General features: G+C 37.0%; 1 protein-coding gene across 1 annotated transcript; it reads left to right on the top strand.

Annotated features, from left to right (window-relative positions):
* Nucleotides 1-26197: 26197 nt before the first annotated feature.
* Nucleotides 26198-79993, top strand: HNMT (histamine N-methyltransferase). The gene is made up of 6 exons (XM_036744399.1): nucleotides 26198-26430; nucleotides 29365-29417; nucleotides 50405-50512; nucleotides 51798-51928; nucleotides 54443-54536; nucleotides 76618-79993. Exons 1-6 carry the CDS (start codon nucleotides 26294-26296, stop codon nucleotides 76971-76973), a joined length of 879 nt encoding a protein of 292 aa, XP_036600294.1. The 5' UTR covers nucleotides 26198-26293; the 3' UTR covers nucleotides 76974-79993.
* The last annotated feature ends 64186 nt before the right edge of the window (nucleotides 79994-144179 follow it).

The following is a 144179-nucleotide window of genomic DNA, read 5'->3' as shown; positions in this document are numbered from 1 at the left end:
TCTAGACCCTCATCCTCTTCTTGTTCCTTAAACATGGAAACACTCTAAGGTTCTGCCTCAGGTCCTCTTTTCTTTATGGTCTTATTTACCCACATGGCTTCAATAATCACCACTATTCACATGAATTACAAATCACTAATGGCTTGATGCCAACTTGGAATATTTCTTTTCTTTCAAAGACTTGGAATATTTCTAAAGAAGTACCCTAGGGATTGGTCCTTTCTCATGTACTGCTTAAAACTTTTACCAGCACTTTAGATAAAGACAGATAGAATGTGTATCAAATCTGCAAAGCATACAAAAAAGGACCAGACTGGTAAACTGGATGATTGAATCTAAAAACATTTTAATGAGCTAGGATCATCTAATTAGATGAAATTTCATATGTTAATATAATGTAAAGTATTTAATAGGTTTAAAAAATCATATACCATTTTAAGTGCCAGACAGAGGATACATTGATCGGTTTATAGCATTTCTTCAGGACTCTTTCAACATTCAGTACAATTCATCTGGGCAACATCTAGATGTTTTCATGTATTACAAGCTGAATATGAGTCAATGGCAGGATATAGCAGTCAAAAAAGCTAATGCCATCTTATTCTTCATTTAGATGCATAGATTCCAAAATGAGAGAAATACTAGTAACAATCATAATCATGATAAATGATTATGATTTTAATACATGAAAATGATTTTCCTAAAGCTCAGGTTGGATCATATCCCTTTGCTCAATAAACTCCAGTGGTTCACTATTGCCTCTAGGCAAATGCTCTATATGGTATTGAGAGCCCTTCATAATCTATCCCCCTCCTATGGTTCCAGTCTTCTTACAACTTACTCCCTGTCATGTACCCTTTGATCTAGTGAAACTCAACTTTTTGGTGTTCCACAAACAAGATACCCTAACTCTTAGTTCTGGGCATTTTCTCTAGCTCTCTCCATGCCTCAAACACTCTCCTTCCTCTTCTCTAACTATTGACCACACTGGATTCCCTCAAGTTCCAACTAAAATTCCTTCTTCTACAGGAAACATTCCCCAACACTTCTTAATTCTAGTGCCTTCTGTTAATTTTTCCTATTTACCTCAATATAACTAGTTTGGCATTTATTTGTTTGCATGCTGGCTTCTCCATTGGACTGTAAGCTCCTTGAGGGCAGAGACAACCTTTTGCCTGATTTTGTATCCCTATCATTTAACACAGGGCCTGATGCATAGTAGGTGCTAATTTAAAAAAAAATTGTTGATTGATTATTGACAAACAATAACAATAAAATCTAACATGTGCATAGCTCTTTTCTTCCCTGGCCAAACCAGATCAAAACATTATGTTCAGTTTGGGACATCATATTTTAGGAAGGCTGTTGTGAAAACAGAGAATGTCCAGGAGATTGCCAGGGTGGTCAAGGGGCTCAAAATGTGGCCAAAGAGTGGGGATAGGGAGGTAGGGATAGAATTTGGAACTCAAAACTTTAAAAAATGTTTAAAAATAAAATATTATATACTAAAGAAATGGGAATGCCTTGTCTAGAAAGATCTAATGGAGACATGATAACTGCCTTCAAGTATTTGAAGAATTGTCAAATACAAGGGAAATTAAATTTGTTCTGTTTAACTCCAAGGGTCAGAATTTGTAATAATGGGTGGAATATGCAGGAAGGCAAACTCAATCTTTATATAACAGAAAGACATCCTAACAATTAGAGATCTCCTAAAAGAGGGGATCGGCTCAATAGATAGTGGGCTCTCCCCTACTAGAGGTCATTAAGTGAATGCAAAGAGGTGTAAAGGATGGTCTCATGGGAGTATGGGTTAGACTAGATGTCTGCTTAAATCACAATTAAAAAATAGTAACTGTAATAATAGCTGCAATATAGCACTTTAAAGTTTGCAAAAACTTTACATAAATTATCTCATTTGAACTTCACAACAATCCTGTGAGGTGGACAGAAGAAAGATTATTTCCATTTTACAGATGGGAAACCTAAGCATCGGAGAAGTTAAGTGACTCATCCATGATCATATTGCTAGTAAGAATTTGAATCCAAGTCTTCCTGATTCTATGTCTGTCTCTGCATAGGAAAGGTGCCAAGACACTGACGGTGGAAAAATGTCCCAATTCTTTTTAAATGGGAAAAATGGTAGATTAAAAAAAAAAATGGATGTCACTGCACTTGTTATTGATCCCAGGCAAATTTCTAGAAAGGACTATTAGAAGCTGATTTGTTAGTGCTTTGAAATGGAAGTGGTATTAATAAAAAGATAGCATTAATTCATTTAGAAGAACCCATTCCAAACTGCCTCATTTCCTTTTCTGATATAATTACTAGACTGGCAGATTAGGGGAAGAGCATAGACTTTGAAGATCTATTTCCATTCAACAAATATTTACTAAGTGATTCAAATGCCCTATATAAGCAGTGATATATGCAAAGATGAAACTATGTTTGTGTGTGGGTGGGGGGGTGGAGAGAGAGAGAAAGGAAGAGAGAGGAGAGAGAATGAGAGAGAGAGAGAGAGAGAGAGAGAGAGAGAGAGAGAGAGATTGCCCTAGCAAGTTAACAATAGGGGATAAGACCAATAAATAGAGATAATATGATTCACAATATGATAGCTGATAAAAGAGATTGGAGGAGGAGATATTACTTTGGGCTGAGGAGTTCAGAGAAGGTTTCATCAAAAAAGGTAGCGCCTGAAAAGAACAATGACAAAGGACTTTAACATCAAGATGGAAGGAAGTACACTGCAGTTAGACAGGGTAGTATAAACCAATGCAGGAAGAAAGGAAAAGATAAAATGTACAGGGAGAACATAGAGTATATGAAAGGAAATAATATATAGTAAGACTGGAGGTAGCTTAGAGTCCGATTGTAGAGACCCTTGAATCCTAGGTTAAACAGTCTTTATTTCATGCTCTAGAAAATGAAGAGACATCAAAGGATTTGGGGCAGGGAAGAGATGTGATTAGACTTGTGCACTATGAAAACTGCACTGGCATCAAAGTAAAAGATCATAGAGTTGGAAGGGATATTAGAAAGAAAAGAGTTTTATCGCCTCTAAACTACAGAATAGGAAACTGAATCTCAGGGAGGTTAAAAATGACTTGCCTGAGTTCACACAATTAGTAAGCATCAGAGGTTGAATTTGAACCCAGATTCCCTGTCTTCAGAGCTAGTGTTCTTTCTACCATACTAGACTGAAGCAGGGAGAAGCTAGAGGCTGAATAGGATGACTAAAATGTTAGATAGTACAATCAGAATACAAAAAAAAATATTTCAACAAGATTAGGCAATAGGCCAAAGCAAACAAAATAAAATGTAAATAGGCAAAAACTGAAATTCTGATCATATAACCTATGAAAAAAGCAAATTGTACAATTACTGGATGGGAGGAACAAATCTGGAAAACAATTCATGTAAATAGAGCTTGTGGATTTTAGTTAGCTAAAAACTCAAATTTAGGGCAGCTAGGTGGTGCAGTGGATGGAGAGCCAGACCTAGAAGGACCTGAGTTCAAATGTGGCCTCAGACATTTACTAGCTGTGTGACCCTGGGCAAGTCACTTAATCTTGTTTGCCTTGGTTTCTTCATCTGTAAAATGAGCTGGATAAGGAAATGGAAACCACTCCAGTATTTCTACCCAGAAAACTCCAAATGGAGCCATAAAGAGCTAGCTAATGGATAAAGCAATAGCAACAAAAACTCAATGTAAGTCCACTGTATGGTGTGACTGTCAAAATGTTCATTCAATCTTGGACTGAATTAATGAAGTCTAATAAATGGGAGTAATATTTGTTGAATTCATTGTTGGTCAATCAACATTTATGATCCTATATTCAGCTCTGTTTACCACATTTTAGAAGGGGGGTCGCCAAATCAGAAAGTGACTGGGGAAGGACAATCACTATGGTAAGAGGCACTCTAAACTATAAGTTCATGGATTTAGATTTGAGAGAAACCTTGGAGATTGTCTAGTCTAAACCTTTCTTTTTAGAGATCAATACAGGAAATGTTAAGTAGCTGACAAAAGGTCATACAGGAAGAATGAAGCTCAGCTGGAACCAGAACCTTTTGGTGGTTGTTCAGTCATGTCCAACTCTTCACGACCCTCTTTGATTTTGTTGTCGTTGTTTTTGGCAAAAGTACTGGAGTGGTTTGCCATTTCCCTCTCCAGCTCATTGCCCTGAGCAAAACAGGGTTAATTGACACACCCAGGGTCACATAGCTAGGAAATGACTGAAGCCAGATTTGAACTTAAAAAGATGAGTTTTCTTGTCACTCTATCCACTGTGCCACATAGCTATCTTTTGATGATTGAAATTTTTCCACTATACAACCCCACACAGTTAATGCTAACTTAGTAGTCATCCTTTTTATGAGCCACGTGAAAATGACAAGAATGCACATTTGGCAACAGCACATATTAAAAACCATGATAGCCTAGAGAGAAATACTCTGCTGCTGGCTCTGTCATCCTCTTTCATTCAATGTGGAAAATTCCCAGTCCTAAAGCCCTCTTGAAGAAAGATAAACACACACAAACACAACAACAGTTTAATGGAGTAATGAAGATGTTTTTTATTGAAGAATATATTATTATGAGGGAAACATGACAACTGTTTTTTTATATATATTAGAAGGACTATATTGATAAAGAGGATTTTGACTTATTCTTTGGGATTCCAGAAAGCAGTCAGAATCTAATGGTGGAAGTCATTGTGGGGCAAATTTTACTTCAGTGTAACAGAACTTCCTGCTAATAAGAACACTCTGAAAATGAAATGGGCTAGCTCATGGAGTAGTCATCTTCATTTCTCTAGATGGGTTCAAGCAAAGTCTGCAGTACTATCTCTTTGGGATGTTTGTGATTGTTATATCAATTAAAGATTGGATTGAATTATCTCTAGAGTCAATATCAGCAAGGGGGTCTATGATTTTAAGTGACTCATCCAAGGTTACATGGCTGTGAAATGGCTGGACTCTTTCCACTGAACCACATTGCTTTCCAGTGTGAGGGAATGTACACAAAAGAAAAGAGAAAATCACACCTTACTCCTGATCATCCAAAACAATTTTGTGAATTGCAACTCTCCCACCAGACAGACCAGACAGACAGATAGAAGAAAAATGAGACAGAAAGAGAGAGAGAGAGAGAGAGAGAGAGAGAGAGAGAGAGAGAGAGAGAGAGAGAGATCTCACTCAAAGGAGAAATTCCCTGAAATCTGTAGTGTAGAAAGCTGGGGATAGGGAGTTGTTGGAGATGTTCATACTCCTCTCATGTTAGCTTCTTGCTGGTCTTACTCTCCCTTCAGTAACCTGAAGTAGAATTGGCATCTTCTGTCTTCTCTCTTGAAGCTGGAAGTCAGAAGCATTAAAAGCAACTGCAGAACCCAGAGAGATGGTAAAGATTCAAGAGAGTGGAACTCAGCTCTCACCAATTCTGCCTTGCCTCCATTTGTGTGGCACTGATCTCCACCAATGTGGAAAAAAATCCCATACCAGTGGGCTTTGGGATTTGAATTGCTCTACAATATTTCAGCCCAAAATAGCACAAATGGTTTACTTTTTAAAAAATCTTTATGAAATCTTTATGGAAATGATTTACTCCATAGTAAGGGTATCTTTGTTGAAAATATGAAAAGGCAGGAGATAAGATTTTTACAGATAATTTTTTCTATAGCAGATTGCATTTACATAGTCAATTGAAAGTAGAATAAAATCTCACAGATCTCATCTGTTTTATTATTAAAAATAAAACAATGGATTCAGTAGAGCAAAATGGAATCTTAAGCGTTCTCCAACAAGATGCTTTTTTATTCATTTGTTAAGATCATAAGGTATTTATTGTTAAATGTGGACGGAAAGATAATTTTGCTATCCTACTTAGTAGCATATAAGTTCCTTGATGACAGGGCCTTTTTTCATTTTTCTCTTTGTATACCCAGAGACTAGAACAATACCTGACACATTGTAAGCAATTAATAAGTATTTGTAAAATACTGAATTAATGTTAAAAGGTAGTTGAAATACATAAAAAGGAAAACTAAACTTTTAAGACACGTTTGAAGAACTTAAACCCATAAACTACTATTTTGTTTGCCTAGCAATGACAAACTAGAACTTACTTTTAGAATAACCAGGTGCGCAAAACTGGAAGTAATACCCTCAATCATTTTCTTAAACCAGGCTTCTAGCTGATTGAATGGGAGGCCCTATATTTCTCAGGTGATACATAGATTTCATAGAATGCTCATCCATGCTGATTTTGACAAGTTACTTATACTTTATAATACTTTGGAAAGTTTTGTGACAACTATCATAATCAGTTTCCATATACTGCCGTTTTCCAGACTGGACACTACTCTTTGGTGTTTAACATAGGGGAACCATAGAACAACTAGGTGACACAGGGGATATAACACTTGGGTCTAGAGTCGGGAAGAATTGAGTTCAAATCCAGCCTCTGGCACTTACTGTCTGTCTGCCTTTGGGCAAGTCACTCTATTTACCTCAGACTTCTCATATGTAAAATGAAAATAATAGCACCTACCTCCCAGGATTGTTGTGATGATCAAATGAGATACTATTGTAAAGCAATTAGCATGGTGTCTGGCACATTTTGTTGTTGTTGTTGTGTCTGACTCTTTGTGACCTCATTTGGGGTTTTCTTGGCAAGGATACTAGAGTAGTTTGCCATTTCCTTCTCCAGCTCATTTTTACAGGAAACTGAGGCAAACAGGGTTAAGTGACTTGTCCAGAGTCACACAGCTAGTAAATGTCAGAGGAAAGATTTGAACTCAGGTCTTCCTGACTCCAGTCACAACACTCTGTCTATTGTGCCACCTAGCTGCCCATCTTGTACATAGTAAGTGATATATATGTATGTGTGTATATATATATAGAGATGTGTGTATATATGTATTTGTGTATGTGTATGTACATATGTTATAGCATGTGTGTGTATATCTGTCAGCTATTATAGAAGTCAATCTTTGTATTCGGTACTGTCTCTTAGACTCTACATCACCATATTTGAACTCATTTTTGAATTCATATAGGAACTAGCTCTGATTTGCATTGGAAACTATTCTTGATTATCCTAAGGACCTTAACAGTGGCAAAAATGTGTTTTTATACCTTGCCCTAGGTCCATCGAAAGGTGACACCCTGTGTCCATGACACTCTATATGTCTCAGGGCACAGAGCCGATTAGAGTTTTTCTTTCTTTATGACTTGTATCTTTTTGCCCAATTTTCAGGGAATAGGAAAATAGATTACTCTCATTGCTTCCATAGGGATGTAATGTTAATGGAATAGGAAGATCTTCCCCATCCATTAATAGGCTTATATGATCACATATGGTCACAGATGTCTTGCTGCTTTGAACTCTGGCCCAGCTGTGATATATCCTGAGTCACATAAAGCCCACTGAAAGAGGGACTTGCCTAAGGAGGAGCTTGCTTAGGGGAGCCTTGCTTATAAGAAGGCTTTCACACCTTTTAGTACTAAGCTAATTAGGCACTGGGTCACAAGGGTTGTGATGCCTTCTGGCTCTGAGAAGTGAATATATATATATATATATATATATATATATATATATATATATATATTCTGAGGTTGGTATTTTGCTTTGGGTATTTGCTTATGAGAAGGACCTTTAGATTCCCTGGACAGGACTCTGAGTAGCTGTTTGTTCAGAGCCCCCTGACTACTCAGATGTTTGTGCTCTCTAGATCCAGTGGTATATGTAGGTGGTTATATTACTTTGTTCAGAAAGTTAGAGCCCTGTCTGTTGATATTTGTGCTAATTTTTCTGCTTTTGTTTTCTCTGCTTATATTTTCTCTGCTTGTATTTTCTCCACGATCAGGGTACTGACCTTTCCCCTGAACTAGTGAATATAATTAAAGTAAGATTGTTGACCCTTCAAAAAGTTGTCTTTCCTTTAAAAGGAGATCAAAGAACCTGTGCTAGCAGGCTGTCCTGGGTGTGCCAGTGCTTGCTGTTACAAGGGATAATAGAAATTTCATTAATGAAAGAAATGAAGAACAAAAACTCCACTCTTCCCAACCACCCTCAGTCTTAGTAAGTAAAGCTTCCAATGTGATTTGTGTAGATCTAAGTGGCAACAAATGACATAAGTCTAGTACATTTTGCTTGGTAATTTAGAGAGCAGATTGTAAACTGTACATCCAAAATGTAGAAGTAGTCGACAAAGAATATTTTTATCATGACCAAAGGAGCAGAGTGAGATCAAAGAGCAGTATTCAAGTCAGAAACAGAGGAGTTCAAAATTCTGCTGGCTTTTCCTTGTTGGTTGTATAGAACTGTGAGTTTGACTCAAAAAAATAAAAAAGGCAAAAATAGCCATGTAAGCAATGGCTAAAAGAGTCAAAATCTCTCCTTGTAGAGAAAATGGTACATAGAAAGAACAGTTAAATAGCAGACCAGGAGTGGTAGAAATCAACAAAGGCCCCACCTCAAAAGAGCAATTCATAGTATAGCAAAGCCCAGAGGCAGATGTGACCAACTTGTACCACAGTAACTCACAATTTAAATAAATCACTAGATCAGTAGAGAAAATCAGAGAATGTTCAAGAGAGGAGGAAAGAGCAGCAGCAGAGGATAGGAGGGTTCTAGATATTTTACCTTGGTCATGGAGATTCTTTCCACATGTGCTTTCTTTTATGTATGGTCTTTCTCCCATTAGTTCTATGGGATTCTTTGAGGAAATGTATCCCTTCTGTTTATGGAGGCAATATAGTTTGTCACTTGTGTTATGCTGTTTAATTAAATTGGGCCTCAAACTAATATGCTTTCTAATTGGTTTGATAAAAGAAAAGTTGGCTGAGGGTCATGAGCTGTGGCTTTCAATACTGAACCAAAGAACTTTGAAGGGGCTCACAGATGAAGGAAGCCAAGGCTATGTAGCCTATGCTAGAGCTATTTCAGGGCATATTATACAAAAGCCAGATGGCATCAGAAATAGTCTTTGACTTAAGCCAAATATATTTGTAATCCTAATCTCAAAGAAACAGATTAAAGTAACTCCTTTTATAGGACTTATTACTCTGGTGGAGCTTCTGAAGCACTTCATTAGACACATGGAATTAAAATAGTTTTTAAAAAGTATTTGGCATATTTTAAAGTGCTTTTAAAAATCTGAGTTATGCTATCACTCATTCCACATTCACAATTGCCACAATTCACATTGCCACATTCAGTAACTAAGTAGGCATGATGCCAGCACTGTAGGAGGCAGGAATGTCCTTCTGGAAGGAGAGGGAAAAGGTAGCAGACTGGAGAGTGTTAGATCAGAGTTAGCATGGCCTCGTGGAAATAGCACTGTGACCTTTATCAGGAAGATAAAGGAAATGATCTGTGGAGCAGGAAGCAACAGCTGTTAACAATAACCTTAATGACACCTCCAGCTTTCGTCCCCCTCCAAGACAGCTTTCAGCCAGCCAATGAAAGCAAAAGCTAGCCCAAGCTTATGAGCCAGTATTTCTAAAATATTCCTCATCTTGCAAAACTGACTAACCTGTCAGGAATTCAGAGGATCAGTTGAAATGTGAGTATAGCAAGGAATGTAGCTAAGGTTATTCTGGTTGCCTGAATGTCAGGAGGCTGAGGAGGGAAAAAAAAGGAGGCATAGGTATGCTTACCTGTGCAAGATTATTCCCACTTCCCACCATCAATAACCCTTGTTGGGTTGTCTACAAAGTGAAGCCAATTTATGTAATTTCTGGTTAGGGTTGGTGAGGAGAGCCAAGCATATAAGACAGCAACCTTGGATTGAGGAATGTCTGAACAACTTGTCATATGTGATTGTGATGGAATACTATTATGTACTATAAGAAATGATGAGCAGGATGCTCTCAGGAAAACATGGAAAGACTTGCATGGACTGATGCAAAGTGAAATGTACTATATAAAAAGTAACAGCAATATTATAAGATTGTCAGCTGTGAATGACTTAGCCATCCTCAGCAATACAATGATCCAAGACAACTCTGAAGAACATATGATGAAAAGTGCTATCCATCCAGAGAAAGAACTGATGGTGTCTGAATACAGATTGAAGTATACTTTTTTAACATTATTTTTCTTGAGTTTGAAGACTATCTCAGACTTTCACAGCATGACTGTTATGGATATGTTTTACATGACTATACATGTACAACCTGTATCAAAATGCTTGCCTTCTCAATGAGGAGGGGCACGGAGGGAAGAAGGGAGAGAATTTGCAACTCAAAGTTTTAAAAGTGAATGTTAAAAAATGTTTATACTTGTAAATTGGGGAAAATAAAAATACTAAGGAAAAAAAAGAAAAAACATACCTTGGGTCTGGTACACCTTGTGTAAGACAAAATAGCCTTAGGTCCTGGTCCACATTGCCTGGGGAGAGAAGAGCTGAGCCTCCAAATATATAAAAGTAAGAAACAATTGTGTTCTGGGTGCATGCTATAGTGAGATCAGAGTAGAAGGGACCAATGTCTTCTGGAAGTTAATTCATATGAGATTAAAGAGTGAGACAGTGCTGATTAAGATTAGAGAGTGAGCAAGTAAATGAGAACTTAGGTTCTTGATAACGTGTGCAGAACTTGGGAAATCCTGCAGTGTTTTGTGGCATGGATCAATAATAGTTGAGTGAGTGAAAATAGAGACCACTTTGAATGGAGGCTAGGTAGTATGGCCCTGACAGATTTGCTATTACCCCTACTCCAAGCAGTGTGTACAAATAAGGAATGAATTTCCATAAAAATCTACAACACTTGATACTATCCAGTTTGTAGCACAGATGAACGAACCATTTCAAAAAGGTAACACTCCAGTAGAGGATGATGAGTAGGGGAAGTTAAGTGACCTAAGCTATCTATCTATTACAGAAGGTTGTGGCATTAATGGGGACACTAATGAGGTGTGGGTACAAAAGACTGTATGATTGCTCTTAAGATATGATGTAGACAAGGAAGCAAAGAATTCATACATGAGAAGATGGTTAACTGTAACCTTGCCTAAGGGCACCTAAATGGCAAAGTGGATAGAGCCTGGGCCTGCAGTCAGAAAGACTCATGTTCCTGAGTTCAAATCCAGTCTCAGACACCTGTGTGACCCTGGGCAAGTCACTTAATCCTGTTTGCTTCAGTTTCCTTATCTGTAAAATGATCTGGAGAAAGAAATGGCAAACCATTTTCGTATTTTTGCCAAGAAAACACCATGAGGAGTCACAAAGAGTTGGACGTGACTAAAACGAATGAACGACCAAAACAATGTAGCGCTAACTGATTTCTTCTTTAGGAGCCCAGGTACAGCACCCCTGTGTCCTGGGCTCATATGGAGTGGTTTTGGTCTTGAAGGCAGCTCAAAAGATCACTAACCTTTTGGCTCATAAAGTGTCCATCTAGAATATACTCTGGGGAAATTTCTAAATAAATCTTATCAAGATCTCCACAAGTTATTAGTAAAGAGGATCCCTACTCAAGGTAATAAGGTAAGTGATGCATTTATTGACTTCAAGATAGATGTTATTCCATATCAAAAAAAATAATGCAGAAGAGGCAAAAGGACCAAATGAACTCATAAACAATGCAGAAAACATATAAAGCATGTATGACAGCTGATAAAATAACCATTAGAATTCCTTTATTTCTCTGATAGATCCAGTTTTCCCCAGAATCTTAAGGTCCTCCAGACTCAGTCCCATTCCATGGAACAGAAGAGAAATCAACTGCAGGCTGCAGGAAGGCAACATCATGATACTCTGTTGAGCTACTCTTAAAACTCACAGAGAATCTCTGAGGATTTATGCTTTTCCAGAACGGAAGGACACTTGGGGCTTCTAGGCAGACAACTTCTTTCCCGTGGAACCTACTTTGTCCAAATAATTCATTACAACATTTGAGTGAAAAGTTTTTTTGAAATGAGCTGAACATTTGGATTCTTGATGCCTCCATATCATGGCTTTGATCCTAAGATGCAGCTCCTCACAGAACCTGGGGTCATGAATATAATCCTCTTCTCTTGCCTGTCTGGGAAATTCCCTTTCTCTCAATGGAAGGTCACGCCCACAAACTCTCAAACTCCAAGCTACTTACAAGGCAACCCCTAAATCTGGCACTGCCTAAGAAACTGCTTTATGAAACTAGATTGTAGGATCCCTCAAGTAGCAGGAGTCTAGGATTCAAAAATGACGTTGATGTGTTGTCACGAAGTCAAGAAAAGCTGAATTATTGACGATAATTTCTAAGCTCTTCCTTATTCTCTTCTCCTCTATGCCAGAAATCATGGATACTTTAGAGCAAGAGATAGACGGCATTTCTGACACTGGTCTCACAGTTTGGATTCTGGTTCTAGTCCCAGCTCTGCTTTGTGTTCACTGCATAATCTTCAGAAGCCGCTTAATCTCTTCACCTTTACTTCATCTATAACAGCAGTGGTTTGGTGGTAGATGAAATAAACTCTAAGGCCATCCAAGCTCTAACGTTCTATAACTTGATAAACCTGGAAGCCTTTATTGGGGGATATATCGAAACTACTGAAGATAAACCTGACAAACCCTAATAGCATCTTAAAGGACCAGTTTACCTTCTATATCTTAGACAACTGAAACCCATTTCTTTCCTGTATTTCTGACTGGTCTTCCTAATATGCTTCCTTAAAGCCACTGGTGGCTGGCAGTTTTGTAATTTGTGACCTTGGGACTCTTTGAAATTAGTCATTTAATGAATCCTCTACATCTTGTGCTCTGACAGCTGTGTAGTTTCCCTTGGCTTTCCAGGGTCTGGCTCCTTGCCAATTGTCCCCTGGTGGCTGTGTCTTTTGGTCTAGGTTATTCTAGGTTACTTCTTAATTGATCCCATTCTGCACATATACTAAACTTGTTCTACTGCCCTCTTTCTCCCTATGTTGTTTCTTCACTCCCTCTTTCGAATACATTTTTCTTTTGCTTTCCTCATGTTTCTAAAACTGTTACTAGTTATTCTTCTCTAGCTTTTAGGATTATTTTGTATCCTTATCTTCCCCATTTGGTTTGACTCTATGTTTTGGTATACCATTGCCTTTGTTCTACTCCATAAAAAATCTAATTAAGAACACATTGAGTTGAAAAACAGTGAATTAAAAAAAAAAACAGTTCAAATGGCTTCTCAGGTTTTATTCATTTCCTTGTTATTTAACTTGCTAGCTGGATGAGCTCAAGAAAGGCATTTAACCTCTTTGGGCCTTAGTTGACTCATCTATAAACTGAGGATAATAATACTTTTCCAGGCAGAAACTGGATGAGAATTGGACCAGATGATCCCTTGAGGTTATTTCTCATTTAGTTCTAAGAAACCTTCTGTGTTAGCTCAATGAAAAACAAAACAAAAATGGATTTTTGAATCTGCTGATTTTAAACTCAGAAATTATTTTTAAACTTATCCTCATAGATCTTTATTTAGTGAATCAAGCTATTCTCTGCTCTTGAGTGGATCCTGCTTGCCAGTTTTAAAATGGGCAGATCACATGTAAGTGGAATAATAGTAATAAACATTCAGATAGTGCTTTAAGATTTGACAAGAACCTTTATACACATTATTTCAAGTGATCCTCACAACAACCCTTTGAGGCAAATGATGATATTATATCCTTTTTATGGACAAAGAAATTGAGGCTTGCAGAGTTCATTGGATCATAGATTTTCAAGTTGTAAATTTGCTTTGGAAGCCCATCAAGTCTAATTCCTTTATTCAACATATGAGGAAACTGGGGCTCAGATAGATTAAATGACTTGCCCAGAGTCACATTTAATATTTTCCTGAAGTAGGATTTGAATTCACAGGTCTCCCTGACTTCAAGTTTAGTACTCTATGCACTATGATACTAGCCACTAAACTGGCTGATTGCTAGGGTTATACTCTGATATGTGCATATGTATTCTTACTCCTTTCTTTTCCAAGAAAAGAGATAATGGAGTTCTCTGAAATGTCAGGTTAAAAAAAACTGGATATATACATATATATATATATGTATACATATACATATATTAATATTGAAACTTAAATACAAAATAAGAAAAGAAAGAATGTCAAGTGCATAGCAGAACATGAGAGGATTCAAAACATACAGCAATAAATTTCCATTTCAAGAAGGCATATATAATAAATACTACAAGTTGTGTTGAGAGTTGTCTATCTTTTCTTTGTTTTCTTGTAGGTTTTCTTTTGCTCTCTGCTGTATACTTTTTACTTTGTTCTCCCCCCTGCAGAAGGCTACACCTAAACACGGATATATTCATATGTAGATATATATAGATGCACATATACATATATATACATACATACATACATACATACATACATACATATAAACATATTCTTTCCCTAGCAAATTTGACTTCCGATCTTTGTTCTTATGCTTATACATATCTCTTGTTTCCTATCCCTCTTAAATCCTCTGCTTTATTTCTACCCACTACCTTGCCCACCTATTACTTAACCTACTCCTCCGCAAGGATCCCTTCCTTATGCTCCCAAGGTTCCCTCCTGTGTCCTCCCATTCCCATTAATCTAAACATCCTTTTTTCTATACACCACCCCTGTAACCTATTTCCTCCCTCTCCCCCTAGAGATCCCTCCCTTATTCTCATTATGTATTTTATTTCTTTCTGAATTTAGAAGACTTTTGTACCCTCTAGTTATATATGTATTGTTCCCTCTTGAACCCATTCCCGATGAAAGCAGGTTTCTAGAACTACCAGCCCTCCTCCCTCCATCTTCCTCTTGCACCTCATTTATATAAAATAATTACTCTTTTTAACTGTTCCTAAACAGTTTTACTTTTTAAAGTTATATCATACACAGGTCTATCCTATTACAAACTACCTAATTACTAATAACAAGCTTAGACATATATCTTACATTTTACATACACAAAAGGTAAGCAATCTGTCCTTATTGAGTCTTGCAACTAGTCTTTGATATGTACCTTATATTTCTCTTGTATATCAAATCTTCTATTAAGTTCAGGTTTTTTTTTTTGTTTGCTTGTTTGTTTGTTTTGTTTTTTTTAGCAAAGTCCTGAAAGTCAGACAATTCATCAAATATCCATTTTTTTAAAACTTCAGGATTTTGCATAGCTTTGCTGGATATATTTTCAGCCAGAATACCACTTCTTTTGCTCTTCAATATATAGTGTTCCAAGACCTGTGGTCTTTTAATGTCACCACTGCTAGGTCTTGTGTGATTCTAATTGTGGCACAACCATATTTAAATTGTTAAGTTTTTTTTTTTCTTGTTGATTGTAATATTTTATCCTTGAGCTGGGGGTTTTGGAATTTGACTATAATATTTCCATGGGTTTTCCTCATAGGATCTCAGGTGGTGATTGGTGGATTTTATCTATTTCTACTTTCCCCTCTTGCTCAAATGCTTCAAGACAATTTTCTTTCTTGTATTATTATATGAAGATTCTTCTTCTGATCATAGCCTTCAGGTAGTCTGATTATTCTTATATTTTCTCTTCTTGATCTGTTCTCCAGATCTGTTGTTTTTCTTAGGAGATGTTTGTCATTCTCTTTTTTTCATTCTTTATATTTTGTTTTATTAATTCTTGATCTCATAATTTTGCTGGCTTCCCCATGCCCAATTCCAATTTTCAAGGAGTTATTTTCTTCCTTAAGATTCCAGATATCCTTTTCTAATTGGCTGACTTTCTTTTCATAATCTTGTTTTTCTTGGATTGTTCTTATTTCTCATTTGATCTTAAGGTCTTTTTTAACTTCTATGAATTCCTTTGGAGAAGGTAACCATTTGACATTACTCTTTGGGGTTTCTTTGCTTCAGTATCTATATTGCCCATGCAATATTCACAGTGCGGACAGTGACTATGAATATACTAGCAGAATTCTGAATCTCAAAATATGACTTCCTATGTAGAAGACAAAACCAAAACATTTATTCAGACACAGAAAACCAAATCCGAACACCAGAAAACCAAATTTATCATAGCAGCAAAGAAATCTACACACAATAACAATGAAGGGAGCACCTCCATTCCCAAGCCTCCCTTCCCCCTTCCCACAAACAAACACTCAGCACAGCTCCCTTGCCTCTTCTCTCTCTGTGTTCTAACTGCTCTGACAAATTTCTTGCTCCACCCTTCCTGTTTCACCCTCTCCTCCTACCACATGTGACTTAGGCTTCTATGTGATTTAAGCAGGTCACATGGGCCTATTAATGGAAGAGAAAGATCTTCCCATTAAGCAAAAATACATTAACAATACAGTATCCTCCTCTGAAGATGAACCCTGGTCTTCTCTATTCCCATAGTAGCTCTCTTTGCTTGTGAAACTTTTTTTTATTTATAGTAGATTAGTTTTTATAATCATCTCTAGTCTCTATCCTCAAATTCTCCTTCAGTTCTCCCCCCTGGCGTGGAAATGGAACAAAGACCCCCCACATCCTGCAAGTGGGCATCCCACTCCACTGTTTCTGCACTCACCAGATTTGTGCTGGTTCCTTCATCACCCTCTGCCACTTCTCCGCAACACAACTGGGTCTGATTTTCCTTGTCAGCAGAAGTTTCCTTGATCTTCCCTGGTTCAAATGTCCAACAACCCTCACTGTCCTGGAGGGAAAAGTCCCTGTAGCTGTGGGGGGTGTGGGGGAAGGCAGCCTCCCAACCCAGCTAATCCCAGGGTTTACAGGGTTGTTTGAGCAGACCCAGAACCTAGCCTGGAGGTGTTTATTCTTCACAGGGACCAAACCTCATCCTGGGACTTTTTTTTTCACATCTTCTCCAATTGTCCCAGGAGGACCTCTGTTCTGCCCCTACTCTTACCCATTTTTGTCCCTCAATATTCCACCCTGAGGTGCTATTTCTTCTCTTTTGTGGAGGGAAATCTTGAGCACTTGGAATTTTCTGACCCATTCCTCCATCTTCCTAGAATCCTCTCCACATAATTTAATTTAACCCTTTTTTGGTCATTATCTTTTAAAAATATGCTTATAGAAAATGACAGTAAGAACCCACAATTAAAGACCAAAATAAAAGTGCACAAATCTTTTAAAATGGTATTTTAAAAATTCCAAAGAGCAGAATAAACAAAACATTTTTTAATGCAAAAGGCAAGATAAAAAAAAACTTTGTTATATTGGGAACAAAAAAATAATGAAGAGTAGCTATGAATTGAACTCCAAATTTTGTTTCTATCTTCTCCATCAATAATCATCATTTTTTAAATAGGAAAGAGTAGAAAGTATGGTTAAGAAAGAATTGAATCCAAGATGGTTGCTACTTACTGGCGTGGAGATAATGGCAACCTTGAGGGAAAGTGACTACTCCGGCTTATATTTTGTGATAAAGAAAAATAGGAAGGACAAGGAGGCATAGTTTGACATGTATCCAAGACCTAAAATTGACAGACAAAATATGGGGTTCAAAAAAAGGATAGATAGAATCTAATGGACTAAAATTCCATAGAAGTCAGCCCAGGAGGAATAGGAAACTCTCAAGCATGACATTCTGAAAATGCATACAGAAAAAAAATCCAATGAATTCATTTATATATGTATATGTATATATATATACATATATATATATACGTATATATGTGTGTGTATGTATATGTATATACATTTTATATAGATATATAAGACACATATACATACATATGTATATACATATACATACATATGTATATACATATACATATACATATACATATACATAATCTTTGAAGGCAGGGGCTCTTTCTGCCTTTCTTTGTATCCCCAACATTTAAAACAGTATCTAACATATAGTAAGATATTAGTCATGTGTATTGACTCTCTGATTTTTGAAGAAAAGGAGGAACTGTGCAAAGAGAACAATGTAGATGAAAAGGGAACTAAGTTGCCAACTTAAAATTTTAATATTTTTAAAATGGAAGTGAAGATTCCCAAAGAGGACAAGTGCAACCGCATGAGATAACCCTGTAACAATTTTTATCAGGAATGCTAAAATTCAGAATGAGCTACAGTGAGTAAGGAATTCTAATGCCAATTAAGACTTGTCCTTGAGTAATGGAGAGTTGCGGCTGTGGTGAATAGAACAATGATAACGTATGAAGAAAACAAGAACTGCTCACTTCTCATAGATCCTCTGTTTTCTCTACCAAGAAAAATGATCTTTGGACTGAAAAGGACAAAACAAAAATGAGTAATAAGAAGCTGATCCCCAAGATAAGTAGGGGGATAGAAAGAACACATCGATCTACATTTGATGAATTAAAATTTCCAGGCTCAAAAGAATTTCATCTAAGGATACTAAAAGATTTAGTTGATGAGATTGACTAACAATTGTCCATGATCTCTGAAAAATCAAGGAAAATTGATGTGTTACAGGACTAGAGAAGGATAAATGGTAGTCTAGTTTTTTAAGAGTAGAGTCAGCAATCTATATGTCAGTCGGTTTAACTTCAATTCTTGCCAAAATCTAGAATGTACTATTAAAAATGAATCTAAAAACAAAGCAGTAACCAAACAAAGTTCAGCATGGCTTCACATGATGTTAAATGATATTAGACTACTTATTCAAGTCTACCATTTCTTTCAATACAATATCCTTAATCCTGTTGGGTAAATAGAATGTGATAAAAATATTTTAACTAGATTTTAGTAAATCTAAGTAGTAGAATCATTCATGTTATTCCTTGTAGAGAAGATGGAGAAATATCAGCTAGACAATTCCACAGTTATGTAAATTTGTAATTGTATAAATGTCCACCTTAATGACCCATAGAATACTCATTAATGATTCAATGTTAACTTGGAAGACTGTCTAGAGTGAAATACCCTAAGGATCTGTGTTTGGCTCTGTGCTGTTTAACATTTTCAATGACTTATATAGAAGTTAAAAATGGCATATTTACCAAGGCTGCTGTGGGACAAAGCTAGGAGGGGGAGAGCACTTCTATTGAGGAATGATAATCTCCCCCAAAATATTGACAGGTTAGAATACTAAGACTAATTAGACAAGTAAAGAAGCACTTAATTGCTGTGAGCCAGATACTGTTCACAGCGCTAGAGATAGGAGTTCATACTCTAATGTGAGAGACAATATTCAAACAAGTATGTACAAACAAGATATATAAATAAATTAAAACCAATATCAAAGGGAAGACAATAGCATTCAGGGGGAATGAAAAAGTCTTCTTGGAATTTTAGCTGAGACTTGAAGGGAGCCAGTGAAACTAAAAGGCAGAGATTAGGAGGGAGATCATTCTGGACATTGGAGGAAGAGGGGAGAAGAAAGCATGAAAACTAGTGAAAATACACTGAGCTGGAGTTGGAGTGTCTTGTGTAAAGACCAGCAGGGCCAATACCATTCAAAGATACATGGAATGGAGTGAAGTAGAAGACTGGAAAGGGAGGAAGAAGTCTGGTTATGAAAAGTCTGAAAAGCCAAATGCAGCATTTTATTTTTGATCCTGGAGATAACAATGTACAACTGGAGTTTAATTAATAGGCAGGTAATATGATCAGACCTGCTGTTTAGGAAGATCAATTTGATATTAACTGAATATAGGATGGATTAGTGTGTAGTGACTTGATTCGGGAAAGGAGACTAACCAGAAAGCTATTTCTATAGTCCATGCATTAAGTGATGAGAGCCTGAACCCACAGTGGGGCTAGTTTCACAGAAGAGAAGGAGCTGTATATAAGAGAAACTGTGAAGGTAGAATTGACAGGACTTGGCAACATATTGAATACGGGGGAGGAGAGCAAGAAGTAGAGAATAAGGTCAAATTCAATATGGATAAAGGTAAAACCTTATATTCACCTCCCAAGAACAAGATATGGAAGATGTAGATAGATAACAATTCATCTGAAAGGTCAATATGGGAATTTTATTGGAATGCAAGGATAATATGAGTCAGCAAAAAAAAAAGTCAATGTGATTTCAGACTATATTTAAAAAGGTTTATTTTTTGAGAATGAGAGAAATGACAGTGTTAAAATTATATCTTGTTCTGGAACCCCCAACCACCACTCCACTTCTAGACAATATAGTAAATAAGTTTATACATAGCCAGTATAAATTAACAATAGCAGGAACTAAGATTGCAAAGTGGAACCTAGAAGTCAAGAACAGAACATCCCGAAAATCACGGGAGCAGAATTGTATTATATGTTAACCAAAAATCACATCCTGGAACTGTGGACTAAATCAAGGGCAGTTATCTACATCTTGCTACCATGTCCTTTTGGTCTTATGACATGTAAACCTCAAATGAGTTCCAGACATCTGCAGTAAGACCAGAAGAACGCCAAATGTTGCTGATAACTTTGACATGACATCAATAAGTTTTACAGACAATTTTGAGATGATTTCAATATGTTAATGAAGTGACACATACAAGAGTCTGTCCCTCACCAAAACCCTACAAAATGAGACTTCAAACTCCTTCCCGCTGCACACTCTTCCTATATCCATCTGGGTCCATGCTGTTCCAGTGCTCTCAACTCAGATCCACGGTTACATAAGTGACTTTCCCACCACTTCTTTTATTCCCGATACTGCTTGCCTGGACCACCTTATCTGGGTCCCCACACTGTGAGTCTCTGTATCCCACCCCTCTTTCACCATTTTTCTCTGTACTTTCTGTGCTGTTTGCCCCATACCCTTTGTGCCTTACTTCCTGCTTCCATCATGTTCTTTCCCAGCTAGTACCCAAAAAACCAGGTGTGTCTGTCCCATTTCATTATTCCATAAATTAATTAGAATTTCAGATATTATCCCAGAATTCTTTCCTGGTCAGAGCACACCTTGAGTATTGTGTTTACTTCTGGGTACCAGTTTTTAGAAAGAATACTGATGAGCAGGAAGCTATCCAAAGGAGAAAGGCCAGGATGATGAGAGCCTTAAGACCATGCCATGACGATTGATTGAGTGAGCCAGGAATATTTAGCCTGTAAAAGGGAAGACCTGGGAGTGGGGATGGGAGGAATAAGAGTTATCTTCTCTTATTTGAAGGGTTATCATGTGAAAGAGAGATCAGATTTGTTCTGATTGTCCCCAAGGAACAGATTAGGAGGGAATTTTGCAGCAAATCTGCAAAGAGGGACACTTAAGTTTAATATCAGGAAAATTTTCCTAACAATTAGAGCTAACCAGAATCAGAATGGATTACCTCAGGAAGTTATGAGTTCAACCTCACTAGATGCATTTGTTAAATATGTTGTAGAGGATATTTTTGTTAAGGTAGAGATAGTCACTGAAACCTTCTCCAAATAGAAGATCCTTTGAATTCTTTAACAAGCTAGGAAGTAGTAAAGAAAGAATCTAACTTGCTTGAAAAAAGTAAAGGTTTCACTATGAGTAATTACAGCAAAGATTTAGACTTGAAAAGGACCTCAGAGGTAATTTAGTCCCAACACATTTTTTTACATATGAAGAAATTGAGACCCAGAGAGATGAAGTGACTTGTTCAAAGACCCATGCATAGTAAATTATGGAGCAGGGATTTAAACCACGGTAGTTCTTTTCATTGTACCATGATGCCTCCTCATAACTGAGGCTCCTGAAGATACTTACAGATTTGATTGTAGACCCACTGTCAATGATCTTTGAGGATGCATAGAATGAAGGAAAGGAAAATGCCAGAAGATTGAATAGGAATGTGGTGGGCATCTAGCATGTGCATAGATCCTATCAGCTTGCTCGGATGACATCTCTCCGTATGGAGGACACTAAGGATCACCCTCTAAGAGGAGGATGTTGGGCAACTGCTTCTGGAGAATTGTGATGACATGTAAAAAGGTAACCTTGGAGAGATCATTCTGTGACTGGTTTCACTTGGCTGACTATGTGCTTGGAAGGAGCCATTTTTGATGGGTTGTGTATCTAGAACTACTTATTAACATCTAAAGGATCTGAGTCTTCTCTGGGCTTCTATCTCTGCTCCATAGTTACTCACAGTAACTGTGGTGATATACCATTCTGTAAATGGAAGGATGCTGGGACTTTCCCTTTCTGAAGCCATATGGACCCTAAGAAACAGAACTCCCTTAGACTTTTTGTTTATTCTCTTCCATTCTAGGTATAGGAAATGGAATCATCAACTTGGTTGGGAGAGAAAGCCACAAGAATCCAAGAATTATAACCCAGGCCAGTGTTGCAGCCAGCCTAGCACTGCTGCTTCAAGAAGGAAAGAGTATTTTTCAGGAGTGACCTTTGGAACCTCAGTCGACTGGAAGAACTCATCCAGTAGTAATGCTGCTTTAGGACATGAACTTGGTTGAACCAATGCTATGTAGGAACTAAGCTAAATTTGAGATCTACTCCTTCAGAGAACAAGGTAGTGTAGGAAAGAGTATGGCCTGGAGGTATTGGAGGAATTTTTGTCCTTTGTTTTGGTTATACTTCTGAAACAAATATTTCTTTGTAAAAGTTATACCACAATTAAATGGTTAAATGGAACTAAAGTGCTACTCCTCCCTAACAAAAGGGGAAAACAGCCAGTGGGAAAGCACATTCAGAGGATGGCAGTGAAGAGCCCACCTCAACCCCAACCCCTCAGGTTATCCTTGAACTTATGAGCCAGAAGATGTAGCAGGCCTGGCTCTGAGGGAGGGGGGTGCAGGGTATATTTGTATCAGAGGCAAATGTCCAATGTTTTAAAATAGTTTTGAAGCTTAATTCCAGAAAATAAAGCCCAGTAAGCTTGAAATTGAGCCTTTCAAAAATTCTAAAAATAAGTATTAAATGGATGGTTTGTGAGAACTTAAAGAAGGAAATGTTTTACTAAAACCAAGTCATGCCAAACTAACCTCATTTCTTTTTTTAATGGACTGGCAGATAAGGAATACGACAGATGTGCTTGATTTCAGCACACTATTTGACAGAGACTCTCATGAGATTCTTTTTAATAGCATTAAGAAATGTCGGCCTTACGATAGTACAGCAAGGTCAGTTTTAGCTCTTTGTACAACCTTACTCAATGTGTATTGATTAACGAATTTATGTGAACCTAAAGAAAGGTCTCTAGTGGCACTTTTATTTTTACTTATTTTTATTTTATTTTGGTCAATGACTTGGGTGAAGCACTGAATTTGGAGACAAATGATCTGGGCACACATCTTAATTCTACTGATCACCATTGTGTGACATTAGCCAGTCACTTTACCTCAGTCAAACAAGCAGGGTGGATTAGATGGCCTCTGTTGTTCCTTCCTCAGTTCTGAAACTCTATGATCCTATAAAGACTTTTTTTTCCTTGTTTTGCTTTGTTTTGTTTTGGAGTGGGGTGAGTGGACCTATGATTTCATTCATATGGGGAACTCCTGATGAGGGTACTCCCTCCATTAACGTAGAATAATAAACCATCTGTAACTTGTAATCTTAGAATGCCCTCTGGATCAGAAAGAAGAGAAAAGACTTCCCCAAGGTCATACAATTAACATGTGTGAGGGGTATTATGCGTCTTCCTTCTTCCAAGACTATCCATTATGTCACTCTATCTACGTAAAGGTTTTATACAGCACATATATCTAATTTCTGGATATGTTGGATGACAGGAGCGATATTCTAGAAGATCTGGATTAGTAAGAAGAAACTAATGATGTAAAATTTAGTAGTGATAAATGGAAAATTCTGTATTTTGGTGCAAAGAATCAACTGTACAATAAGATGAAAGATACAGGCTTAACAGCCAATCATGGGGGGAAAACCCCCTAGGATTTCAGCTGTCTGTAAATTCTACATATACTAGTCAACTCAGGCTCTAAGTCTGATTGTCCCACTTAGAGTACTTGCATGGTCTTAAGCAAGTCACTTCACCTTTATGTGCCTCTGTGAATGTAGCTACCTTAAAAAGATAATGAAAATATTATATTACACTAACAGAAACAGTGTTAGACCAAAAGCCATAACATTCCCATCATCATACTGTGTCCTGGTGACACTGCTTCTAGATACTAACAAACTTGAAGATATATAAGATACTATCACCAACCAAGATGGCAAGAGAATTGTAAACAATATTGTATGAGGAATAATTGAGAAAAAAAACTATAGCATATTTAGCTTGGAGAAGATGGAACTGATACAGTTTCAAATATTTGAAGGAAAAAAGCAGTGATATTTAACCAATATGACTCCCACTGTTTGTTTCCCCTTTTATTAGGGAGGAGTAGCACCTTAGTTCTATTTAACCACATAATTATGGTATAATTTTTACAAAGATATATTTATTTCAAAGTATAACCAAAACAAAGGACAAATATTCCTCCAATACCTCCAGGCCTTACTCTCCCCTGTGCTACCTTCTTCTCTGAAAAAATAGATCTCAAATTTAGCTTAGTTCCTACATAGTGCTGGTTCCACCAAGTTGATATCTAAAAGCAGCAATACTATGCGTTCTTCCAATGGACTGAGCTTCCAAAGGTCACTCTTGAAGCAGAACAAGTGCATGGAAGTTATAGGGAAGTAGATTTTGATGCCATATAAGGAAGAACTTGCTATCAAGTAGAGTTGTTTAAATATGGAATATACTTCCTTACAAGTTCGCTAGAAATGCTCATGACTGGGAAGAGAAAAAAAAAATTAAGACCAGGGCAAGGTGGGGGTTACTGTTTTTGGTAAGAGGAACTTGTCAGTTTCTAGGGTCTCTTCCAGGGTTAAGAATTCTAAAATACCATTAAAATACAAAATCCTAAAATACTAAAAACTCTCTGCTCTCCTTCCTGTACCTCCTAAAATCCATTTCTTAACTTCAAGGTTTGACTTAAGGCCATTTTTAGGCTAGGCCTTTTCTTATCACCCAAGTTGGTTAAGTGTCTTCTCCAGGGAAATTATATTTACTTTTTTTTTTTGGAGGGGAGAATGCAGGGCAATTGGGGTTAAGTGACTTGCCCAAGGTCACACAACTAGTGTATCAAGTGTCTGAAGCCCCATTTGAACTCAGATCCTCCTGACTCCAGGGCCAGTGCTCTACTCACTGCACCCACCTAGCTGCCCCGTATTTACTTTTCATGAACATTGTACTTATTTATCTGTGTACATGTAGTTTTCTCCCAGTAGACTGTAAGCTCCTTAAAGTGAGGGATTCCCACCCCCTCCCCATATCACCAGACAATACAGCACATGGCACATCATAGGTAATAAATGCTAGTTGATTGAGTGAATTAACAAGGATTATGGATGCACTGTGTTTACAAAGTGTGCTATAGGCAGACCAGTACTTTGCTTGGCTGAATCCAGAACATCTCTTTAGGGCTGGGAGTTACTATCAACACTTATTTCCCCCAACCTCCCTTGCCAGTCTTCTTTCTTTCACCGGTTCAAAATATCATCTTACCTAAGTATATCTAGAGTGAAATAACTGGGATTATTTCCCAGGCTGCCAAATTTATAAGGCCCTGATAGTGCTTGAAATCTAGGGTGCTCCAGTAGTGGCCTAAAGCCAGTATTACTGCCAACCCCAACACACACAGCCCATCTCATCATGGTAGTCTCTTCAGCAGCTAGCATACCCAACTGTCTCCTCTTCATATCCTGGTGTCCTTCTTCCCTAGCAATCCCCGACTAAGTGTGTCTTCTTCCCTTTGCAAAAAAATCCTAGTTATGATTTCCCTTCTTCCTGCTTGTCAGCTTTCCAAGACTAGTTTTCTATTTAAAAAAGATACTAGCAGAAATATGATTCATGTTCCACATTTTTCATATCATATCAAATTTTCTAAAGGTCAAAGTAACATTAAAATGTCACTTGTTGAACCTTTTCCCATCTAGAGAACTGGAAAAGACAGTATTCTACCCCAAAGGTTTGGAGAGAGACAACAAATCCATCCATTCTGTTCTGTTTTTACTATATGATTTTGTATCCATAATGGCCAATGTTCCCGTAAGTTTGAGGTTTCTTTGGCTTTTTCAGACGTTTAGCTTTCCTACTTGGAGCTGACTTTGCTGGGACAATCACAGGAGAAACAAGAAATGAAGCCAAAGTGATCTTGGTTTTTATAGGTCTGGCAAAAAAGCCCCCTGAGGTTTGAAACAAAAGTTGCAGCACTAGGATTTACTGCCTGGTTTTACTACCTTTCTCCCTTTCACTAAAATAACAATTCAGCAGGGGTTAAAGTCTCCAGAACCAAGTCCAGTGGGGCTTTTTATATGCTAATGAGTCCCGTTCCAGTGGCGGCCACTGATGACCTGCTCCCCACAAGTCTAAGTTCTGGACTGGGGGATGGGAAGAGGGTGGTGGCCAGGAGGAGGAGCGGGGTGGCGGGGAGAGAGAGAAACTTCCCTTCCCCTTGTGCCTTTCTCAGAAAACCAAACATGGCATCTTCCATGAGGAGCTTGTTTTCTGATCATGGCAGATACGTTGAAGCTTTTCGCCGGTTTCTGGCTAATTCCACGGAGCACCAGTGCATGCAGAATTTCATTGAGGAGAAGCTGCCAGGCATTATAGCAAGGTAACAAAAGACAGACGCTGTCTCCAGAAGGACAGACCCCTGGGAAACCACAGTCCGTGCAAGTGATCAATGCATGCTGCGGGAGGAACCGAGGCTGGGCATGCGGTGGCAAGGGAGAGATACGGATAGCTTCTGCTTCTCATTCTCTCCCTACTCCTCCCTGTCCCCCACCTCCCTCCCCGCCCCTCCCCCAACCCAAAGGCTTCAGTCCAACCTTTCATTTAGACATTCCACCCAATGGCCCCGTTTGCAATAGGAGCCTTTCCAGCCACAAGTAGATAAGAGTTAACCATTTCCAGGCACCGAATACATTTTCGGGGTGAAAAGATAAAAAGCTTTTAAACTCAGATATTTACATTCCTTTCTCTCTCCCTCCTTCCTCCTTCCCTCACTCCTTCCCCCTTCCCTCCCTCCCTTCTTCTTTTTTTCTTTCCTTCCTTCCTTCCTTCCTTCCTTCCTTCCTTCCTTCCTTCCTTCCTTCTGTCACCCCCCTCCTTTCCCACTTATTTAAAGTTTGACCCACCACTGGACATCATTCTAAATTCTGGTGTTTGTACTTGTTCAGTTCTGTTTCTACTGAGCAAAAATCATTCCTATTATCCTTAGGTCCCAGATTGGGTTTCCTTCATTTATGTTTTCTAGATTAGCCTGAATTTTAAACAGTCATTAAATACCATTTACCATTGAAAGGACTGGGTGCCCCTTAGCCTTAGTAATATCCATTTAAATGCATTTCCTTATGTATTATTATGATTATCGCTTCACTTATCATTTACCAAAAGAAAAATCGTTAATGTCTATCTTTTCAAGCTGGTATTAGCTGTATGACCCTTTTAAAAGAGAGTTTCCCCATTATCAGTGAAACAGACTTGCTCCCCTACAATCCATGAGGTTCGTGTGTGTGCGTGTGTGTGATGAATGTGTTCAATTTGTCGTAGAGCTGATAAGCATTGTGAGAGGACTAGATCCCACTCTCTAAAGATAATCAAATCTCCTGCCTTGGGGATGTGGATTTCAATAAATTAACAGAAATGTTGGAACAGAAGTGTTGGGTTGGGGCAAGGAAAAAGATACTGAAATGGGTGAGCTTTAGATCCTATCTATAGCTGCACCAAATCCCTAAATTCTGTCCTCCCCTGGTTTTCACTCCGGTTTCTCTTAAATTTTGTCATTGGGCCTATCTGACAATAGCAGACAAGGGAGTCCTTGGCTTGAATTTTAATAGGATCCCCTACGCCTTTCCCAAGCCTTTCCAGTTTTCTTTTTCTAGGGACAAAACAATTATGTCCCAGGAGTTCAGTGTAAAAATGGCATTTTATTTTCTTGTGATAGAATACTAAGGCCCCACTATGATTCTTTACCAGGTATGTAAGTGAGCCTGGGTTCTGGAAGGTTATGCCAGCAGAGCACAAATTTTTTCAAGGCTTTCTATGGTACAAAGGCTTCAGCTAGACCCTAGGTAATGGGCTATAGGTCCGTTGTCATAGCACCAGCCTAGTGAAAATTAACTAAACTCATCTACAGATTAGGCCTAAGATGATGAATTTTTTAGCTCCTGTGATTCTTTAAGACCATCAATTAAATTGTGGAGGGGCTGTGATCTATGTTGGTGGAGTCAGTATTCCATATCAAAGAAATTACAGAGCCTTGACATTTTATGGAATCACAGAATTTGACAGTTGGAAGAAACCTAGGTCCTATCGAGTCTAACTCATACAAGAAAGGAATGCCCCACTACAAAAAAACCCCCAAAAAGATTTATGGAAATATAATAGAATATATTATATATAGGCTATATAATAAGAGCATGGACCTACAGCTGAAAGGTACCTTCCAGACCATCTAGCCCAACCCATTCATTTAACTTTCAAGGAAACTGAGGCCCAGAGAGGTTAAGTGATTTGCCCAAGGTCATACAGGTAGAAAGTACAGAATACAGTATGATATGGAGCACGCCTGATATTGTTATTCACAACCTGATGATCTACTGCTACATGGAAATACCAGATGCTTATTTATTTATTAATTTTTTGATCACCTAGAATTTGCAGTGGGGCTATTTGTATTTATGCAAAGGAAATAAAAGATAACAGTGCCCATATTCACTGGATGTCCATTCTAATTAGGTATACACAACAGGAGTCCAGGTTAAAAAAAAACAACCAACCAACAAAATAAGTAAAGAATTTTTTCAAAGCAATGTGCATGTTTGCAGGTAATATAAAGCAAAGGGATATTTGGGCTGGAAGTCTCCTTGGGAGAGAAGTTTGAAGTAGATTTTGAATAAAGGAAGGCAACCTGTGAAGGATCTTGTTGAATGCTCTTACTTCATTTAAAAAATATAAACTTAATAGAAATTCATGAGACGTAATTCCCAGTTTCTTGATCTTAATTCCTATGAACCAGAGATAGGTGCCTTCTTCTCACTGGTTAGTTCAGCTTTCCCATGTCCACACATATTCTTCTGTACCTCTTCTCTCAATTTATAGTTGAATAAACTGACCCCGAGAGGCAAAGGGACTTGTCCAAAGCCAGATAAAATCACAGAATAGCATTTCTCGAAGAAGCTCTAGGGGTCATTCGGTTCAGTCCTCCTGTTATTCACTGGTGCCTGCCCAAATTCTTCTCTGTATCCAAAGATGTACAATCTTCCTTGAAGAAAAGGACTGGTTAGTTTTGAGGTCCTCCTTACTTAGTATAGTGCTTTACCCAGAAGCACTTGATTAATGTTTGTATGACTGACTTATCGAAGGAGACAAATAACAAGGTTTTTTATTGTTTTTTAACTCCCAGTTGTAGAGATTTTGTTTCATTTCTTCCCCCTGGGGTGGGTCAGGAAGGTGGGGAGAATCATGTCATCTACAACTTTTTTTATCAGATTTTCCACAGCACCTAGCACCCATTTTAAAATATGTAAATGTCTTTTATTTTCAGGATTGGAGACAAAAAATCTGAAATTAACATTCTAAGCATAGGTGGTGGAGCAGGTATGAATAAAGATTTGTATTTCATGATTTGCATATTGTTCTACAAAGAACCATGGTTATATTCAATAGAAATGTTGTTAATGCCACAGTAATTCCTTTTCTTTTCCCTCATTAGGCAGATTAAATTATTATTATCTTATTCTCTTCCTCTCGATGATGATGATGATGATGATGATGATGATGATGATGATGATGATAATGAGTTAGCTTAGCGTGGTGGATAGAAGGCTGGTCTTAGGGCCAGAAAGAACTGGGTTCCTGTGCTGACTCCTTTGACAAGTTACTTAACCTCTCAATGGCCAAGACAACTTTCTAAGAATAGTTGTTTATTTGTGTTGGTAAAGAGAGTTTCCTTACCAGATAGAGAGAGAGAGAGAGAGAGAGAGAGAGAGAGAAGGAAGGAAGGAAGGAAGGAAGGAAGGAAGGAAGGAAAAAGAGATTAAGACCATTGTTATCTTCATTAATGAATCAATATGAAATAATAGACTGCTAGACTGAGAATTAAGACTTAGTTTCAAACTCCACCTAGGACACTTGATTATAGGCAGGTCATTTAATCTCCTGGAAACAATTCAGTCTCTGAGACTATAAAATAGAGATGGGTCATGATCTAACCTTCTGTCAGCTAAGATAGTTGTGACATTGGCAAAGTCGCGTACTTAACACAACAATGTATTATCATTAATAGTATTAGTGATACTAGTACTTCAATTAATGATAATATTTGAGGCAATTTGTAGGCCTCTGTACTAGTATTCGTACCACCTATGTGATATAGTAATAGACATAATTTTATTCTTCTAATCTATGCATGACAAATGTACTAAGACTATTTTATGCAATTTTTCCAAATGATCATAGGTCTGGATGGTACTTTAAGAAGCCATCTCAGGTATACCCTTGTCTTGTTAGTAAAATTTCATGTCAACCAATCCCAAAGACAACTATCTGTATCCTTTCTTTAAATATATCCCCTCGGGGCAAGCTAGGTGACACAGTGAGTAGAGCACTGGCCCTGAAGTCAACAGGACCTGAGTTCAAATCCAGCCTCAGACACTTGACACTTAACTAGCTATGTGACCTTGGTCAAGTCACTTAACCTCGATTGCTTTGCTTCCCCCTTCCAAACATACACACACACACAGACACACACAGACACACATGCACACGCGCGCGCACACACACACACACACACACACATATATACATATATATATATATATATATGTATATACTCCTCTGAAGGAAATTCTAGAATTGCACCTAGTCACTGACTCACAGCTCTTCTAGTCAATCCCATGTGGTATTTGTTTAATATCTTAAATTTAATATTTCCTGATATAAATTAAAGCTTTCTTCCTGTCTGTCCAGTCCAGAGAAGAAAGAATCTCTCTCTCTCCTCTCTCTCATATATATATATATATGTATGTATGTATGTATGTATGTGTGCATGTGTGTGTGTGTATTCTAATAGTCATCCTCACCCTGAATGTTAGAAGGCTTAAAAAATGGTCAGGTGTCTGGCTATTTCCAAATATACAGATACCTTGAACATAGTAGTTCTCAACAAATATATGGTGATTGATTGATGTTGGCACCATACCTAAATCATTGATTCATTTTCATATTTTTATCCACAGTTTGTCTCATATTCTTAGTTTGAATCTAGGAAATATATACTACAGAGTGATATGTGTTAGACCATGTTATCACTAAAATCACCACCAGTCCTTTATGGAATGGAATGGAATGACTTTTCTTTGACAGAAAATGGCTTAACATGTAGCCACAAGAAAGCCAGAGAAATCTTACTCATGCCCCAGAAAACAAAGTACAACTGAAGTGCCGTTTGGACTCAAGAAGATTCAAGGAGCAAAGAACAAAGAATATTGCTAGATGGGAAAATTTCCAAAAGCTTATGGCCAAAAATAATCCATTGCTGATGATTGACTTTTTGGGTTGAGAGAATTCACAGCTACTAATTGTCTAATTAGTTTAATATAACCAGGTCCAGCATTTCCTATGTGTTCTGCATATGTTACATAGGCCAGACAGGCACTATGAATATCATATCAGAGTTTCACTAGTGCTTAGACAAGGGGGGAAAAAGGATTACAAGGAAAAGTAATTAAAAACAATCCATACAAAGGCCAATATAATTGACCTCTTAATACAAAGTTAATTGAATTCCTGATGTACATTTAGCCAGATGCTCTTAAGCTAGCTGGAGTAAGGAATATTTGCCTACTGCAGTGGTCCCTTAGAGTTGTATCTGGGAGCTAACATATACCACTTACAAAGAACATGAGAAACAATTGCAAGAGATTTGAACCTGACTGAAATTAAACACTGTATTAATAGCATGAATTCCTCCAGGTGTGATATGAATGACCTTTGAGTCACTGTGAGTTGTAACTTAATTTCCCCTAAGGTATGAATCAGATGCATTAGAAATGCCCCATAAGAAGTCAAGTTATTACAAAGTAGATTTCATTTTCCTTGGTGACTCTCTGAAATCGAATGTGATGCATGGTCATTGTTTGTTTGTTTTTTGTTTGTTTGTTTTTTGAGTTCTTTTGGAAAGTATAAGAAAGAAACCATTCTGAAATCTCTGTTGATCTGTGATCTCATCACAGCAGCATTTTTGGACATCCAACGAATATGTGATTCCTCCAGCAGCAGGTTACAACCCTCCAGATCTATATGACTGTATTCAATGTATACTCACAAGTTTCCATAGAATCCATCCAACATCCTGGGAACCTTTTTTGAGCTTTCTGTATATTATATGATTAGCTACAAAGCAAATGGATGTTCCATCCATCATCTGACACTGTTGCTACCTGACCATGTGTGCAAGGACTGACTTTATATCCACTGCCTGGCACATAGTAAATGCTTACTTATCCTTAAGTAAAGCCACTTAATAAATGTTTATTGATTGACTGATTGACTGATCCATCTTTTATTTTTTCCCCAGTCATACATTTCTTTGATGGCATCCTTTATAGCCTGTGTAATCCCTGGTTTGTAAGGTATTTAGCCTTTTTAGAAAGTCTTAACCCGAAGTCTGTTAACTTAGATATAGAAATATGTACACACATATGTAAATATGCATATGTTATCTCCTTTAATTTTTGCTATACTGGGAGGGAGGTGCTATCAGTATTTCAATTTTATGAATGAGGAGACTGAGAGTAAGTTAAGATTTAGTGACTTGCCCAAGGTCACACAGCTAGTAAGCATCTGAAATTAGATTTGAATTCAGGGTCTTCTCAACTTCAAGGGCAACACTCCATCCACCGTACCACGTAGCTACCTGTTCAGACAGATACACAGAGACAGAGAGACAGGGACAGACAGTTGCATTTCGATATAATTGATTTCCTTTGTAGCCCTTTGTATTTTATTATTTGCTTTTAGTAACATTAGTCTGTAAAGGGTTCCATAGGTTTCACCAGATTTCCAAAGAGGTTCACAACACACAAAGGTGAGAGTAAGAACTCCTGCTTTAAAGAACTGTCGACTTTACTACTTGGGCTAAAATCCATCATCTATAACAGCATATGTTTACTGAGCATCTCCCATTTGTAGGTTTAAGAACCATATGGGAAAAAAAAGTATTCTATGAGAAAAAATTTGGAAAAGCATTTGACACCCAGCTACATTCAAATGTATGAGCTCTGAGCTGTAGGCTAAAGTTGGAGCAGATTAAGAAAAGCTAGGTATTTGGGGCAACATGGGTGTCCTCTCATGATTAGTCATGATTTTCCATACAATTTATACTGTAGAAAGAAATGTGGACATGTCGTAAATCAAGGAGATCTTAGAAAAATGTCCTTTTTGCCAGTATGTTAACCTGCTCGTTGGCTTAAGGAGAAGTATCCCAATAATTGGGAAAACTTCTTATTTCAAGAACTTAAAAAAATATTAGCTGGCCAACCATACCTAGGTAGAATCAAAATAGATGGGCCAGTCGAGAGAAACAGCAAGGCTTTCTACAAAGATATTCAGCAACTCTTTGTGGAAGCTAAGCAAGAACTAGAGCCTTGAGCAATCCAAAAGAAAGGAAATCAATGATAACCTTTTTATGTGGCCTTCAAGTAATCTCTCACATCAATAAAACACTACAGATAAGCAAGTACTGTGGTACATAGATTATACTTTCTAATGTAGCAAGGTGTGCAAAGTCCATTCCTTTTTGTGTATGTAGGAAGAAAAACAAAGGTAATAGATCAGGAGGGAAATAAATCTTCAGCAGAAGCTTAAAAAGTGCTGGATTTACAGGGCCTAAACTAGGAAGTATGAAGTCCTGCTTTTTAAAGAGTTGAAACAAAATGTCTCTCATTATTATTGTTCTTGTTATTCAGAAGTATTTCTTTAATTTTCCCAAATCTTCATTTTATTTTGATTTCAACAGCGTCTTTTGAGATATTGAGAATTATTTTATTCCATGGGCCTAAATCTCGTTCAATGTTTTTTTCTGAAATGGCTTCAATCCTATTTCCTAACATAAAACTTCCCTGTGCAACCTTGTTATTATTCACCATTTAATGAATATTATCCATGTGCCTGATGGTTTAGAGAGAGGGGGGGGAAAGCCCATGGCCTTCCTGGGATGAATAGGATGCTAGAATTTTACTATATATAAACTTATGCCTAGAAGGAAAATCCCAGAAGGGAATAGTGGCTTATGGTTTCTCATTGCTCTGGGCTCTGCTTTAAGGAGAACCACATTATCTGCCCTGCTGTTCCCTGTTAATGTCCAACTGCTAGAAGGCTTTATAAGGAATGGGCTGAGGTACAACTCAGATGAATTCACTGTACTCAGATTTCTGCTGGCTTTTATTAACCTATTGTGGGACTGAGCCCAAAGCCTAGTATAACCCATATGTGTATGTACATACACAAGATCATAGAAGATCACAGATCTAAAGCTAGAAGTCACGCAGTCTGACTCCCTCATTTTACAAATGAAAAAATTGAGACCTAGAGAAATTAAGTGATTTGCCCAAAGTCACAGTGATGGTAAGAGCAGGTCTGGGATTCAAACTCACATTCTTTGACTCCAAACCCAGTTTCACCATCACCATCACTATCACCACCACCATCACACACAATAACTATTTTTGGTTTGTGTAGAAGAATATGAATGTTGCATTCTTGATGAATTATTTGAAGTACACATAGTAGTTATGTACATTATATAGTTCATATATTTTTAGAACTTCAAAGGAAGAGATAACCTACCACCTTTATTTTAAAAGATAGTAATAAAAGCAATTGTAATAGCTATCATTTATATAGCACATTAAGGTTTGCAAAGTGCTTTATATGTATTAAATCATTTGATATTTACAACAGTCCTGCAAGGTAGATGTTGTTGTTATCTTCATTTTACAGATGAGGAAACTGAGGGACAAAGAGGTTAAGTGATTTGCCCAGGATCACATAGCTAGTAAGCATATATGAGGCCAGGTCTGAACTCATGTCTTCTTCTTCCTCGCTCTTGTCCCCTGTGTTTTTTTTTTTAGTTTACTATTCATTTTTAAACATTCTTTTTTTAAATTGAGTTCCAAATTTTCTTCCTTCCTTCAGCTCCTCCCATAAAGGCAAGTAATATGATACCCATTATACCTGTGAAATCATGCAGAACATATTTCCACGCTTTCTGTGTCACAAAAAAGCAAGAAAAATAAAGTGAGAAAAGTATACTTCATTTTGCACTCAGGGTTTATCAGTTCTCTCTCTGGAAGTGCATAGCATTTTTCATCATGAGTCTTTTAGAATTGTCTGGGATCATTGGATTGATCAGAGTAACTAAGTCTTTCAGAGTTGATAATTATTACAATATTGCTATAGAGTATTGCTGTTAATGTGTACTGTGTAATGATCTCCTGGTTCTGCTCACTTCACTTTACATCAGTTCATATAAGTCTTTCTAGGTTTTTTTGAAACCATTCCCCTCTTTTCTTATAGTACAACAGTGTTCCAGCATGATCATATACCATAAGTTTTTCAGCCATTTCCCAGTTGATGGCCATCACTTCAGTTTCCAGTTTTTTGCCACCCCCTACACAGCTACTATAAATGTTATTGTATATATGAGTCATTTTCCTTTTTCTTGGATTTCTTTGGGGTACAGACCTAGTAGTGCTATTGCTGGGTCAGAGGGTATACACAGTTGGTTTTTGTTTTTATTTTTGTTTTGTTTTAGCCCTCTGGGCATAGTTCCAAATTGTTTTCCAGAATGATTGGATCAGTTCACAACTGTACTAACAGTTCATTAGTGTACCTGTTTTTCCGCATCCCCTCTAACATTCATCATTTCTGATAAGTGTGAGTTGGTATGTCCGAATTTCTTTTAAATTTGCATATCTTTAATTGACAGTGATTTAGAGTATTTTTTCATATAACTATTGATAGTTTTGATTTCTTTTTCTGAAAGTTCATATCATTTTACTATATCAGTTGGGGAATGGCTCTTATTTTTATATATTCAACTTGGTTCTCTACACATTTGAGAAATGAGTCCATTATCTGAGAAACTTGCTATAAAAAGTTTTGATATTATTTCATTGACTGTGCTACCTTTTAGTAAAATGTAGTTTCCCCGCTTATCCCTTTTAATTAGGTCTATTTTTGCTTTTTCTTTCTTTGAGATCATGCATGATTGGTACCTCTGCTTTATTTTTAACATCAGTTGAAACATAATAGATTCTGCTCCACCCTCTTATTTTAACTCTGTATATGTGCCTTACTTCTTCAAATGTGTCTCTTGTGAACAACATATTGTCAAATTATGGTTTCTAATCCATTTTCTATCCCATTCCATTTTATTGGTGGGAACTAAGATTTTCTTGACTCCTTGTCCTATACCATTTTACTACTGCATCACCTAGTTTCTCAGAAGAGGTGAAAATAACTCCTCTGGGTCTCAGTTTCCTTGGTAATTTGCTCAAGGTCACACACGGATTCAATGGAAGAATCTGTCTGGACCAGAATCCCATAATCTTGTCTCCCCACATAGGGCATTAGGCTAAGCAGTTGGAAAATGTAAGCTTTGACTTCACTTCATCAAGAATAGCATTCTTCATGATGACCGCAGTAGGTTGATAAGGAATAAATCTTTTATATTAATTTTGACCCCTTGTGTAAAAACAATGATGAAACTCTAGTACTGCCAGAAATTCTTATATTGTTAAAGTGAGACAGAGTTAATAGAGAGGAAGGCCAGGGATTTGGAGCTATGTACGGGTCAAATATATTAAAAAAAAAAAGGTCTGGGAATCTGGGAGTAAGGAGAAGATGACTCAATAGGGGTCATATGTGACAGGAATCGATATGTCACTTTTGGGCAAAAGCAAGCCAAAAGTCTCAGTCTGCAAGGACCTTCCCAAGTCCCCATGTACTTTACTCATTTGACTTGGTTACCACCTAAATAGCTGTGGTGCAGAGTTAAAGAGTGACTAAGCACCTGGACAGCTTTAAAACTTCACAGAATAGCTCCTCATCTCTTATAACTTAAAGGTAATAAAAATAGCTTTAATGACATGAAGCTATAACAGGAGAAGAGGAATTAAACAGTAGTGTTTGTCTTTGTTTGAGAGTACTGATACTTGCTCATTATATAAAGGGTTCTGATGCAGTGTTACTATGCAGCCCATTAGAAATTACTTCATTGGGGCAGCCAGATAGTGCAGTGAGTAGAACACCAGCCCTGGAGTGAGGAGGACCTGACTTCAAATCTGTCCTCAGACACTTAACACTCAGACACTTACTAGTTGTGTGACCTTGGGCAAGTCACTTTACCCCAATTGCCTTCCCTTCTCCCCTCCAAAAAAAACCCCAAACAGAAAATTACTTCACTAAGTAATTATAGTTTAGAGCCTAAAGTACTTCTAATTGTGAGATTTTTTAAAAGATATCAAATGTACCCTAAATAGGTTATATGTACACAATGAGTTTTTCTTAATTATGTTCTACTGTTTGACCCCGCTATTTACCCCCTGTCCATTGATTACATTTAATATCCAGCAAAATCTTAATCTGATAGCCCCATTATAGTGAGGACCCAGCGTTTTTGAAAGCTTTGCCAATTGCTGGCTCCTCTGAAATACAGTTCAAACATTACCTTCTGCAAGAGGCCTTCCCCATTTCCCTGGCTGCTAGTCCCTTGCCATCTAAGGTTACATTTATCGTATATACACTTATTTATATTCAAATTGTCTCCCTCTTTAGAATGTCAGCTCCTTGAAGGCAGACTGATTTTTACTGCTTCTTTTTTATCCCCAGCTCTTAGCGTGGTGCTTTTCAGTTTATCGATGCTTTCAGGTCCAATGAAACTGCTTGTAATGAGCCTTCTGAGAACCAGCCTAGATAAATTAGGAAAAATTAGTCACCAGAAAAATGAACAATAGACAATTTTTTTTATGCCCACAGCAACTTAGGAATTCCGATACCATCCACTAAGATGTGAAAGGACTGAAATTGAAAGTGATGGCAGGTTTTAGGATTTGAAGATGGGACAAAATAGAGACCTAACTAGAGATAATGGAATCCAATTACCTTACCTCACAGTGAGGAAACTGAGAAGCAGAGAAGGTGTGACTTGCTCAAGATGACACAAGTAGTAAAGGGGAGAGCTGGGATTGGAACCTATTTGTATCCATACCACTGAAACCATTGATCCTTGAAGGATAGGTAAATACTATGCTTAAAGGTAGAACAGGATATGTGGTTTAAAGAAGCACTATTAATAATAATAATGAAGTGTTAAAGGTAAGAAAAGTTATTGACTTGATCAGGTGTTTTGTCACACTCTGTATAGCTACTAAGGCTTTTTACCTTCAGTATATCATTCAGTTATGTTATATTGATGGCTGGAAAAAACATGAAAACACCATTTAGGCTATAGCTCAATGTTGTACATGTGGCTCTATCACAGCACCCTCTTAATTTAGTTTCAATATTGTTTTGAAATGGGTCACTCCAAGTCATTGAACAGTCAACAAAAGGAGATTCATTTTGCCATAACACAGCAAGGATATGCTGTGAGTAGATAATGGCGTTTAGCTACTCTGTACTCAACCTCCTTCATCTCCATTTGGAAACACTGGTCTTGACAGTAGGTCCTCAGAGGATGGTCTCTTATGGTCTTAGGCCCCCACTAAGTCTAAGAGGCCAAGACTATATGTAGCTTGGAAGCTTTTTTTGTCGCTGGATGACGAGGAAGCTGTGTCAGGGAATCAGGGAATTGTGGGACAACTTTGTCTTCTTTGAAGTAAAGCCTCCCAATGTTGTGGATGGGAGGAAAGAAACTGCATGGGCATATCATACTCAACCAACAAAAGCCCAGAAACAAAGGGAAATTTTTAATGTGAAAAATCAACAGATATATTGGGAAGCCAAGGTGGTGGCCAAAGGGAAATACAAAGTATTAAAACAAATATCTTCATGAAAACATTATACTAGGGGACCTGAATTTTTCTTTGAAAATATATCATCCATGCCCATAAAGGACCTTACATATCCATAGGCATAATTGAGAAGGAGGCAAAGCTTATCTTTGGAGTTTCCAGTTTAAAACATCTTTGTACGCCTTCAACCTTCAATGGTGTCCTTGTTTTCAATCAGGTACTCAATGTTCTCCTCAACCTTCCCCTCCCACACCTACCTCTTTCCTATCAAAGCCTCAGATCTTTTATTCATATTACTTTGTAAATGACTGATTTTCAGTTGTTTTTCAGTCATGTTTGACTCTCTGTGACCTCATTTAGGGTTTTCTTTGCAGAGATACTGAAATGGTTTTCTATTTCCTTCTCCAGCTCCTTTTTATGGATGAGGGAACTGAGGCAAACAGGGTTAAGGGGCTTGCCCAGGGTCACATTGGTAATAAGTGTCTGAGGCCAGATTTGACTCCAGGCCTGGCACTCTATCCACTTCACCACCTAGCTGACCCAAATGCCTGATAGTGTTATGCAATTAACCTCATGAATGCTTCTTTTTTGACTGGTGCCAAAACCATGAGCTAAAGGGATAAAACTCTGGTGAAGCATTTCAGTCATTTCTTGGTGGATAGACCATTACTGGGGGAAGGAGACTTCCCAATGGTTCTGAAATCATGGAGCCATCTATTTGTAAAGACAACCATGCTCACATCCACCAGTTTCTTCTTGATACAACCCACATATGTGTGTATAGTGTACGTGTATACATTAAACATAATATATATACACATATATACATATATTTTAGATTGATAAATAAGTAGGTAGACAGATAGACAGACAGATAGATAGACAGACAGACAGATAAATAGATAAGACAGACATACAGATAGATGAATAGATAGATAGATTTATTATAGGCCTAGAGCTGGAAGGTACCTCAGAGGCCTTACAGTTTACAATCTTGAAGGAGTTGGCATAGGGAAGAGAGAGCCAACATGTCATTATAGTCCTTAAGGGTAACTGAACACTGAGATTTTTGAAAATATGGTAATTATGCTTCAGAATCTTCCCCTGGGTCTTTGTATATATTTCCATGGCAATTAAACTAATGTGCAGATTGTACCATTTATAAATTGAAAATGAAGATAAAATCCAGCTTTTAGAAATATATGTGTATATGTATATATACATATATGTATACATGTATGTATGTGTATATATAGTATGTATTTTAAATTTTTAAAATTTCTCTTTGATATGCCTAATCTGTTAATTTAGCTGGCCTTGTGTTCAAAGCCATTTTCGCCATCTTTCTTAATGTTTCCATTCCTTAAGGTGTTTTTGTGGCTAGTATCTTCCAACAGCTTCATTCACTTTCACAACTTTAGGGCAGAAGTTTTCAGGAGCCAAATGCCAAGAGGCATCTGAAAGCAAATGTCAGTGCTCTTTTGACTCTGAATGTTTATTTACAGTTCTTCCCTTTGGACTCTACAGCCATTTTAATATTCTGCTCCCAACCTTCCACATTGACAAACTACATCAATACTGAAATACCAAGAAAAGAATACACTACCTACATATGAGACAGATTCATTTTTCACTTCAGGCCAAATCATATTATGCATCTTCTGCTTCCACACTTATAATGTAAATTATTTCTCTGGTCAGCCACAGTCTTCTAAATACTAGGAATATTCTAGGTTGAGACTTGTAATAGACACCAGATAAAGAATAATTTGAATACAGCATGTAATGGAGTAATTATCTTCTCTTCCCCTCCACCCAGATGGAAAATCTAAGGAATTCACACACATTTGGAAATGGTGTAGTGAAATGAAGTAAGCATGGATTCATAAATCTTTCTGATTTACAGTCTGCTATACAGGCTACAAACTAATGCTGATAATAATAATATGCTGGAGAAGCAATATTACTTTGTGATAGGGGGCTGGCCTCAGAGCCAAGAAGATATTGGTTCAAGGCCTTCGGACACATTACCCACTGCATGACCTTGGCAAGTTAGTTCACTTTTTAGTGCCCTCAGGCAATTCTGTCACTATAAATGCTTATAGATGCTCATCTTTGGTAGAGGGAGTTTTCTTACAAGGAATAGGTTAAGAGCTCCCCTCCCCACAGGATGATAATAATATATAATAATGACTTCAATAAATAATTTTAAGGTCTTTTATCTGCTTTTTTCTTAATTTGTCTTCACAATAACCTATGAGGTAGGCCAGGTGTTATTTGAACAAATGACAAAACTGACAGTCAGAGAAACCAAGCAACTTACTCAGTCACCGAGTTCTATAAGAATCCTAAAGTTGTGTCAACAAGCTGAAATCCACTGTTTGGGAAATCCTCTGGCACACACAATAGTCTCCTTGATTGCTAACGGCCAGAAGGAATCTACTGATTCCACCTAGTCAAAACCTTTCATTTTATAGATTAGGACTTGTTAATTAATTTGCCCAAATCACAAAGATAGTTAGAAAACCCCTTAAGGAAAGGTTAAGGAAATGAGATTACTCAAGAGGCTATTTTAAGGATAAGTCTCTCTCCCTGGCTTTCCCTCTTCTTCCTTTAAGCCTTACGTTAATGACCTAGCAACAGGAGTGTGTTAGAAGCAGCTCTGATCAAAGGTCCCATTGTTAAACTTTCATTGTGAGAATTTACACTAAAGAAATTGGTGAACTAAAAATCTGGGCCTGATTTACTGTTTTGTTGACTGTCTAGACTTAAGAAAGTGTAAACAATTCAGATTACATTTAAAAGTATACGTGCATAATTTCCCCCCAGAGTTACCAACCCTGTTGTTTCAGTTCTGGTCAATTCTTCATGACCCTATTTGGGGTTTTCTTGGAAAAGATACTGAAGTGGTTTGCCATTTCCTTCTCCAGTTCATTTTAAAGATGAGAAAATTGAGGCAAACAGGGTTAAGTGACTTGTCAAGGATCACACAGCTAATAAGTGTCTGAGGCCAGATTTGAACTCAGGAATATGAAATCTCCCATTCTCCAGGCCTGTCACTATCCACTGTACCACCACACTGCTGGTAGACTGTCAATGCTTTGTTGAAATCTTGACAAATTATAACTGATGGACTTCCCTGATCTAATCTAGTAGCTATCTCAGTAAGAGAAATTCTGTAATACTAACGTAACCTTGATGAGGTCATGCTGACTGTTTTTGATGATTGCTTCCTTTTCTATGTGTTCATTAACCATCCCTTTAAGATTTCATTCTAGAATTTTGCCAGGAATCAAAGTTAATTCATCTGACCTTGCAGACTTCTGCTCCCTCTTTTTTTTTTTTTTCAAATCAGAAAAATTTTTGTCATCCTGTAATCTACAGTATCTCTGCCATTTGGTATAATGACTGATGTAATGGAAAGAGCACAAGATTTAGTGCTGGAAGACTCAGGTTCAAATTCCTGCTCTGCTACTTATTTACTACCTGTCTAAACTTCAAATTATTTTACCTTGCTGGGCCTCTGTGTCCTCATAGGTAGTACAAAGGGATTGTACTAGAACATAGGTATCAAACATGAGCCTGAGTAAGGCCCAAACTAGATTAAAATGTATTTGGGAAATAGAAAAATAAATAAAAATACAATAAAAGATAGAAAACATTACATTTTAAGCCTGTCAATATGTGCCCAGAAGATCCTTATGCCTGAATTAGTGGTCCCTAGGAGCTACACTCTTTCTTTTTTGAGGTTGACTCCATTGGATTAGATGATCCCTAAAGGTTCTTTCCATCTCTAAAACTAGGGTCCCATAACCTTTAAAATTAGAAGCCATCTACTGCTCTACGAAGCAACTACTGTTCTAAGCTGTCCTTTTATTTAACATGTTTAATTAGAAACTAAATGGTGAACATTGTGGTAGCCTTTAAAAGGTAATTATCCCAGAGAGTTTAAATAATTCCAGTGGCCTAAATGCCAAATTGTTGATAATGCAAGCTGCCACATATTTGACTATAAATGCCTCAGGACATTCATTTACATATAAAAAAACTAGCTGAGTCAATTAAGACCACAGGTTAAATTATGACATAAAGTGATTTGGATGGGGGAGAGGAATGTTAAAAATCAGCAATGGCTACTTAGATGACATACTGTAAGACTATCAGGTTATATTGATATATATTTGTATTTGCTGTATTTCTACATATTTAGCAAATGCTAATAAATGAAAAAAAAACACATTTAATCATGACATTCCCCTAATTTTTAGACAGTAGGCTCTGTACCACTTAATTTGCTTTGTTATTCACCAAAGGTTGGAGGAGAGGGGAGAGGAAATGGTGAATTGTAAAAATGGTAAAACCATTGTTATTTCCAGGACCCCTTCCATCTGTCATATAAACCTTTGCAGCTTTTGTTCCTTTAGGGGAAACACTCAAATGTGTCACTGCTTAATAAGGCTTTTGTTTACCCAAACAACTGCTGGCTTTTGTGTTTGCTGAAAGTGTAAAAGGTACATATTTTGACAGTCTAGAGCTATCAAAATCATAATCAATTAATGTTTATTGAGTGGCCATGTGGTAGAAGGATATGGTTCCATTAAAAAACAACAGACACACATGCTTACATGCATACATTGATTCAGTACATTTGCACACAGTGTTTTGGATCTCAGAACCGTGTGCCCCAGATGGCTTAGGAATGAACAATAAAAGCCTGCTTGCATGCTTCCAGATTTCCTTTTTTTCACTTACTCTAAAATTGCCCCAAATTGTTACATTAGTGGCTTCTGTTTCCCTTTTACACTGTGCTTTAACTTGGTGTTTTGGTTATGTGCTTTATAGGTCATTTATAGAGAACTAACATGTCGGGCACCGGACTAAACATAAAATATCATGGCTCCTGCCATGAAGAATTATGCTGAGAAAAACCAAAAGGTTTCTTTCCCATTGTGCTTTCTTGTACTGCATCTCTTTCACTGCTGCGTCCATAATTATGTAGGATTTGAATAACTGGATGCAATGAAGTTCAAAGGAGAGTTGGTTGGATGATGGTAGCAAATTAATGGTCTGGAAATTTGTGCTCATTAAGGCCTCTAGCTCCAGGTCACATGGGAGGTTGGAGAGGGAAATGGCCAGTGTTAAAGAAGGCTGCACTATGGTAAATTCCTCAGGAGAAAGCCAAATTTCAGTTAATATGAGGAAGTGGAAGTAGTGTAGCATGTTACTAACTTCTCTATTTCAGTTAAGGGTCTCGCTACACCGTACCTAACAGTCATCTGAATTCACCACCATGTGGTTATCTTTGAATTTTATTCTTCCTCATCACCTTTCCCATATATAAGCATTTGCCAAGTCTTGATAATTTTGCTTCCTTCTATCCTTTGCATGTGCCCCTTTCTCTCCATTCAGTCAATCATTCAATAATCATTTATTAAATACCCACTATGTGCCAGGCACTGTGCTATACACATTCAACTACTACCCTAGCACAGGCCTTCACTACTTCTTGCCTGCGGTAATGCTTTAGCTTCCTATTTGGTCTTTCTGTTTCCTGTTTTTCCTCTTTTTGAGTTATTGCTCTGTAGAACTGCCACATTGATATACCTGTGGTGTGGCTCTGATCATTCACTCTTCTGTATAAGAAGCTTCAGTTAATTGCCTTCTCTTGCCTGGCATAGGTTCCTAAAGTAGGCGATACCACCCCCTGGGGAATGCTGGAGTGATAGGGAGGGAGGTAGTAGTAGCTTTGGGTGCAATTGGGGGCATTGAATAAAAATAAGATGTCAGTGGAAGCATCAGGAAGGAAGAGAAGAAAATTTTGAAAAATCGTTCATGCATGTTTCATCTGTTATAAAGCACAAAGTCATAGTAATTGTGTTATTTTTTGAGATAAACACACAAAATGCAAGTTATAACCTATCAGTGGTCAAGTTCAATGACAAGTCTGAACAGGCAACTCTTGGCAGGTGAGGGTGCTGTGCATTGTTGGGAAGTCCAGCATGCATTGGCAGGAATATGTGCCTGTAATGGCTTGTTTACGATACAATACTATATGGTTGCATAATGCAATATTGTTCTTCAAAGTTTCAATGCAGGAAAAAAATCCACACTTTACAACAAATTATTAAATTTAAGATACAATATTTTAAAAAATTGCGGGGCAGCTAGGTGGCTCAGTGAGTAGAGCACTGGCCCTGGAGTGAGGAGGACCTTGAGTTCAAATCCCCAGCCTCAGACACTTGACACACTTACTAGCTGTGTGACCTTGGGCAAGTCACTTAACCCCAATTGCCCTGCCTTCCCCCCTCCAAATATATATATATATATATGTATGTATATATATATATATTTTTTTTTGAAATGATGCAAATTAAAAAAAAATATTAAAATAGATTTCCATGGAGGCACTGAATAATTTTTTTTAAAGGGAGTGGTTTGCTAAATAAGTTTGAGAACCTCTAACCTAGAGATAAAATACAAACTCCTGTTTTTGGCTTTTAAAATCCTTTACAATCTGGTACCAGTCTATCTATGCAGACTAATTTCTTGTTATCCCCACCCTCTCCCTATCATTTGTGTTCCAAATGCAATGGCCTGCTTGCTATAAGATACCTTATACAAGGCATTCTAACTTCTGCTTCCATGCCTTTCTGCCAGCTGTCCTCCCATGCCTGGAATGCTTTCTCTTCTCTCTTATCTCATACTATCTCTAGCTTCCTCCAAGGTTAGTCCGAAGCCCCCGTCTTACAGGTCTCTGCTAATCTCCCCCCCACACACGCACTTGTTAGCCTTACACATTCCCCCAAATTACTTTGTATATATTTAGTATATATTTTATATTGACATATTTGAGTACCTGGTGTTTTCCTCTAGTAGAATGTAAGCTTCTTGAAGTTGGGTACTGTATCATTTTTGCCTTTTTACTCGTGTCTAGTATAGTTCCTTGGCTATTAAAGAGGAACTTACTAAATGCTTGCTGAATTAATGAAGAAAAGTTTAATGATGGCAAAGTGTTGCCACAAAACAAAAAAAAACAAAACAAAACAAACAAAAAGCCATGTGCAGTGGAAGCTGTCCTTGAGGGTGAGGAAGGAGTGAACAGAAATTAGAGTAGGAAAAGAACTTTCAGGGGAGGATTAGAAAGTTTAGTTATAGGGAGAGGTCAGCTGAGGAGTCAGATATGGTTAATGGGGAAACTTGTAGTTCCTGACCTTTCATACTCTAAATCTATGTTCCTTTGAGTCCTGACCCTTTAAAAAATTGGTAAAGGGGACTTTTCACACTTCATGTTTCCTTTGATGGGCCTGCTATATGCCTAGTGCTGGGCTAGATGTCAGAGATGCTCAGAAGTATAAGGTATCTCAAAGACACCTGAACACATTAATAATTTCATTGGGAAGATAGAAGATAAATGATTGAAACAGTTAAATACAATACAAAGTAGTATATACAGTAAGTGGTAGAACAGTTGGTACAGACAATAAATGCTAAAGGACTTCATAGAGATATATATATATACATACATACATACATACATACATATACATACATACATATATACATATATATATATATATATATAAGCTTCTTTGTTTCTTTGGCTTGGTATGTTTAGGAACACACTCCATCTTTCAGTCCTATCTCCAGCATCATGTGCCATATATCTTCTATTAATGAATTTCTAGTAGGAACCACTGAGCTCAGAATATAGTGAAATCAATGGCACTGACTCTGAATGATGCATGAAGGCTCCTGCATCTTGTAACATGCAGACCCACAATATCTAGTTCAGTTACATGAAAGCACTCACCAAGTTCCAGAAAAAGAAGACAAAATATGATTCACCTTTTGGTGTGTCAGGATTAAGGATTTGGGTTTTGCTATTGACTACCACTGATTTGACCCATCTGGCTAAGCTGCTGTTTTAAGATAAAGGAAACAGTATCTCCAGCCCTAGACACAGTGGTTTCTATTTTTCTCATCATTCCATAGTTGTTATTTTTTTAATCATGAATGGCACGTGGATTTTTAAAAATATAATTTTATTGATATTTATTGTGTTTACATCACCTTTATATAGTCAGGGTGCTGGAGCCAGAGCCTACAGGCTACTGAGATCTGATTGTTAAATTTTCAGTAGTAGCAATTAAACCTCAGAAATAAGCAAATGCTACAAATCAAGACTCGGTTTATTATTTTGTTGATTTTCTAGATTTAAGAAAGTGCTGAAGAAAATGTTAATCATGTAGACTAGACTTAAAAGTATGTTATGTGTATTTTTTCTTGGTGATTCATTTGTTAAATATTTGTCAGCATAGCAGTGCCTCTGTTTCCCAGAGTATCCTTTCACTCCTTCTAGAGAGCCAGCCTTTAAAATGAAGAATAAAAGGGAGCAGGAAGGGCAGAGAATCCTAGCAGTAGATTCAGTGCATTATCTTACTTAGATATGAGATTTATAGTAGGCCTGGGATTTATAGTAGGCCTTCTTTGTCTATGTGGTATGACATAAAAGGCAAATGGTATAATATAAAAGATTGCCCTTTCTCATGCCCTGAATGGATTAAGGTAATAATCCACCTAGGATAATGAAGAAGCCTCTTTGATTATTTCAGTTAATAGAAGTATCTCTTTTGTTCACCTTTGGCCAGCTGGAGAAGAAAATATATTGAAGGGGGACATCAAAGAAGAATCAAAATGTTTAGGGGAAGTGATTAACTTAAGGGTGTGGCAAAAGGTTTAAGTGGCTATTGCTTGGTCTGAGGAAGCAAGCTATTTGGTCAGCTGCTATCCAAAATGGTGAACTCTTACTCTGTCTTAACTGTGAAATATTCTTTATTCAAGAATCTGAGAAATTGTCTTCAAAATGACTGTGCTTGAGATATGCAAAGTCATGAGGTGGCTCTGTCCATCTCTGGTTCTGCGTAAGCAGAAATGCTTAGATTAAAATAATTTGAAAGTGACGAAAATTGTTTCTGGCATACTTATGCCTACAAAGTTTCTTCCAAACACCCCTCCTCTCCCTCCCCCCCCATCCCATTCTTTCCACTAAAACAATGCTCAGTTATCTTGTCTCTGAAATGAGGAGATTGGAACAGATAATCTCTAAGATTCCTTCCAGTTCTAAATCTGTAAGTCTCAGGTCTCCAATCTATAAGTCTCAAGGACTGGAGGAGGAGAGAGGAAGAGGAAGAAAGGTCAGTGAGCAATTTCCAAAGACACATTATACGGACCTTGTGAGTCATTGTCCATACCTATCAATCTACCCAAAATGCTTTAGCCAATTTAACCCTTTGGCTACCATAACAGACTTTTTTGTACATAAATCTTCAAAGTTTTTAGTCCTATGGGCTACTCTGTTTCTCTGTTTGCTCTCAGCATATTGTCATTTTGGGAAGAATCTGGTAAACTAACTCACATCAAGACATTAATGGCTAGGAATCTTTATGGCTTTTAGCAGCTAGGTGGCTCAGTGGATAGAGCTCTGGGCCTATAGTCAGGAAGACCTCGGGTCCAAATCTGGCTTTAGACACCCTAGGCAAGTCACAACCTCTGTTTGTCTTGGTTTCCTCAACAGTAAAATAGGATTAATAATAGCACCTGTTTCATAGGGTTGTTGTGGTGATCAAATGAGATAGTATTTGTAAAGCACTTAGAGTGCCTGGCATACAATTGCTTAATAAATGTCCCCTTTTTCTCCTCTTTCAGATTAAGAAGGATCAGTGTGAGTATCATAAAGGCATGAAGCCCATAGGGTCTGAAATTTAAGGGTCAGTGAGACATAGGAGAAGAGATTTATTTTGAACTGAAAATCTTTTTTTGGTACTTCTTAAATCATAATATATGGAAAGTGAAAAGAGAGCTGGCCTCAAAGCCAGAAAGACCTGGGTTCAAGTTTCCATTCTGACATGAACTGGTTATGTGACTGTGGGAAAATCACTTAACTTGTCAGCGCTCTAAGCAGCTTTCCAGAACTATGAGTTTCAGGGAACACACAAACCTGTTTTCATAGAGGGAGTTTCCCCATCAAAAATTCCCCATATCAATGAAAACAGGTTTTGTCTCTATCTCTTTGAAACTCAAATGGTAGAAACTTAACAGTAATCAGTAACAGCTTTGAGGGGAGATAATTGTGGGCTGAAGGGGCTTCTTGGCACCCCTTAAATCATACCAGTTGAGCATTTCACTGATTTCATCCCTGCACAGGCCTGGCCCTCCTACATGTTGCTTCTTTTAAGCCAAACTTTCACAGAAATACTGGGATCTTGTTCTTTATTAGCTCCTATTAGCTTCAAAGAGGAAGGTGGAGAGACTTGCAGAGTAAGTGACAATGATAAAATCAGATCCTCACAGAATCTCTGGATGAAATGGGCTTAGAAACACTTGAACTTGTATTTTCCCACTGGCCAGACAAGTTAGGTAACAAAATGACTAGTTCGTATTGTCAGATAACTTGGTAGCATGGGTTAGCTGTTACCATGTTGACAGCCCACTATCTATTAGAGCAGCTACGGCAGCTCCATCTACAACTTGGTCTTGACAATACTTCATAGGCCCAGGGAACTTTAACCTGAGGTAGATTTCAGTGGGGTTCCATGAATGGGGAAAACATCTTTATGTATGTATGTATGTATGTATGTATGCGTGCATGCATGTATTCATTCATTCATTCATTTATTTGTTTGATGTAATCAAAGTTACATACATAACAGGTATAAAGTACATTTTTCTTTTTTATTTAACTCCTGAAGGCCATTGATCTCATCTGAATTAAAAAAAAATAATATTAAACTAAATTAAGGGCACAGAGAAAGAGATGACAAGAAACAATGATGGGAGTCATGGCTAGGTGAAGATTGCTATTTCCTTGGATGCATCTTTTATTTATTTCTTTTCTTTATGTGTTTTTTTTTGTATGTGTTTTTTTTGTAAGGAAGTAAAACAACTAAACAAAGCCACCAATGCAGTGCCTTCATCTGAAATGCATTCAATATTGCACAACTGTGCCACCTCCACACCTCTTTATTTCAGTATTGTTGCTTTTATTGTAGTCCTCTTTATTTTACTTTATGCATTTAAAAACATTATTCCAAGAGGGGATCCAGCATCTTCACCAGACTACCAAGGGTCTGGGACACAGAGCTAGTATCACTGTGGCAGCATTGCTGCCACTGCTTTGCAGGTATTGGGTTCAGACACCAGCTAGGAATCCTTCTCTTGTGGTGGGGCCTTTACTTGCCTCTGCATTGCTCTACTGCAGTAGTTGTCAAACTTTTATTGTTGTTCATAGCTCAGCGTTATTCCTGGCCACAAGGCAGAGACTCCAGCCTTATGAATGGAATTACAAGTGTAAATTTTATTCAAACTGAGACTCTTGTGTGTTCATGTAAGTGCAAATGCCATGTCATTGGAAACTCACAGAGCAAAAGCTCAGGGCATACATAGTCCCTGGCATACCCTTTGAGAACCAGCATCCTAGGGAGTGGAAGGAAGCAGGGAAATCAACTCAGATTATCCTTAGTATTTATTTTCTTGCCTTAAATTTGACTAATCCTCTTGTTTGTCTCCCAGGGGAAATTGACCTTCAGATTCTCTCTCAAGTTCAAGCTCACTATCCGGGAAGTCACATCAACAATGAAGTAGTTGAGCCAAATGCTGAACAAATCGCCAAATACAAAGGTACAATATTTTATCCAGTTAAGAATAAATAGAACTGGGTGAAGAACTAGAAACTAGAAAATTTGAAAGAGAAAATTTCTAGAACTAGAAAAATTGAAAGAGGGCAGGTTGTCAAGGAAAAACCACTTTCACTAGAATGACCATCTACAAACTTTTATTTTTAAACTTTCTCTTCTCTGGTTTCTCCTCCTGCTGTTGCACCTCCTTCCACTCCCCTCTCCCTCACCTTTTCCCCCCAGGAATTTTATTCTCTCTAGATAGCAGATCTATACCTTATTGATAACTTATGGTGTTGCCTGGGGCACTGAGATGTTAAGTGACTTGGCCATGGTCATACAGCAGAAGCAGGATTTAAAGCCAGTTTTCCTTGTTTTAAGTCCTTTTCTCTGTATCTACTACGTGATGCTTCCTCTCACCCCCTTAATCATTTGCAGTATGGCTTCTTTGATTGTTCTGCTCTAAAGCTATTAAGAGAGAAGCCTAATTAAGCCAGCTTCCTGGGGAGCACAAGTCCCTGGAAAACTAAGCAATAGATAGTAAAACCTCTAAGTGTTGTTTATTTACAAAAATCTTCAGCCCTCTCCAGTTCTTCCCTTTCCTCTACCATGAGCCATTTCGTCTTATGTAATTGTTTAATCTAAGGCGTGTTCAACTGTGTCCTCTGAATCAAGTAGATTGACTTTTTATTGATAAGATTCACCAATTTGTTTTGCTTGACTATGCATATTTGTTACAAAGATTTTTTTTCTGTTTCTCTTTTTTCCCCCAATGGGGCGGAGGGTTGGAGAGACAAAAAAAAATTGATTCCTGTTCATTAAAAAGACAATTAAAAATAAAGAGGTAGGGAGGTGGTACAGATGTGCAATATTGAATGCACTTTCAGGTGAAGTCACTACATTGGTGGCTTTGCTTAATTGTTTTACCTCCTTACAGGAAACCTCTCTGGGGATACTCTGTAAATGTTTGTAATGTAAAAACAAAACACATACACAAAACTTTAAACAAAAGAAATAAATAAAAGATTCACCCAAGGAAATAGCAATCTTCACCTGGCCATGAATCCCATCATTGTTTCTTGTCATCTCTTTCTTTGTGCCCTTAATTGAGTTTAATATTTTTTTTTAATTCAGATGAGATCAGTGGCCTTTAGCAGTTATATAAAAAAGAAAAATGTACTTTATACCTGTTATGTATGTAACTTTGATTACATTAAAATTCTAAATGAAAATGGATTCCAAATTTGCAATTGAAATCAACCTTGTGCTCCCTTCTCTCTGTATTTTAGAACGTGTAGCCGCAGCATCAGACCTCAAGAACATAAAGTTTGCTTGGCATCAGGAGACATCATCTGAATATCAAAATAGAATAACGGAGAAAAAGGAGCTTCAGAAATGGAACTTTATTCACATGATTCAGGTACAGATCTATTTATGATAATATGCTGTCAAATGGAAGATTTTTTTTATCAGGATCTATATGGAGGACAAGGAATACACCAACTTTTAGAACAGTGAAATTCTTCTGAGACTTAATTTTACCAGTGACCTTAATCTGTTCTAATTGAAGACAGAAACTTTGTTGATTCCAAGCATTTTCCCTCAAGTTCAGTAGCTGTGTTATTATTATATTTTTTTCTTGTGGAAGTTAAGTTTGGAGGTCTCTGTTCTCTTGGGTGATTGCTTCCCTTATGTCTCTAGTCTGCTGAAAGCCCTTGTTAGGTTGAAGGAATGCTGTGCATCCTTCTCCAGGTACAATTGTTTCAGCTGTTCTCATTACCTAGGTAATGTGCCCATTTAGACTCTGCTCTTTTGACTCTGGTTTAGTGTTGGAAGGTTAAGAAAAATCAGTGGAAAGGGCTGCCCCATGGGCCATCAGTCTAGGGTCCACGTGACCTCAGAGGTCAGTAGTGTAGCCTTCGTGTTGGGTTATTGGAGTGAACTGTTTCAGTTTTGCTTTGTATACTAATTGCAACTCAGTCTTTCTGTCATTATCTAGTAACACTGAATAGGTCAGAGGGCAGCAATTAAGGAGTTCTGAGAAGAAGCTGTCCCATGGTTCTTCTGCAATAGTCTTCAAATATGCCTTGGCAAGGTCCCTTCGGAGCAAATGAATTCTTGGGCAATCATATCCTGAAGAGTATAATGTTTTGGCACTGTCAAAGTCGGGGCAGTTAGTGCTGTCCCGTTGATCACCACAAAGTTATTCATGTTGAGTGAGCTGGCATATCTTTCCCAATAACCAAGCATATCACCTTGTGCTGGGCCTAAGCCAACTTACTGGAGAATCTGTCAATAACATCCAAAGCTGTCACTTTTTCTATGATTTAAAGAGGCATCTGTACACAAACAGTCGAGCCAGTGCAAAGGGCTTAATTTTGAAGCAGTGTTCCATGAAATGGAACCTGATTTTATTGTGTTGGCGCCATTTTCTTGTAGAAATACTACGACTTTTAAAAGACAGAAAAAAAAAAAACATGGAATAGGCTCCCTATGCTTGGCTGCTCTACCGATATCTGAGAAGTTGTGTGGTACAGAGATGAGAGTGTGACATTTGGAGTCAGGAAAACTTGGGTTCAGAGGATGAGCTGGATCATGGAAAGTCACTTAAATTCTCTTTGTCTAGGATCCTAGTCCTCTGTATTCATTTGAAGTTATCTAGTTTAATCCTCTAGCTTCACAAATGAGGAAGGCCAGCAGAGTTCACTTGCTTTGATCATTACTGGACAGTAAGTGGAAAGCTCTTCATTTGAACCCAGATTCTCTGACTCTAAGTCCAGCGCCACTACTACTACAACTACTACTAGTCCTCATCCTATTCCTCCTATTGTTCCTGCTTGTACCACTACTATTCCTCTCCTCTAACTCTTCCTCCTCCTCATCCTCCTCTCCCTATTATTATTTTTCCTCTTCTTCCTACCACCACTACTAGTATTTCTATAGCACTTTAAGATTTGCAAAGCAGTTTACTGCTTTACAAATATCTCATTTTATCCTTACAACAACCTTAGGATACAGGTGCTATCGAGGCAGATGGAATCCCTTAACTGGAGGCTGAGTGACTACCTAGGTCACGTAGTTCACAGGTGTCTGAAGTTGAATTTGAACTTAAGATGTCCTGACTCTAGGTCCACTACTCCAATCTACTATGTCACCTAGCTGCCTCTGTATCATAGTAGCATCCTGCCTCAGTTTCCTTGTCTATAAAATACAGATAGTGGATGCAGTGGCACATACCTACAATTCCAGCTGCTGCAAGGCTAAAGTGGGTGGATCGCTGGAGTACAGGAATGCTAAAACTATAGTAAGACTAAAGCCAAGAGGATGTCTGCACTATGGCTGGCATCAGGATGGAGAGACTCTAGGAGCAGAGGATCAACAGGTTATCTAAGGAGATAAGATCTAGCCCAGGTCAGAAAAAATGGATCAGGTTAGGTTCTGCACTAATTATCAGTATTCAGATCAGCCTGTGGGTAGTCACTGCACTTCCAGTCTGAAGACCTAGTAGGAAGGTAGGAAGATCTAGTCTAAAAAAAAAAGGTGGGGGGCAGGAAGGGGGAGCAGATATAATATTGTGAGATTCAAATGACGTAGTATGCAAAAACACTATGTATGTGCTATATACACAATATAAATGTTAATCAGTATCTACCTTGCTGAAGGCATATAAGGGCTTTGGTGGCCTGGAAAAATTTTGCCTCAAGTTGAATAGCAAGTGCCTCCCTATCTTGAAAATTTCCTTTTGTCTAATACTCCCAGTTCCTGGGCAACATTCAGAACCTCCCCCATTGCCCTTTTCTTGAACAAAATCTATGTGCACCTTAGAAACCAAGCTCTATAGAGAACATTTTGTTCCAAGAAATGAAAAGAGAGACTGTCGGTTGTTACAGTCTGATCACTTTGTTTTCACAGTTTTCCTTTTTCTTATTTCTAGATGCTGTATTATGTAAAAGATATCCCAGCTACTCTGAAATTTTTCCACAGTCTCCTGGATACCAAGGGCAAGATGCTTATTATTCTTGTGTCAGGTAGGTTATTCTCATTCCAACTTGAATTTAAAAGTACAAATAGGTGAGTAGGCATGTATGTGTGTGGGAATGGTTTATATCATTTAGCTTCATCCTAAATTGCATGAAAATGGCTTTTGCTAGACAGTCAGTTGATCTTAAGGGAATTGGGAGGGCCATTCATGGCAGGTCTTAATTTGAGAGCTCTCCAGTGGGCTAAGAATCTGCATTTCCCATGTGGGACCAATTCAAATGCTCAGCTTTAGTTTGAGAACTCTTCTCAAGAGCTGCTGAACAAACAAGGCAGAATGGAGTTTTTTTTTTTTTTTTACACTGTGTACAAGAAGATGAAACCAACATTTTTACCTACTCCTTTGACTAAACCCAGGCACTGAATAGGTACTTAGAAGAGAAGAGGAGAACGTGGGGAAGTGAAAAGAATACTGGACTTGGAGTCAGGAGAGACTTGCTTTTGAACTCTGCCTCCAACATCCACTAATTATGTGACTTTGGGAAAATTACTTAACCACACTGAGCCTACATTTCTTCATCTAATGAATGTCAAATTGAGATGTGGAATAATTACTAGTATTTAATTCATAGGTTGTTATGAGAATTAAATGAGCTAGTTTATGTAAAGCACTTTACAAACCATAAGATACAATATGAATGCCGGTTATTGTTATACCTTTAAGAATTTCAAATGACTTCAGAATCCATCCAAGTATGCACATCTGTACTATTAACATATATGTGAGAGAAAACATGATATTGTGGATAGAGAGCTCTCTTCAGGAACCAGGAAGACTGAGCTCAGTTCCCACATCTGATTCATACAGGCAGTGTGACCCTGGACAAGTCCCTTAAGCTCTAGGTGCTTTAGGCAACTCTCTAAGCCTCTAAGTCACAGTAAAGGTGCTGACTTTCATTAGTAAGAGGAATTTTCTCGTTGGAGAATTCCTTGTATTGATGAAATCACAAGTCTGGACCCTATACTTAGCCATTGTAGATGCAGTTTTATATGGAAATGCTAGCATAGAAATGTAGTAAGAGAGAACTTAAATGGGCATAGTATTCTACTAGAGTATTAGCACATTGTCTTTTGGTCACTTGTTTCCTGGCTATTAGACACCTATATCTGTTTAAGTAAGCAGACAAGGTGCAAAGAGAAAGTGAAAATGGAAATGGAAAAATGGAAAAAAAAAAGTGATTAGAAGGGGAGATATTGATTCTGCAAATCTCTTATTAGATATGTGTGTGTCTGTGTCTGTGTGTGTGTCTGTGTGTAAAACTATAAAACTTCCAGGTAGAAAATCTCTTAAAATCTTCAAGTGCCACATGCAGGATTACCAGGAATCTCAATTTTCAGTGATGTTTAGTACTCAGCCTCCACTCACATCCTCTCTGAAGCCCTAGCATGATGAGGTGAGAGAGGACTCTGGATTCTCAGAGGCTATGCCAACAGAATAGAGGCAGTGATTGTACTGCTAAGCTGGGAGGACTTCAAATATGGGTCTGATGGTATGCCTACTGTATGAGTGTCAGCCTGTCTAAATTCTGATAGGCTTAGCGCTAGGTTGATTATAATATGAGGAATTTTTTGGCAATAGAAACTCTTAAAGACCTTTTACTAAATTGTTGAAATCTGGGTCATTGGAGGGTGTACTCACAATGATAAAATTGATGATACTTAGAGTGAACCCTTCAGAAGAGGGGAAGGGGGAGGGGAGAGAGACAGAGACAGAGAGAGAGAGAGAGAGAGAGAGAGAGAGAGATTGAGAGAGAGAGAGAGAGAGAACAAGAATGCTAAGATTAGCAAGGGGCTGGGGAAGACGTAGGACACAGCATGAATTATAGTGTGAGTAGGTAATGCATGGCTGGGACTTTCCTGAAATAATGGTCCCAGGGAAGGAGTCACCAATCAGAAGAGTGGAATCTCAGGGTTTCCCCAGGGTAGAAAGGCAGCTGACAAAGAGGAAGAAGGGGGGAGGGGAGGGAGAGAATGAGTATGGGTAGGAATAAGGAGAGGGAAAGAGGAGGAGGAGAATTCTAGACAGTGAGGAACTGAGCAAACAATGCACACTTTAATTGTTTTACTGCATATATATCAATTTAGTTGTAAGTTTTACATACTATTCTTCAGCCTCTCTGAATGTCAAGGGTTGGGGTAAGAGGGACTTGGAAGACATTTAGGAGAAAAATGATAACTCTCATACATTCTGCCAGTGGTCCTCGAGAGCTTGGTTTTGTTGTCATGTGGGGAAATACCTGAACACTCAGCATTTTGTGCTGCCCTTCTTTCACCAGTGGGTGAAATTGGGTATATTGAGAGTAAAGAGATTCTTGTATTTTTGGTCTGGGTCTGTGATTTGATTTTTGTAGGGAACTCTTGTAACTTCCTCTACCATTCCTCTTAGAGCATTGCTGCCTGGGGGCATTGAGACAATAAGTGACCTAAGGTCACATAGCCAGTATTCATCATAGGTTAGACTTGAACCCAGGCTTTCCTGACTCTGAAGCCAACTCTCTATCCATCATAGCATACTCTTTCTCAAATAGTCTCTTAACATATTTGAAATACTCAACTATAAAATATCAGCTCTACTTAAAATTGAGTTATCCGGTAGTTTTTGTTGTAGTATTCCCATTTTTTTAAAAAGACCCCTTTTATTGGACATTTTCCTTCACATTAAATTATTGCTCAGGCAACTCTATGTATCATCTCTACCTTCCTAATTACATTTCATCCATTAATAATAACTAATATTAAAATTAACTTACATTTTCATAGGCTATGCAACAGCAGGAGGCTGTCTAGGAATATAACTGTCAGGAAGAGGAAGCCAAGCTTAGATAGAAAATTTGGAAGAGAAACCTCCCAAGCAGGTAGCAGAAAGGTGTCTTCACTAAATAGCACTCTTTTAGATATTTTATAAACAAATTAATAAGAAAATATGGATTCTACCAGAAGTACAATTTACAGTAACAACATTGTAAAAGTTTGAAAGACTTAAGAACTATGATCAAAGCAATGACCAAGGACAATTCCAGAGGACCTATGATGAAGCAAGCATGCTATCTGCCTCTTTGCTCTAAGTAAATGTATTTCTTAACAATGAAAGCTTCCATTTAACTTAGAATTATGTCAAAACCCAATTAACATGGAATTATATTTTAATCCTACTAATTTTATGTTTAATAAAAAGAAAATTCAAGTTAAAATATAAAAATAAATTAAGCACATTAATCAAACAAGTAGTATTTATAAAAATATATACCTATGGATGTATATGTATGGATGTATATGTACTATATGCTTGCTTCTGAGAAATAGCTTATAGTCAGGAAGATCTGGGTTCAAGTCTTACCTCAGATACCTGCCAGCTGTGTGACTCTGAACAAATCGTGTCTTCTTCCAGTATTCCTAAATAAATTCTAAGACTATAAGTTGTAGTTAACATTCTTCATTGATAGAGTGAGCTCCCTCACCATGAGTCTATACCCATGGAAACATTAGTCTGTACTAATTATAGGGGAATATTCAGGAGAAACAGATCAATTACCCCTCAATAAACCAATAATTTTTTATTTGAGAGTTATTTATTGAATATAGTTGAATGACTAGACCATTTTGATCAATAACCCTACTACATTCCAGGTACTGTGCTAGACAGTAGGCATATAAAGACAAAAATGAAATAAGCCTTGCCTTCAAAGAGCTAACAGTCTAATTGGGAAATACAATATAGAAATACATAGGCATATACACAATAAATACTAGATAATTTGTGCGAAGGAGGCACTAGTAGCTGGAGAGATCAGGAAATTCTTCATGTGTAAGATGGCATTTATGCTGAGCACCAAAGGAAGCTACAGGTTCTAAGAGGCAGGAGTGAGGATGGAGTGCATTCCAGGCATGGAGGAAAGTCACTACAAGTAATAGTTTGGCTAGACTATGGTGCCATGTGAAGGTGAATAATATGTGATAAAGCTGGAAAGGTAGAATGGTGGTAAAGGAATTTAAATGTCTGAGGAGTTTATATTTTATCCTATGGGGAGCTATGTAAAGTATATCGAGTGAGGGAGTGATATCATAAGTCCTGTGCACTTTGGCAGTTATGTGGAAAAAGAATTGAATTGTGAAGAAATTCGAGACAGGGAGATCTGATAGGATGCTATTACAATTGTCCCAGAAGTATAAGTGGAGAGAAGGGATGTATATGAGGGATATTATAAAGGTAAAAATTAAAGGCAGCTAGGTGGTACAGTGGATAGAAAGCTGAATATGTTATAAAGACCTAAGTTCAAATTTGACCACAGGCATTTACTATGTGACCCTGGGCAAATCACTTAACTTCTATCTTCCTTAGTTTCATTATCTGGCAAAAAGGGATAATAATGGCAACTATCTTCCAAGGTTGTTGTGAGGATAAAATAAAATAATATCCATAAAGTGCTTGGCTAACTACAAAGCCCTAAATTAATACAAGTTGTTGTTAGGGTGACAAGACTCAAGATAGGATATATGGGGTGAGTGAGAGTGAGTTGAGGATGGACCAAGTTTCTTCATACTCTATGGATCCAGATCTTTATAGAAAGCTTAAAGAGTGTTTATGATCCAATACAAGGCACTTTTTTTTTCCATTTCCATGTGTTGTCACTAACCAGCTGTGCTTGCAATTCATTTATTTCTGTGCACTATGTGGTACATAACTCTTATGGTTGATTATCAAGGAGGTAATTGCATACCAAAAGGAAATGGTTCCTTGTTTGTATGTGTCCTTTTCCTCAAAAGCTATCCTGAGAGTCTCCTCTTTTTCAAAATAGAGATTTAGGGGAAACATTTAAGACATTGTTGCTTCAGAAAATGCACTTACTACAAAATAAATGTTTTATCTACTTATTTAAAGACCATTATTGGTATTTTTTTCTTACTCTGTAGTAATTTCCAGCTATATCCCTACCTCCCTCGATCACCCCCAGTATTGATTCTTCCTTTAAAATAATGAAAAATAGTTAGGTAAAACCAGTAGATCCAGTGGCCTAGTGTAAAGTCTTTACAGCTTTCTGTTTCCATAGTCTCCCACCTCTCTGCTAAGAGGAAGGAGGCATGCCTCATTAGTTGTTCTCTGGAAAGAAGATTAGTCATTCCAGTGACTTAAAGTTTATCTTTCCTTTTAGTGTGCTTCTCGCTAAATATTTATTATCAATCAGTCAGCAGGATTTTTGAAGATCTAGTATGTCAGGCACTGTGCTAATCTCTGAGGATAGCAGTTCAAATGTGAGACAATCCCTGCCATCAAGAAGTGTCATTTTACTGAAATGACTACATTATTACAGTCATTATGTATATTGCTCTCCTTGGTCTACTTACATCCTCTATATCAGTTCATACAAATCTGAATTCTTCATATTCATCCCTTTTTATAGAATAATAATACTCTATTACATTTATATGCCAGCATTTGTTCAGACATTTTGAGATTAGATTTTAAGATATGTAAGACTAAGTTAGGTTACAGTACTGATTAGAAATAGAAAAACAAGAATTTTCAATCAGACGTTTCAAAATAATGATTCTATTTCTTTGAGCTTATAGATTGGATAGTTGTGGTCCACCTTTGTCAAATGCATTTCAGAGTCCAATAATGTGACTCCAAGACAATGAATGACTTAAATACCAGGCTGCTTCCTCCACCCAAAATATACATACATGCTGTTTTGAAACACGCCCTAAAGTAGGGGCCTGCATTAAAACTTGTTATAACAACTATGTCGAGGATATGGCTTTCAAAAACATATTTAGTGCCTGTTTTTACCAAGTATTTTTAAATCTCAGTCAAGACTGAATTTTCTTCACGCTTACCTTGTAGTAAAGCAGCAAAATTTTGTGAATTTCCTTTGTTTAATGGCTGTATTAGATCTTCCACAACTCTGCAGAAATCAAGAAATGTGGGCCACAAACATATAACATGGTGGAAAAAAAAAGTAGGTTATAATCGAGCCTCTGCCACTAACTGTGACCCAAGATCATCTGGGAAAGTCACTTTACCTCTCTAGGACTCTTTTCCTTACATTTCACTTGAAAAAAATTTGCATTGAATAATTTCTGAGGTCCCATCCGATGCTAACATTCAGTAATTAACTAAACAAGGATTCGAAGTAGCCCCAGTATATAAATTACATATATAATATGTATATATTATATATAATTGTATATCATTTATATACATATATAGATATGTATATCTAAATAGATATATATGTATATCTATCTATCTATCTATCTATACAGGTGAGTAGATTAAGGAATCGGAAGGTAAAAGGTGAGGATAAGGGAGGATTAAATCGGGAGGGAGTGGTTAGAAGTCAATTAGCCTTTTGAGGAGAGTTGGTGTGAAAAGAGAGGGAGGGAAGAGTAAACAGTGCTTAAAAATAGGATGGAAGGAAATGTACAACTAATAACTATAACTTTGAATGTGAATGGGTAAATTTACCCATAGAATGGAAATGGATAGCAGAGTGGAATAAAAACCAAAATCTGACAATATGTTGTTGACAAGAAAAACATTTGAAAATGAGATATACACATAGAATAAAAATAAAGGGAAGGAATAGAATTTATTTCTGCTTCAGCTGATGTAGTAAAAGCAGGGATAACAATCATGATCTCAGACAAAGTTAAAACTAAAAATAGATTTAATTAAAAGAGATAAAGATGGAAAACACATTATGATAAAAGGTACCACAGATAATGAAGTGATATCAATATTAAACTTATGTACATCAAATGCTGTAGCATCTAAATTTTTAAAGGAAAAGTAAAATGAAATACAGATGGAAATAGATTTTAAAAATTATAATAGTAGGGACTTCAATCTTCCCCTGTCAGAGCTAGATAAACCTAACCCAAAAAAATAAATGAGAAAGAAGTCAAGCAGATTAATAGAATCTTAGATAAGCTTGATATGATAGACATATGGAGAGAATTGAATGAGTATAGAAAAGAATATACCCTTTTGCTCAGCAGTACATGCTACCTTTACAAAAACTGACCTTACATTATGGCATTAAAACTATAATTAAATACAGAAAAGGAGAACTATTAAATTCATCCTTTTCAGATCATAATGCAATAAATATGTTTAATGAAGGACCATAGAATCATATATTAAAATTAATTCCATACTAAATAACCTAATCTTAATTTATGAGTGGGTTAAAGGACAAGTCATATAAGCAATAAATAATTTTATTAAAGATAATGATAATAATGAAACAACATATCAAAACTTATGGTATATGCAGCAAAAACAGCAATCAGAGGAAAATTTATATCTATAAATGTTTATATCAATAAAATAAAGAAAGAGCATACCAATGGTTTGGGTATGCAATTTTAAAAAAGTAGAAAAAGACCAAATTAAGAATCCCCAATTAAACACCAAATCAGAAATCTTAAAAATTAAAAATGAGATTAATAAAATTGAATATAAGAAAATTATTGAATTAACAACTAAAACCAGAAGTTGGTTTTATAAACAAATATTAAAATATATAAACCATTAGTTAACATAATTAAAAAAGGAAAGGAAACCAAATTACTGGCATCAAAAATGAGATCAAGTATATATCTAATGAAGATAAAATCAAAGCAATTATTAGGAGTTATGTTGTCCAATTGAATGCCAATAAATTAATAATTTCAGTGAAATGGAAGAATATTTAGAAAAACATAAGCTTCCTAGATAATTAGAAGAGGAAATAGAATATCTAAATGAGCCTATTTTAGAAAAAGAAATTGAACAGGCTGTAAATGAGGAAAAAGTCATAAGAACCAGATGGATTTAGGAATAGATTCTACAACACATTTAAAGATCAATTAATTCCAATATTAAATAAGTTATTTGGAATAACAAGCAAAGGAGTTCTAACAAACTCTTTTTATGAAACAAATATGGTGCTAATATCTAAACCAGGAAGAGCAAAAATATAGAAAGAAAAGTATAGACCAATTCCAATAATGAATATGAATGCAAAATTCTAAAGAAACTACTACCCAGGAGATTACAACAATGCATTACAAAGATTATACATGATGACCAAGTGGAACTTATACCATGAATGCAGGGATAGTTTAACATAAGGAAAACTATTAACCTAATTGATCACATCAATCAAAAAAGTAACGAAAATCATGTGATTACATCAATAGATACGGAAAAAGCTTTCGACCAAAAAAAACTAACATGACAAAAGCAATTCCACCTAATTTGACTTACTTATTGAGTGCCATACCCATCAAACTACCAAAAAATACTTTATACTTCTAGAAAAAAAAAATAACAAAAATCGTCTGGAAGAACAAAAAGTCAGGAATATCAAGGGAATTAATGAGAAAAAATGCAAAGGAAAGTGCCCTAGCCATACTAGATCTAAAACTACATTATAAAGCAGCAATCATAAAACCTATTTGGTGCTGCCTAAGAAATACAGTGGTGGATCAGTGGAATAGGTTAGGTACACAAACCACAGTAGTCAACGATGATAGTAATCTACTGTTTGATAAACCTAAATATTCTAGCTTCTGGGATAATATCCCACTATTTGACAAAAAATGCTGGAAAAACTGGAAAATACTATGGTAGAAACTAGGCATAGACCAACATTTTACACTGTATACCAAGATAAGGTCAAAATGGGTACATGATTTTTGACATAAAGCATACCATAAGCAAATTAGGAGAACAAGGAACAGTTTATCTGTCAGATCTATGGAGAAGGGAAGAATTTATGACGAAACAAGACATAGAGAACATTATGAAGTGTAAAATGGATGATTTTGATTACAATAAATTGAAAAGTTTATTTTTCCAGAAACAAAGCCAATGCAACCAAGATTAGAAGAAAAGCAGAAAGCTGGGAAACAAATTTTACTGCCAGTGTTTCTGATAAAGGCATCACTTCTCAAATATGTAGAGAATTGAGTCAAATTTATAATAATACAGGTCATCCTCCAATTGATAAATGGTCATAGAATATAAACAGGTAGGACTTCCAGGGGTGGAGCCAAGATGGCAGCTGGAAAGCAGGGACTTGCGTAAGCTCCCCACCATGTCCCTCCAAAAACCTATAAAAAAATGGCTCTGAACAAATTCTAGAACTGCAGAACCCACAAAATACCAGAGGCAAGCAGGGATCCAACCCAGGACAGCCTGGATGGTTGCTGGATGAGGTCTATCGCACACGGAGTGGAGGGGAGTAGAGCTCAGCGTGGGAGGCGGCAGGACCAGCCAGACCAGGAGCCAGGCAGAACAGGCCCTAGCACCCTGAATCAGTGAGCTGTGGCAGTTACCAGACATCTCAACCCACAAACACCAAAGACAACAGAGAAGATTAGTGGGAAAAGTTGCGGGGGGACAGAGTTCGAGGTTCGGCCACTGCCCCAGGGGCAGTGGGTGAGGTGCAGCTACAGAACTACAGCTGCAGTTACTTCCAGCCCCAGGCCCACGTGGTGGGAGGAATTAAGTGGCAGATCAAAGCAGGAGTGAAGAGCCTGCTGAAGATTTGCGTCAGGTCCGGGTTGGTGGTTCTTGAGGAAGGAAGAGTGCTGGGGTGGCAGAGCTAGCTATATAGAAATACCTCTGAAATCAATGGCACATCCCCTCAAGCTTAGAACAAAGTACTCTTTGCTCTACAAGCAGTCATACCCCACTGAAAAACTCAAGGGTCAAGTAAGTTGGCTGGGAATATGGCCAGGCAGTGAAAATGCACCCAGATTCAATCTCGGACTTTGGAATCTTTCTTTGGTGACAAAGAAGACCAAAACATATGGCCTGAAGAAGTCAACAAAGTGCAAGAGCCTACACCAAAGGCCTCCAGGAAAAACATGAACTGGTCTCAGGCCATGGAAGAGCTCAAAAAGGAGTTGGAAAAGCAAGTTAGAGAAGTAGAGGAAAAATTGGGAAGAGAAATGAGAATGATGCAAGAAAACCATGAAAAACAAGTCAATGACTTGCTAAAGGAGACCCAAAAAATACTGAAAAAAATATTGAAGAAAACAACACTTTAAAAAATAGACTAACTCAAATGGCAAAAGAGCTCCAAAAAGTCAATGAGGAGAAGAATGCCTTGAAAGGCAGAATTAGCCAAATGGAAAAGGAGCTCCAAAAGACCACTGAAGAAAATACTACCTTCAAAATTAGATTGGAGCAAGTGGAAGCTAGTGACTTTATGAGAAATCAAGATATTATAAAACAGAACCAAAGGAATGAAAAAATGGAAGACAATGTGAAATGTCTCATTGGAAAAACCACTGACCTGGAAAATAGATCCAGGAGAGATAATTTAAAAATTATTGGACTACCTGAAAGCCATGATCCAAAAAAGAGCCTAGATATCATCTTTCAAGAAATTATCAAGAGGAATTGCCCTGATATTCTAGAGCGAGAGAGTAAATTAGAAATTGAAAGAATCCACAGATCACCTCCTCAAATAGATCCCAAAAAGAAAACTCCTAGGAACATTGTTGCCAAATTCCAGAGCTCCCAGGTCAAGGAGAAAATACTGCAAGCAGCTAGAAAGAAACAATTTGCATATTGTAGAAAAACAATCAGGATAACACAGGATCTGGCAGCTTCCACATTAAGGGACCAAAGGGCTTGGAATATGATATTCCGGAGGTCAATGGAGCTAGGATTAAAACCAAGAATCACCTACCCAGCAAAACTGAGTATCATGCTCCAAGGCAAAATGTGGATTTTCAATAAAATAGAGGACTTTCAAGCTTCCTCAGTGAAAAGACCAGAGCTGAATAGAAAATTTGACTTTCAAACACAAGAATCAAGAGAAACATGAAAAGGTAAACAAGAAAGAGAAATCATAAGGGACTGACTAAAGTTGAACTGTTTTGTTTACATTCCTACATAGAAAGATGATGTGTATGATTCATGAGACCTGAATATCATAGTAGCTGAAAGGAATATGCATATATATATATATATATATGTCTATATATATATGTATACATATATATATGTGTATATATATATATGTATATATATATACACATATATATGTGTGTGTGTGTGTATATATGTGTGTGTGTGTATACATGTATATACAAATGTGTGTGTCTATGTATGTATATGTGTAGGTATATATGTATATATATATGTGTGTATATGTATATATACACACAAAGGGCACAGGGTGAGTTGAATATGAAGAGATGATATCTAAAAAAATAAAATCAATTTAAGGGATAAGAGAGGAATATATTGAGAGAGGGAGAAAGGGAGAGATAGAATGGGGTAAATTATCTCACATAAAAGTGGCAAGAAACAGTGGTTCTGTAGGAAGGGAAGAGGTAGCAGGTGAGGGGGAATGAGTAAATCTTGCTGTCATTGGATTTGACCTGAGGAGGGAATACCATACACACTCAATTGGGTATCTTACCCCACAGGAAAGAAGGAGGAAGAAGATAAAAAAGGGGGGATGATAGAAGGGAAGGCAGACATGGGGAGGATGTAATAAAAAACAAACACTTTTGAAAAGGGACAGAGTCAAGGGAGAAAATTCAATAAAGGGGGATAGGTTAGGAAGGATCAAAACATAGTTAATCTTTCACAACATGAGTATTGTGGAAGGGTTTTACGTAATGATATGCATATGGCCTATGTTGAATTGCTTGCCTTCTTAGGGAGGGTGGGTGGGGAGGGGAGAGGGGAGAGAATTTGGAACTCAAAATTTTAAAAACAGACATTCAAAAACAACAACAACAAAAAAGAAAAGTTTTCTCATGCAACTAGGAAATAACATACACAGGCAATGGAGCATAGAAATTTATCTTGCCCTACAAGAGAAGAAGGGAAAGAGGGATGGGAGGGGAGTGGGGTGACAGATGGGAGGGCTGACTGGGGAACAGGGCAACCAAAATGTATGCCATCTTGGAGTGGGGGGAGGGTAGAAATGGGGAAAACTTTGTAATTCAAACTTTTGTGAAAATAAATGCTGAAAAGTAAATATATTAAATAAATTAAAAATAATAATAATAAAAGGATATAAACAGGTAATTTTCAGATGCAGAAATTAAAGCTATCTATAGTCATATGAAAAATGCTCTAAATCACTATTGATTAGAGAAATGCAAATCAAAACAATTCTGAGGTACACATCACACCTATCAGATTGTTTAATATGCCAAAACAGGAAAATGACAAATGTTGGAGGAAACATGGGAAAATTGGAACACTAATGCATTGTTGATGGAGTTGTGAACTGATCCAGCGTTTCTGGAGAGCAATTTGTAACTATGCTCAAAGGGATATAAAACTGTGCATACCCTTTGATCCAGCAAAACCGCTACTATATCGGTATCCCAAAGAGATCATAAAAAGTGGGAGGGGAAAGACTCGCATGTACAAAAATATTTATAGCAGCTCTTTTTGTGGTGGCCAAGAATTAGAAATTGAGGGGATGTGCATCAATTGGAAATGGCTGAACAAGTTGTAGTATATGAATGTAATGGAATATTATTGTTCCATAAGAAGTGATGAGCAGGTGGATTTCAGAAAAACCTGGAAAGACTTAGATGAACTGGTCCTGAGTGAAGTGAGCAGAACCAAGAGAACTTTGTCCACAGTAACAGCAACATTATGCAATGATCAACTTTGATAGACTTACCTCTTCTCAGCAACGATCTAAGATAATTCTAAAAGACTCATGATAGAAAATGCTATCCATATCCAGAGAAAGAACTGTTGGGTCTGAACGTAGATCAAAGCATACTATTTCTCTTATGTTGTTTTCTTTCTCAGGTTTTCCCCTTTTGTTCTGATTATTCTTTCACAACATGACTAATGTGGAAATATGTTTAATATTATTGTACAGGCATAGCCTATATAAGATTGTTTGCCATTGCTTGCTCCCTCCCCCCTCCTGCCCCATTGCTGGGGAAGGGGAAGGAGGGAGAAAAAAAATTGGAACTCAAAATATTAAAAACTATCTTTACATGTAATTGGAAAAAAATAAAATACTATTAAGTGGGGGAAAACACTCAAAAGCATAGGCATAAATGAATTTTCCCTAAAAATGATAAGAAGCATCTACCTAAAACCATCAGCAAACATCATTTGTAATGGGGATACGCTAGAAGCCTTTCCAGTAAGATTGACAGGGAAACAAGGATGCCCATTATCATGAATGTTATTCAATTTTATATTAGAAATGCTAGCAATAGCAATAAAAAAGAAATTGAAGATGCAGAATGGCTAATAAAGTAATAAAATATCTCTCTTTGCAGATGATATAATGATATATTTAGAAAACCCTAGAGACTCAACTAAAAAGTTAGTTGGAACAACTAATAATTTCAGTAAAGTAGCAGGATACAAAATAAACCCACACAAATCATCAGCATTTCTGTATATCACTAAAAAAAAAGAAGAGATAGTAAGAAGTACCCCATTTAAAATAACTATAAACCATATAAAAAGTCTGGGACTACATCTGCCAAGACAAACCCAGGAACTATATAAACATAATTTTTAAAACACGTTTTATGTGAAAAAATCAGATTTAAATATTGAAGAAAATTAATTATTCATGGATGGGCAGAACCAACAAAAATGACAATTCTACCTAATCTACTTATTCAATTTGATCCCAATTAAATTGCCAAAAAAGTTATTGAGCTAGAAAAAATAATAACAGAGTTCATTTGGAAAAACAAAAGGTCAAGAATATGAAAGGAATTAATGAAAAAAAATGTAAAGGAAGGGGGTTTAGCAGTCCCAGATCTTCAGCTATATTATAAGGCAGTAATTATCAAAAGTATCTATTACTGATACTGAAAGGTAGATCAACGGAACAGAAGAAACCTACAATATATAGTAGTAAATGATTTAGTGACCCTGTGTTTGACAAAAGTAAAGATTTAAGTTTTTGCAATAAGAATATACTATTTGGCAAAAAGATGTTGGGAAAATTGGAGTGCCTTCTGGCAGAAATTGGATGTAGATAAATATCTTACCTCATTTATGAAGATAAGGTCAAAATGCATACATGGCCTAGATATGAAGGAAGATATAAGTAAAAACAACAACATGGAACTCATCTATTAGACTTATCAATAGAAGAATTTGTGAATAAAAAAGAGAAAGCATTGTGAGATAAAAATGGATAATTTTGATTAAATTGAATTAAAAAAATTTTGTACAAATAAAACCAGTATAGCCAAGATCAGAAGGAGAGCAGAAAGTTGGGGAAAAATTTTAGAGACAGTTTCTTGGATAAAAGTCTTATATCTCAAACATATAGAGAACTTCGTCAAATTTATAAGATTATGAGTCATTCCCCAGTTGATACGTGGTCAAATGATATGAATGGCCAGTTTTTCTATGAAGAAATCAAAACTATATATAGTCATATAAAAATGCTCTAATTCGTTATTGATTAGAGAAATGCAAATTTAAAGAGTTGAAATATCTCACACCTATCAAATTGACTAAAATAATAGAAGGGGAAAATGACAAATGTTGGAAGGGTTGTGGAAAAATTGGGATATTAATACACTGATGGTGCAACTGTAAAATGATTCATCCATTTTGGAGAGCTATCTGGAATTTTGCCCAAAGAGGTATAAAATTGTGTATACCCTTTGAACCAGCAATACCGCTATTAAATCTGTCTCCCAACGTGATTAGGGGAAAAGAGAAAGAACATACATGTTCTAAAATATTTATAGCAGCTCTCTTTGTGGTGCAGAGAACTGAAAATTGAAAGTATGCCCCTCAATTGGGGAATTGCTAAACAAGTTGTGGTATATGATTGTGATAGAATACTACTACACTGTAAAAAATGATGAGCTGGTTCATTTTAGGAAAACATGGAAAGGCTTGCATGAAATAATGAAACATGAAGTGAGCAGAACCAAGATAATGTTTAAAGATAATTGTGAACAAACAGGTTATTCTTAATAATCTGTTGAAATCAAGTATAAAGGACCTCTGAAGGAACTTGCTATACACCTCCAGAGAAAGAACCGATGAATAAAACTACACATAGTATGGTTTTATATATATTAGTAAATCTCTGTCAAATGGTGGCCTTCTCTAGTGAGGGTGTGGAGGGAGAAAAGGAGGCAGTTTGGGACTTAAAAGTAACAAAAAAAGACAATTAAAAGGAAAAAAAAGACCAAAGACTTTTCACCCAGTCTGTCATCTAGTCATCCTGTATACTTGTCTAATTTATTTTTCAACTTACAAATAAGATTTCACATTGATCTTTGTTCCATATCATATGATTCGATTTGGCCTATTGTTACCATCAAGCTCTCTCATTCAAAGTGTTAGTTATCCCCGCCCGCTTTGTATCAGCCACAAATTAGACATATTTGCAGTCTTTTTTTTTACTTGACCATACCCCAGTGGCTATCACAGAGTAAGTACTTAAAGCTTTTTGCTGTATTGATGCACTGATTAATAAAAAAAATATTGAGTAGCACAGGGCCAAGGACAAGTCCTTGGGGCAACATACCAGAGAATTGCTTCCAGATTGACATCAATCCATTTATTACAGCTCTGGTTTGTGTTGTCCAACCAATTCTGAAGTCACCTATCTACCATTATCTAGCCCACACTTCTTTGTCTTTTCCATCCATGAGGATATCATTAGAGATGTTCAGTACTTCTCTGAAATCTAGGTATACTGTCATTGTAATACTAATAACCTAGCATTTACTGGTAAATATTTAACAATAAGCTCTGAAAAAACTGGACACATGACACACTTTTACTTTTAATCTGCATTAATAACATTTTCTATATCACCTTCTTAAGTCTAAACAAGCAATAAAACAATGAATAAGGCTCTAATTGGTAGTGTCTACTGATTCCCAAGGTGCAAATGTTCATGCTGGAAATTTAACAATTGGCTCTCAAGAGTCAATATGAGCCAACTCCAATTCATTCCTGCTAATAGCTATCAGAAATGTAAATGAGCTTAGTCTGGTATGACCTGTTTTGATGAAACCATGCTAGTTCTTAATGATCATTGATTCCCTTTCTAATTGATTACAAGTCACTTTATTACTAACACATTCTAGAATTTTGGCAGGAACTAAACTGCAATTAAACATACTATAAATTGAAGAATTAACCTGCCTCTTTTTTTGAAAACACCTGGATAAGATTTGCATTTCTCTGGTTCTGAGGCATCTCTACCATTCTCCCCAGGTTTTCTAAAGTCACTGATAGGAATTTAGTAACAATATCTACAAATTCTTTCAGGACCCTGTAATGTGGATTGTCTGGGCAGTTGACTTGGACTCATTGAGAGGAGCTAAGTGATCTCAGACCATTTCCTTATTTATTTGTATTTCAATACCTTGTGAAATATTTTTTGGGTTTTCTATCATTACCAATTCAAAGATTATTATTTTTGGCAAAAATGAGAAACACAGAAGCAAAAGTTTAGTGGTCGTGCCTCCTTTTTGACACTCTCTCTCCTAACCCAAATAGTAGTCCTAATCTTTCATTGACCTTTATCCTGTGTCTGATATACTTTTTCCCTCCTTCCACATTCATTGATGGCTCATTATGCATTTAATACTCTTTATACTATCCTTTTTTCTGAATAATGTTTTATTTTTTCCAGATTACGTGTAAAAACTATTTTAACATTCATTTTTCTTAAATTTTGAGCTCCAAATTCTCTATCTCCTTCTCTTGCCCCACCTCCCTGAGACAGTAAGCAATTTGATATAGGTTATACATGAATAGTCATGTTAAACATATTTCCACATTACTCATGTTGTAAAAGAAAATACATACTAAAAAAACTTTAAAAAATAAAGTGAAAAAGTTTGCTTTGATCTACATTCAACCAACATCAGTTCTTTCTCTGGAGGTGGATAGTATTTCATCATGAGTCCTTTGTAATTGTCTTGATGCTATTCTTATCAGACCAGTCCACTCTTAATTTATTTTTAACCTCAGTTACTTTGTGTTTCTTCTTTCTTTTAAAAAAAAAGTCTTTTAAAACTGTAACTTGGTCAGTGAATTTCTTGTGATATCCACACATGTCTCTCTTTGCAAATCCCCTATTTCTATCAAAAGCATTCTTTCTTGAGCCAACTCCATTCACCTTAAGCTGACTTCTCCTGTGGAATTTTAGGCCATGCAACGCTATGTATCCTTTACCTGAACTCTTTGAAACCTATTATCTCCAAATGTGGAGTATACTTGAGACTATACCAGCTTTCGTTCCCCACATATGTAACATAAACTCTTAAGATGGCATGATGTTTCCTCCCTGGTTTCCCAACATTCTTCAGCAAATAGTTCTTATTTATTACAATCAGTTCTAGAACCTCCATTTGTTGCTTATTCTAACTTGAATAATGTAATAGTTTTCACAACAAATAAGACTTTTTGCTGCTTTATTTTTACTAAAGACAGATTTCAACATTTACTTATATTATTCAAGTTTCCCATCACTACTACAACTCTTTTCCCTGATAGGCTTATTTCCTGAATTCATTCATTTTCTCCCTTGAGCAGAGTGGTCTGCATTACATTTCCACTGCTATATTGTTAATATTTTCCCCACATCGATTCTCAGACAAAAGTTCTCCACAATGTTCTGTCCTTCCAGTTTGTGGCTTGTATGAGTATATACTATTAGTTACTGCCTCTTTTATCTAATCCATTCTTCCTAAATACAGTACATCTTTTTGTTGCTAAATTACAACCATGAGGCACAGCCCACCAAGTCTCGGTAGTCCTTACAAGGTCAAGTTTTCCTCTTTGCATTAAGACATGTGTTTCACTTTCTTTATTGTCCATACCTGTGTATTTATGTAGAGACATTTGAGGCCATGAGTTTTGTTACAGCTCTTGTTGGTAGTTTCTCCTATAAATTACTTTGCCTCTCTACTTACATTCTTTTTCCTGTGCTTTATCTGCCACTTTCTGTGAGAACTAATGGTGCATGTATGTGGTCAGGTTTCTCCTCCCCACCTCCATTTTCTTTTTAAAGCCCTTTTGATAAATTCTTTAAGTCACCAGGCTCTTCAGCTAGACTGTTTGTCACAGATGTTGTAGAGAAAGGATTTCTGCTCAGGCATGAATTGAGCTAGACAATTTCTTAAATCCCTTCCAACTCTGAAATTCTAGGATACTGTAAACTGAAAGTAGACCAGAAGGAGAAGACTAAATTTTTCTTTTCCTCTCTTTTAGCTGTCTAAGGAAATATGCTAATTACATTGTGTTATTTTTAATGCAATTAAAAAATCCAGCATATAGCATGTTGAAAACAAAAGTAACACCATAGTTGTACCCACTGAGAGCTATTATAATAATGCATCAGTCAGGGAGTGTATAATGTGTTTACAACTCATCTCAGAAGTGGTACTGAGTCACAGAACACTGACACTAGCAACATTTCTATAGCTAGTACTAAGTACTCATTTTCTTCCAGGTGAAAAAAAATATCACTAAGATTATTTTCAACCACTTCAGTGTTTATTTTCCTGTAAGATCTTGTTTGTAGACAGATTTCTATTTAGAAAAATAAACAGCTAGCTTTTGAATGAAAACTTTTTGAAGACAATTGTATTTCCATGTTGTCCTTCATTGAAGTCAGGGTTTCTCCCTTCCCAACCTTCCTCACGTGCAGTTCTAGCCAGCATGAAACAGTCTCTCATTTCTTGGAACTCGGTGCCATGCCATCCATTTTGGAAATTAAACGATTAAACACAGTGTGTCTTGTAGTATCTTTCCTTTTGTCATCCTGGAGACTGAGGTCCTAGATAATTTGCCTCCAAATTATTTACAGCCTGAACTCATGTACCTCCTCTTCGAGAACTCAGGATTTCAAGCAACCTGGTTTACTTTCTGTCTACAATTCTCCACTTGTCTTCACCTCTTTGCTCATCCTGTATTGCCTGAAATGGGCATCTTTCTCCCTGACCTCTTCTCCAGTTTTCAAAATCTCTCCCATTCTTCAAAGTCCAAATTAGGTTTTTAGCTGCTCCATGATGCAAAAGGACCTCCCTGCTCTTTTTTCCCGGGTCCCTCCTTTATACTTATTGTTAAGAGCTAGAAGGGGCTTTAGAGGTCAGCCAGTCCAACCTTCTAATTTCACAGATGAGAAAAATCAAGACACTTAACTAAGGGCATGCAAGTGGCAAGTGGTATTTGAACCTCAGTTTTATAATTGCAAATCCTATTCCCACTACTAAACTCTTCCATGACTACGTGCATCTCTTTTCCCATTAATATGAGCTCCGCAAGAACACAGGTTGTATCGTATCTATCTTTCTATCCCTAGTGCTTTCCTAAAGCAGTGCCTGCCTTGCATATAGTAGGTGCTTAATAAGTATTTGTTAAATTGAACTGATTTGTTATCTTCATCCATCCTGAATTATCTCAAGTTAGTACGTGTAAATTGCTCTATAAACCTTAATGCGCTAAAATAAATGCTAGCTACTGTTGCTTTCACCTTTTTGGCTTATCCCAGGCTAGCTCCTTAAGGACTAGAACATGCTTTAAATTTCTGTTTCCCTTGCAGCCCATTGCTCAGAGCAGGAGCTCATTTAAGGTTTTGATTGGTTATAAAGATTTGAATGTCATATTGCTTGATTGAGATGACGAGTACAACAGATATAACAGGGAGACAAGGAGAACGTAAGTCAGGAAGATGTGGGCAGTCAGTACTCCTCGTTTTACTAACTTGCTTTGTGACCCTCTGTGTTGGTAATCAAAATAGGCTCCTTAGCACTTAGTTCAACAAGTGCCCTTGAAGAGTTTGGCCTTTGTTTCCTTTGATTAATTCAGTGTCTTACTAGGTGCTAAGCCCCAGGCCCAAACCCCTATTAGGTGTAAAACTCTAGTGGGTGTGGATTGGCCCAAGGTGGGGCTAATTCCAGGGAGGGCCTAGTTTACATGTCTGGGAGAGCAGAGGCTTTTAGACCACAGTGGGTTTAAGTCCACCTCTCTGTGACTCACCCCTGATGCTGAAAAAGATATAAAAACCAGGGGTTGGCTGTTTGTTCTTTGGAGCTCTCTTATTCACAGCAGTGGTGGCGCGCGTGACTCTGGGCCAGCCCTTGTTCTGAGCTCCTGGGCTGAACCTAGATGTTGGTAACTATGAATCTGTATTGGGTCTGTCTGTTGATGTTTGTACTTTGTTTGTATTTTGTTCTGAAGTTCAGGGTAGTGGCTTTTTCCTCTGAACTAAGTGAATGATATTTGTATGCTGAATTAAAGTAAGCTTGTCAACTCCTTCACCTTGCTTTCCTTAGTTAAGCAGATCAAAAGAACCTGTGCTGTTGGCAGCTTTCTGGGTGCTGGCTGTGGGTGGATCTTACACCCCCACAGAAGCTGCTAGCTGGATTGTTGAAACACCCTCAACAAGTGACTTCACCTCTCTGGGACTCGGTTTTCTCAGTTGTAATGTGAGGGTATTAGATCAGATAATAGCTAATATTGACCTAATGCTTCCTATGAGCCATGCACTGTACTAAGCACTTTACCATGATTAGGTCACTTGATCCTCACAACAACCCTGGAAAGTAAGTGCTGTTATCATCCCCATTTTACACACGAGAGAATTGAAGCAAATGGAGGTGAAGTGATATACTCAGGGTCACACTGCTAGGCAATGTCTTCCTGATTCTAGGCCCTATGCTCTCTCCACTGTACCACCAGATGACTAGATAACCTTTAAGGACCCTCCTTCTAAGAAAAAAAAATGGGTTCTGTCTCATTCTATTTCATTTCCTTTTTCTTTCTTTTTTGGAGGGGGGAAGGCAGGGCAATTGAGGTAGGTGACTTGCCCAAGGTCACACAACTAGTAAGTGTGTCGTGTCCGAGGCCAGATTTGAACTCAGGTCCTCCTGACTCCACGGTCGGTGCTGTACTCACTGTGCCACTTAGCTGCCCCTCACTTCCTTTTTCAGCAGAACTTTGACACTTGGTATAAAAGCAGAGGAAACAAAGTTCTAAAAGGCTTTCTCAAGAAATTTTCAAATCAAAAAATCCTTTTCCAGATTTTGCCCCATGTTGTCACTTTTGTCTAAACCAAAAGAAGATGAAGTGTTAGGCTGCAACATTTTGGATACACACACACACACACAGACACACACACACACACATAAATATAGGTATACACACACTCAGGTCATACACATACAGGCATATATATACACACCCACAAACACACAGCTAGGTGGATGGAGCATCAGGCCTGTCAGGAAGACCTGAGTGCATATCTGGCCTGAGACACTTACTAGCTGGGCAAACCTGGCCAAGTCACCTTTTTGCCTCAGTTTCCCTACCTGTAAAATGAGCTGGGGAAGGAAATGGCAAACTACTCCAGTATCTTTGCCAAGAAAACCCCCAATGGGGTCATGAAGAGTGAGACACAACTGAAACAACTGAACAACAACATGGTGTGCATATGTGTGTGTACACACACATATTAACAATACATAACAATCTCATATTAACAATATGTATATGTATATACACATACACAAACATTCCCATTGGGCTCACAATCCAATTCATTCATTATGTACTGAATTTTTCCTATGTGTACAGATAGTATTGGAATAAGTACTATGGGGAATTTAGAGATGTTTAAGGCTCCTCATGAAGAGGATTATAATTCAGTTATAAATGGAAGTTTGGAAAACCAAACTAATTTACATTTTTTCATCAAGACACGTGATTTCATCCAGTAAGAAAAATCGCCCTACTATTTTGCACCTTTGTGAGTTGTCTAGAGCCCTAAGGGGTTTAAATGATTTCTCTAGGGTGACACAGTCAGTATTTGTGGCAAGAGTTAAACCCAGATCTTCCCAATGCCAAGGGTGGTTTTCTAGTCACTATATCACCCTGTCTCTCACACCTACATCATGAAACAGTTAAATGACAAGTCAGGCTAGTCTTTCTGTGCCACAGTAAGTAGTACCCTCAGGAAGTTTTGTATAAGGTAAAAGAGGTCACCTTCCTTCATGGTTCATTTGCATTGTCAAAGTATTTTTTGTGTTTTTGCCTGCAGTCATCCCATGCTTAATTTTTTTTCTCTGTGATAGGAACCAGCGGTTGGGACAAACTTTGGAAAAAGTATGTATCCCGCTTACCCCAAAATGATCTCTGCCTCTATGTGTCATCCTCCGACATCACTCAAACCCTGGAAACTTTGGGAATTAAATATGAATGCTTTGACCTTCTGTCTACAATGGATATATCAGATTGCTTTGTTGAAGGCAATGAAAATGGAGAGTTACTTCTGGACTTTTTAACAGAAACCTGTCACTTTAGCAAGACTGCTCCACCTGATCTCAAAGCTGAGATTATTGAAGACCTTCAAAGACCAGGATTCAGTATAAAAGAAAGGGGAAAGATTCTTTTTCACAATCACTTGAGTTTCATAGTGGTTGAGGCATAACTCTGTTGTTCATCTATCGATCAACAAGCATTTATTAAGTACCCACTGTGTGTAGAGTACTGTTCCTGTTAGGGAGGTGAAAGGCATTTCAAAAGCTGGAAAAGAATGTCCTTGCTCTGAAGGATTGTATGTTCTGTAGGAGAAGATAACATGTGCATATAAGCATATGCAAAATAAGTCAATTCATCTGGAATTTACAAGGTACAAAATTAGCAGTAATTTACTCTTGCATTATTATACAACATATAACATTCTTAATATATCACAGTCTCATATAAGTTGAAGCTGAGCATAATCCAGACCTGTGACAATGTAGAAGATCCATTACCTTCTGTCATCCATTTATATACATACACACACACACATATTATATATATGAGACATTTTTAATGTTATCTGATACAGCAGGACCTCATCGACCCCTCTCCCACATAAAGCTCATTTCTTAAGTTTACATAAGAGATCCCACTAAATCCAGCAGCCCAAATTACAGTACTGTCTATATAGCAATGTGCTATGGCTAGCATGTATAGGTTCAGGAGAGCCAGTTAATTTTTTCTTTAAATTTTAAATTGTTAAAATTTCAGTATAACCATTTATACCTTGGATATCAGCAAATGTTGTAAATCAGGACTTGATTTATTTTTTGGTTATTACTTAGACTTAAGAAATTGCTGAAGAAAATTTTAATAATGCAGATAAAATTTAAAAGTGCTTTATAATTTATCATTCTCTCTCTCTCTCTCTCTCTCTCTCTCTCTCTCTCTCTCTCTCTCTCTCTCTCTCTCTCTTTCTCTCTCTCTCTCTCTCTTTTCCTCCCTCCTTCCCTCCCCCCCTACCCCTTTATTGTTAGGGATTTACTAGCATGTTCCTGGCCACACTCACCTGAAAGAGCTAATAAACTTTTCTAGTCTCTTGTTTATTCTAATGATGAACAAGTTTTGCTTTCTCTTCTCTAAATATCTTCTTAAATGCTTCTCTAAATAGATTATTTTACACAACTGGTACTTTATCCAATCAGATTACTGAATGTGAACCTTAAACCATTAATCTTGGAGATTAAAAAAAACACAAACACATTTAACTGATGGAGATGACCAATGATGACAATTAAATGACTTTACCTTGAATGACATTATGATATGATATAAATAAAGATATTATGGAGGCCAGGTGATACTTTTGTTAAAAGCAAACCTGAAGCTAAAGTATATTTTTGAAATTTGTCTTTACCATTTTCTAGCATATATCAGACAATAAAGCAGAGGGGCATAGTGAAGAGGGCCAGCCTTAAATTCAGGGAGACCTGCCTTAGACACATAGTGACTTGGTTACCCAGTGCAAAAAATGTCTTAATCTCTCACTTCCTCAGCCCAAATGACTCCTCTCCTCTCCTCTCTTTCCCTCCTCTCCCTTTTCTCTCTGTCTGTCTCTGTGTCTGTCTCTGTCTCTCTCTCTCAACATTATTGGAAGGAATTTTGGTACTTAAAAAGAAAGATATAATTGGAAAAGTAGGAGTTAGGAGACTTGATTCATCTTCACAACCATAGCAATTAGTATTTCCCTACAATTAGGAAAGATTAAAGTTGTAAGGAATTTATAGGCCATTAGAGTCAATTGGGTCTAGTCTTACCTCCTCTCTGCCCCCATCCAATGTAGGAACACCTTAGGGAGGTGAAAGGCATTTCAACAGCTGGAAAAGAATGTCCTTGCTCTGTAGGAGTATATATTCTATAGGAGAAGATAACATGATGAGTGATCCTCTGGGCTGTACTTCAAGGATTTGTAATCTGGGGTCCAGAAACTTATTTTAAAAAATCTTTTAATAATTAAATTTCAATATAGTTTTTCCTTTATGACCCAACATGTTTTATTTTATGCAGTTAAAATGATCGTTCTGAGATGGGGTCCTTTGACTTCATCAGACTGCCAGAGAATACCATGACACAGGTAAGGTTAAGAACCCCTATTGTACTTGGACACTTCCACTGATAGAGAGGTCACTACTTTTAGATGCAGCCTATTTCATTTTCAAATTGGGAATTTCTTTCTAATATTGATCTGAAATTTGCATTTCTATACTATCTGGGTATAGTTTAACCAGCTATGAAGTCATGGTATTATCTCTAGCCCACATTTCTCAATCTTACCTTCAAGGATAGCATGGCAGTCTTTACCAAATGTCTTGTTAAAAGCCAGATACACCATGGCTTTAGTATTCCCCTGAACTGTTACAAGTCAAGCAACTCCATCAAAAAAGGAAATGGATCTACTTTAGCATGACTTGTTCTTAATGAATCTATATTGGCATCCATTGATTCCTCTAAGTGCCCAAGACCATCTATGTAACAGCTCATTCTGCCATTTACCCTCCTAGAAATCCACACCAACCTTCCATGCTCTGTGGTTTCCAAAATTCACCTTCACCCTCTTTTTGAAAATTGTTACATTTGCTAAATCACCAGTTTTCTGCCATGCTTTCTAACTTGGATGATTTCTTAAAGATTACTGGCAATAGTTCTTCAATCACATCAAGCTCTGTCAGTATCCTAGGGTGTAATTTGTCTGCATCTACAGACTTGTTCTGATTCAGAATGGCAACATGTTCTCTCATTTTTTCTCCCAACTTTGGCCACATTTTTCACTTAAACCCTTAAACCCTTCCCTGTTTGAAGATCATTCTCCTTGGTGATTAAAAGGAAAACAAAATGAGGATTGAGTAATCATGCCTTTTCTCTGTCATATGTTACTTGCTGTGAAAAAAAGAATTCTCGGGTTGGAAAATACATTGTAATCTGGATAGCAGGCGCATTTCTTTAACCAAAACAAACAAAAGCAGAAAAACAGTTGAAACTACCGTGCACATAATTTATATATAATGATAATGTACAACTAATCTGTTTGCATCAGTGTGAGGAACTCCAAGGATAAAGACCCTCCGATTTGGCAGAAAAGTCCCATGTTTTTGCCCAAGTCACATAAAGCTTAAGTCATTCAAAATAAAAAAAAATTCAATGAAATTAAGTCTAAGAGTTTTTTTTTTTTAATCACCAACAAAACCCAGTAGGAAGAGATAGAAAAAGAAAATACATTATAAAATAATGGAAACCATATCTAGGGTTGGGGGGGAGGAAAGTAAAAAAAAAAGGAAATATACATACTTTATTATATATAATATGTATTATATATTTAAAAGGAACAGCAAGTTGTACAGATTAAGTTTGAAGTTCTTGTGCAATATTTTATGGTATTATGTTATGGAAATCCTTGTATTATTCCATAAATTAAAAATTAAAAAATTCAAATGAAAGATTGTATAAATCTGAGAGTTAACCTTACAAGACATAAACAGGAACTATATTTTCAAATGTATTTAACTATAAAACGCTTTAAAAAATGAAGACAGATAATCGGAAAGATAAATTGCTCATGATTGGTCTAGGCTAGTATATTTAAAATGGCAATATTCCTTACATTAATCAATTTATTTAGTGTCATACCAATCAGACTACCAAGGAATTACTTTATAGAACAAAATAAAATAATTTTAAAAAAATCATCCAGAAGAAAAAATAAAGGTCAAGAATCTCAAGTGGAGGAAAAAGGTCTTAGCAGCACTAAATCTCAAACTGTATCAGAAAACAATAATCTTCAAAACTATTTGGCACTTGTTGAAAATTAGAAAAATTAATCAGTGAAGCAGAGTAGGTACTCAAGATCCAGAAATAATTAAATATAATATTGTGATGTTTTATAAAGCCAAGGACTTATAGGATAAGTGCTCACTATTCAAAACAAACCAACCTTGTGGGAAAACTAAAAAATTATATGGCAAAAGTTAAGTTTCAAACTATATTTTCCACAGCCTCCAAGTGGACATGTGACCTATATATAACAGTTTATATCATAAACAAACTGGTGTTGGGGCAGGGAGAAGAAATCATTTACAATTCTAAGTGGGAAGAGAGTTTTGGGGAAAAAAATAAAGCATAAGGATGCTGAAACAAGATTAAACGGATAATTTTGATTGTATACAATTAAAAAGGTTCTGTTCACAAAAAATCCATGCAATTAGAATAAAAGTATATGATTTAAATAATTACTAGATAAATGATTCAAAATTGAAGAACAAGAGCCTTTTCCCAATAAATCATAATATCTGACCAGGTAGTTCTCAAGAAAGACTTCCAAATTATCAAGAACCATGTGAAAAATAATTCTCCAAATGACGAAAAATTTGAGAAATATAAATAACTGATGGTTCACCTGCCATGCCCTTTAAATTAGAAAAAAGGAAAATTTTGGAAGGGCTGTGGGAGAGTAGGCACACTACTGTCCTGTTGATGAAGTTATGAATTGATCAAAACAATCTAGAAATAAGTTTGAAACTACCCACAAAGTCACTAAACTGTTCATAATGGGCATTTATACCAAAATTGAAGATAAAGGAAAAGAACCTATATGTATCAAATATTTATAGCAGCACTTTTTGGTGTATAACAAAGAAATTGAAGCAAAGTGGTAGGTAGATACCCATCATTTGGGGAGTGGTGTATTAATATAGCAGAATATTATTGTGGGGTTTTTTTTAAAGGTCTGGGTGCATTCAGAGAAACCTGAGAAGACTTGAACAGATTAATGCAGAGTGAAGTGAGCAAAAAGAAAAACAATTTAAAGAATATCCACAGCATTGTAAAGGGAGAACAACTTTGAAAGATGTAAGAAATCTGGTCAATACAATGACTGATCAGGAGTCCAGAGAATTAATGATGGTAAAGTATGTTTTCTAATCCTTAGCAGAGAGAGGGTAAATGCAGAATTAGACATATATCATCAGTCATGATGACTATGTGAGTACTTTTTATTTTGCTTGCCCATGCTTATTTCTCATAAATAAGAACTTGGGTTTTTTTTTAGAAAAAGTTGTAGGGCATAGGGCAAAATGATAGGAAAGAGTGTTAATGATAAAAGGAAGACATAAAGAAGAAAGAGAAAAAGAAGGAAGGAAGGAAAGAAGAAGGAAGGAAGGGAAGGAAAGGAAGGAAGGAAGAAAAAAGAAACAAACAAACAAGAAAGGAATAAAGGAAAAAAGAAAGGAAGAAGGAAAGAAGGAAGCTTGGAGGGAAGGAAAGTAAAAAAAAAAGAAGGTAGTGAAACATAAAAATGCACAAAAGAAAATGAAAGGAAGCTCAGAAGAGGACACAAAGTTGGGTAGTGGTGTTAAATTGAATATGCAGTGCACTAAAAAAATAAACCTCATATGTGTAATAGAGATTTAGGATTTCATACTTAATCTTCTTTTTCTGTCCTTTTTATGTGAAAATGTACATCTTCATTCATTTGTTTCAAGTCCATAATAAGAAAAAAAGCAAATAAGCACCAAGAATTTATTAAGCATCTACTATCTAACAGACTGAATACAAACACAAAAAGGAAAACATCCCTGACCTTTTAATTGCTTAGTACAAAATATCTCACTTGGTTTTCACAATAACCATGTAAGATAGAAAAGTGAGCTGTTATAAATCCCATCTTATAGGTAAGAAAGTTCAGACAAAGAAAGTTTCATTGATTTGCTCAAGGTCTTACAGTAAGTTTGTAATAAAGCCCAGACCAGATCTATCATACCATCACAAGATCTTTCAGCCAAAGAATCATAGAATTTTCAAGCCTAGGGGGACTTTTCATCTTCAGCTTCATTATCCAGATTAGGAAATTGGCATCTTGAGAGATTTTGATATTCCCAGTCCTTGGACATGATGCTAAGTTACTAGAGAGCATGTTGGATGAAGTAGGTAATAGTAACGAGAGGAGGTTTTCTCCTATCCCTAGCATTGATTCCCTTCTCACCTCCATGGATCTGTAATTTTCTTCAAAACTCAAGTGAAACCTTCTACTTGAGACTTTTCCTCAATCCCCCTCACTTCTAGCAACTAGTCCTTTGTTCACCCAAAATGCATATAATTTGTATATATTTGATGTATAAAGATCTTTCCACCATGGACAGAATGAAGCTAAATTAGGCATTTCATCCACTGGGCCAATCACATAGTCCATTAGGCAGAATTATTTTAATTATTGAATTCAATATAATACTTCCTTGGCTCTTCGTAGAATAAAAATTCCTACCTATCTCTAAGGTGCTGAAAACCACCAAGTCATGAAGTCATCCATTAAGACAGTGAAGATAGTTCTCGAATTAAAGACCATTGTCCTTATGCTTCCTTAGTAATTTTCTTTCATTTAAGCTTTTTTCTCTAATCTTCCCCTAGATACATTTGTTACCACGTATGTAAGGTTTGATATGATCACTGAAAAAAATCCTGGGAGAACTAGCTCAAGATGAGGACTGTGAAAGAAGGCATATAGAGGAGTCCACAAATAGGAAGAGAATGTGCTGGGTTCCAGAGATCCAGGCAAAGAAATTAATGTCAGCCTGATTGGGAACAGTGGCATAAAGAAGGCAGAAGAAAAGTTGTGAATGGATAAAATATTAAAGAACATAAGAAGAACCTCAAAAGGATGGAGGTTGGAATGATAGTTTAAAAGAAAGAAAGAAAAATGCTGAGCCCAGAAAAGTGAAGTATACTAAACATAATGCAAGAAAATACTAAAACATCTTTTCTAAATGAAAATATTTATGGAAATCATCTGATATAGAGGGCATAGCACATGGCAGAGAAAAAATTTCTTCACCAAATCAAGACAAAATCTCTGACTTCCCTAAGTATCCAACCTAGTTGGAATCAGTGGCTTCAGCAAGCTGATTTCTCTCTTTCTTTTATTTGCTAGTAAACTAGAACATAAGACAGTGAATAGATTGTATCAGTGGGTGGAGTTTTTCAATAATGGTCCCACTGAACATCATGATATCCTCTCCTCTTAGATACTGATCACTATACACTAACAACTTTACCAGAAAATATTTGTCCCAACCTTGCCATTTCCAAAAGGGAGAACAATGGAAGGCAGAAGAGGAAGAAACAAAAGAAAAAATATTGAAAAATACTTATTTGTATCCATCCCAATTGCTGAAATGACACTTTCTCCAAATATCTAATCTTTATTAAATTATGTATGCCACTAACTAGTGTCCCACACATTTGTTCTCACTGAGTTAGAAGTCATGTTTAGTAACTGTGATTCTCTTCTTTGCTTCCCATCCCCCAACTCCACTCCATTCTTCTAGAATTTGGGTTTAAATTATTCGTCACCTAAAGCCTAACTTCCCTATGATTCATATACCGTGCAATGACACATCCGTACTACTAGCCCAACTAATGTAGGGCAGTTAAAGCTATGACTCATGTAATCCATTTCTCAATGTGATATATACCAGGCAGAAGTTGCTGTAGTAAAAATAGATGTGATTTAAAATGATTCCTGGGCAATGACAGTCATAATTTCTAAACGTGCAAAAAAAAATTCATTAGTGCTTCATGTCAGATGGCCACACTCTCACTAGGAGTGAATTAATAAGTATGGCAGCACGTGGGTCTGGTAGCAGAGATGACATGTTGTGGATATTGGGTTTAAGTGTTGTCTTCCTATGATCATAGTCCCCTCTTGAAAAATATCTATAGTCTCTAATTTTTCTTAATGATACTAGTGGGGTTTTGCAAAACCACCTTTTGAAGGTAGAAAATGCTTGAATAAATCATATGTGCCATCATGCATAGCTCCAGCATAGCAAGTTCTCAACAGATACTCTATCAGAAGATAGGGGAAAATGTCAGAGTCCCTATTTGTGCCCTCTAACTAACTAATTTCATACTAATTCCCATTCCAGAATATATAACTCTTTTCTCATCCATTGTTGCTTCACCTGCTTTATGAGTTGACTCTACCATTTTAGGTGTACATAGCCTGGATATAAATTCCAGGGCTTTGTAGAAGAGAAGAGAGTTGTTTCATGTTCATTTTTATAAAGAAAAATGCATTATATCCTTGGTTCATTTATCACAATGCTAAACATGTTCCTTGGAGTTCATTCACATAGACCAATGTCTAAACATTTTTTTTTATTACTTTGATCTCCTGAGACTGGGATACAAGTTGATGTGGTTTCCTTGATTAGCAAAGCCATACTCAGTAAGAAGTGAAGTGACTTGCTGACATTCATGGATGTTTGGAAAGGTAACAACAAGAAAATTAGACATAGAATGCCAACCTAAGGTAAAAACTTTCCTGGGTAAACAAATGTTGCCTGAGAAGGGTATAGTAACCTTAGGACTCTCAGTGACATGTTCTGGGAATAGAAGGATAATACCAGATTGTGAGTGAATCTAAAGTAAAACTGAATTTTCAGGTTTAGTTACTTCCCTAGATCTTTATACTCTATCTGCTCTAGAGGTCACAGACCAGGAAGAAGAATACTTTAATTTTTTTTTTAAATCTATGAATTCATTTGTCTGGATTATCCATTCATTGACGCAAATAATCTATTTGCCTTATTAAACTTAGTTTTTATGAGTCACTGTGGCTAAAACAAACCAACAAATCACGAGTCAGTAGCAACCTCTCAGTTAGCTAAGTTGGTTCTCAGACTGTGGTTCATCACCACATCACAAAGACTATATTTGAAGCTTCTCTAACTGGCTTCAATTTGCCTGGGCTTATATATCTAAGTCACAGTTTCTGAGAATATAACATCACCATCACAGTGTTCTAGCAGGAGGACATAGAGGACAATTTGGTGGCCTCTTTGAAGGAAGAGATGAATATTTAAGTGATTTGTATAGTGTTGAATATAGACAAATAAGTGTGGGATGGAATGGAATGGGGAATTGACCATACTAACAACTGAGACATACATTGTCTGAAACATAATTTGTGCCCTTCCTATGCCTTAGTATTTGGTCTTCATGAGTTTATGTGGCCAAAAGAATTCACAACCTGATGATTGTGGAAATGACCAGATTATAAATTCTTTGAAGGTAAAGACTGTTCATGATTTTTCTTTGTGTATCACCAACCCCCGAGATGTAGTGTAATGTGCTGTACATAGAATTATTTTTGAAATCCATTCCAAAAATATTCATTAGACAAATATTTGTTTAGTGTCTGCTATATATGAAGCGCCTTTCACTCAGTGCTGGAATGAAATGAGATGCAATCTTTGTCTCAAGGAATTTACAATGTGGTAATCCAGATACAAAGTCTAAGCCTATAGATGTCACCATCCAACACCAGCCAAAAAGTGAAAAATAGCCAAATTTTCTAAGGGCAAATAATTTCTCTAAATTCTACACCTTTCTCCTTTTCAGCTGAATTGGCCTGTTGTTTCAACATTTTGTAAATGCAGCTTTATTCATCTGTCAGGTATCTATTACTAAAGAGATTTCTCTAGAAAGTGTTATGGCCTCCATCCATAAGACTATCAGTGTGATTATGATTGGCCCTTGGCAGCAGTGCAAACAAAATGAAATTTGTCTTTAGAGTCTTACCACTTCTTTTAGCAACTCTGTCTCCATTTTACACAGGAAGTCCAAAATAACAGATAAAAACAGTTCGGACTATGTGACGTAGTTTGGGATAGCAGGGATAGGATAAATTAGAATCAGAAATGAAGGTACGCGTTGGGGAGTAAATGCAATGATGAGAACATGGTGCCAAAAAACCACTGGGATAAAAAGCTGACAGTTTCAGAAGTCATCTAAAAGCTTTACTTGCATAATGTTCAAACTCTTGCATTTCCAGACTCAACTAAATGTTTGATGTTGTATAGATGCAGAAAGTCAGTGCTTCAGGTCCTTCAAAGACATGGTGATCCAAAGAACTTTTACATGAATTCTTACTAATAGAAATGGTTACAAGACAGTAATTTGAACATGAAGTATGACAGTCTTTGTGTTTGTGTATATTTATGCAAGCGAATGTGTTTAAATGTAGACATATATTCAAATTTCTCTGTAGTAAATGTCCAAGACCAGACAGCAGAGGAAGCTTATCTAAGTACACAAAACAAGCAACAAACATAATTTAATGTCTAGAAAGTAATCGACTATTTTAATACCTCAAAGATCTGTAAGTCTATTGGTGTGGCACTTACCTCTATGAGTGCAGTTTGCAACCCTCAATTCCTTAGTTTTTAAGCCTGATAAATTTCTGTGGTCAAAAAAATTTATAACCACATGGAAAAAGCTCTGACAAGAACCTTGGCTGGCCTTCACAGGACAGACAGAGTCCATTGCTAGACCCATATGCAGAGGTCTTCTGGCTTATTACAACTTTTCAAAGCTTATTTGTGTTCCTCTGAAAGAGTACTCCCCAGAAATATTACTTAGCTACCTCATTTAGTTGTGGGAGATGACCCTAGAACAGAAGCTAATTAAAATGCCCTTTGACTCAACTCTAAGATGGAATTAATACAGATGTTTTCATTAAAGTAATGGGCTGAGTTTAATTTTAAAAATTTTCCATATTTTCATTAAGTTCTAGAGGTGTTCAAATTTTTGTTGATATTTTTTTAATTTGCTGCTTTAAAACTCAGTGAAAATGATTTGGATTATTTTTTTTTCTTTTTGTTAAATTCATTATTTTTTAAACACCATCATGTTTTTTCTCTGTACTTGGACAGGCTGCACTTACTGATTTCCAAATGGACCCATTTCTGAAAATGAGACTTACCATATACATATCATAGCTATCAATATCTGTGATCGAGGGATCATGGTGTAGGTTACAAAGCCCTTTAAATAAATGTAAATCCTTTGACTTAAAATATTTTGTTTTATATATACAGATTTGACTATATAACAAGTTCTAACCAGCTTCTTAATTACAACAAGTTGAACAAAGATATTAAAATCTTAGATACTATCATTATCTCAGTGACACTACTATATTTCATGGGCCAACTTTAATGGGATATATTCTTTTTAATGGCATTACACAGTAGGAGAAAGTCTTCATTTTCAATAAAAATAAAAATGCTGAAATGAAATAGATTAATATCTAATTTATACCTTCATTTACATCATGTGCAAAATTATCTTAAATATTTGTTATGGATGAAGTGGCTTTCTACCAATTTGCGCTTTTTTCATACTGGAGAATGTTAACATAAATTGTAGCATAAATCATTGCCTTGTAGAATACCAGAAGGCGCATATAAAAACCCATATCTTTACTGCACATATTTCCCATTAACCATAATCTATTAGTAATTGAAGTTCATTACAAATTCTTGTAGACTTTATTGCTATCATGCTGCATGACATACCGAACCTGGCTTGCATAACAAGAAGTCCTTGCTGGGAAATATCCTATTAACAATGACAGTGCATTTGTCATTGTGATAATAAACCCAAGAGCTGCCTGTAGACTATAAATTATCAAGGCGCCATTTGCGCTGCCGTGGCTTGAAGGTTTGTCAGCACTTCCATTTTAAACCCCTGGTTTTCAGGGAGTTATAACTCAACCATCAGGATCTGCAGTGAGCTGAGACTTAGCTTCCAAGGACTCAGCCATGGACTCTTTTGAAAACAATTCCTAAGTGAGATTTACATTTTATCATCAGAAAAAACACAGTGGTTGCTGGCATCTATACAAAAGAATGGAGTCTATCTGCAAGACGCAGGCTTCCTTCTAAGAAGAGAGGGGGGAAAATTAACTAGAATGGGCCCAGGAATCGCCTTGGCCATTTTAAAGAATAGCTTTAAAAATATTTCTATTTTTTTAATGGTTCTAAAGGAAATTGCTTAATTCGCAAGAGGATGTCGACTAAACTCAAATGTTGAAGGGCAACAGTGGGTATTCCTGGCCATTCTATATGCCTAAAAATTATGTCTGTATTCTGCCCAATCAATATTTTTTTAATGACAAGAATTTACCTGAAACAGGAAGAAAACATTATTGGCAAAGATATAGAAATCTTCTTTAATTTTTAAGAGGTGAGATTTACTTAGTTGTGACATTTCTTAGTACAAAAGGTGAAAGCTTGTAGGACTAGAAAGGTGAGGGTGAGGACAAGGGCAAGGTGAGGCCTGGACCTGCGATTTCATTAATGTAGGGAATTCTTAGTATGAAAATTTCTTCCACAATGCAGATCCACAACTGGCTTGTAACTTAAAGACTTTGATACAGAACTGGGACATTAAGTGGCTTGCCTCTGGTCACACAGATAATATGTGTCAGAAGCTAGATTTGACCCCAGTATTTTCTGACTCCCAGAGCCCTCTCGACTTCCCCTATTCAATAAGCCAAACTGCTTTTCTCTACCAGGAGCAGGATTTCACTTTTTATCTTCTATTTCATTTCATTTTGTGTTGATAAATTTTGTTTGGACAGGATAAAAACCCTAACTCGTATAATCCCCACCACACTCCAGCTAGGTAAAAACTCCAGAAAACAGTCAAGCATGAGAGCATAAAGGAGTGAGTGTGAATGTTCATGTAAGTAACCATTTGTGAAAAGAAAGGAAAGATTTGTGCTTTAACTTTAATAAATGGACCTAAGTCATACATTCTTTTTGAGCTATTTCCTTGCCCTTTGAAGTTGCTTTTATTTATACAGTTGCAGACATTCTATATATCGTTCCTATTGTTCAGCTTTCTTCACTCTGCGTCATTTCATACAAGGCTTCACATATGTCTTTGAATGTTTTGTGTTTGTTGTTCCTGACAGCGCAATCATATTCTACGTTATTTGTCAGGAGCAAAATTTTCCAACTAGTCTCTGAAGAATGCACTTTTTCTTACATATCCATTCCCAAATGAATCATCTCAAAAAAGCCTTTAGAGAAATGCTATTGCGAAAACTCTACTTAATCTCAGAACTACAGGCATGTATTTCCATGGATAAGTTGATAGTAACCATGGCTACTTAGGTATTCGCTAAAGGTGATTAGAAATGCTTAAATGTTTACATAGGGAATCAGACTCCCTAGGGTCAATCAGGTTCTTTCAGATCACAGGGAGAGTGCTCAGGGCACTGACACAGTTATTGAAGAAATTGGACTCCACTTGCCTCGCTAGCTTTTCCAAACTGCTGAACACACTTTCAAGGACTATTTAATGCCCTGGGAGGATCTGGTTCAGTATGTATTGAAGTTTACTAATCAAAATGTCAGTTAATAACGTCAAAGAATTTTGTAGATAAAATGGGAATTAATATTTGTTATTTATATTGCAAGATATTCTTTTGGCCACTACTAGTAAGGCATAGGTGTGAGGATATAAGGATTGTCATCCATACTTGGTCACTAGGTTCTCTCTGGACCTGGAAGATGAGGGAAATGAGGGAGTGGATGTGGCACATAGGATCCTACTACGGCAGGCACAGTAGATAGAGTGGTGGGCCAGGAACTCAGTAAGACCCTTACTAGATATGTGACTTTATGTTCACCTATTTGCCTCAGTTTCCTCACCTATAAAATAGGCATATTAATAGCACCTACTTCCCAGAGTTGTTATGAGGATCCAAGGAGACAAGGATTTTAAAGCGCTTAGCACAGTACCCTGCATATCATAAACACTACATGAAGTGCTTGTATTATTGCTGTTGTTGTGACTGGTGTTGTTATCATAATTTACCATGCACAAGGCTAAGAGGAGAAAGAAGCTTTGGTGACATTAGTAAATGCAGTCTGAGCAAATGTAATTTTTAGACACTAGTAATAACTAGGATATATGCTGTTGTTGTTCAGTAATGTCAGTCATGTCAGACCCTTCATGACCCCATTTTGGGTTTTCTTGGCAAAGATACTGGAGTGGTTTGCCATTTCCTTCTCCGGCTCATTTCACAGATGAAGAAACTGAGGCAAACAGGGCTAAGTGACTTACCGAAGGTCAAAGAGCTAGTCAATGGGTGAGGAAACATTTGAACACAGGTCTTCCTGACTCTAGGCCTGGTACTCTATCCACTGTACCACCTAGTTGTCTCTAGCAAAACATATCAATATTTGCAAATAATTTACATATATTAATTCATTTGATCCTCAGAAGTCTGTGTTATCATTATCCCCACTTTACAGATGAGGAAGGTGAGTTTGAGAGAAGTTAAGTTACTTTTGCAGGGTCATGTAACTTTTAAGTGTCTAAAGTTGGATTTGAATGCAAAGCTTCTTTGTTCCAAGACCAACGCTCTAACCATAGAACAATCTAGCTGCCTAAATTGAATTTAATAGTATTGGGGACTTCTATTTAAGAGGTAGATAATAAGGGGCAGCCAAGTGGCACAGAGAATAGAACACTGGCCCTGGAGTCAGGAGGACCTGAGTTTAAGTCTGGGCTCAGACACTTGACACTTACTAGCTGTGTGACCCTGGGCACGTCACTTAACCCCAACTGCCTTTCAAAAATAAATAAATAAATAGATAGATAAAAAGAGATAATAAAAGGTCATAGAGAAGTATAGTTTTTCCATACATACTTCAACAATAACTTAAGAAAGGTATCAAGCAAATAATGATAAATAAATCCAAAGAGAAATATCATTAAGCTTCTTCATCAAGTCCAGAATTGTTTTAAAGCATAACCGGATTCCATGAAAAATGTATTTCACCAGGAAAGATAGCATGAGCTCAGATTAACAGGATGAAAGTCAATAGCAGTGCCCAGGTTCAGGAAGCCCCTGGCAGGTCAGAAGCTCAAAAAATGTACCTGGTTAGAGGTGGACCCAGGGACAAGTGACCACAGACCTTTGACTGGGGACACTGGAGCCTGTAAGTGTTTTGAACTAAATCACTTCATAATAGATGGAAAATAATAATAAGAACCCAGGAAATCAAGGTCAGGATCAAACAGAGGCTGACCATCTAATCCAAGAGTATGGGAAGGAGTAGACCTTGGCCCTGAAAAAGAAGCATAAAATCAGGAAATAAAGCTAAAAATATACATAAAGAAAAAACATGCAGACTACTGTGAAGAAATATCATAGTTAATAAGTGTCCAAAAGGTAAACCTAGAAAAGAGAGTAACTCCTCAATAACAACAAAGTTACAGAGAAAAAAAATGGCTTGGACACAAGGACTCCAAGTGTACTTGGAAGGAAAAAAGCAAGAGTTGTTTTACAAAAATAAAATTATAGGCATAATAAAAGCTATGAAGTAAACAATTGAATGGAGAATAAGTAACTTGTAAAACCTTATAGAAAGTATACATGTCTCTGAAAATTAGACTAGAACGAAAAGAACTCACTAACTCCATGAGTTCATAAGAAATATCAGGAGAAAAAAGATTTTTTTACAAACAAGATAAAATATGAAGTATTTACTATAACATAAAAAGTAACTTAGAAAACAGGTAAAGAAGAGATAAAATAAGAATCATTATATTCCCAAAAACATTTTTAAAAACCCTAGATACTTTATTGAAAGAAATTATAAATGAAAATTGCACAGATTTAAAAGAACTAGAAGACAAAATAAAAATAGAAAGAATCCACCTCATGAAAGAAATCCCCAAATGAAACCATATAAGAATGTCAAAAAGCAAAACCCAGTACTACTAGAACAGAAATAAATAGATAGATAGATAGATAGATAGATAGATAGATAGATAGATAGATAGAACATTGTAAGCATCCAGAAAGAAAGAATTCAAGTACCAAGGAACTAATTGGGATCATACAAGACTTGGCAGCAATTCCCAGAGAGAAGAGAAAATCTTTGAATACATTATATCAAAAGGCAAAAGATTAAGTATCACAACAAAGAATAACTTACCCTGAGTGTTATCTTATATGAAAAAATGGGCTTTTTAATAGAAGAGAGGACCATCAAGCTTTTTTGACTAAAAATAAAGGTGGCTAGAAACTTAATTACAAATATAAGAGCCAAAATAATCTAGAAAGATAAATATATTTGAGCAATTGTAAATGGCTAAATTATGAAGTGTTTATATTCTAAAAAGGGGAAAAGAGGCAAGTGTTCATTCAGAATCCTACTGTCTTCAAAATTAAGTAAGCCAAACAGAAGAATAGAAGACCTTTTTTTTTTTAAGAAAGGGAAGATAAAAAAAGAATACACTAGGGTGGAAATGAAGAAGGAGGAGGAGGAGGAGGAGGAGGAGGAGGAGGAGAAGGAGGAGAAGAAGAAACTTATGTTTTAATTGCAGTACACATAAGAAAAGTATATAAAGTCACTCTAATTTGAATTGGACAAAGAAGGGCTAGATAAAACACACACACACACACACACACACACAGAGTTTGGTGTAGTATTTCATTAAATTCAACTGGGAAATAAGGATAAGTGGAGAAAGATTTAAGAGAAAAAAGCATAATAAGAACAGCAACCACACACACACACACACACACACACACACACACACCCCACAGGGGAAGAAACATCTCTAACTAAAGAATGGCTTGTAAAGGGGTACTTAAACGGAAAGAAAGCACAAGAATTAGTAATTAGATTATGGTTGAAGGAAATAGAAGAGCTTCAGTGAAGGGGAAGCACATCACTCCAAATACTAAGGATAATCACATTCCTTTTCTTTCATCAGGCTCTTACTCTTTATAAAGAGTGTGGAGGGCAAAGAGAGGAAAAAGAATAAGTGATATGGTAGATAAAAATACAGTTATCAATTATAAACATGAATAGGATGAACTCACTCGAAAGACAGATTAGGATGGGAGAATGGATGAGAAAACAGATTCCAATAATGTTGGATTACAATTAATATGAGATTGTTTACAAGATTTACAACATGTAATATTGTTTACAGGGCAGCTAGATGGTGCAGTGGATAGAGCACCAAGCCTGGAGTCAGGAAGATTCATCTTCCTGAATTCAAATATAGTTTCAGACATTTATTGACTGTGTGGTCCTTGGCAAGTTGCTTAACCCTGTTTACCTCAGTTTCCTTATCTATAAAATGAGCCGGAGAAGGAAATGGCAAACCACTCTAATATCTTTGCCAAGAAAACTCCAAATGGTTTTAAGAAAGGGTTGAATACAAATGAAAACAACAGAATGACAACAAAAATGTTGTTCACAAGACATGCACTTGAAAGATAAAGATTCACATGGTTCTGAAATGAAGGGGTGGAACACAATTTTATATGCTTCAGGTGAATTTTAAGATGTAGGGCTGCCAAACATAATCTGAGACAAAGTAACTTTAAAAGTAGAAATTGTTAAATAAGATAAATTGTTAAATAAGAGATACTACATTATACACAAAGTTGCCATAGAGAGAGAAATAATATCCATATCTATATCTATCTACATCTGTATTTATCTATCTGTCTATCTACACACTCAAATGTCATAAGATCTAATTGTTTAAAAGAAAAGTCAATCGAATTACCTGGAGAAATAGACAGTGAAACTGTAATAGTAGGGAACTTTGATGTATCCCTTCCCCTTTAATCCTTAGGCAAATATAAGAAGGAGAAAAAAAAGTAAGAAAAAAAGTTAGACCTGATTAGAATGTTAGAAATGTTGTATATGAAAACTCTCTAGAAATTTCTAAATAGAAATGGAAAGAAATATATATATATATATATATATATTATCAACTGTGCATGGTACCATTGTAAAAATTGACCATAACCTTGGCCATAAAAATCTCATACACAAATACAGAAAAGTAGAAATATTAAACATATCCTTTAATGACCATAGCGCAATAAATATTATAATCAATAAAAGGCCTTTGAACAAAGATCCTTCATCAAAGAACAAATGTAGTACAGCAGTACATGTGTAAATGTGGGGAACAATTTATTTGTCAAGTAAGAACATACTTCAACATTTCACTATGGGAACATGGCCTGTATACCTCTTTAGGTCTAAGTCTCTAAAATTATCTTCAGATTGATTAACTTGGTCATTCCTTCCAACCCTATATAAAACTACCAGGCTGTTTAGAATAAGGGATTTCAGTGGCCAGCATCAGTGGGGAAAGAGTAATCCAGCCAATCATCATGATTGGAGGTAGAAGGGAGGAGCAGAGACCAAGGTCTTGGTCTGCCTATCTTTTCATCATCCCTTTTTCCCCCACATCCATCCGCAGATGAGTCTTTTAGTTTTTGCAGGGTCAAGATGATTTGGATCCCTAACAATTGTATTTTATTTGTCTTTACAAGCATTTAACATCTCTCCTACTCCCTTCTTCTAATTAGGCAATATCTAAAAATGAAAAATTAAACTACCATCACAACAAATATGCATAATCCAGCAAAACAAATTCTTATACTTACCATGTCAAAAATGCATGTTTTTTTTTCTATATTTTAAATCTATTATTTCTCTGACAGGAGTTGGGTGTACTGTTTCATCTTTAGTCCTCTGGTTTCCTGGTTTATCATATTTTCAGTTATACTTCTACAATTTTTCAAAGTAGCTTTTCTCTTTAATGTCATTTTACAAACTGTTCTCTCTGTTCATTTTATTCTACATCAGTTCATAAAAATCTTCTTAGTGTCCTCTGAAATTAACTATTCATTCTTTCTTATTGAAATACATTCCATTACACTGATGTAACACAATTTGTCTAGCCATTTCCCAATGACAATACACTCCCTTAGTTCCAGTTCTTGTCTACCTTGAAAAGAACTGCTGTAAACATTTTTATATTTATTAATCCTTTTGCTCTTATTTGATCTCTTTGGGGTATAAGTGTTAGAGCTATGTCACAACATGTATAATTCAGTAAGTTTAGGGTTGTACTTCCAAATTACTTTCCAGAAAGACTGGACCAAAACACAGTTTCACCAATGATGCATTAGTGTGTCTATTTTCTCACATCCCTTCAACAGTTTTTAAATTTTATTGTTAATATATGGAATAAAACAAGCAGTCTCATAATATAGTACAATAAAAAAGATTATACATGAAACTGCAAGTCTACTATGCACAACTTTCTATTCCTTTCAAATATACAATACAATTATCATGTACATTTTTTTCTTTTTCTTCTCTCTCCCCCCCTATGGCTACCTTTAGACACAAATACACACACACACACACACACACACACACACATATACACATACATACACACACACATATATATATGTAGATATATAAATGTAAAATTATTCTATATCTACTTCTATTTATCAGTTATTTCTATGGATGCAGATAGTGTCTTGCTTCAAATGTCCTTTATAGTTAATTTAGTTATTTATAATAAACAAAATAACTTATTCACTTAAAGTCATTCTTAAAACAATATTACTGTTACTGTATACAATGTTCTCTTGATTCTGTTCGTTTCACTCTTCATCATTTCTAAGTCTTTCCATGTTTTTTTCTAAAATCATTAAGCTCATCATTTCTTATAGCACAGTAGTATTCCATCACAATCATATACCACAACTTGTTCAGCCATTCCCCAACTGATGGGTATCCCTTCAATTTCCAGTTCTTCGCCACTCAAAGAGAGCTGCTATAAACATTTTAGAACATAGTGGTTCTTTCCTTTTTTTGTAATCATCTTTGGAAATAAACCAAGTAGTAGTATTGCTGGGTCAAAGAATATAGGCAATTTGATAACTCTTTGTGCATAATTCCAGATTGCTCTTCCAAATGGCTGGATCATTTTACAATTTTACAAACAATGAATTAGTATCCCAATTTTTCCACATCCTCTCCAACATTTGTCACTTCCCCCTTCTATCATTTTAGCCAATCTGATAAATGCAAAATGTATTTCAAGATTATTTTAATCCGCATTTCTCTAATCAATAAGGACTTAAAACATTTTTATATAACTATATATAATTTTTTTAGATCTCTTCATTGCAAAAAGAAAAGCCTGTTCATATCCTTTGATCATTTCTCAATTGGGGAATGATTCGTATTCTTATATATTTGATAAAGTTCTAATTACCATTTGTGAATTTCCCTCCATCTTATGTTTACTCAGTATTTTCCTTCTTAGCCTCTCTTTTTACCCTATCCCTATTACCTTATCTTTCCCCTTACCTTCTAATTCCTTATTTTACCCACCCCTCTAAAATTCTGTTCCTTATCATCTCTCCCACCCTCCTAATCTTATTCTATACACCTTTTTAAAAGTTCCCCCCAACTCTATTCCCTGTTTTTTTCATCTCTTCAAAAGTTCAGAAGACTTTTAAACTTTTTAAAAATCCCTTTAACATTTATCATTTTCCTCTTTTTCTCATCTTTGCCAATTCAGTAAGTGTGAAGAGGAACCTCAGAGTTGCTTTAACTTGAATTTCTCTAATTTAGTAATTGGGAACATTTTTTTCATATGATTGCTGATAGCTTCTTCCTTTTAAAACTGCCTGTTCATATCCATTGAGCATTTATCAATTGGGTAATGGCTCTTGGTATTGTATTGAGCCTATTCCTTATGTGTCTTGGATATGAGAACTTTATCATAGCAACTTGCTTCATGGATTTTTTTTCCCAGTTAACTGTTTACTTTCTAATTTTAATGTGTTTTTAAACAAATTTATAAAATCAATATGTCCATTTATCTTATATAATCCTCTCAAGCATTTATTTAATGATGAACTCTTCCCTTATCCATGGATCTGAAAAGCAATTTCTTACTTGCTCTACCAATTTGCTTATAATATCACCTTTTATATGTAGTTATGTAGTCATTTAGCACTTATTTTGTTTTATTGTGTGAGATGTTGTATTATGCCTAATTTCTGCCAAACTTCTTTCAAGTTTTCCCAATAGATCTTTATCAAATTATTAGGCTTTATTCCAGTCCTTCAGTCATCGAGTTTATTGAAAATCATGGTACTGTGTTCATTTGGTTTTGTATATTGTATACTTAATAAGTTCATTAATCAGCTCCTCTGTATTTTTTAACCAGGACCCAATCAGTTTAATAATTACTATTTTTAATAAAATTTGAGACCTAGTACTCACTGATTCCCTTCCTTGAAACTCTAGGTTTCTCTAAGTATATGATCATATTTATTAAAAAAAAACCTATAATTTTGTTTCTTATATGTCTGAATTTATTCCCTGGAGCTCTTGTTCTTGTCTCACTGCTAAAGCTAGTATTTCTACCCTTACACCAAGGTATAGTGGTGATAGTGGACAGCCTTGCTTTACCTCTGATCTCACTGAAAATGTCTCTAGCATACATACACTATGAAGTAACTTCACAAACTTCCTTTTTAATGAGCTAAGCAGGTCTCTAGAATAAGACTACTATTTATCTCCTTGAAGTCTAGGAATAGGCTTGAGAGGTTATTGACTTTCTTTTTTATTGCTATAGTTCATAAAACTTCAAGGGTATACTTCCCCTTTATGATAATCTGTTGATATAATTAGTTAGACAGGCTTACTTAGCTTATGTAATGGAAAATTATATGCTAACCAAGAATGATTGGTATAAAACACCTTCTCCCACCCTAACCCATCCCCATGTCTGGGGCATACTTTGTTAGAAGTACATATAGAATCTAAGGGAAAGTGGGATCAAGCTTAGAGAGCACATGCAGCAAAGTGGTAATTCACAGCTCTGGAGGTCCTTTTGCTTGATTCTTCAAGTTATGGTGGAGCTTCTCTGCTGGGCTATTTTTAATAATAAATGCTAGCTATTACCCTATATCTACCAATATATTCACAGTAGGATTTTTTGCTGTTACAAATAACTAGAGACTAAAGGGATGTTCACCTATAGGGGAACTGCTGAACAAATGATGGTATATAAATATAATGAAATGCTATTGCACCACAAGCAATAACAAAAGGGTTGGATTTAGAGAAATAAAGAAGACTTATGAATTGTTACTGAGTGAGGTGAATGGAAGAAAACTATATAGTGACTTCAATATTATAAAAAAAGCAAATTTGAAACTCATAAGAACTCTGATCAATATAATGACAAATCATTATTCCATGTGACTGATAGTGAAGAACACCACCTATGTCTTACATGAGAGGTGATGAGCCAAAAAGATCTACGTGACCAAGATATAGACTTGTTTTGCTTATTTATGCTAACTTTCTACAGGGGCAATTGTTGTTATTGTTGTCTGTTGTTTTTAAATAGGAAAATTATGGGTGAGAGGGGAGATAGTAATAGCAGTGCAAAAAAATGAAGAATAAAGTCTCAATGCATCGGTTAAATAAAATTCACAGAAGAGATCAGAATAAGGTACAATGGACAACACAAATAAAATAGCTTTGGAACTAGTAGTTCCATATCCCTACCTATCTACCTAAATACATACATAAACGTGTATGTATGTATTTATGAATATATGCATATATAAACATATACATATGCATACACACATATATACACATATACATATAGACACATGTCCATGTCTCTCTATATACTTATGTATATTAATATATACGGTCATGTGTGATGACCAATCATGTGTTTATTGGTGAATAATAACAGCAATAATAAAAATACTAATATATACATATTATGTTGATAGGCACATGTGTATTTATTAAAAGTTATGCATATGACATCCATAGTATAATATACTCATATACAATTACCTTTTTTTATTTGTACATTGAAATGTTTATGTTTGTGTTTGTTAAGTTCTTGATAACCAAAAAACCCCCCACAAAAATGGAATTTGGCAGCATTGCCATTTTTGAAAACTCTTAGCCACACCAGTTACTTGAAGATGAACACTTGTACAAACTTGTGCTACAAATGAACCACTCGCGTAGAAAGACTAGCCAAAATTCAACTTTGTCTTCAAGTCATTTTCTGTTTCTGGAATTTGTTGTGAGTAGGATATTTCATTGATGTCAGTCTTTGACCACAAAGAATGATAGGTATTTAATTCTTATGACACTTTAGGACAGGCCTGGCAAGGAAAATATATCAACTTCATTGAACTTAACCTAAAACCTATTTGGGAAAAAATGCCAACCAAGTTAAGGAAAGATACAGTATCTCCAAATTATCTGTCTATTAATACTATTAAATTTATTAATCAATTAGAAAGCCCAGATTGTCAATTTTTTTTCCATTCAAAATTCTCTTCACCAATAGCAAGTACAAAGATTGGAGGAAAAGGTTACAAAATGATGCACATTGCCTTCTTTACTATCCACACATCTTTGTTTTGGCTGTGAAGAGCAAGCTCTAATTGACAAAAGAGGACTCCACTAACCACAGTGATTTTCTGTGTGTTGACCATACTACCAAGAAGTACCTGATTGTGTATGCATTGCAGTCTGTCTGTCAAAGTGTCAGTTAATAAAATCAGAAAAACTTGTACATGACCTCAAGTATTAAATAGGATATATATAACATCTTTACAGAATGACCCTTTGCAGGAATGGCTCTCTTGGGGTCCATCAAAATTGTACATTGAATATTTTCTTAAAACAAGTTTATAATTCAAGATCTCCTTTTCACACACACACACACACACACACACACACACACACAGAGGCATGCACACATCTGTTAGTCTGTAAGATAGTCATATATGTATAGTGTTTATCCACACCCAGCTATAAGATGTGCTACATTAACTCCAGATTCCATAATGTACTGAGCTATCTTCTTTAGGTTCCTTGATACTCAGTGATGGATATCTGCCCCCTCACTTGGCTCCCTTCCCACAGCTCTCTGTCCTGGTGTGCTAATCTATCACAGATTTTTTTTTTATCAAGCTTCATGTCATATTACAATGGTGAACATAACTTGCATAGAACAAATGGCAGTGAACTTTCAGAACTGGCTCTGTCGGTTCATCCTGGCTCCAGATAATTGTCCACGGTACAGTTTAGCATCAGGGCCTGTCCCTGAATGTCAGTGGAAACCTGGAGAACTTTCACCTTTCTCTTCCTTTCCTCTCCTTTCTATTTCTCTCTTTATTTCACTGTCTTTGTCTCCATAGATCTCTCTGTCCCTGTTTCTGTCTGTCTCTGTCTCACTTCACGCAAATAAAAGATGGCTGAAGTAGAAGAACCACTCATCGTTCATAAGTCTATATTTTTTCTAATACCTTGTTAAGTCATTTCTCTTCCTCCTCCTCCTCCTCTTTCTCCTTATAACTTATAGAGCACTTTACAGTTTACAAAGCTCTACACAACAGCCTTATGAGGTAGGTAGTTCAAGTATTACTACCTCACACACACACACACACACACACACACACACACACACACACACACTGGTAAAGGAATAGATTTAGAAAAGTGGCTTTTTGAATTATTAAGCAGCATATCAGTGTCTCAAACCAGTGTTCAAACCCCAGATTCAATATTTCTTCAACCACACTATGATGCTTGAACAACTTGTTAAATTTTAATGTAAACAGACCAAGCCAAATTTGAAAGCAACTATTTTGCTCTTGCTATCGTGATCCTTAGATGAACCATTTGTTCTCCAAAACTGGGAACTCTAACAAGGACTTTGAAATAATGAACAATTTCTTAGTGCCACAGAAAAATAACAATATAAACCACTTCAGGCTGGGCCTAGGGATAGAAGGAGGATGAGATAGTAGATACTAAAGATGGGAGCAAAGGTGAAAATGACCAAAATCAAAGGAAAACTTCTCTAACTTAGGGACCTATTTTGATTCTCATATCTTGAGTCATCAGAGAGCCAAGGATTTTATGTAAAGATGCAATTGTCAGAAAGAAATGGGATTGTTTTGTTTTGTTTTGGTGAATACTGTGTTTCATGGGGAAATTACTAGTACATAAAAGATCTTTTCTTCTTTCTTCAATCTTTTTTGCATTTTGTTGTGGAAAAAAAAAAACCCTGGAAACTAAGATGTCAAACAAGTGAGGAATGTCTGAATAAGTTATGGTAAATAAATATGATGGGGTACTCTTGAGTTATAAGAAATAAGGAAATCAATTATTTCAAAAAGAAATAGAAAGGCTTATGAACTAATTCAGAGAGAAATTATCAGAGTTTTTAATAACCTTATAATACCAATATAACAAAAAGAACAATTTTGAAGAGTTTTATAAAGTGATCAAGAATGAAATGAGTAGAAGCTGGAGAATAATTTATACTATAATAACAAGCTAGGCAGTACAGTTGATAGAGCTCCAAATTTAGAGTCAAGAAGGCCCGAGTTCAAGTCCTACCTCAAATACTTACTAGCTATGTGACTCTGGAAAAATCACTTAACTTTTAATTTGTCCCAGTTCCTAATCTGTAAAATGGGAACACACTGGAGAAGGAAATGGCAAACCACTCCAGCATCTTTGCCAAGAAAACCCCACAGATAAAAGACTATGTTGTTGTGTAGAGTTGGACCCTACTGAATAACTGACAAACAGCAAACATAAAAACAAACAACTTTGAAAGCTGTAAGACCTATAACCGGTATAATAACCATTGATGATTCCAGTGGACTAATGATGAAATATGCTAGAGGGGTGATAGATTTTGGGTGTAGAATGAGCCATGTATATTTTTGTGTACAACCAATTTTTTTTTTTATTATGCATGCTTGTTATGGAAATTTGATGTTTTTCTTTCTTTTTTTTTTTCCAATGAGTAGAAGGAAGAGAAAATGGATTTCTGTTACTTTTAAAATGTGTGTGTTTGGTGGGTGCGGGGAAGGAGAGGAAGATGTGCTATAGGTGTGAAATATTTCATGAACTTTCAGATGCAGTCAATATATTATTAGTTTTACTTGATGGCTTTATTTGTAGGAGTAATCTGTAAATGTTTGTAATTCAAAAACAAAGCACCTCAATAAAAATGAAAGTGTCCAAAATGCTGGGTCTGAAGTTAGAGGATCTGGGTTCAAATTTTGCCTATACAACTTAATACTCTTATGATTTTAGAAATGTTGCTTAACTTCTCTGGTCATCAATTTCCTCAACTATAAAACAAGGGTTCTGGGCTAGAGACTAAGAATTTATGCTGAGCTAAATCTATGTTCTATGGTTCACATCCTTTCTTTGAGTTAGTAATAACAACAAACAGCAATAATAATATCTCATTATAATTATTATTATAGTTAGCATTTGAATAGTGCTTTAAAGTTTGCAAATCATTTTACATATGTCATTTCATTTGATCTGATAGGAGATATGTAACATAAGACCAGTTCATTTTACAAACCAGTGGACCTGAGTGACTTACCTTGTAGCTCTTTGGGCTATATATCTTAAAAACAGTGTTATTAAAAACAATGCATTAGCAATGTTGTAGGGCTTATTTGGAAGCCAAGAAAGATGGAAAGCTCTCATTTATTCTCTTTTGAAATAGATTAGCCTCAAGTATTAATCCCCTCTGGTTAATTATCTGTAGACGTGTTCATATTTAGGCTACTAACCTATTGTACCCTACTATTTTCCAGAAGCAACTCATTTCTATCTTGTGTTTAAAAAGGAGCATAACTCCACCCCGTCACCCCCGCCCCATTGGTAGCTTCTTAGACAAGGTCTCGTGCACGATTATCTACTATTAAATTCTTCCTGATCAAATTAAACACACCAAAGTTCCCAGAGCTTACTTCTGTAGTCTATGTAATTTTATTATGTTTCCATAATCACAGATTTCACTCTTATAATATGTACCACTTATTAGATGGATGTGAGCTTAGGAGGGGAAGGGAAAAATGGATTTGACAATGCGGATGAAGTGACGAAAATTCTTTCCCAGTACTGGATTCAAAGTGCTCTCCATGACAAAGAGTCAGTTGTGTAACCTTTGTATGGGAAGAAAAGTAGATTTGTTTTCATAGCAATGTGACTCTGAGGCCCTTAGTTTCCATAAACCTCTTTCCCAGAACTACTATAATTTCTCCATCTCTGGAATATTAGTGCTTAATCATTCTTGAAAGGTGAATCACTGTCTACCCATAACTTGATCTCCTATTTAGTGAGCTCATTATCAGCAATACCCAACTAAAGTATGCAAGCTGGCATTTTATAGCTTAAATAATAAGCTTGGTGGTTGCCACATAGTTTCTCTGACTTATTCAATCAGCCATCTTTCTCTCTCTTGCTTCCTTTGGAAAAAAACTAGAAGAAAACTATTAGAAAAGGGCCCTTACTTTGTCTCTGTCACTTTATTTCTTTGGTTTCTTGGATATTCCTCAGAATCACTTCAGTCCTCTTGCCCTTTTCCAAATACTGATTCGTCTTCTTGAGGATCTAATTATACCATCTTCACCTGTACTGACCCAGTCAAAATGTTATTATCTTGCCCAAAGGAGAACCTCAGAGAAGTAGATTGGCAACCTCAATGAATTAGCTAAGCTGTCCATGTACCCTTCTCCTTCGAGCAGCTAGCTTCTAGCTCTCCCAAGAATTTTGTTCTTAATTTTGCCTAATGTCTTCCAAATCTTAGACCTTGAAACTCATTTCAACTTTGTAAGGTATCACTGGATAACTTTTTTTTAGGTGGAGTGATAATTGAGACTTGAGGAGTAATAAATTAAAAGGAGTTAATTTCTTTCAGTTGCGACCCTTCTGCATGAGGGCAGCCTAGTAGGAATATAGAATAGAAAGGATGGTTCATGTTTTTTCCTCCTCAAATTTAAATAGCCTGGTCATTTGACTACTTTAAAATTACCTATACTGCTTCACTTCTGTAACAACAATGCTACTTGCTGCTACTGTGGCTGTGTAAGGCCAATAACACCAGCACACATCAGGGCTGCTAGCACAAGTTCTTTGATCTGTTTTTCTAAAGAAAGCAACTTAAAGGGGTTTACAATCTCACTTTAATCAAACATACATATATTGTTCACTTAGTTCAGGGGAAAAAGTCAGCACCCTGAACTTCAGAGCAAATACAAACAGAAATTACAGAGAAAATATAAACAGAGCAAATAACACAAATCAACAGACAGGCTTCTAGCTCTCTCACCAAAACTATACATATATAGCTAACAAAGAGAGAAGCACCAGGATCTGGATTTTCAAAGCCAGGGGGCTCCTTAATGGCTACCCAGAGTCTTTACACCAACACTTTTCCAGTGAGTGAGTAGTGAGTCCCAAACAAAATGCTAGCCTCAGAGCATATATACCCTTTCTCAGGGTCAGAGAGCTTCACAACTCTGGAGGGCTTCATGCCTCTCCTTAGGGTCCTGAGGGTTTCACACCTAACTAGCAAAAGGGTGTGGGCCTGGGGCCTCAGCCTAGTTAGTGAAAGGGTGCGGGCCTTCCTACCAACAAAGGCAAGACTCAATCAAAGTCACTTGATTGCCTTGGTGCTGAGAAGCACTCCAAAAGAAAACAACAGTAAAAAGTCCCACTTTGCTTGCCCTTACAACTTCTTACCCCCTTAACACGATTATTAGTCACTGTACCCAATGAGCTCTTGGGCCTTGCCATCTCCATAACCCTCCTTTATGCCCTTCTTATCTACCCCCTACCCAAACTCTCCTTTATCTGTTATCTTCCATTGTTGTTGTGGTTGTTGTTGTTGTAGTAAAGTGCTTAGCATAGTGCCTGGTACATAGTAAGTGCTTTATAAATGTTAGCTATTGATATAATAATTGTTATATATTAATATTAATCATCATCATAGCTAACATTTATATACTATATGCTAGGAATTATGCTAAACACTCTACAATAATTATCTCATTTGTTCCTTAATAACAACCCTGAGAGGTAGGTGTTACCATTATCTTCTTTATTATTATCCTATTTTCAGATAAGGAAACTAAGGCAAACAGGTTACTAATTGGTGCAGGGTCACACAGCTATTAAGAATATGAGGTCAAATTTGAACTTAGGACTTCCTGACTCCAGGCCCTGCCCTCTGTTCACTTCACCAACTAGCTGTGAATTCCTTCTTGTTCAGTCATTTTCTTTTTTTTTTTTTTTGGCAGGGCGATTGGGATTAAGTGACTTGCCCAAAGTCACACAGCTAGTACATGTGTCAAGTGTCTGAGGCCGGATTTGAACTCAGGTCCTCCTGACTCCAGGGCCAGTGTTCTACTCACTGTGCCACCTAGCTGCCCCGTGTTCAGTCATTTTTAGTTGCATCTGACTCTTCAAGACTCGTTTAATGTTTTCTTGGCAAAGACACTGGAGGACTTTGACACTTCTTTCTCTAGCTCATTTTATAGATGAAGAAACTGAGGCAAACAGGGTTAAGTGACTTGCCCAGAGTCACATAGCTAGTACTTGTGTGAGGCCTGTTTTAACCTCAGGTCTTCCTGACTCCAGGCTCTATCCACTGTGCCATCTAGCTGCTGTTTTCTTTTTGGAGTTGTATCTCTAACATTTAGCAAGGTGCTTTGGCATATAGAAATAGTGATAAGGACCAGAGATTTTCATAAATGGACCAGTGATTTCATTGATAAAGGGAAATTACCACATATAGAAACTCCCTCTACCAGTGCCATGAGCTTCTTCCTTAGTAAATAGTCTTAAAGAATTGCCTAGATTACTGGTATCAAACTCAAACAGAAACCAGGGTCACTATTTTATACATAAGGATCCCTGTGAGCAGGACATAAACCAAGTTTTAAAATAATTCTAAGGTTATGAATCTGGAGAATGGAATGATGGTGGTGACTTTGATAGAAATAAAGAAGTTTTGAAGAGGGAGAAAGACAGTATATTCAGTTTGGGGCCTGATGAATTTAAGATATCTCTAGGATATCAAGTTTAAAATGTCCAGTGGTGATGTAGGACTGAAGCCTAAAAAGTTAAATCTATGGGAACTAATGAGGATAATGAGAAAATGTAGAGGTAAATGAGAAGAGAGAGGTCCCAGGAGAGAACATTGGAGTATATTCAGTTAGGAGGCATGATATGGTTCTTAATCCAAGAAAGGAAATGAAGAACAAAAGCTATGTAGCAGAATAACTCAGAGAGGAGAGGGTGGTCAAAAGTGTCAGCTGCTCCATAGAGGGCAAGAAAAACAAGGATTAATAAGAGCACATCAGATTTGACAATTAAGAGAGCTTTGGGAACTTCAGATAGAAAAGTTTTAATGGAATCATGATCTTAGAAGCCAGATTGCCAAGGGCCTTTTTCAAGTACTTTATAAATGTTCTTTTTTCAGTTATTTATAATAAACCAATAAATGACCAATATAATATTATATTGTAAAATATAAATATAAATAATCAATATAATAAACACATAAATGACCCCACCACAAGTATAGAATGCTACACTAGAAAGAGCATTTACTCTGGAGTCAGAAGACCTGGGATCAAATGGCAACCTCAAGGCTTACTGCTTGTGTAAACTTGGAGAGTCACTGAACAAGTATTAATAAGCATCTACCACATACCAGGCAGTGTACTAGACAAAGAGGATACAAAGAGAAATTTGAAACAGTCCCTAACTTCAAGTGACATATTCCATTGAGGGAGACAATATGTGATATATAACTATGTGTAAGATTTTAAGAGGTGGAAGTAAGAATGTAGTACATTACAGGCATGGAAGGACAGCCTGCAGAAAGGCAAAGAAAAAAGATGGAGTAGCAAATATTAGCAACAGCAAAAAGACCAATTTGACTATACTACAGAGTACATGAAGTTATAGGAAACAAGGTAGGCTAGAGCCAGGTTGCAAAAAGCTTTAATTCTCAGAGTAGGTCATATTTAACTTTCACTAATCAGGGGGCAGCCAGGTGGCACAGTGGATAGAGTACCAGCCCTGGAATCAGGAGGAACAGAGTTCAAATTTGGCCTTAGACAATTACTGGCTGTGTGATCCTGGGCAAGTCACTTAACCCTAATTGCCTCCTAGAAAAAGAATCAAATAGGGAAACACTGACATTTACTGAGAGGAGGAGTAGTAACATGGACATTCCTGTGCCTTAGGATACTCATTTTGTCCAGAATATGCAAGATAGAATGGAAAGGGGAGGAACTTGAGGTAGAAATAGTCCAAGGTTGATGAGAATTTGAACTAGGTTAGAGATGAGAGGAAGGATGTGAGAGATGTTGTAGAGGTGAAATCAACAAAATTTGGCAGGTAAGTGAATATGTGAAAAAGAATAGGGAATTAAAGATGACTCTGAAAACATAACCCTGGGTGACTGAAAGGATAGTAGAGCTTTCCTCAAACATAGGAAAGCTCCAAATAAACGATTTGTAGGAAAAGGTATGAGTTCTGTTTTGGACATGTAGAGTTTAAAACACTTATAAGCTATCCAGTTAAAAATATCCAATAGGCAGTCGATTATGGAGGAATGGAAATGATGAGAAAAACTGGAGTTGAATATATAGATTTGGAAGTCATTTGTATAGATATGATAGTTAAACCTAAAAAAGTGAGGGAGGTCACCAAGAAAATGAATACAGAGAAGAAAGACCAGGGCAGAACTTTAGGGGTACATTCACAGTTAGGGGGTATAATATGAATAACAATTCTGAAAAAGAGACTGAGAAGAAGCAGTTAGACATGAAAACATAGAACCCAAAAAGCAGAGTCATGGAAACCCAGAATGGAAGGAAATGGGGAGGGAATAACATTTATATAGCACCTGCTGTGTATCAGGCACTGTGCTAAGCACTTTTAAAGAAATAGCTCGTTTGACACATGTGCTATTATTATGCCCCTTTTTTCAGCTGAAACTGGCAGAGATTAAGTGACCTATTGTCATGTAGTTGTAAGCATCTGAGACCAAATTTGAACTCAAATTTTACTGACTTGAAGTCTAGTACTGTATCCACTGTGGCACCAGATGCCTGGAGAGAGCGTCCAAGAGGAGAGGGTGGTCAACAAAGTCAAATGTTCTATAGAGGTCAAGAAGGAGGAGATTTGAGATGAAACCATTATATTTGGAGATTAAGAGATCATTGGTAAGTTTGGTAATACTCTCTCTCCCTGGCATCAGTTTCCTCTTCTGAGAAATGAGAGGGTTGGACTAAGTGGAGAACGAGGTATCTTCAAGCTCTAAATCTATGTCTCCATGGTGATACTATTTCCTCTTACCATTGCTTAAATAATGAAACAGAATCATCAGGTTTGGAATAGACAGCCTCTAATGTTTCTTCCAATTCAAAGATTCTACAATTTGATGACTTGTTTATATAGCTGTATTATCTTCATTAACATCTGTGCACATTAGCATTAGCTGTTTACAGCTTAGATCATCATAATCAGCAAACAACCAGGTCACTAGAAGAATTCAGGTAGAATCTGGATGACAGTGTATCAGGAAAGAGAAAATTCCTGCATAGAGTGGATGAAGGACCTCTCTAAGGTCTCTTCCAACCATAAGATTCTATAATCCTGTAGAGTAGCTCCTCTGCAGCAAATACTTTGGAAAATACTTTGGAGTTGGAGAAGCAGATTCCCAAGGCAACTGAGTACACATGTCAAGTAAAGTCAACAAACGTTTATTAAGCACCTAGTGTGTGCCAGGCACTGTGCTATATGTTAGGGATACAAGAAAATACAAAAATAGTCCCTGATCTCAAGGAGCTTACAGATTAATAGGGGGTGGGGCATTGCAAACAATGATATGCAAAGTTGATGTGTACAGGATAAAGTGGAGATAAGGAAAGACTTCTCGGCAAATGTTAGATTTTAGCTAGAATTTAAAGGAAACCAAGGAAACAAGAAGGTAGAGATGAAGAGGAGAGCATTACAGGCATAAGGAAAGCCAACGGAAATTCATGCACTTGGGAAATGAAGTATGCATTTGAGCAATGGCAAGGAAACCATTATTATCAGAGTAGATAAAGCGGAGAAAGGTATAAGAAGACTGGAAAGGTAGGAAGCAGGCTACGAAGTTATTCCAAAGCCAGACAGAGCCACAATAAACAAACAAACCCCACCAAAACCTTTATTTGTACATTTTGGATTACAATCAAGCTATGTAACTTCTCCCTACCTCAGTTTCCTCATTTGCAATATGGTGATAATAATTGTAATCAAACAACTAGTAAGTATCTGAAGCAGGATCAGAACATAAATCCAATTCCATAGCTTCTTCTATTGCACTGCACTACAAGATACCATCTAGCTTTCTCTTGAAGATCTCCAGTGAGAGGGAACCCACTCAAAGATAGCTTAGAACAGGAGGGAGAGAACCCAGCTACCCCACACCTACTCCAGCAAAAACCTAAAATTCATATCAAACTGAATAGTGATCAATAAACCTAATAAGAAACTATAGTAAGTTGTTTCCTTCATGCCAGACTTATACAAAAAGCCAGCTAGAAGACTATGGACAATAAGAAAAGGAACCACCAGCAAAAACAGTGCCAGCACAGAAAACCAAGCCAATGGCATCAGGGAGTGACCAGAGACAAGCTAGAGAATTATGTAGCTTACAAAGAGGCAGAAAGAACGGAGGGCTTTCTGGAGAAAGCCCCAGATTGAGGAAATTAGAAGTCTTGATGGAGTGATAGAGTGATAGCCTTTGTGGTAGACCAGCATTCAAACTAGAACCTTGGAGGTCTAGGGGCTTTGAGGTCCTCGTCACTCTGCCTTGACATAGTTTAAAGGGATCCTGAAGATTCATCATTCTAAAACTCAAAGATCCAAGAGACCCTAACCTCAGGAGGTTCTGGTTAGTACCGGTCTCAAGTGATCCAGGGTAAGGGGAAACACCTCACGCAGAAGTGGAGCAGGGAATGATGACTTGACCTGGTATAAAACTCCAATTCAGAAACGAAAGTTGAAGAAATGTGAGCAAAAAAAGATATAGATTAGTATTTTTTTAAATGTATGTCTAGCATTCCTCTAAAGGAGGAAAGCATGACTCCATAAGAAACAGAGATTCAAAGAGGTGGGGGGAACCAATTTTTAATGAGGAATATAAGCATAACTATGGAAAAGATAAGATATAGAAAATGAAATGAGAACTCTACAAGCAATATTCAGAATGATAACATATAGTTTAGCAGAGAAAGCGGTAAACTTACCCAAGTATTAGACTCCCTGAAAACTATTGGTCAAATAGAAATCAACGACTCCATGAGACAGTAAGGACTACAGCACTGATATAAAGAACAATTGGCCTAGAAAACAGAGGAATGAATTATAATTTAACAATTATTAGACTCTGATATCACGAAAAAAAGTACCTGGGCACTATATTTTTTTTTGATTTTTTTTAAATTTATTTATTTAACATATTTGGTTTTCAGCATTGATTTCCACAACAGTTTGAATTACAAATTTTCTCCCCATTTCTACCCTCCCCCCAACTCCAAGATGGCATATATTCTGGTTTCCCTGTTCCCCAGTCAGCGCTCCCCTCTGTTACCCCACTCCCCTCCCATCCCGTTTTCCCTTCCTTTCTTGTAGGGCAAGATAAATTTTTATGCCCCATTGCCTGTGTATCTTATTTTCTTGTTGCATGCAAAAACATTTTTGTTTGTTTTTGAACATCTGTTTTTAAAACTTTGAGTTCCAAATTCTCTCCCCTCTTCCCTTCCCACCCACCCTCCCCAAGAAGTCAAGCAATTCAACATAGGCCACATGTGTATCATTATGTATAACCCTTCCACAATACTCATGTTGTGAAAGGCTAACTACATTTTGCTCCTTCCCAACCCATCCCGCTTTATTGAATTTTCTCCCTTGACCCTGTCCCCTTTCCAAAGTGTTTGTTTTGATTACCTCCACCCCCATCTGCCCTCCCCTCCATCATCCCCCCCTTTTATTTTTTTTTATCTTCCTCCCTCTTCTTTCCTGTGGGGTAAGATACCCAACTGAGTATGTATGGTATTCCCTCCTCAGGCGGAATCTGATGAGAGCAAGGTTCACTCATTCCCCCCTCACCTGCCCTCTCCCCTCCTCCCACAGAACTGCTTCCTCTTGCCACCTTTATGGGAGATAATCCACCCCATTCTATGTCTCCCTATCTCCCTCTCTCAGTATGTTGCTCTCTCATCCCTTAATTTCATTTTATTTCTTTTAGATATCTTCCCTTCATCTTCAACTCACCCTGTGTCTGTTCTCTCTCTTTTACATATATATATGTATATACATATATAAAAACACACACACACATATATATACCTACATACACATGCATACATATACACATAGATACATACATACACATTCACTTATATATACACATAAACATATATGTATATATATATGCATATTCCCTTCAACTACCCTAATACTGAGGTCTCATGAATCATACACATCATCTTTCCATGTAGGAATGTAAACAAAACAGTTCAACTTTAGTAAGTCCCTTGCAATTTCCATTTCTTGATTACCTTTTCATGCTTCTCTTGATTCTTGTGTTTGAAAGTCAAATTTTCTATTCAGTTCTGGTCTTTTCACTGAGAAAGCTTGAAAGTCCTCTATTTTATTGAAAATCCATATTTTGCCTTGGAACATGATACTCAGTTTTGCTGGGTAGGTGATTCTAGGTTTTAATCCTAGCTCCATTGACCTCTGGAATATCGCATTCCAAGCCCTTCGATCTCTTAATGTAGAAGCTGCCAGATCTTGGGTTATTCTGATTGGGTTTCCGCAATACTCAAATTGTTTCTTTCTGGCTGCTTGCAATATTTTCTCCTTGATCTGGGAGCTCTGGAATTTGGCGACAATATTCCTAGGAGATTTCTTTTTGGGATCTATTTGAGGAGGCGATAGATGGATTCTTTCAATTTCTATTTTGCCCTGTGGCTCTAGAATATCAGGGCAGTTCTCCTTGATAATTTCTTGAAAGATGGTATCTAGGGTCTTTTTTTGATCATGGCTTTCAGATAGTCCAATAATTTTTAAATTATCTCTCCTGGATCTATTTTCCAGGTCAGTGGTTTCTCCAAGGAGATATTTCACATTGTCTTCCATTTTTTCATTCCTTTGGTTCTGTTTTATAATATCCTGATTTCTCATGAAGTCACTAGCTTCCACTTGCTCCAATCTAATTTTTAAAGTAGTATTTTCTTCAGTGGTCTTTTGGACCTCCTTTTCCATTTGGCTAATTCTGCCTTTCAAGGCATTCTTCTCCTCATTGGCTTTTTGGAGCTCTTTTGCCATTTGAGTTAGTCTGTTTTTTAAGGTGTTGTTTTCTTCAGTGTATTTTTCAGCATTTTTGGAGGTCTCCTTTAGCAAGTCATTGACTTGTTTTTCATGGTTTTCTTGCATCTTTCTCATTTCTCTTCCCAATTTTTCCTCTACTTCTCTAACTTGCTTTTCCAACTCCTTTTTGAGCTCTTCCATGGCCTGGGACCAGTTCCTGTTTTTCTTGGAGGTTTCTGTTGTAGGCTCTTTGACTTTATTAATTTCTTCTGTCTTTATGTTTTGGTCTTCTTTGTCAGCAAAGAAAGAATGCAAAGTCTGAGACTGAATCTCGGTGCGTTTTCGTTGCCTGGCCATATTCCCAGCCAACTAACTTGACCTTTGAGTTTTTCAGTGGGGTACGACTGCTTGTAGATTACAGAGTTCTATGTTCCACGTTTGGGGGGGAGGTGCCAGCTCTGCCACACCAGCACTGCTCCTTCCCCAACCCCCAACCCGAACTGGGCTTAGATCTTTGGCAGGCTGTGCACCCCTGCTCTGATCCGCCACTTAATTCCTCCCACCAGGTGGGCCTGGAGCAGGAAGTAACAACAGCTGTAGCTGCCCCACCTCCGCTGCCCCCGGGGCTGGAAGCCAAACTTCGAACTCCTTCCACTCTGGCAGCTTTTCCCACTAACCTTCCCAGCAGTCTTTGGTGTTTGTGGGTTGAGAAGTCTCATAACTGCCGCAGCTCACATATTCAGGGCGCTAGGGCCCCCTCCTCCCGGCTTCTGATCTGGATGGTCCACGCCACTCAGGCTGGGCTCTGCTCCACTCCGTTCCCAGCTCCCAGCTCCCAGCTCCGAGCTCCATGTGGGATAGACCTCACCCAGAGACCAACCAGTCTGTCCTGGGCTGAAGCCCTGCTTCCCTCTGCTGTTTTGTGGGTTCTGCCGTTCTAGAATTGGTTCAGAGCCATCTTTTATAAGTTTTTGGAGGGTCTCGGTACAGAGCTCACATTATTCCCTACTTACCAGCCGCCATCTTGGCTCCTCCCCCCTGGGCACTATATTTTAAGAAAGCAAATTAAACTGCCCAGGTTTGTTAGATCCAAAAGGCAGAGTGAAGGGGGGAAAGATCTACCAATCATCCCCTGAAAGGATTCACAAAAGGAAAAGTCTCCAAAATAGCATAGTCAAAATCTAGAGCTTTCACAAGAAAGAAAAAATGGTGAAAAGAGGAAGAAAGAAGCAATTCAAATTCCAAGGAAAAGGTCAGGATCATACATAATTTAGCAACTGCCACCATATAGGACTGGAAAGCTGGGAATATGATATTGCAGAATTCAAAGGATATAGACTTACAACCAAAACTATCTTACCCTGCAAATCTAAATATAATACATTATGAAAAAAATGAATCTTTAATGGCATAGAGGACTTTAATAATTTTCCGATGTAATTATCAATTTATACAAGGAACATTTTATATATATACACATATATGTATGTATGCATACACACATTTGTGTACATTTATATTCGTGTATATACATACAAAATTTAGAGAAATACATAAAACTTTGATCAATATAATGACCAACCATGTCTTCAGAAGATCTATGACGAAAAATTCACCCATGTCCTGACAGAAAGATGATAGACATATGGTACAGAAAAGAACATTTTATGGACATGAACACTTAACAAGATTCATTTAGCTTCACTATTCTTATTTGTCACAAGAGTTGTTTACCTCCTTCATTACCCTGCTTTTAATTGGGGAGAAGTTTAAAAGTGTCAATGCCCCACCAAAAACAGTCCATCAAACATTTTTAATGCACAGGACGGAATAAAATTAAGTTCAAGAGGAAGCACAGAATAGCAGAAAAAGTTTTGAAAGTAACAAGTATAATTTTCATACAATTAAAAAAAACAAATGATATGAAATATAAATTCATTGTTTAAAATAGAATTCTCATTTTGTGTTCTGTTGTGTACATAGAAATGTTTGGGGAATATTTAAGTTGACGATAAAAATAAAATTATATAAAAGAGACACAAACTTGGTGTCAACAAGATGTGCAATCAAATCCTACCTTAGACTTCTATAACTTTATGACTGGGCGAGTCAGTTAACTTCTCTCCACCTTAATTTCCTTATATATATAAAATGGTGACCAACAACATCTGTAATGTTTACCCAATTATGCAATGTGAAGTGCCATATAAATCTCTGATATCATTAACTCCTATATGATCAGACCAATATCCTAACCCCTCCCACTACTCAAGTTAGGCTAACTTTTACTTTAAAAGGACCTTCTTCAAGACTGCTTGGTTTGCTCAAAGGACTGAAGATTTAGATTGTTGATGTTGGTTCCTCATTACATGAGTACAAAAAGCTCCACAGTCATTTTGATGCTTAGCTGATGGATTACAATGCAGCTGTACTCAACTGAATCAACCTGTAGTATCCTAAATTCCAATACTTGTTGAATATCATTTTGCTATTGTTAAGTAAGTTGCTCTGTTTCCCTGTGTGTGTGTGTCTGATTTTGTCTCTGTTTCTGTCTGCCTCTGTCTCTGCCTGTGTTTCTCTCTGTGTCTTTCTGTCTCTCCTTGTCTCTGTCTCTGTCTCTCCCTGTCTCTGTCTCTGTCTGTCTCTGTCTCTCTGTCTCTCTCTGTCTCTCAATTGAACTGTCATTCTGTTCTCATTTTGTTGCAATATGAAGTGAAAATTCTTGGCTTGAGTCCAGCATAGTCCAGAACATCCTAAAACAGCTCATTCCATCATTGGCTATCTCTACTAAGATGTTTTTCCTTATATCAAGGACAAATTTTCTTCTCTGCAACTGATACGATTTACTCCTAGTTCTGCCTTTTGAAGGCTAAGCAGAACAAGTATAATCTCTCTTCAACATGATAGCCATTTAAGTAATTGGCAACAGTCATTATGTCCCCCATAAGTATCACTCTTCCAGGCTAAAGATCCCGGTTTCCTTGAAACCATCTTCCTATGGTATAATCTAGAGGCTATTCAGCCTTCTGGTTATCTCCTCTGGATACTCCCAATTATCATCGTCCTTTCTAAGATGTAGTACCTGGGATTGGTACTGATGAGATCCAACCAGAGAGCCTATCACCTCTCTGCTCCTAGACACTAGGTCTCTCTTTAAAGTGAGCTTGCAGTAGAAAAGCAGTATTCTTTGCTCTGCCTTATATACATATATTTGTGCATGTATATTTTATTGTTAAAAGGGAAATGTTTTACAGAGAATTAAACGATTTTGTTGCATTATGGCTACGTTGTTATTGTTCAGTCATTTTCAGTTGTGTCTGACTCTCTGTGACCCCATTTGGGCTTTTCTCAGCAGAGGTACTGGAGTGGTTTGTTATTTCCTTCTCCAGATCGTTTTTACAGATGAACTGAGGTAAACAGAGTTAAGTGACTTGTCCAGGGTCACATAGCTAGTGAGTGTCTGAGCATGGATTTAAACTCAGGAAGAGGAGATGTCCTATCTCCAGGCTCCACTCTATCCTCTGTGTAGCACCTATACCACTGATCAAATCCTGTGCTTATTGCAACCAATGTATATTATACTTTTCTAGTTATAATATGGAAAGTTTATAATGCAGCGCATAGTCTATACTTGTCTCCAGACACCAATATTACAATGGATAGAGAGAAAGTGTTTCTACTTTATAAAATCCAGAAGATAGAACTCACCAGGGGGGCACTGAGATGCATCCTCAACATATAATGCTTCCCGTCATTTCAGAAGATTCAGAAAAAGGTAATTCTGTTTAAAAGGATCTTTTAATCACTGGTACCTGCAAGCTCATTCTTTTAGCGTCCTTTCAGTGCTAGGTAAGGTTATTTCATGTTAACTGCACAATTAACTCGTGTCATCAATGAAACTTTTTCATTTGAATTAGGTCCCCTGTCCCTATAAAATGAGAATTTCCCTCATTTGCTGAAGTCTTCCAATTACTTTCCAAGTTGAATTAGTAGTGCACTAAACTTTTATTTCCAAAGAAATGAGTTCAAATTGAGGTCACCAATGTAAATGAGTTGAGTGATCTCACCCTAGTCTTTAAAGGTGTCAGAAAAGTTATTATCTATTTCAGTTTATTTTACAAGGAAACACAAAGAATAAACAACAACAAAAATAGTGCATAAATGGCAGGCCATTTCAGCTCAATTTCCAGCTCTCACTGACGTAAACTTACTTAGCATCAAATCTGATGGGATGCCTTAGATTCCCAGGTACTCAAGGGAAGTGAACAGCTGGTTGAAAAGTAGAGAAACCAAAGTCCTGCATAACCTATACCCTGCTTAGGTCCAGGTCAGTGTGACTGTGATTAATAGGAACAGGTCACTGGAAACAGAGTTCTTTATTTGGAGAGGTCAGGTGAGCAATGGCTCTCTGGGAAGATGTTGAGAGAGATACTATAGAAGGAGTTTCTCTCTGTCTCTCCATATGTGTATATAATGTATGTATATATGTATGCATATATGTACATATATATATTGTATGCATATATATGGAGAGAGAGAGACAGAGACAGAGATGGAGACAGAGACAAAGAGGGAAAGAGAGAAAATCTGAAACCGATAATACTGCTTGTCCACTACCCATGTAATTTCGCTGTAAATCACTTTCCTGAAAGACAAATTGTTAAAGATCAAGGAAACAGCTACATTGGTAGGACCAATGAGGCTGGCTACTTAGTATCTAAAAGTATTAAAAAGTTTTATCTATCTCAATTTATTTTAAAAGAAACAGAGAGGATAAAAACAACAATCCCCTTTTAAGGAAGAATGGAAGACATTATTTGTCAGACAAGCTGGGGGAAGGCTCTGAGCTAAGAATGGGCAAAGACAGTTTAAGAACTGGGTTATCCAGTACATATGCCAAAGATAGACTACTTATCAAATCAGGCAAGCCAGGTAGGGAATAGGGAAACTTTTAGGTAGGAATCAATGCTCAGAGGCAGAGAATATAGACATGTGGTAACCTACCATATCTAGATGAGAAAAACCAAGCATAGTAGGGAACCAGTCTGAGGTAGCCAGGTTGTCTTCCAGAAGGGCAAATTGCATTGATACTGCCTTTCAAAAGGCATAAAGGTTTCTGTTCTACCTTGCCCTTTGGCAGAAAGGGATTTGCCCTAGTGACTCTGTGCAGAAGCAGCATCCTCTTAAAGAAAGGAATACTCTAACATGGGATGCCATGCTGTTTCCTCAGAGGAGATGGGAAACTCTATTGAGGCCTGGATCACAATCTCCTCTGAAACTTTATGGATATTGCTGTCCCAAGGTAAGAGTCTTGGTACTAGTAAGAAGGTCCTGGTCTTGGTTCCTGAAATCCCTAAACAATCTCAGGATCATACATTTATGAAAGGTAGTATGATATAGAGGTAACCATGTCATTCAGAGCTAGCCTTGAAACCAGGAAGAACTGGGTTCAAGTCCTACATCTGACACATCCTGTGTGTGACCCTGAACACATAGTTTCATTTTGCTAGGCAGTTCTCTAAGACTATAAATTCCTGACCTGCTCTGGTAGAAGGAATTTTCTCAACTGAAGTGCCCTATGTCAATAAAGTCGTATATCCAGTCTCTGTTTCAATCTCTCTCATAGATTTAGATGTGGAAAAGACCTCATAAGACCATCCAGTTCAGCCTGATCATTTTACAGAAGAGGAAATAGGCCCAGGGAGGTTAAGTGACTTGCAAAACATCTCCCAGGTAGCAAATTTCAGTATCAAGGTTAGGATTTGAACCAAGGTGTTCTGGCTCCATATTTGCAGCTCTTTCCACCATACTACAGCCAAATTGATTTCTTCAGCTTTAGTCTGTATCAGCTGTTCAATAATCAACTATTTTTGTCAGTAAATAATCTAGTGCAACTAGTATGGATCGCACGTGCCTCAATGCTCTATCCATTTTTCCCATGGTCTTTTCATCTTTGTGTTTCTAGGTCATAGAGAGTCTCCTGCTGGCTGTCAGTGAGTCGGGTTCACACACTGAACTTTTTTAAAAATCATATTCATGTAATTCATAATGGCGATAAAAACATCTGGGGTGAAATATTTGACCAAGTGTTAGAATTCTGAAACTAGGGCCAGTTTATTGCAACTCTCAAAGAAGGGCTTAACCACCAAAATTATGCCTAATTATCCTGTTTGGTACAGAAAATATTATCACCTGTGTGTTAACTCTAAGTGATAAGTGCAGATCCATTACACCTAGTAGGCAATCACTAAATATTTGTTCAATTGAATAGTATAAACAAAATACAGAGGACATTTGGCAACTTTCAGAGAGTGCCCTCAAGATGCAGGATCTTTCAACTACCTCAGCCATGTAGAGTTCCTTCCTCTCATGGGGACAGATATCTAGAGAGTTCTTAGAGTGACAACTTTAAGGAAAATGAAATCATTGTATATTGCAGGATCACAAGTACCCTTCACTACACTCCCCTCAAAAAGAAAAAAATCCTTCAGAAATTGCTCATGCACTCAGAATCTTTTTTTTTTTCAAAACAAAGTGAACTCACTGCTGTGATGGTGAACATTTGTTATTGTCATAGCAGAAGGTAAACTATTTTCATAAATATGCAAATATCTCCTACAGGGCCTCTGTAATATTTCCAACAACTTTGCTGCAGCGTCTGTCTGTTTTGAATCTGATGATATTAAAAAGAAGGATAAAGTGCAGAGCATGCAGCACAGGAAAGCTAGCAATTAGAACACAGTATAGGGGGCAAAACTGGGATATTAAGAGCCACAGAGATAACACGCATTTAATTTGATCTTTCTCCCCAGTGTGAGGACATCTAAAAACAACAGAGTTGTTTCTACAGAATAAAATTTGGGTGGGGAGGAAATGTCTCTTATTTTGTTATTAGATTTTTAATTCCTTCAATATTTTGAAATTGAAGGAAAGTTGTTAATTTTCAGAAAATGTGAAGCCCTGGGTTCTTAAAGGTAGACATAGTTGGTAATTGTCTATGCGGCATGATCTTACAAGGAAGTCTCATTGTTTGAAAATATTTCTCCCACAGTCTGAAATTCCACCATTAACTTTGGGCTAAGCATTGTTGTGCTCTCTGTTGCCATTAAAACAAAAACAAAATACATCCAAGAGTAATATATTTATCCAGTAATACTGTAATGTAAAAGAATTTATCCTCCATCTTTGATAGAATCCAAGGTGAATGAGAGCACAGGGTTGGTGAGGGAACAGAAAAGGGGACGGGGAAATGAAAGGATCTGAGAGCACACTTAAAGAGAAAGCTTCGGCACTAAACACAAATTCTCTGAGTTGACAATTTTTCTCCCATTGAGCTTGGAAAGCTATAAACAAACTTCTTGGCCAGGTATGAAAGGGACAAAAAAATTGTTTCTAATCTTTTTTCTATATTCTCTGGGTATTTATGCTCTGCTTTCCCCTCTCCTCAAAAAAAAAAAAATTGAAAAGAATCACATTACCTTTATAGGATCTACACATCTTCCTACGTAGGAGAACACTGTTTTAGACATTCATTTAGATTAAATTAATATATATTAAATGCCCACTGTTTGCAAGGCACTCTGCTAACCACTGGCAATACAAAAATTTTTAGTGTGCTGAGTAAAGGGAAGGCGGTCTGGAGAGCATTATGGAAGAATTGCAATTACTACAAACATTCTGGCTTTGTCTTACTCTGTAATGGCAATTCTCCACCCTAATTAGGGATGAAATGGTGAAACTCTAGCTAGAGAACTAGAAAGAAGCATTTTTTGACAGAGTAAGGTAGTTTTTAAATAAATTCCCTAGAGTATGTTACTTTATTTAATATTTAGAGAATATTTAGTGTTATTTAACAATTTAATAATTTTTAATAATTACAGAAATACAAATTAAAAGAACTCTGAGATTTCACCTCATGCCCTTCAGATTTATCCATTTTAGAGTCATCCATTCATTTCACAAGCATTTTTAAGTAGCTACTATGTGGTATGTGGTAGGTACTGTTCAACACAATGAAAAATAGCCGCTGACTTCAAAGACCATGCATTCCTTTCAGGGTAATAGAAAAGAAGTCCAGAAAATTCTATGTAGTGAGGGATTGTAGAAAGCCATCAATACCAGACCATCAATTCTGGACTTTATTTAAGAAATGATGGGGAACTGTGAAAACGTTTGATTGATGGAAGAACATGGTCTGTACAATAGGAAGATTTCTCTGGGAACAATGTGTAGGACGTATTGGAGAGGGTACAGAATAAAGTCTTACCTTTCATCTACCCATTAGTACACTCCTGCAATCTCCTAAGCAAGATGAAGTAAGGGTGGGACTTAGATGACTGGTATGCCTTAATCTGCACTCTGAGTCCATAGCCTCTCTATTTCAAGGTGGGTAGCACATTTCATTGTGAGTCTGCTAAAATTGTAGTAGGCCACTGCACCAATCAGAATTTTCATGTCTTTCAAAGTTGTCTTTACAACATTGGTATTATAAAATTTGTTGTACTGGTTTTGTTTACATAATGCTGTGTTAGTTCATACAAGTCTTCCCGGGTTTCTCTGAAATCATCATCTTTATCACTTCTTATAGCATGATACATCTATCACATTCATATATCATACTTGTTCTGCCATTCTCCAATAAATGAGCATTCTTTCAGCTTCCGATTTTTTGGGGGAATTCTCATATTTTTATTATATAATATTTTTAGTTTTCAACACTGATTTCCACAAGATTTTGAGTTAAAAATTTTCTCCCCATTTCTGCCCTCCCACCCACTCCAAGATGGCATATATTCTGATTGCCCCATTCCCCAGTCAGCCCTCCCTTCTGTCACCCCACTTCCCCTAATCCCCTTTCCCCTTACTTTCTTGTAGGGCAGGATAGATGTTTATGCCCCATTGCCCATATATCTTATTTCCCAGTTGCATGCAAAACCAACTTTTTTTTGAGCATCAGCTTTTAAAACTTTGAGTTCCAAATTCTCTCCTTTCTTCCTTTCTCACCCACCATCCCCTAAGAAGGCAAGTAATTCAACATAGGCCACACATGTATCATTATGCAAAGCACTTCCACAATAATCATGTTGTGAAAGACTAACTATATTTCCCTCCATCCTATCGTGTTACCCTTTATTCAATTTTCTTCCTTGACCTGTCCCTTTTCAAAAGTGTTTGCTTTTGATTACTTCCTCCCCATATCTGTCCCCCCTTCTATCATCCCCACTTTTTTTATCCCCTTCCCCCTACTTTCCTGTGAGATAAGATGCCCAATTGAGTGTGTATGTTATTGCCTCTTCATGTCAAATCGATGAGAGCAAGATTCATTCATCCCCCCTCAGTTGCCCCCTCTTCTCTTCCAACAGAACTGTTTTTTCTTGCCACTTTTATGTGAGATAATTTACCCTATTTTATCTCTCCCTTTCTCCTTCTCCAATATATTTCTCTCTCACCCCTTAATTGTATTTATTTGTTTTTAGATATCATCCTTTCTTATTCAACTCACCCTGTGCCCTCTTTCTATACATACATACATACATACATATATATATATATATATATGTATATGTATATGTATATGTATGTATATTCCCTTCAACTACCCTAAAACTGAGAAGGGTCTCATGATTTGCACAAATCATCTTTCCATGTAGGAATGTAAACAAAACAGTTCAAAATTAGTAAGTCCCTTATGATTTCTCTTTCTTGTTTACCTTTTCATGCTTCTTTTGATTCTTGTACTTGAAAGTCAAATTTTCTATTCAGCTCTGGTCTTTTCACTGAGAAAGCTTGGAAGTCCTCTATTTTATTGAAAATCCATATTTTGCCTTGGAGCATGATACTAAGTTTAAGGTAGGTGATTCTTGGTTTTAATCCTAGCTCCTTTGACCTCTGGAATATCATATCCCAAGCCCTTTGATCCTTTAATGTAGAAGTTGCTAGATCTTGTGCTATCCTGGTTGTTTTTCCACAATTTTTTTCTTTCTGGCTGCTTGCAGTATTTTCTCCTTGATCTGGGAGCTCTGGAATTTGGTGATAATATTCCTAAGGGTTTTCTTTTTGGGATCTATTTGAGGAGGTGATCGGTGGATTCTTTCAATTTCTACTTTGCCCTGTGGCTCTAGAATATCAGGGCAGTTCTCCTTGATAATTTCTTGAAAGATGATATCTAGGCTCTTTTTTTGATCATGGCTTTCAGGTAGTCCAATAATTTTTAAATTATCTCTCCTGGATCTATTCTCCAGGTCAGTGGTTTTTCCAATGAGATATCTCATATTGCCTTCCATTTTTTCATTCCTTTGGTTTTCTTTTATAATTTCTTGATTTTTCATAAAGTCACTAGCTTCCACTTGATCCAATCTAATTTTTAAGGTGGTATTTTCTTCAGTGGTCTTTTGGACCTTCTTTTCCATTTGGGTAGTTCTGCCTTTCAAGGCATTCTTTTCCTCATTGCCTTTTTGGAGCTCTTTTGCCATTTGAGTTAGTCTGTTTTTTAAGGTGTTATTTTCTTCAGAATTTTTTGGGTCTCCTTTAGCAAGTCATTGACTTGTGTTTCATGATTTTCTTGCATCACTCTCACTTCTCTTCCCAATTTTTCCTCTACTTCTCTAACTTGCTTTTCCAAATCCTTTTTGAGCTCTTCCATGGCCTGAGACCAATTCATATTAATCTTGGAGGCTTTTGATGTAGGTTCTTTGACTTTGTTGAATTCTTCTGGCTGTATGTTTTGATATTCTTTGTCACCAAAAAAAAAAAAAACTCAACAGTCTGCTTCCTTTTTCACTGCCTGTTCATGTTCCCAGCCAACTACTTGACCCTTGAGCTTTTTGTTGGGGTATGACTGCTTATAGAATAGAGAGTACTCTGTCCCAAGCTTTAAGGGTTCTGATGCTGTTTTCATACCTACTTCTACACAGCAAGCTCTGCCACACCAGCGCTCCTTCTCCCCCAAGGACCACCAACCAGGACTGAGACCCAGATCCAAGCAGGGCAAAGCAAGCCCTGCACTCCCACTCTAATCCGTGGTTTAATTCCTCCCGCTGGGTGGGTCTGGGCCTGGAAGCAAGCTCAGCTGGGACTCTGGAAGCAGCCACAGGAGCTTCCTGCTAGTGCTGCCAGCTGTGCTGCACCACCTCCCCTGCCCCTGGGGCTCGGGCCAGAACACTCTCACTCCCATCCAGCAGTTTTCCCACTAACCTGCTCTGTTGTCTTCGGCATTTGTGGGTTGAGAAGTCTGGTAATTGCCACAGCTCAATGATTCATGGCCCTAAGGCCTGCTGTGGTTGACTCCTGGTCTAGTCTGTCCTGGCATGGTCCACACTGGGCTGTGCTCCTGTCTCAGCACCATGTGATGGAGCCTTCCCAGAGACCATCCAGGCCATCTTGGGCTAGGGACCTGCTTCCCTCTGCTATTTTGTGGGCTCTGCAGCTCTAGAATTTGTTCAGAGCCATTTTTTACAGATGTTTGGAGGAATTTGGGGGAGAGCTTAAGTGAGTCCCTGCTTTCCAGCCTCCATCTTGGCCCCCCCCTCTCACTCTCAGCTTCCAATTTTTTGTCCACCACAAAAAGAGTTGTTTCAAATTTATTGTACAGTTATATCCTTCTGAGCTCTTTGTGGTGTAGACCTAGAAGGAATATTTCTGGGTCAAAGAGTATGCATAGCTTAATAATGGGGGTCATAGTTCCAAATTATTTTCCAGATTGTCTAGTCTAGTCCACAGCTTCTAGAACAATGTATTAACAAATCTGTGTGAGGTACAGTAAGTCACACAGTGGATGGAGTTCTGGGTCTGGAGTTAAGAAGATGAAAGTTGAAATCCAGCCTCAGACACTTACCAGCTATGAGACCCTAAGTAATCATTTAACTTTTTATCTCAGTTTCCTTAACTGTAAAAAAGAGAGAGAGTTTACCTTGCAGGGTTGTTGTAAGGATCAAATGAGATACTATTTGTAAAGCACTCAGCACTGTGCTTTACATAGTAGATGCTATAAATACTTATTCTCTTCCCTTTCCCTATTTTCCCACAGTCCCTCCAGGATTTGTCATTTTTCTTCTTTATTTTGTCATATTTGCTCATCTGAAGGGTATAAGCTAGAATGTCAGAGTTGTTTTAATTTCTAATTCTCTATTAATGATTGATACCATTTATTCATATGGCTGTTGATAGCTTTGCTTTCTTCCTCTCAAAGCTGCCTTTTCATATCTTTTCACCATTTGTCAATTGGGGAATGGCTCTTATTCTTATAAATTTCAATCAATTCCCTTTATATCTTTAAATGAGTTCTTCATCAGAGGAACTTGCTTCTAATTTTAACTGTGCTTGTTTGACTTGTAAAAAAACATTTGAATTTTTCATAATTAAAATTATCCATTATATCTTCGGTGATCCTTATTTCTTTTTTTTTCTTTTCTTGTTTGGTCATGATTTTTTTTCATATCTATTGATCTGAACCCTGTACTTTTCATTTACTTTTTTATATCACCTTCTATGTCCAAGTCATGTACCCATTTTTGGAACTTATCTTGATATATGGTGTAAGGCATTAATCTATACCTAGTTTCTGTCAGACTTTTCCATTTTCTGAACAGTTTTGTTGAATAGTGAGTTTTTAGCTCAATGAATCTGACATTTGGATTTGTCAAACACTAAGCTACTGAGTTCATTTCTTTCTGTGTGCTAGTACTTAAACACTTCCACTGATCAACTGCTAGACCTCCCTTTTTTCCTACTTTTTTCACTAGTTGCCACATGATTCTTGACATTTTATTCATCCAGATGAATTTTCTTAACATTTTTTCTAGTTCTATAAAGTAATTCTTTGGAAGATTGATAGGTATTGAAAAGGTGACCTCTAAATCAGTTAATATTGATAACTTTGATTTATCTTAGTTTGGTTGAAGGATTTAGCTTAGATATCACTGGACTCTTTACTAAAGATCAAATTGCCCTTTTCAGACAACTGAAAGGTGGAGGTTGGCTCTCAGCTCACCACAAGTTCCTCTTTTTAAGTTCAGTGAGCTACATAGACCCACAGTAGAAATCTTTAACATACCACTGAAAGAGACTTCTCAAAAAATTCATATAATGATACATCTGAGTTCTAAAACAATGAAATATTGACTCTAGCAGTTACCCCATCCTACAAACTCCCTGTTATGCCCCCACATGGATAGCAGCTGAATATTGCAAATCTGCATACGTCTCTGTAAATCCTATGAATGAGCCTGATAAATATAATTCTTTTTTTTCTGTAATAAAGATAAGGTCTGTAAACCTGTCTCATTGTCACTAATCACTGAAGGATTAGTTAATCTGATTTAATGGTAACTTGCTGGGTAAATTCCCAGGAGTAATAAGCCTCAGAAATTTTCTTTTTTAGATATAAATTTAGCAGTGTGGCCCTAAATAAATTAAGCAACGTAGGTAGTATTGCCACTCATTATATTGGCTTAGCCTGCCTATATGCAATTAGCATTTATCTAGTTATTTAGATTTGTTTTTATTTGTGTTAATACTTTTTTATATTTGTGTTTGTGGATTCTGTGGCTTTGTAAGTAGACTCTCAAATATTCTATATGTTCTATAGTTATTTGAAATGGAATTTCTCTTTCTTTACCTATTGGATTTGCTTAGTAATACAAAAAACTGATGAATTTAAGTTTTTTAAATATCATGAAATATTAAGGTAATTGTTTCAATTAATTTTGTTGCTGTTGATTAAATTTCTTTAAGCCAACTGTCATATCATCTGGAAAAAAGTGATCATTTTGTTTCCTATTTGTCTATGCTTATTTGCTCAATTAATTTTTCTTCTCTTATTGCTATAAGCTAGCATTTCTAGAACTATATTGAGTAGTTCTCCCATCCCATTCTCTTATAATTTTCTATGTCTTCATTTCCCTTCTCCCTTTAAGTATTTATTTTGCTTCTGATTAATCCTTCCCTTAATCTGTTCTCTTTCTTATTCCCAGCTTTCCCTTTTGCCTTTTCTCCAGTGAGTAAATTATATTTCTATTTTAAATTATGTATATTTTTACCTTCTTTGACCAGTTCAAATGAGAGTGAAGTTCAAGTGCTGGCTATTCCCTCTTATCTCTTCTTCTTTGTATACACTTCTACTTTTGCAGCTTAATCAAGTGAAATAATTTTGCCCATCCTTCTCCTCTTCCCAACCCAGTACATTCTCCTTCCTTTACTCTTTCACAGTCATTGAAACATGATAGAATCACTCTCAATTGCTATATATAATTAGATGCCCTCTATTTACTCCTGATGATGGTAGAGAAGGAATACATGAATCATCTCCCCATGATAGAATATTAATCATTTGTCCTCCTGTAGTATATGATTTCTTGTTCACGTTTACCTTTTTATGTTCCTCTTTACAAATGTGTTTACATGTAACAACAATGTGGCTAGAGGTGTAAGACCCAACAAGACCAGCAACAAGAACTGCCAGCACAGGTTCTTTGATCTGCTTTTCTAAGGAAAGCAACTTTAAGGGGTTAACAATCCCACTTTAATCAAACATACATATATCATTCACTTAGTTCAGGGGGAAAGCCAGTACCTGAACTTCAGAGAAAATACAAACAGAAATTACAAACAGAGACAATATAAATAGATCAACATTTCTACCTAACCAAATCACAATATACGTAGTTACCAGAGAAGCATCAATGTCTGGGTTTTCAAAGCCGGGGGACTCCAGCAGCTACCTAGAGCCTCCACACCAACACTCTTCGAGTGAGTAAGAGCCCCAAACAAAATACTAACTTCTGAGTTTATATACCCTTCTTAGGGCCCAATGGCTTCATACCTAATAAGCAAAAAGGTGTGGGACTGGGGCTTAATATCTAGTTAGCAAAAGGTTATGGGCTTGAGGCTTTGCACCTAGTAAGACTTAATCAAAGGCACTAGATTGCTTCAGCATTCTAAAAGAGGAAACAGTAAAAAAAAATCCCACTTTAATTAATATTACATTGTATTTCAAAGTTGAAACTCATCTCTGGTCTTTTCATTAGGAATGTTTGGAAATCATCTATTTCCTTAAACATCTATCCTTCAGCCCCCAGTAGCATTGTATTCAGTTTTGATGGATAAGTTATTGTTGATTATTAGTCTATATCTTTTGGCTTCTTTATAGTGGTGGGGGATAAATCATATATGATTCTGACTGTTGGTTTTTGGTACTTGAATTCTTTCTTTCTGGCAACTTGTGTTATTTTTTTTCATCTGGAAGCTCTTGATTTTGGCTACAATATTCCTGAGAGTTTTCATTTTGGGATTGTTTTCAGGACATGATTGGTGGCCTCTTTCTATTTCTCTTTTGCCCTCTGGATCGAAGAGATCTGGATAGTTTTCTTTTATGATTTCATGAAATTTGGTGTCTAAGTTCTTTTTTTTGGCAGTCACTTTCATTTATCCAATAATTCTTAAATTACCTCTCTTCAGTCTGTTTTCCAGGTCAGTTATTTTTAACTAAAATAACTTATATGTACTTCTGTTTTTTCAGTCTTAAGATTTTGGTTTAATATTTCTTGCTATCTCACGGAGTCACTAGCTTCTTTTTGTAAATTCTAATCTTCAAGGAGTTTTTTCACTTGAATAAGTTTTGTGCCTCTTGTTTCAATCTGTTACTTCTCTTTTCAAATCTTTCTAATATAACTCTACTTCTTCCCCAAATGTTTCCTCTAGCACTTTCATTTCTTTCATCTTTCACTGTTTTTTAAACTCTTGTTTGAAATCTTTTGGGAATTCTTGTTGGACTTGTGTACAAGCTCTGTTTTTCTTTGAGTCTTTGCTTAGAGATGTTACTCTTCTTCTGGTTTGTGTTTTGCATCCTTGTTAACATAATATTTCTTTATGTTATGATCCTTTTTTGTTGTTGTTGTTTGTTCATTCTTCCAGCCTACTTGCTTTGAACTTTATGTTAGGACCAGACTGTATACTTCTGGGAGTGAGAGTGGTGAATAACTCCCCTGAGCTTTTGTTCTCCTGGCTGCTTATGCTACTTTCTTGGGGGTACTCAGAGTTGTGTTCAAGGACCACTCAGGTTGAAGACTTGCAAGCTTTCAGTGCTCCCAAAGTGCTTCTATCCAGGGTAAAGTCTGATCACTGCCCTCCTGGTCTGAGTTCTGTAAGTTCTTGGCCTGAGTTTGGTTTAGTCTAACAATCCTTTATCTTTCCCGTGTTTGTTATCTTCTCCATGATCAGAAGTTCTAATAGACTGCTGCTGGAATCAGTCTCTCTCAGACAGCTGGAAAGCTCTATAGGTTCAGTGACAGAACTACAGATTCTTCTTTGATCTAGATTCCTGCACTGGTTATTTCACTGCAGACTTTATATTGGGCTTGAGGCTAGAGATGAGATCCAACCTCACTCCCTGGGTCATAGCCACTCTGCTGTTGTTTGCTTCTGAACTTATTTCTATCTCAGAATTCAGCCTACAGCCTGAAACTGCTCATTACTGCAGAACATCATCTCTAGGAACAGGTTCACTGCTCATTCTGCACTGAATCTTTGTCTTGGAACTGGGTAGCAAGTGAGAGAGCTACTAATTAGTACCAGTTCCCACATCTTGCAGTGGCCAAGATGTCCCAGTATGGGTCCCAAACCTCTTCTTGCCTATCAGCACAGCCGTAGTCCTCTTTCAGCTCCTGTATGCTGGAATGCTTTGCCTGGGGGTGAGCTCCTGGCCAGATCATTTCTAGTCCACAGACCTATTTCTCTCTTGCTATGCATACCTGGGTTTGAAAAATGATTCACTGTGATTCTTTTTTTCTGAGATTTTTCCATCAGGACTCTATCTGGTACATTTTCTAGATCTCTGTGGAGGAGGTGTTGGGAAGAACTTGGCTATTCTTCTCCCTGCTACGCTGTCTTCTTAGTTAAATCACTTTCCCCTCCCATATGAACACTTAATAGTTGCTAATTCTTGCCACTTCTTTGTCTATGATGGCTTGCATCCTTTTCTGTTCCCTTTTCTCTATTTGCACAACCACTACCCTAGCTCAAGCTTTTAACACTATGCACCTGGATTTCTATATTGGCCATCTATTGGATTCCCTGCTACCAATCTTTCCTCTCACCAAGGTCTTCTCTGGAAATTTGGTTCTTTGATCATGCCTTCTTTCCTTTTCCAGTGTCTCCTTTCATACTATTTACAAATATGCTCAGATTTCTCCAGCTCAAAAACCTTCACTTCATCCAAACATCCCATCACACTATAGTCCTTTATCTATTCTTTTCCCAGCCAAATCCCTAGAAAAAGCTGTCTGCTATCATTACCTCCATTTTCTCACTGTGATAGCCCCTGCAATTGAGCTTCCAACCTAATCATTTAACTAAAAAGATGTTCCCCACAGTTACCAATAAGCTATTAGATGTCAAATCAAAAGACTTCTTGGTTTTTATCCTTCTCCACCTCTCTATAATATTTGACACAATTGACTACTGTCCTCCTTTTACATATTATTTCCTCTCTTGGTTGTTTTGACATATCATTTCCTCCCTTGGTTATTGTTTCCTAGTTCTCATCCTACCTTCCAATCCCTCTTTTTTAGTCTCCTTTGCAGGTTCAAATCTTTGTCCTATGCTTTATGTTTGGGCATGCCACAGGAATATGCCCTGGGCCCTTGGCAATTCCAATATTGCCGTTTGCAATTCCTTTAGTCCCCAAGTGTTCAAATATCACCTCCATGGAGATAATACATCTAACCCCCAATCTTTTTCCTGAACCCCATACTATATCACCAAGTGACTGACTATTAGACATCTACATATGGATTTCCCATAAACATCCCAAACTCAACTTGCCTGATACAGAACTCATTATCTTTCTTCCAAAACCCTCTCTTTGTCCCAAGTTTTCTATTTCTATTGGGACACCACATCCTTCCAGTCACCCATAGATGTAATGTTAGAATTATTCTTGACTCTTTCCTCCCCCATCCTTCATATTCATTCAGTTTCCAGGCCAGCTTTCACATTATATCTCACATCCATCTTTGTCACTCCATTCACATGACTATCTCCCTGATTTAGAGCCTCATCACTTGCTACCTGAACCATTACACTAACAATTAGGTTTCTTTCCCAGCCTGTAGTCTCCCTTTTAAAAAATTTCCCTTACATAGCTGGCAAATTACTATTCCTAAAACGCAGTTCTTACTAATTCATTTTCCTGCTCGGGAAACTCCAGTGGCTCCCTCTTGCCTTTAGTATAAAAAACCCCAAATTCCTCTATTTGGCTTTTAAAGCCCTTCAAAATCCAGGTCCAGCCTACCTTTTCAGGTTATGCACGTTATTCCTTTTCATCCATTTTATGGTCCAGCTAAAACTTCCTCATATAGCACATTCCATCTCTCATTCTCCTGCTTTGGTATAATTTGTTCTTCATGCTAATAATGAGGCCTGCTTCAACTCAAGTGCCACCTCCTATAGAGAGTCTCTCCTGATCCCTTGAATTGCTAATGCCCTCCCCACTGAATTTTTTAAAAGTATATTTTGAATTTGATTTTCTATGTTTCTCTCCCAAATGAAGGTAAGTTCATTGAACATAGAGACTATTTTATCTTATCTTTCTATCCAGGGCCTACCCTGGCACATCGCCAGTACTTAGCAATTGGCTAGTGAATTCAATATTATTACAAAGAGCAGCAGGTCCGCATTGCCCATAACATACAATACTCCTTAGCCAGACTCAGGTTTAAAGAGTTCCTGGTTATGACTTGGATCTATTTTTCCAGCCCTATTTCACCTCCATAAACTTTCTACTGTAGCCAGACAAGACCACTAACCATTTCCTAAACTCAAGGCCTTCACACAGGCCATTCCACATGCCTGGAAGGCCTTGTTGCCCAAACCTCAAAATCTTTGTTTTCCTTCAAGGCACAGCTGAGATGCTTTTTCTTTCATTGAACCTTCCCAGATTTCCTCCAGTCTAGTGTTATCTTCCTCCTCAGTTTTCCTTTTTTTAATACTTATTTGTATCTCCTTCAAAAGAATGAAAGTTGTTTGAAGGCAGTTTCTGTCTTTGTATCCTTAGCACCCAGCATATTGTCTTATAATAATATGAGCTTTAAGATTTACAAATGGTTTTGCAAATATTATCGCATTTGATCTTCATAATAACTTCATGAGAAAAGTGCTCTTATTACCAATTTTTCAGATGATGAAATGGAAATTCAGAGAAGTTAAGTGACTTAACCAGGGTCACACAGCTAATAAATTTATGAGGCAGGATTTAAACCCTGTTCTTCCTGATTCCAAGGTCAGAGATCTAACCACTGTGCCACCTAGCTACCTCATAGTCACCTTTTTACATATCATAGGTACTTAATAAATGTTTGTAGAACCACGTTATTGTTGCATAGTTGATTCCATTTTCCTAAATCCTGTTTGCCAACACATATAAACCAATGCGACTCAATTATTTTTTTTTGGTGAAATGGCTGAAGATTATATGATGTGAGTTGATTTTCCTTTTCTCCATGGTTGTTTAGAGTTTGCATCATACAGTTTAACACAATGAGTTCAGCAGTGGAGTGTCTACACTTGCATTACCCAAAGTCCAGGGAGAAGCAGAGTCAACAGGTAGTTAGAGAGTATGGTCAGTGCCAGTCTGGGTGACATCTATTCAGTTGGGTTGATTGTCATGCTTCTGGAGTAGCATGGTACTCTCAGCCTATTTACATCCAGCTCCATGCTTCAGGATACCCAGTTTGAATCATGTTATCACTTTGACAGACATGGATTTTTCTCCAGTTGTTAATAAACTCGGCTGTCATTCTAACAATAAAGTCTAGAAAGTTTTTCATAGTTCACAAAATAAAATAGGGGAAAGCCTGCTTGTTTGTCTATATCTGCACAACATTTTTTTAAAGGGGTAGAGTGGAAGAGGGAAGAGATGATAACAAAGGGAACCTGGAATCAGTGGGAAACTTCATTTTCCTTAATTAGCATATTTAAGTGAAGCTTAGAAACTGCTCCTTCCCTGAAACATTGCATTTTATTAAAAGCTGTTTAGAGCTCATAACCATTCTGCTGATTTTCTCAAAACACGTTCTCCTTATAGGCCAGTGCTAAACTGTGCATATGAAATGAGCTCAGCTTAATGTCGTGTTAAAAGAGTTTGGTCTCCAGAGCTGTCTCTCTTCTTAATAATATGTAATCATACTCCATCTATTTAGTTTTCATTTAACTTGCCCCATGCAGGCAATGAATCCAGTTTAATTAAATGTGCCTTTGAATAGTCAAACAGTACTCGTTTGCACCTAGCAAGCCTCCACTCCACCCTTTTAGGACCCCCTCAAGATACAAAAGCCCAATAAAGAGAATATGGAAGATGTACGTGTAATAATGCTGAGGAAGTCTGACATTTGCTCTGTAATTTAGTGAGCCCTGCAGTAGCTTCTGGGCACATTGTCACAGTGTAATGATGACAGCATGGTGCCCACTGGCTTCTGGGAGCTTCAGATCTGGAGAAGCTCTAATAAACAACTCTTTTCAGGTTACCTGGGGACACTTTGGGGTGGTCACATGCATGCAGATAAAGTCAGCCCTCCTGGGACAGCAAAGATGACTTTGTTATTTCCACAGAGGCATGGGCAGCCCTGGCTAGGCCAAGGCTGGACCAGTGCCTCAGGCTTTGTGCTCATTAGCTTTGGGAATAAATCTAAACCCAAGGAAGGCTCCTAGAAAGCTTTACCCTTTTTATCTGTACCTCCAATGTAGTCCCTCACATGTGGACCTCCTGAAATATGCCCTTAGGTTTGAGACTAGGTTAGTATCCACTCAATGCCCACTAGGGAGAACTTCTTTTACCAAATGACTAGGGCATATTTTAGTTCAAAGCAAAAGACAATTAATTGGATGTTATGAAATAAGAGATAAGAAGATTTCTAGGTATTTATAGAGACACATTCTTCCAGGGGAGGAAAAACATACAGTAAACACATGTGGTAAAATAGATGTATAAGGAACATGTATGACCAGGGCTCATATGGCAGGAGCAACTCCTTATTCTGATGTTCTTTAGTTCTACCATTAGGTAAGTTGCTTTCTCCAGGAAGCCTAGGTCCTCTGATGCTCTACTCTTTTTTTTTTTTGGAGGAGGAAGGAAAGGCAATGTGGTTAAGTGACTTGCCCAAGGTCACACAGCTAGTAAGTCTCAAATGCCTAGGCCCGAATTTCAATTCAAGTGCTCCTGCCTCCAGGGCTGGTGCTCTATCAACTGCCAGCTGGAGTCCCCAATCTGATACTCTGATACTCTATTCTCACGGACAACTTGCTCTCTGCTAGAAATTTCTACTCCTGGATGCCTCTGCTGCTGCTCTCTATTGCCATCTGTCATTCTTCAGTTATTATAGTGCCTCTTCCCACCCAGTGGAAAGGAGAGTTTGCCAGCTCTTTTACCTTGATATCCCCAGAGGAAATATTTAGCTTTTTTGTGATGTAAACCCCAATCAACCATACATAGCCAGCTAAAGAAGTCCTTAGGCATCTTTAAATCTGTCTTTTCAACTGCTTTTTTTTTTTTGTGGTGGCTCAGCTTAATCTAAATCCTCACCTGAGTTATAGTCTGAAATTTCTTTTAGTTATATTGTCTACCTGGGCCACTGGTCTGAGTTTCCTTCAAGTCATTCCAGGAATACTATTTCGGGAAACTATTAAGATTCTGCCTGGAGTTGTAACTCCCCTCTTGGCCCTGGTGACCCTAAAAATCAATTCAGGAGCAAAATGAATAAGGACAGTTGGGGCTGTCAATCACTGTTCTAATTCCTGTTTTTGTTATACCAGCAACAGAATTACTAGTCTGTGAATACCCAAACATAGCCCCATGGATTCAGAATCTCTGGCAGGGTTAGTGCTCCTGGTAACTAAAATGAATAAGGTGAAAAGCTTTTACTGGTGCTGTTATTATCATTATAATAATGACAGCTTCCATGTATCTTTATCATAACAATACACGAGACAGGTTATGAAAGTATTAGCGCTCTCTTAATAGAGCAGATGAGGAAATTGAGGCTTAAAGAGTTAGGTACTTGTATGTGGTCCCAGGTAGTAGGTGTTACAGTCAGGATTTGAATCAAGACTTCTGGACAATAAATCTGGGCAGCTGGGTGGCTCAGTGGATAGAGCACTGGGCTAGAAATCTGAAAGACTCATCTTCTGAGTTCAAATCCAGCCTCAGATATTAGCTGTGTGAGCCTAGCCAAGTCATTTAACACTGTTGGCCTCAGTTTTCTCATTTATAAAGTGAGCTAGAGAAGGAAATGCCAAACTTCTCCAGTGTCTTTGCAAACCCAAATGCAGTTGCAAAGAATTAGACATGACTGATTATCCATCTACCATGACTTTGTACCTTGGCTTCTGTTTGTTTCGTGTGTGTCATTGCTGTCTTCTCACCTCTTTGGGATCAGGAAATACGTCATTTTTTCTTTTTTGCCTACTCATAGCCCCTAGCAGAGTGTTGTGTATAGTGGGTGCTTGAAAAAATGGCTAAATTATAACGGTAGTAATAATACCTTGTACTTATAGGGAAGATCATGCTTTCCAACAAAAGCATTTTCTCACAATTATTATCCTGTGAAAGAGAGCAGATATTATCCCCATTTAATAAATGAGAGAATTGAGATGGGGAGAGTTTAAGTGAAATGACTAAGGTCACAATAAATGATGTGGCAACAACTTAAACACAGGTTTCCTAGCTCCTAGTCCAGTGCCTTTTTCATTAAAACATATATTAATGAGTTATAACTTAAAAATGATCTGGAGCATAGGTTAAATCATTTCTCCATGGTCCCTCAGTGGTGTCAGAAAAGGGGTTTGAACCTAGGTCCACCACTCTATCCCTAGACTACACTGCCTCAGCTTAACCGTATTGTTAACTAAAGTCTCCAGGCTTCCAAACAAGGCACAAACACAGGCCCTGAAAATACTGTAGCCAAAGCAAACAAATAGAGTCTGGTAGGGGCTCTCTTAGATCCTTTCTTCCTTTTTGGGACTGCACTTGGCTCAAGAAGATGTAGTCTGAGCACATTCAGTTGGAAACACTTTCACAAAAATGTGGAAAGAGTTGTTTCAGCATCTTTCAAGCTTCCTGTTGTTCCCACTCTTCTTCCTAATTGCTCATTGAGAGCCTCTTCACTGGGAACAGTCAAGAGGAACAGAACTGAAGTCCATGGAAAAAAATGCTCTCCTGGAAAGAATTGGGATTTATTTTTTTTTTCAAGGCTGAGGATTTAAATGAAGAAAGATTGAATTTCTTGAATCATTAGGAAAGTGCAGGCTAATGTATGCATTCCACCTGGAGATGCCCATTCAAGTAATTACCAAATCTAAAGGCCCCACCCGGGACAGGAGATCACCAGCAAGACAGTAGCCATTAGCAGCATATTAAATTAAGTACTCATTCTAAGATCCACACATTCAAGGACTCAATTGTGCATTACGGGCTCCACATGGACTTCACTTAACTGGAATCCTGGAGAGAAAACAGCATCTTGATTTCAACTAAATTGCAGTAGGAAAAGATGAAAAAGGGAACAGAAAGGTAAATGTTTTTCCTCACAGTTCATCCAAAGCAGTATGGCGTACTTAGAATCCAAATGATCAGAATGGTGCAGCCAGCAACCAGATTGTCTTGCAGAGCATTTTTCTAAGGGGCAATGGAGAGGGAAAGAGTAGGGGCAGGATGAAAATTAGTTATCTTGGTTTAGCTTTTTGCCTATTAAAATGCAAATGCTATTAATTCTTAATTACCCAAAGATTGTTGGACAATCCTTTTTTAAAAAAATAGATTTTTATTGATATCTTTTGTCTTTATATCACCAATGTTTCCCTCTGTACCACTCTCCTTCCCATTTCCCAGATAACCATTTCTTGTAGCAAAGACTTAAAAAAAAATAGGAAGAAGAAAAAATAATCCAGATCACCAATTTCAGCCCTGGAAAACTGCCTCTCCCTAATATGGTTTAATAGCTCATCTGTGACCTAGTATTTTAGAGCATTGCCTCAGGTACTGAGAGATTAAGTGACTTGTATGCATTTGTTTGCATGTTCACACACACACACACACACACGCACATACACACGCACACGCACACACACACCCTCCATTAGATTGTAAGCTCCTTGAGGAATAGAAATGTCATTTGCCTCTTTTGGTATCCCCAGCACTTAGCACAGTGCCTGGCACATAGTAGGTGCTTAATAAATGTTTATTGAATTGATCACCCAATAAATATCAGAAGACCTGAATCTAGGTTTTCCTAATTCTAAGGCCAGATTTCCATACATTTATGTCAGGCTTCCTCTCTCTTCATCCATGTCCTTTGGCATTTCCTTATTTTCTCTTGCCATGATTTCTTCCTGTGACCCCCCGCCCCAGGATAGGCAGAGTAACTGATATTTATTCAAATCACTTATATGTAGTGTTTGTCTCCCAACTGTACTCCCTACACTTGTAATCATAGTTCTAGGAATGCAGTTTTCAGAACATTTATGGTAAAAGTATTCCAACATATAAAAGCCCTCATTACTTCATGGCTTGGACTGCAATAAAGCAATAGCTTTTTAGTTAGTCTCCCTACCTTAAGTCTCGTCATTAATCACTAAGTGGCTAGATCTGAATCTCAGGAATAATCAGGGAAGGATTGCATGGAATCTTGGACCCAATAACTATTTTTCAAATCCAATATCTCTTCAGGTGGGAACAAATTAAAGAAGATCAGAAATATGCCATCCAATGATATTTGATAATGGATAGAGCCAGCTTTGATCTGGGTAGTGGCAAAGCTAGACTGTTTAAATTTGCTATTTTCAGTTTTTCTGATAGCATACAGAGGCACACAGATTTCTGCAGCAAAGATTATTCTGTATTGCTCCTAGAATTTACAATCAGTGATATTGCTGAATGGCAATTTCAGATGAGACATGGCCTATCAGAAATAATTCTGTACCTTAACTCTGCCATCCAAATTGGAATAATAGGAACTCATGAGACTCTGATGCCCAAGCCATATGGCCTGTTGGTTGTTAATTTTTTTGGTAATACTAAATAATAGATTAGAATTCAAAAGAAATGGCTCAGGGGAGGGTTAACTCTAAATGGGTCAAATGAGGGTACTAAGAATAGATGAGGTTATCTATTGACACCTCATGAATTTGTTTCCACAGTTGGGTGACTTACATGTTATCAGTAGGACAAGGAAAACCAGTCTACACAAGCTAAATGGCCAAGAACAGATGAAAAGAGAGCTAATAATACTGTAATTAGGAATAATGCCAAAGCAGAACCTGCAGATGTCCTAGCATAAAAGGAGAAGCCAAAGAAAAGAATGGAGCTTTCATGAAACAACAACTGAGCATGCCTAGTTTCAAACTGACATAGTTTCAAACACAAGAGGAGAAAAGTAAACTTTGGGTCACACAACTGAGGTTGTTGACTTGTCAGTTAAACATTGATATTGCTTCCCTTTATTGCTATATGCCACACTGGAATGTTTGTGTGTGTTTTAACAAACTTGCTGGGGATATGTTATTTCAGAAGTACTCTATGGATGTTGTAGAGTATCAAGATGAAAGATATATTAAAAGATTGAAAGTGCCTGATCCTCAGCAAAAGGCAAAGGATGCTAGTACTAAGAGGTATTATCCTTGATCATTTATACATACACAGATCCTGCCCCAAATGAAAGAGTAAATGACTTAACCCGAGTGGCTAATAACCCAAAGGTAATAGTAATTTTTAAAAAATGTGAATACATCTTTTAACCATTCTGTCTTCCATCCCTATTCTATCCTCCCTCCCCCAAATAGGTCAGGGGTGGGAACCTACAGCCTCGAGGTCACATGTGACCCTCTAGGTCCTCAAGTGCGGCCCTTTGATTGAATCCAAAGTTCACATAACAAGGATTTCCCACCCCGGGTTATCCCTTCTCCCCAAGTATTTCTTCAAAAACCTTTCAACCACCTTGAGGCATATACCAGACAGAGACTATGCTAATCCTTTCATCTCTAGGACTTTCTTTATGGGTCCCTGATGTCCTTATTGGTGACCACCTCTCTTGACCCAAAATTCAAGAAAGCCCCAGCCATGCTTCATCCTTTGGTCATCTCAGCAGTCTCACCAATGGCCTTGTCACCATGCACCCTACACTCTTGGGTGCACCTTGTACCCTGCTCCCCTTCCCCACCCCATACATACACGCAACACACACATTACTTCTAGAATCATGATCAAATCAACTGTGCCACTGTTCCTTGATGAAAAGTATTAATTGCCCCACCCCTCCTTTACCCCATGAATCTATTCGCCATCCCAGAAATGATCAGGACCAAAATGCTCCTCCCTGGCTACTATGTTCCTATGTGTGTTGTCTCATCCATTAGAATGTAAGCTCTCAGAGGATAAAGACAAACTTTGTTTTTGTATTTATTCATTTAGTACAGTGCTTGGTATACAATAAGTGTCTAATAAACTATATTCCATTCATTCATTCATTCATGCTCTAGGAAAGGCAAAGCAGTAATTAGGTAGCACATAACCAGTTTTGTTCATATATTGGCAATATGTGGTTGTAGAGAACTTTGTAACTTTTCAAAACACTTTTACATCTATTATCTTAAGGAGTAGGTACAATTATTCCCACTTTACAAATAAAAAGTGAACTACAGAGAAGTGAAGTTTTGCAAGGTTACATAGTTAATCAATGGAAAATTTAAGATTATCACCAAAGTTTCTTGATTTTCAGCCCCTTTCTCTTAGCACTAGATTTCATTGCTTCAAAGCCATTTGAACTCTTGATTGCTTTCTTGAAGGCAGGTCCCTTGTGGGAATTTTACACTAAACATATTTTGAAGAAGCAGAGAAGTTCGAGGGTCCTAGGGACCTAAAGAAAACATGAGGGCAATCACGCTAATATAAAGAAGCCTTAACAGGCAGAGGACAGAGAAAAGGTGAGCAGATAAATTTTGCCTATTTTACAATCTTTCCCAAGGCCATTCATATTTTAAACTCCTCAGTACGCTGACTCAAAGACACAGTTGTCAGGGGATACTTAAAAACTACCTATGAGTCTCTAAAGGAATGAAATAAGAATATGAAAAGGAAAATCAGAATCCTAAGAAGGGTAACCTTGAAATCATTGTTTCAGTGTAAGGAATTTGGGATCGGACAAGGACAGATCACAATATTTTTCAGACTGCACCCAATCCTCCACATATATTATCAACAGAATGGACTTCACTACAACCAACCAAAGTTGCAAAGAGTTGAGAGCTGCTCTAGGGGCAGCTAAGTAGTACAGTAACTAAAGTGCCATGTCTGGAAGTTGGGAAGACCTGAGCTCCTATCTGGCCTTGGATGTTCACTAGCTGCAAGACCTTGGGCAAGTCACTTATCCTCTGTTTGCCTCAGTTTCCTCAACTGTAAAATGGATACAATAATAGCACCTACCTTCTAGGGTTGCAATGAGGATTGAATGAGATAATCTCTATAAAGTGCTTAGCAGAGTGCCCGGTACACAGTGGGTGCTAAATAAATGTTAGCTATTGTCATTGTTTGTATCATTATTATTATTAACTTCATTTGGAACTCTCAGAAATGTTAAATTTAGACAAAAACACCTGAAACTAGCTTCCCTCCCCTACTTACAAAGACAAAGACAGTTTTGGAACCACATGATTAGAAATGTGAAAGTTTATCCTGAGGCCCAGAACTCTTTATCAAAGTGAGTTAATGTGGCATCTATATTCAGGAGAGAAGAGCATTGAAAATTCCTGTGCCTCAACCATGGGATCCAAAAAAGTCCTTTGACAACTTGACCACTCTGAAGAATGTCCGTTTTGGCTTCAGGGAACAGGCAGGTGTGAAACAGTCAATCACAAAGGATTTGTTAAGCATCTACTATGTCCCAGGTACTGTCTAGTAGGTGCTAAGGATACAAATACAAGGAAGGAATGAAATAAACCTACTCACAAAGAACTCACCTTCCAACATACAGAATAATAAATTCTTATATATAGAATAATTGCAAGGAAGGAAAGTGCTAGAAGTTAGAAAGATCAAAAAAGATTTTATGTAGAAGGTAGTGTTTGAGCTGCTTCATGAAGAAAGAGAGGGTGAATATGAGGTTCACTTCTAGACTAAAGAAAAGATGGGGAACTCACAAGAAGCAGGTAGGGGAGAGGTAACACAGGGTGGATGTTGCAAATAGGAAAGAAAAAGCAGTTTATGAGGAAACTTGGAGGGGTGCCAGGGGTTATGAGGGCATCTTTGAGGGTCATCTGTGACCAAAGTTTGGTCTTCTTGTGGCTCTTAGAGAGTGTGGTGTTTGTTTCTAAGCACAGAGGAAGTGCAGTCATTCCAATTTTCTTTCAACTTAACCTTTTCCTTTGGGGAATTGACTCTATGCTGTTTCTATCATCTGCTTCCCTAATCCTCTAAGAACCAAGGTAAAAACTAATTTACTGTCTTTCATCATCTCTGCTTACAAACAATGTTCTTTCTTTCCTCTCAAGTCTATGTACATCTGTTTGAAGGAGTGAAGTGTTTCCCTTCTTTTTGAGGGATTTCTTGCTATTCTCCTGGTAAGACTGGCTAATATGCATCCTCTTGGATCTCAGTGTGTTGTTTTCCCAGATGTTTTCTCCTTTTTGCCAAGGAAAAAAAACTTTTAAAATCAAAAGAAGGTAAAAGGTTCTATTAAACTGATTCTGAGTCTCAGCAGTAACCAAAAAAATCTGTCTTGAAGTGGATTTGTTGGCTGGGGATAATTATTATTACATAATCATTTATCTGGGCCCTGGAAAAACATCTTTTAGAATAACTTAGTATCTTCATGTCTCTTCATGTCAGTTGCCACTGATTCATTGACTATTCTTCTTTTCTAAATATGGCAGATTTTGAGGTCCCTTTATCTCAGAGATGTTTTGTAGACAATGCTTTTTCATTCATACCAAAGTGTTCTAGATGACTCTGATAATGAGAAAATCTTCTAAACTGTTTTTACACCATCAGCAGCCACATAGCCTACAAAATCTCTACAATAAAACTCTAGTTTCCCAGGAACATAGATAGAATAACTTTATCCTAGGTCAGTGATTACGGTCCCTGATTGAAAATTCACACAATATGGAGAAGGGCAACATATCCAAGAGGTGGCAGAATCAGCCTATAAATTTTCCCAGGCTGGGATAATCCTGATAACTTCAGCTTCCAGGGTGGACAAGATCATTTTCTAGAGTTGGTAATTTGTTAGGATCATAGACTTTAGAGCTGGAATGGATCTTAGAGGCCATTGAGTCCAAACCACTCAAAAAGAACAAAAAAAGTCCACAGTACTGTGGAGCATTTTCTCTTTCTGTTATGATCATGGCTGAGGGGCAGAAATAGGAAGAGGGACACTAAGAATTCCAGAGGTCATATCCTGTATATCAATGTTAATTAACTTGTCTGTGCTTTAAATGGAAGATCTTTGCTCAGTGACCAATGATTTGATATACCATTGGATGAACTGACTTGTATTAATATTTATAGTCTACTCATTAATGAAACAGAAGAAAATAATTAAACTAAAATGGAAAGGGTCATTTTTCCAATGGCATCCAGAGAAGCAAAGGCCTTGTTCACCCACAGCAAGGGCACCATGAGCTGAGTTGGTAAAAAGAAAGACTACCTGCCCCTAGAGTCCTCTCTCATTTAGACCTTGTGTCTTGTGGGTTGGGGTTTGGTTGCATTTTATCCTTTTCAGGACTAGAATTATGTGGTGGAATCCTCACACCCAGATTCTCCCATGGAGACCTTAAAGACAGGATTCTGGGCCAGATATTGCTTCCAGCCCAGGAAGGAAGCCCTAAGATGCCAGGGTGCCCAAGTCTCAAGTCCAAGGTAGGGCTTTGGATTCATAATTTGTGGGAGTAGTCTATATAGGAACCAAATTAAACTATGAATTTAATGTCCCTACTCCCCCCAAAGACTGAGGGATGGTATAATGGGGGATTATGTCCTTTACTTTTTTCTCTGAGATGGGGGGAGGGATCCTGTTTGTTCTTACTATAGCTTTGAAGTAATTCCTTTGGAAAAAACTAAAAAAAAACCCTAAGTGAAAGAATGGGTCACCTATTCTCCTTGGGGAGACAAAGAAATTAATTTCATCTTGTCACTAAAAGTAGTAAAAAATGGAATTTCATGTACCCTTTTTTCTTATTGATTTAAACAGCTTATAATTCTCATAATCAAAGACACCACCATGAAGATAAACAACTAATATTTCTATAAAGCTTAAAGGTTTGCAAAACACTTTCCATGTGTTCTCCTGTTTTGATCCTCATGACAATCTTGTAAGATGGGTGCCCTATTTTTGCAGATGAGGAAACTGAGGCTGAGAAAGATTAAATGACTTACCCAGCTTCACACAGCTAGTAAGTGTCTGAGGTAAGATTTGAATTTAGGTCTTTCTGACTCTAATTCCACTATTCTATTATTCTTCCAAAATCAGTTGATGCAGTAAAATCTGTTACAACAGGGGAAGAAATATAAAAAAAAATTAAGAAGAACTTTACAAGAACTCTCAAACAAAGTCAACATGTAGTTTATAATCATTGGCTTCAATGTGAAGATGGACACAGGGAAAGAGAGAAAACGTGATAGAAAATATGTTGTAGGCTTGAGAAATAAATAAATTCAAGTATTTGTTGACTATTCAGTCATTCCTGAATATCAGTGAATACTTTCTTTAAGAAAAGAGTTGGAAAGTGTTGGATGTGACCAAAAGTAATTAAACCTACAAATATTATGGTGTATATATCAAAACAAATAAAGTAAGGCAAGTATTCCTGTAGCTCTTAAGGAAGAAAATCTGGAGAAGAAAATATATGGTTGCAGTATTCTTTTAGATTCCAAAAGAATCTGAAGTCTAGAGACTTATCCCATATCTCTAAGTTTGTACATACTCAAATTGCATCCTATAGATTGGTATTATAAAAAGTGACCTTAATTAAGACATTACCCTTTTTTAATAATAATATTTTATTTTTCTCCCAATTCCATGTAAAAACAATTTTTAATATTCACTTTTTAAAACTTGTGAGTTCCAAACTCTTTCCCTTCCTCCTTCTTCTTCCTTGTCCTTGAGAGGGCAAGCAATTTGATATAGGTTTTATGTGTTCAATCATGCAAAATATATTTTCATATGCTGTGAAAGAAAACAGACCAAAGAGAAAAAAGAAAACCATGAAAAAAAATAAAGTGAAAAGCAGTGTACTCCAATCTGCATTCAGACTCCATAAGTTCTTTCTCTGGAGGTGGAAACATTTTTCATCATGAGTCTTTTAGAATTGTCTTGGACCATCACGTCACTAAGAATAGCTAAGTCAATCACTGTTGGTCATCATACAATGTTGCTATTACTGTGTACAATGTTCTC

The sequence above is a fragment of the Trichosurus vulpecula genome, chromosome 2 (genome assembly GCF_011100635.1).
Source record: "Trichosurus vulpecula isolate mTriVul1 chromosome 2, mTriVul1.pri, whole genome shotgun sequence".
Taxonomy (NCBI): Eukaryota; Metazoa; Chordata; class Mammalia; order Diprotodontia; family Phalangeridae; genus Trichosurus; species Trichosurus vulpecula.
Note: the sequence above shows the minus strand (reverse complement) of the source record. Positions and strands in the feature narration are given on the sequence as shown.

Coding starts and splice junctions, on each gene's coding strand:
- HNMT (XM_036744399.1), top strand. CDS start 26,294: ATGGCATCTTCCATGAGGAGCTTGTTTTCTGATCATGGCAGATACGTT. Junction 50,513..51,797: donor ACAAATCGCCAAATACAAAG/GTACAATATTTT, acceptor TCTGTATTTTAG/AACGTGTAGCCGCAGCATCA. Junction 54,537..76,617: donor GCTTATTATTCTTGTGTCAG/GTAGGTTATTCT, acceptor TCTCTGTGATAG/GAACCAGCGGTTGGGACAAA.